At 40.5% G+C, this 144,179-nt stretch overlaps 3 protein-coding genes and 4 pseudogenes across 5 annotated transcripts; all 7 read right to left on the reverse strand.

Annotated features, from left to right (window-relative positions):
- Positions 1-23,791: 23,791 nt before the first annotated feature.
- LOC106995394 (large ribosomal subunit protein uL16-like) lies at positions 23,792-24,515 on the reverse strand. Of its 3 annotated transcripts, XM_077989727.1 has the most exons (3): positions 24,419-24,515; positions 24,176-24,310; positions 23,792-24,125 (listed from the first exon to the last, which is right to left on the reverse strand). In XM_077989727.1, exons 1-3 carry the CDS (start codon positions 24,496-24,498, stop codon positions 23,792-23,794), a joined length of 549 nt encoding a protein of 182 aa, XP_077845853.1. In that variant the 5' UTR covers positions 24,499-24,515. The 3 variants fall into 3 exon arrangements, with proteins under 3 accessions (XP_077845853.1, XP_014984091.2, XP_077845854.1); XM_015128605.3 differs by having other exon boundaries at positions 24,176-24,515; XM_077989728.1 differs by having other exon boundaries at positions 23,879-24,096; positions 24,176-24,515.
- Positions 24,516-36,338: 11,823 nt separating this feature from the next.
- Positions 36,339-48,828, reverse strand: LOC106995413 (RNA-binding motif protein, Y chromosome, family 1 member A1-like). The gene is made up of 9 exons (NM_001318183.1): positions 48,729-48,828; positions 46,805-46,917; positions 46,257-46,360; positions 43,088-43,265; positions 40,817-40,969; positions 38,770-38,873; positions 37,769-37,879; positions 37,121-37,209; positions 36,339-36,717 (listed from the first exon to the last, which is right to left on the reverse strand). The coding sequence occupies exons 2-7, from the start codon at positions 46,911-46,913 to the stop codon at positions 37,832-37,834; spliced, it is 696 nt and encodes a 231-aa protein (NP_001305112.1). The 5' UTR covers positions 46,914-46,917; positions 48,729-48,828; the 3' UTR covers positions 36,339-36,717; positions 37,121-37,209; positions 37,769-37,831.
- A 23,551-nt stretch (positions 48,829-72,379) lies between these two features.
- Positions 72,380-74,283, reverse strand: TSPY1 (testis-specific Y-encoded protein 1). Its single transcript, XM_077989816.1, has 5 exons — positions 73,843-74,283; positions 73,159-73,236; positions 72,919-73,030; positions 72,677-72,819; positions 72,380-72,562 (listed from the first exon to the last, which is right to left on the reverse strand). The coding sequence occupies exons 1-5, from the start codon at positions 74,194-74,196 to the stop codon at positions 72,380-72,382; spliced, it is 870 nt and encodes a 289-aa protein (XP_077845942.1). The 5' UTR covers positions 74,197-74,283.
- A 4,904-nt stretch (positions 74,284-79,187) lies between these two features.
- LOC144338897 (uncharacterized) lies at positions 79,188-84,996 on the reverse strand (annotated as a pseudogene).
- A 46-nt stretch (positions 84,997-85,042) lies between these two features.
- Positions 85,043-88,723, reverse strand: LOC144338898 (uncharacterized; annotated as a pseudogene).
- A 544-nt stretch (positions 88,724-89,267) lies between these two features.
- LOC144338899 (uncharacterized) lies at positions 89,268-90,577 on the reverse strand (annotated as a pseudogene).
- A 693-nt stretch (positions 90,578-91,270) lies between these two features.
- Positions 91,271-114,538, reverse strand: LOC144338900 (uncharacterized; annotated as a pseudogene).
- Between the last annotated feature and the right edge of the window lie 29,641 nt (positions 114,539-144,179).

Consider the following 144,179-nt stretch of genomic DNA (forward strand, 5'->3'; position numbering starts at 1 on the left):
GCAGTTGAAGATCACTAGTTGGTTCATAGGAATAAGCAGTGTTGGTCTAAAATGTAGCAAAATCACAAAATGAATGAGTTTAGAATTTAATAACAAATGTATAATAAGTTTTGAAACATAATGTTTATCCAGTCCTCTTTTCTGTTAAAAACAAGTCATGATAGGATTGAGTTGTTTGTGAAATAAATTTTAGTCTTATACTTGACCTAATTATTTGCATAAAGTGAGGCAAGAATAATTATTTCTACTATTGGTCTTTTACATTGACACTGATGAAACTCTGTTCCACAAGAAATTTCAGATAGAACTTTCTAAAGTCAAACCTATTCAGGGATTTATACCATCAAATACTTATGAGTTGTGGGATCCTTTCCTGTTATGGTCCTAAGATAAACTTTCAGCTCCTGGGCCTTTCAGAAAGTGTCATTCATTACTTGCCACAGATCAGAAACCTTGCACAAGGACTGTGTAGATGAGATGTGAGGCCAGTTTTACCAAGGAACTTTTATTGGTTCTGCAATTTGAGCTTGACTCCTGAAAGGGAAGCATACCCTTTCTGTCAAGGCCTTACTAAAACAACCAATTTCTCCAATTCTGTCCTGTTGCAAAAGAAAATGGATTATTATTGCACTGATGCAAACAACTACGTTACCATAAATTAAGAATACTCACAACTATTTTTCAAATTCTAGAGAAGCAAGGCAGAGAGACAAACATGCTCCAAATTTTGTGCACAGGAGTATACCTTACAAACATATTAAAGGCTGTACATATCTCAATATAAGTTTCCTTGACTCTGGTAAACAATACAAGGATCAATAATGTTACAAGCAAAAGTCAGTAAGATTACTTCAGTTTTCTAATAGCCTAGTCTTCTCAGTTAACTCTTGTTTTGTTTGATATTCATAAACATTTTAGCTCTTCATAAACCCTATACATTTTTTTCTGCATTGCAATGTCAGAAGCTTCAAAGTAATTAGAAGTCTGCATTTGAGAACACCAGTCAAAGTTCTATAGTGATTAAAAACCATATTTTGAAAAATATCAAAACAAGAAAACAATTTTTTTCATATAACTAAATGTCCAGGGTAGAGTCAGAAACATGATTGATAAAAAATTGTGGTTATTTCTGTGGTTTACAATATCTTAACATAACAACCTTAATTGTGGTTGATAGCATGTACTTCACACATTAGCATTTTAGAAACCCCATACAACTTTGGGACATGTATTACTATTATTCACCAAAATATTATCTAAAGAATATTAAACACCATTCTGGCAATTCTATACAACTAAACATGTCATATAATCCTGTTTATCCCTCTTGTGGATACTCCAGGGGCCCTCATTAGCATCCAAAACCAGGAATTAGAAAATGCAATTTTGTAACTAAAGTTTGATTTTGAGAAGGATGTTACATTTTAGGGGATTATAACACTTGATATTATAATATATAATTCCAGATTACCATAAATTACTTATTTGGTCAAAATGATGACTTAGAAATGTAAAAAGCAAAAATCTTTTATAATACTTTACAAATTTTTCTAAAGAAAAGATTAGCGCCATAAGAGCACATTGTTGTGTTTTTATTTCAATGCTCAATTTACAAAAAACCCATACAATACCTTTTTGAGTTTAATGTTCACACAAAGAATCTCTTTGGAAATATTTATTATTTATATTTCTTCTACAACTTGTTTGAATTTTTAGCTTTATCTTATTTAATTGAAAACAATTGTTTGTCCTTAGGCAATAATTTATATTTCCATGCCTTCTTATAATTTTTTATTTAAAACACACTTTACTGTTCTTATACACCTCACATGTAAATCTACTTCCCGTGGTTTTCATTACATGTTATAATGGCAACTTCTAGCAATTTTAACTTTAATATAAAACCAGGTAAGTTATTTTAATTATGTGCTGGGGCAGCCAAGAGTTGGACTCCTTGCAGCACAGTTAAGTATATGGTTATATCCATTTGTCCTTAGGCCTTACGAACTGTGAAGCAAAGTTGAATGGTCCTCAAAAACCTAAAAAGCAGTTTATAACCTTAAAACATTTAGCAACCCTCATATCTCACCTTCATACTTCAGTCCACCAACTCATATATTGATGACATTTCTGTTTTATTAATAATCTTTAAGGTGGATTTTATTTCTCAAAGATGAAAAGTCATGTGAGCTAAAATGTACAAAGCTTTTTTCTTACCTTCAAAAAATATTTGAACCAAGTTCTTATTCTTTAAGTGAAGTTATTAGATGTTCTTTTATAGACATCACACACACATAACACATATATAAATACACTGCAGAAGAAAACCCAGTAGCCATAAGTTGCTTTTTTTTTTTTTTTTTTTTTTTTTTTTTGCCAATTTTCTGATTGAATTAATGGCCTCTCATGCATGCATTACAGTAGCAAGACAAAATGAAGAAAAAAAAATCGGTTGGCTGAGAAGAAATCTTTTCTCAACAAAATAACTTCCTAGAAGAGAAAAACATAAAGGTCATTTAAATACAGCTATAATTTGGATATCTACCTTTAATTAAGTTGAGCACTCTTTAAGAATTTTTTAAAAATTGCTTATTACCTGATTCCAGCAGCACCAAGCAGCTAGTATTTCCAGCTTTCAAACTTTACCAAAGGTAACTTACTAGGCGCTCAGAAGAAAAAAAATTAAGGCCGTTGAATTTTTTTAACGCAAATGTCAAACTGAATTCGCAAATGTCAAAAGTTATATGCCTTTTGCTTAAAAGTGACTGACAATGTGAAGAAAAGAAAAAAAAAGACAAGTGTACGGCAAAGAAGAAAATTGTCATTCTTATGCAAATAAGTTCCCTCAACAGAAAGAAAAACTTAATTTCTGTTCGATGAGGCTGCATCTTTTGACCGATTAAAGGGAAGACCCCATGGATTACTAGGATTTTCCAGACAAGAGGAGATGGGAGTGAAGGGCCTCTATTCACCTGTTCATCCTGCATGTGCCTGGGGCTGTTGAGGTGGGATGCTGCACAGTTTCCTCTACTCTCAAAGAAGTCCAAGGATGAAAATGTTTACACACAAAAGAAAAAAAGATGCTTTTGGTTTACATCTTACCCTTCCTTAAGCTCCACATCTAAACACTGAAATGTTATAGATCTTTATTTTTAGTTCAGCTCAAACTAGCAACTTGTCACATGACTAGGAATGAATAGGCTAATGGACACACTGAAAGGTGAGAAGTAAAGTTTTTTGAGCAAAAAAGAAAAAGAAAAAAGAACTGTCAGAAAGTGAGAGTGACTTTTGTTAACAGGCCCTAACCTCACAGGCTGATGAACACTAGGTCATCACATAGCAACTGAAGAGTCCAGGCTCCTCTTCTGCCAAAAAGTGTGAATTTTCATGGCTGCACCTTTTTTTTTTTCCCAGTGCACATGTGGGCATTATTTAGAGAGAAACAGTCAGGAAAGGATGGGCATTATCCAAAACCAGAAGTCCAATTTTTCAGCCTTCAGGCTGTTTTAGGTTTAAAGGCAGAGTTTCTCTCAGGACTTTTGACTGTCTCCTGTTGCTATCACTCAAAATGAGAATAGTTCCCTTGGCCATCTCCTGTCTCTGTAACTCAGAATGAGAAAACAACAGTCTCTTTAACAAATGTGGTGGAGAATAGTAAATTTCCAAATGAAAAAACTTAAATTGAACCTTATCACAAGCATGAACATAAAATGAAGTAGCACTTATTTTCATAGCTGTTGTAAATAATTTTCTTCTTGAAATTCTATTTCAGGCAACTTATTCTTGGCATGAAAAAATGCCCCTAATTTTTTATGTGAATTTAGTATTCTGCCACTGTACTAATTTCTTTATTAATTCTCAATATTTTTAGTGTAGTATTTCAATGTTGCTTTATAGACAATTATGTGATCTGCAAGCAGAGGCAATTTTACATTCTCCCTTTTTATTTGGATGTCTTTCATTTCTTTCTCTTGTGTAAATAATCAGGCTGGGACTGCCAGTGCTCTGTTGAATAAAAGTGGTAAAAGTAGACATCATTGTCTTGTTCCAGGTCTTACATAAAAAACTTTCTTCTTTTCTTGTTTAGTGTGATATTAGCTATTGATTTCTATATTTTGCCTTAACTGGGTTGAAGTACATACCATGTATACCTAATTTGTTCAGTTGTTTTAATCACAAATGCATATTCAATTTTTCCAAGTACTTTTTCTGCATCTAGAATAAAAAATAAAGTTGTCTATCAGTAAACTTAATTAAAATGATAAACACTATACTATAAATTATAAAACATTGATGAAGAAACTAAAACACGAAAAATTTGAGATATACTTTTTGCTCATGAGTTATAAAAATATTATTAAAATGGCTATGCTACTCAATGTAATCTACAGATTCAATGCAAACTCTATAAAAATCAAAAACATTTTTTTTCACAGAAACAAAAAAAGGCCTAAAATTTATAGCGACAAAAAAAACCTTCCAAATACCAAATTAATCTTGTTAAAAAAGAACAAAGTGCCGGGCGCGGTGGCTCACGCCTGTAATCCCAGCACTTTGGGAGGCCGAGGCGGGCGGATCACAAGGTCAGGAGATCGAGACCACAGTGAAACCCCGTCTCTACTAAAAGTACAAAAAATTTAGCCGGGCGAGGTGGCGGGCGCCTGTAGTCCCAGCTACTCGGGAGGCTGAGGCAGGAGAATGGCGAACCCGGGAGGCGGAGCTTGCAGTGAGCCGAGATCGCGCCACTGCACTCCAGCCTGGGCGACAGAGGGAGACTCTGTCTCGAAAAAAAAAAAAAAAAAAAAAGAGCAAAGCTGAAAGTGTCAAACTGTCTGACTTCAAAATATACTGTAAAGCTATAGCAAGCAAAAGTGAATGATACTGACAAGGAAAACAGACACATAGACCAAAGTATCCAGTAATTCCAGTAATAAATTCTTTAACCTAGAGCCAAGTAAATTTTAAGTTGTTTAGAACACACATTTAAGAAAAGGCAAACTTTTCAATGAATGGTGCTAGGAAAATTGATTATTTAAACGAATACAACTTGATGCCTACCTTTTGCTATATTAAAACAACTTAATTAAAAATAAATAGACGATTTAAATGTAAAACTTAAACTTATAAAATTATTTGAGGCCGGGCGCGGTGGCTCAAGCCTGTAATCCCAGCACCTTGGGAGGCCGAGACGGGCGGATCACGAGGTAAGGAGATCGAGACCATCCTGGCTAACACCGTGAAACCCCGTCTCTACTAAAAAAATGCAAAAAACTAGCCGGGCGAAGTGGCGGGTGCCTGTAGTCCCAGCTACTCGGGAGGCTGAGGCAGGAGAATGGCGGGAACCCGAGAGGAGAGGAGCTTGCAGTGAGCTGAGATCCGGCCACTGCACTCCAGCCTGGGTGACAGAGCAAGACTCCGTCTCAAAAAAAAAAATAAAATAAAAAATAAAATAAAATAAAATAAAATTATTTGAATAAAACAGAAAAATTCTTTACCAAATAGGACAGGGAAAAAAAAAATTAAGGAAGACCTCAAAAGTAAAGGCAACAAAAGCAAAATCAGGCAAGTGAAACTATCAGAATCTAAAAAAAAAAAAAAAGAAAAAAAAATTACATAACAAAAATAAATTAACAAAGTGAACAGACCACCTATGGTGTGGGAGAATATATTTGCAAAATATACAAAAGACAAGTGATAAACATATAAAATATATAACAAACTTAACAACAAAAATAACACATAAATTAGTAACAGGCCGAAGATTTTATGTGACGTTTATCCAATGAAGAGATACAAATGACCAAGTACATGCAAAGATGCTCAGCATTATTATTAAAAAACTGCAAATCAAAGCCACAATATGATAACAAACCACTTCAGTTAATATGACTATAATCAGAAATAGTACTTGCCTTGTCTTTTGAACAGGAGTCTTTGTGACATATCTCTGGGCCTATGACTCTCCTTGTATGCCTGGACACTGTCCACAAGGGTCATTGTGCCATACAACTGGGTGTAGCCCTAAAGTTTTGTGACTTTTCTGCCAGGAGCTTGCCTACAAAGAGAATATTGGAACATTTCTGCCTCAGCATTTAGGTTATGTGTCTGTCATGGCTGTTTCATTACCACAGTGGAAATTTTGACACATACCTAGGCACAGCTCACAGGCATCATAATGACTCTCATATGTAGACCCCTCAAATAAAAGTAATTTTGACTCTTGTAACTTATTTTAGAAACATGAGTGGTGTCTTAGGTTTCTTTCTGGTAAAAAGTTTGCAGAAGATTATAACAGCCTCAGATTTTTATAAAGCCCAAGGCTTGTTCAGAAAGGGCATAACAGAACCCAGCAGAATGGTAAAATTGTAAGTCTCATGCACACCTAGCTGACAGTAAGGACTGCCATGTCTCACATTTATGAAGCCAACTGTCACTCATGAAAACAGTACATGTGTGGTATTGTAAATCTCATCTTTGGAATATTCTGCCACTGTAAATGTGAACTAAATCTTTGCCAAGCATCTGTGTGATTTGACTCTCCAGACTAGTTCCAGCCCATATATGGGATTGTGATCGCTACCTGGGCTAGTCTCTAGATGATGTGACTCTCCTGCCTGGGCCCTTCTCTCAGTAAGGATTGTAAAGTATCACAGAATCTAAAACCCAGGTGATGTTACATTCTTGCCTGGGTCATGTCCACAGACATCATTGTGACATATTGCTGTGTCCACCACTTAGGTGATATACCTCTCCTCTCTGGTATGGATTCTGAACATGAGGGAAGGAGTGACATATTACTAGGCCAGGCAAGCAGGATGCTGCTCATTTGTCTGGACTATGTGTCAAGAAGCGCAAAGTGACCTATCTCTGAGCCTGTCACCTAGGTGATGTGACTCAATGCTTGGACCTCACCCAAATAGAGCACTGTGACCAGAAAGTTAAACCTGCACCAAGGTAACGTAACTCCTTCACCTTGGTTCTTTCCTAACAGAGCCTTACAACATGTCTATGGACTTAACACTGAGGTCATGTGGCTCTTCTCCCTGGTTTCTACCCATGTGTCAGATTGTGAGGTATACCTAAAGGAGCACCTTGGCCATATGACTCTCCTTTTCTGCCTGAGTCATGCCTTTCAGGGGCATCGGGACATATCTCTGAGCCCATGACCTAAGTGATATGACTCTCTTCCCCTGACTGGGCCTTTAAAATAGTGAAATTGTGCATATTACTGAATCCAGCATTTATGTCATATGACTGCTATTTTTTCTAAACCATGCTAGAGTCCTGAATAAAGAGGGAATTATTGTGTACTAGTGGACCCAGCACCCTGATGATGCTTTTGTCCTGAATATGTCAGAGCCACAGAATGTATTTTGACGTATTTTCAGTCCGTTCTGTAGCTGTTTGGTTCTCATCCGTTGGCTGTTTTTTCACATGTGGGATTGTGTTATATTGCCAGGTCCAGCCTTAGTTAATGTCACCCTCCTTCCTAGATTCTGCCTAGAGAGAGCATCGTGACATGTTGCTTGTCACATCTGTTAAGTGATGTTACTCATTTTCTTAATTTTCGGGTCACAAATGGGATAATGACATATATTTTGCTTCACCTTACAGGCACAATAGTTAAAATTATATAGGGAATCAGCCAATAGAAGATATTTTGCCTCTCATTGCTAGGCTTAGGGCAATAGGTAAAATATGTTTTTGTACAAAGCTCACAGAAGTTTACAACACTAATTCATATTGTGTAAACTGCTTGAGTGGTACAGACTTTTATAAAAAGTCCTAGCAAAAAGTTAAGATTGTGACTCTCAATTACATACCCAGGTTAAAGTAAAAGTTGGCAGCATCTCACATTACAAAGCCCAGTATTGAGGTACTAAGCCCAACTAGTGAAAACACTACAAGGATGGATTTGTGATTCTCATATGTGGATCTGGCCATAGGTGCGATTGTGACTCATTTTTGGACACAACTTACAGGCATACAATTGGTTCTTATTTCAGGACTCAGGCTAAATGAGAGATGTTGACTGTCATACCTGGGTTTAAGACAATATATTAAAATTGTGAGTCCATATGAGCGTATCAGTTTGAGAATAGTTTGCAGCTCTTCTGTATGTCATATAAAGCCCTCAAATTGTGTACAGGATGTCATACAATGGCCCCCCATACATGTGACATCGTGACATGTATACACACCAAGCTAACAAAGATGACACTCTCAAAGATGAGAAGATTGTGTCATATTACTGGGTCTAGTTAAGAGGTGTTAAAAGTTTTGCTTAAATTGTTTTATATATGTGAATTGTGACAGATCCATGGGTCAGAATCTTAATAATGTGACTCTTCTGCCTGGGGTCTGCCAGCACAGAATATTATCACATATCTCTCAGCCTATCAGCTAGGTGATTTGTCTATTTGGCCTGTGCTTTGCCCCCAAGGGACACTGGAAATCACTGGATGTAGCACCTAAGAAATGGGATTCTTCTCTTCTGCCTAGGTCATGACCACTAAAGGAATTATGACATACTGCTGAGTGCAAAATGTAGCTAATGCAACTCTCCTCCATATTCTTGAGTCTGCCAAAAGAGGGAGTTATTACATATTGCTAAGCTCAGCACCTAAGTGCTTTGACTGTCCTCGTTGTGTTCAACTATGTCTACAGTGGACATGGCATCATATTACTTGAGACTGTACCCAGGAAATGTGCCTCTTCTGACTTGGCCCAGCCTCAAAGAAAATTATAATGTATCCTGAGCTCAGAATCCAGGTGATAAGACTCTCTTACTTTGTTTCTGCCCATAGGTGAAATTGTGACATGTACCTGCCTTCAGCTCACATGCAGAAATATAACAATCATACCTGGACACAGAAATAAGATATATTTTGACTCTCATAACCAGTCTTACGACCATAAATAAAGTAATGGGTCACCTTATTGGATAAAATTTACTGAAAATTATGACACTCAGGCATATCATATGAAGGCAGAGTGGTACATAGAGTGTCATAACAGGAAACAGCCTTTCACAGGTGTTATTGTGACATTTACCTTTGCTCAGCTCTTGACTGATTTAGTAAATCTGCCTAGTTAAAGCCCACAGATGACATTTTGACATATACCTGGGCAAAGAACGTTGGTGATTTGGCTCTTCTGTCTTAAAGGTGTACTCAGAAGAGATTGTAACATGTTTTTCACACATCATTTAAGTTATGTGACTCTTTTCTCCTACGTGAACCCTGCTTCCAGTGAAGAGGGTAGCATTTTGAAGCACTTAATCCACATGATATGACTATGTTGCCTGGGTCCTTTCAAGAGGAATCATTGTGACATACTTTTGGGCACATTATTTAGGTGGTATGACTCTCCTCCCCTCCTGGTAGGCAAAGCTAACAGACATGATAATGACTTTTATATATGGACCCAGGCAATAGCTGAAATTTTGACTTTCATAACTATTTTGAGGTATATTAATGATGTCCAGGGTCTCCTTTTGACAAAAATTTTACAGATTACCACACTCACACATATTTTATAATACATTTGAGTTTTATGGAGAGTGTCATAACAGGGCTTAACAGAGAGGAAACTGTGCATCTCATGTGCACACCCAGCTGACAGTAAGAACTTTCACCATCACAGATGAATGGAGGCAACTGTCATACATGCGAACAGTACAGGTGTAGTATTGTAAATATGATGCCTATAATTTTATTCCATTGTGACTCTGATATAAATCACTGCCAAACACCTGTGTAATTTCACTCTTCAGACTGGTTCCAGTCTACTTATGGGATTTTGATATCTACCTGGCCCAACCTTAAAGTGATGTGACTTTCCTATTTGGACCCTGCTCTCGGTAAGAATTGTCATATCACTAGTCTAGCACCCAGGTGATGTTACATTCTTGCTTGCACCATGCCCACTGACATCACTGTGACATATCACTGTGTTCATCAGTTAGAAGACTTAACTCTACTCTTTGGAATGGGCGCTGCACACAGGGCAAACTAGTGACATATTTCTGGGCCAGGTACACAGGTGATGATATTCTTTTGTCAGAGTCGTATCTAAAAGAGGGCATTTTAACATATCACAAGGCCTATGATGTAGGTGATATGGCTCTTCTGCTTGCAGCCTGCCCACTTAAAGTGTGACATATTGCTAGGTCAGGCACAAAGGTGATGATACTCTTTGCCACGGCCACGCTTTAAGGAAGGCTTTGTGACATATCTCTGTGCCTATCACCTAGGTGATGTACTTCCCGTTTGACCCTGCTCACATAGAGCATTGTGACATAAAGGTGGAATCTGCACCTAGGTGATGTAACTTTCTTGTCTGGGTTCCTTTCTAAAGGGAACTTGTGAATATATCAGGACCCAGAACCAGATGATATAGCTCTTAATCCTGGTTTCTGTCCACATATTAAATTATGACATATACCTAAAGAAGCACCTAGGTAAGATGACTCTCATTTTCTGCCTGAGCCCTGCCCACTGGTCACATTGGGCCTTGTCTCTGAGCCCACGACCTAATTTATGTGACTCTCTTCTGTCTGAGCTATTACAGTGGGAATATTATGATATATTTATGAGACCAGCAATGAGGCAATGTGACTCTCATCTTGTTGCTGAATAATGCCCATGAACAGGACTTTTGCAGTATTTCAGGGCCCAGCACTCAGATGATGTTACCCTTTTGCCTAGGTTGTGTATAAAGAGAGAATTATGGCATATTGCTTAGTCCAGCAACTGAATGATATGACTTTTCTGCCTGTCCCAGAGCCATAGAAGGTATTTTGACGTATCTTTGGCCCATTAAGTAGGTGTTTTGGCTCTTACCACTTTGCTTGAGTTTTCCATGTGTGGTTGTATTGTATTGCTGGCTCTGGCACCCAGTTAATGTTACCCTCTTTCCTAGGCACCCAGGAAAGGCACCTAGAAAAGGCCCCTAAAGAGGGCATCATGTCAAGAAATCCCTAGAGAAAGCATTGTGACACACTGCTTCTCAAAGCACCTAAAGGATTTGCGGCAGTGCCCCTCACACAGGGGCACCCGCTGTGGGGGTCTGCCCACAGACCCTGATGCAGTGATAAATGAATACAGTACACTGACACACAGATATTCTGCTTTTCCGGTCCAGCTTAGTGTGTGTTCAAGTGGCTTACAGACACCCTACTGAGTCCTGTAAACAGCTGCTATGTGGTCTCAATCAGCTAGTGATACTTGCACTTATTCAATAAGATTAATTAACAAAAGCTGGAGGCAACGCCATTATAGGGTAATACACATTGTGAACTTCCTGATTAGAAAGCACTTAATCATCAACAGTACACCAAAGTTTAGTCTTAAGATCACATGAATAAACACGCTAGCTAGGTAAACTACTTCACCTTCCTTTATTACTACTTTAATTTGTTTAACTAAATGTTAAGATCAGGTTGCCTTCAACCATATCTATTACAAAAGTGATGTAAAATTCTTGGCCTTCCTAGAAGATTTGTGTCAATCTCTATAACTATCTTGACTATATTTTGTACCAGCCTGATTGAAACCCAACAGTGATGTTTAACTTCTGCCTAGAATTTGACCAAAAATGGGATTATGACATACACCTTGCTTTAGTTCAAAGGCATGATTATCACGTTTATATTGGGATTCATCCAATAGGAGATATTTTGCCTGTCAACACTAAGTTAAGATCAATAGGTAAGGTCCTTCATTGCATATTTGTAGAAAGCTCACAGAAGTTTACAACACTAACTCATATCATAAAAACTTCTTGGGTGGTGCAGAGAATTTCTTAACAACGTCCAACAAAAAGTTAAGATTGTGACTCACGACTACACACTTAGTGATAGTAAAAGTTGTTACCATCCTACATTTTAAAGCCCATTGTTGAGTTCCTGAGTCTAATAAGTGAATAGAGCACCAAGTTAGAATTGGGACTTTCATAAGTGAATCTGGCCACAGGTGGGATGGTAACTCTTTTCTGGACCCAGTTCATAGGCATAATAATGGTCTCATCCCTGAAACCATCCTATAGGAGAGATATTGACTTTCATACCTGGGTTTAGGGCAGTATATAAGATCATGAGTTTATACAAGCTTTTGGGCCTCAGACAGCTGTTCAACTCTTGTACATGTTGTATAAAGTTCTCAGATGTTGTTGAGACTGTCAAATAATGGAGAGCACACACATGAGATTGTAACTCTTATATACACAACTAGCTAACTATTAATGATGTCACCCTTAAAGATGAAGAGATTTCATCATATCCCTTGGCCTAGTACCATGGTGCTGAGACTTTTTGATTTAAATTTCTTTCTCTAAGATAATTGTTACATATCACTGGGTCAGAATCATGATAATGTGATACCTCAGCCTGGGTCCTGCAAACAGGAAATATTTTGGCATATCTTTGTGCCAATTGGCTAGGTGATATGCCTCTCCTACCAGTGCCCTGTCCACAGGGAAACTGTGACATATCACTAGATTTAGCATCTAGGTAATGTGACTCACCTCTCCTTCCTGGATCCTACCCACTGAAGAAATTGTGATATACGACTGAGTGCAAGAGTTAGGGACATGACTCTCCTTTTGGTCCTTGACTCTGCCAAGAATGGGAATTATTAAATATTACTGAGCTCAGCACCCAGATGGTGTGATTCTCTTTTTTTGTTGTTGTTTGTTTGTTTTCTTTAAACCTGTGTACATTGGGCATGGTAGACATATTAGTTGATGCTGTATACACGTGATGTGGCTCTTCTGCCTGGTTTCTGCCCACATGTTAGATTGTGACATATAACTAGGGAAGCACCTAGGTCTTACGACTTTCCTTTTCTACCTGAGCCCCGCCTACTGGGGACACTGGAATACATCTCTGAACCCATGACTTAAGTGAAGTGACTCTCTTCTTCTGCCTGGTCTTTACAATGGTGGGACTGTGACATATTGCTGAGACCTGGACTCAGGTTATTTGACCCTCCTTTCTCTCCCAAACCATGCCCACAAACAGAAATTTGGACCTATTTCAGGACCAAGCACTCAGAAAATGTTACTCTCTTACCTGGGTCCTGAATATAGAGAAAAATGGCATTTTGCTGGGCCACGCACCCTGATAATGTGACTCTCAGGACTGTGCCAGAGTCATAGAAGGTATTTTGACATCACTTGGGCACATTATGGGGGTGTTTTGGCTCACATCTATTGGCTTCTTTTTCTCCACATGTGGGACTGTGTTATAATGCTGAGTAGATCAACAAGCTAATGACCAAAGAACACTGGTGGTAGCTGGACATTCTGTTGGGAATTACTTTCCAGTGAGGAGAAATGAGACTGGGAACCTGCTTTAACAGGCAGTCTGGCCATGTCTATTTAGAACACCTGTACTGTGCTAAGACATCCTTTCTGCCACCCGTCAGCTTGGACTTCTCAAAGCATAAAGATTGGAATGGTTAAGATTCCAAAGCAGCAAAGATGGTGGCCCACTCATCTTTCCAGTAGCTCCATCTTACAGTGGAGTAGTGATGTTACCAATGGTTGGCTGGAAATCTAAGCCTGTAGATCTTACCCTTTGAGGCACTGTGGAAGTGGGTCCTACAGACCATCACTTCTCAGTCCCCTGGATTCTACCTCTTTTCTATGGGTATGTACGGGTGTATACTCTCCTGCTTTGCTGGAGTTGCGGCTAATTTCTTTGGGTGGGCTGGAAAACCAGAGTATCTAAGGCTCTTGAATCTCTGCACAGGCCTGAGTGGCTGCTTTGCTGAAACTCCATGCAACTCTGTGTGTTAAACTGAAAGCCATGGTGAAGTGGGTTCATGAGGGTATCTCCTTACCTGAGGGTGGCAGAGATCTGTGGGATAATCATGCGTTCCTAGGGTCAAACATGCACTCACTGCTTTACTGGGTGGGGAAGATCCCTTGGCTCCATGTTGTTGCCAGGTGGCCCATTTTCCTGCTTTGGTCTACTGTATTCTCCTTAAGTTGTTTCTGTGATTAGTCCCAATATAAGCACCTGTATGTTTCAGTTGAAGGCAATATATAACACAATCTAACATGTGACACCTTGCATTCTCTCTTTGAGAACTACACAGTCTAGCTGCCTCTATTCAGGAATGTTGATCACTTTCCTCAAAAAGAAACCTACTTTTTTATGTTGAAAGAAATTGTGCCATGTGCAATGGCTCATGCCTGTAATCCTAGCACTTTGGGTGGCAGAGGTGGTCAGATCATGAGGTCAAGAGATTGAGATCATACTGGCCAACAAGGTGAAACTCTGTCTCTACTAAAAATACAAAAAAATTAGCTGGGCACAGTGGTATGCACCTTTAGTCTCAGGTACTCAGGAGACTGAGGCAGGAGAATCTCTTAAACCTGGGAGGCATAGATTATAGTGAATTGAGATCATGACAATTCACTCCTGCCTATCAACAGGGTGACACTCCAACTCAAAAAACAATAGTAATAATAAAAAACAAATAAATAAATAGAAATAAAAAATTAATATTTTTTTCAAAACAAATATTGATGTAATTTAACTCTGACATTTGCTGCTATGTCTTCATTCCTAGAATTTATGTCACAATTTCACCTTTGGATAGAGACAAGACAGAAGATTTACATAATCTGGGTGCTGAGCCAAAAATATATCTTAATCTCCCCTGTAGGCAGGACCTAGTCAGTAGTGTCATATCACCTGTGTTCAATCTCAAATAATATGTCACCATGCCCTCTGTATAAGGGTTGAAAAAATAGTGGATAGCCACAACTTCTAGGGGCTCGGCTTAGGAATATGTTATGATTCTCTCTTCTCAGAGTCCAGAAAAAAGGGGAAAGTCACATCACATAGGTTTTGCACTCTGTGGTATGTCACCTTTTCTTCAGTTGGCAGAATCCAGGCAGAAGAGGAGTGTCACATCCTCTTCTACCTAGCAATATAACTACACATTGCTAGTTATATCTAGCAATATGTCACAGGGTCCCATGTGAGCAAGGCACTGGGGAGAGACACAACACCTAGCCGATAGACCGAGACTTATGTGATAAAATCCCCTGTTGGATGGGTCCAAGCAGAAGAGTAATATTATTATGATTCTGACCCAGAGATAGTTCGCAACACAACTATGGTAAAGGATTTAAGCCAAAAATTCTGAATACCTAGGGGTACTAGACCTAGTGATATGACACAATCTCCTCATCTGTTAAGATGACATCTTTAACTGTTAGCCTGGTGTGTATATAAAGGTCCTAATATCATGTGTGTTCTGGCTTATAGTATGACACACTCTATAACATGAGAAGGCTTTATGCAACATGTGTGAAAGTTGAAAACCACTCTGAGGCCTACCCGCTTGTATTGACTCACAATCTTACATATTGCTTAAAACCCAGTTATGATAGTCAACATCTCTCTTAAAGTCTAGGTTTAGACAGGAGCCTAAGATAACGCATTATTATACCTGTTATCTTAGTCCAGAAACGAGTTAACATCTCACCTGTAGTGTAATAAACAGTCATGATCTTAACTTTTTCTGGTCCCTGTTATAAAACTCTGTGTATTACCCAAAAAGTTTATAAAATATGGGTTAGTACAGTAATCTTCTATGAGCTATGTACAAATATGCAACTCATAACTTTACTTATTGCCCTAAGTGGAAAGATGAGAGGCAAAATATCTACAATTGGTGGAATCCCAATTTAAGTTTTGTTATCATGCCTCTGCATTGAATCAATGTAAATTTCATAATCTCATTTGTAGGAAAAAAATATGGCATGAGGGTAGCACAACTTAGATGTTGTGCTAAGCAACATATCACAATGCCATCTTTAGGCAGGGTCTAGAAATAAGGGTTACATTAACTGGGTGCTGAACCCAGCAATGTGACACAAACCTAAATGTGGAAAAAAATTCCAGACAAATGATGAACGCCTACAAAATGAGCCCAAGATAGGTGAAGTACTTTCTGTTGCTCTGGCACAGTCTGGAGTGTTATATCATCAAGGTGTGGGGCCAAGAAATATGCCATATTTCTCTTTTTATGCAGGACCCAGGCAGAAGAGGGACATCATCTGAGTGCTGAGCCCTGCGATACATCCAAATTTCATAGGCATAGTTCGGGGAAAAAAAAAGAAGAGTCATGTTATGTAAGTATTGGGCTTAGCAATATGTCACATCACCCCATTGTAAACTCAGGCAGAAGAAAAGGGTCACATCATTTAAGACACGTGCTCATATATATGGCCCAATGTCCCAAGTGGGCAGGGCTGAGGTAGGTGAAAAGAGTCATATCACATAGGTGCTTCCCTAGGTATATAACACAATCTAACATGTGACATGAAACCAGGCAGAAGATTTACATCACCTTGATGCTGGGTCTTGAGAAATGTCACGAGGCTCACTTAGGACAGGTCCCAGGCAAGAGAGATACAAAAAATATGTGCAGGTTGTACCCTTCTACCCTTATGCCACAATGTTACATGAGGGCAGGACCTGAGTAGGAACTCATACCACCTAAGTGATATGATCAGAGACATGACACAATGTCTTCTTTGAGTTATGGCATTGGTGACAGAGTACCATTACCTGTGTGCCTAGCCTAGCAATATGTCACTATCCAGGCAAGCCAGACCCAAGCATAAGAGCAGCAGCACCTAGGATATAGGCCAAGAGATTTATCACAATGCTCTCTTTAGTACATGGCCCCAGCAAAAGAGTATCATCACCTGCATGCTCTGCCCAGCCATATGTCACTATCCCCCACTGTATGCAGGGCTCATTCTACAGAGGAGAGTTACATCACCTAAGTGGTTGACACAGTAATATATCACAATGATTTCTGTGGGCATGGCTCAGACAAAAATGTAACATTACCTAAGTGCATGATCTAGTGATATGTTGCGGTAGATTTTGAGAGCAGGGCCCTGACAGGAGAGTCACATTAGCTAGAGGCTAGCCCAGGTCGATATCATAATAACATATGTGGGCTGGAACTAGTTTGGAGAGTCAAATGTCACAGATGATGGGCAAAGACTAATATCACAATTACACTGGCAGAAAATTCCTGGGATGAGATTTACTATGTCCCACATGTCTTGTTCTCATTTGTGACAGTCGACTTCATATATATGTGACATTGACAGTTCTTTTTTTTTTTTTTTTTTTTTGAGACGGAGTCTCGCTCTGCCGCCCAGGTTGGAGTACAGTGGCCGGATCTCAGCTCACTGCAAGTTCCGCCTCCCAGGTTTACGCCATTCTCCTGTCTCAGTCTCCCGAGTAGCGACATTGACAGTTCTTACTGTCTGCTGGGTGAGCACGTGAGAGTCAAAATTTGACTCTTCTGCTGGGTTCTGTTATGACATTCTCTGTACAATCCAAGGGCTTTAGAAATAACTAAGGCTGCTATAATCTTCTGTGACCTATTTACTAGAAAGAGATTTAGTCACTCGTATTTCTAAAACAAATTATGAGAGTCACAATAACTTCTATTCTTGGGATCCACATATAAGAATCATTATCAGGCCTGTGAGTTGTGCCTAGGTACATTTACTCTTTGGTAACGAAGCAGGCAAAACAGTCACAAACCTAAATGCTTAGGCAAAACATGTTTTAATATTCTCCTTTTAGGCAAATTCCTGGCAGAAAAATTGCATAACTTTGGGGCTACACCCAACTGTATGGCACAATGCCCCTTGTGGGCAGTGTCCAGGCATATGAGGAGAGTCAGATCACCTAAATAATAGGCCTAGAGATCTGTCACAATGTGTTCTGTTTAGAGGTCCAGACACGAGCGTCATATTACTTGGATGCCGTGCTTAGAAATGCTATAATTCCCAGTGGAAGCAGGATCCAGGCAGGAGAGGAGAGTCAAGTAACCAAGATGATAGGTCCAGAGACATGTTACAATCCTTCCTGGGGTATTGTTAAGGCAGGAGAGTTAAATCACAAAGATGCTTAGCTGAGGTATATGTCCAAACCTTAATTGTGGGTTACACCTAGGCAGAATCATGTTATCACTTAAGAGCTTGGTAAAAGTATATGTCACAATAATACTGGTGAATAAAGTGGAAGTCACCATCTTGCATATGTCCTGGCTCCAAGTGTAACAGTCATGATTAGTCCTCTTATCTAGTCTGAAAATTATAGCCCAATATCACCTGTGGGCACAGAGCAACAAGAAGACCACAACACCTGGTAGGGTGCTGGTTCAGTGAGATGTCACAGTCCTTCTTGTCCTTCCAGGACCCTGGAAGAAGAATCATATCACCTGGATGCTGGTTTTAGTGGTATGTCAAAGTTCCCCCTGTGGGCTGTGCTAAGGAAGGAGAGGAGACTAACTTTGCTAGGCAATTGACATAGGTATATGTTACAGTGGTCGCTATGTGGAGGACCAAAATATGAAAGTGACCTCCACTTGGCTCTGGGTTTAGCAATATGTCACAACCTCCCCTGTGGTCAGGGTGAGGTTAAAGAGAAGGAACATCAACTGGGTGCCGAGCCAAATGATATGTTACAAAGCTTGCTGTTAACATTTTGCCTTAACTGCATGAAATAGCATACCATCTCTACCTAATTTGTTGGCAGGGCCCAAGATGGAGAGCCACATAACTGAGCTGATAAGCCCAGGTATATATCACAATGCCTACCGTTGGGAATGTCCCCAGCAAAAGATTACCCTCAGCTGTATGCCTGGCCTTGCAATATGTCACTATCTTTTCTTTGTGCCGGGTCCATTTCAGAGAGGAGTGTTACGTTACCTATGGTGGACACAGAAATATGTCACAATAATTTCAGTGGGCATGGCACAGGCAAGAATGTAAGATCGCCTGGATGCCAGATCCAGTGATAAGTCACAATTCTTACTGAGAGTGGGACCCAGGCAGGAGAGTCACATTACCTTGAGGTTGGCCTAGTTAGATATCACAATTCCATATATGGGCTGGAACAAGTCTGGAGAGTCAGATTACATAGGTATTTGCCAAAGATTTCTATCACAACCACACTGCCAGAAAATTCCAAAGTTGAGATTTACAACACCATATATATTCTGTTTTCATGTGTGACATTTGAATTCAACCATGTGAGATGATGACAGTCCTTACTGCCAGCTGGGTGTGCATACAAGACTCATAATTTCATCCGTGTGCTGGGCTCTGCTTTGCCTCTGTCTGTATAAGCCAAAGACTGTGTAAAGTACGTTTGAATGTTGTAATCTTTTATGACCTTTGTATAAGAAGGTGATTCAGGACATCACACATGTCCCTAAACCTAGTTATAAGAGTCAGAATATCCTCTATTGGCTGATTCTACATATAAGAGACATCATTCCTGTGATCTGTGCCTAGGTATATGTTACAATTCCCTCTGTGGTTACGAAGCAGGCACAACAGTCACATCACCTAAATGCAGGGACAGAAATATTCCAATAATCTCTTTGTGGGCATGGTCCTGTCAGTAATGTCACAATTCTTGTGTGCTAGGTCCAGCTCTGTGGCACAATGTCCCTTCTGTACAATGTCCAGGCAGAAGAGGACCATCATATTACCTAAAAGATGGGCCCAAAAATATGCCACAATGCCCCCTGTTGACAGGGTCCAGGGCCAGAGAGTAATATCTTTTGAATGCAGTGTTTATAAATGCTATGGACACTAAAAGAAGCAGGGTACCGACAACAGACAAGAGACATGTAACCTAGGTGATGGGTACAGAAATATATAACACCACCCTCTGAAAACACTGTTAAGATAGCACTCTCAAATCACCAAGGTGCTTGGCCCAGATACTTGTCAAAATCTCATTTGTTGGCTTTGCCGTGGCAGAATTATTAAATCACTCAGGAGCTGGGCAAATGTGTACGTCACAATTTCACTGATGGAAACGCTTAAGAATAAGACTCACTATCCTTCACATACCCTGGCTCCAGGCATATGAGCTATTAGGCTTTTCTTATCATCTCAGATATATGACACAATATCACTTGTGATCAGAGAGAAGGCAAGAAAGTCACATTATCTATGTGGGTGCCGGTCTAGGGAAATGTGGTCAGGAACCACGCTGAAGGGTCACATCACTTGGATGCTGCTTTCAGTAACATATCAAAACCCCCTCTGTGGTCAGGACTTTGGCAAGACAGGAGACTCACTTCACCTTGGTATGTGTCACAGATATATGTCACAATATCTGCTGTGCAGTACCAAGGCTGGAGAGTGAACTCACATTGTTGCTGGACCCAGTAATATGTCACAATCTGCTTGTGTTCATGGCCCAGGCAAAAACAAAGAAACCGCATGTAGGTCTTGGGCCAAGTGATATGTTACAATGCTTTTTGTTGACAGAACCCCCAAAAAGAGAATAGTATACTCTGGATGTAGAGCCCAGTTATGTGCCACAATGCCCTATAAGTGCAGGGCCATGGCAGTAGAAGAGAGTCACATTACTTAAGTGATGGACCTAGAGAGAAGATATAATTCTATGTGTAGGCAGTTTTTAGGCAGATAATTCACATCACTTGAGTGATAGTCCCAGTGATACATAAAAGTGCCATTTGTAGGCAGAACAAAGAAAGATACATATTGCTAATGTGTTTGTTTCCACAGGGTACAATATTATCTGTGGTCTGGGCCTAGAAAAGAGAGTCAAAATGTTCATGTTCTGGGCATAGTTTCCTGTCAGAATCACACACTCAGAAAGTTTTGGAAGTAAGTTTCACATCTCACATGAGTCCTGGTTTCATGTATGTGAGTCAATTTTTTCCACGAGTTAAGTCAAAGTAGAGGAGTAACAATCTCAACAATGGGCAAGATCCTTCTATAAGATGCCCAATCCCACTTGAAGACTGTGTTCCAGTTGGGGAGTCACAGCAACACAGATGTGCTGAAACATGATTGAAATGCTACCAAACCACTTGTGAATCGTATCTATGTATTAGACTAATTATTTCAAACTTTTGTGTGTAAGATTTAGTACCTCATTCCTAGGCTCTGTTCTTGTAGGAGAATGACAATCCTGTCAGCTAGGTGTGCCAGAAAAAAAAAAAAAAAAAAGGTTACTTTGTCTCCTGGTTTTTGGTGTCTGTTATAACACTCTTTGTACCATTAAGTCTTTTTATGATATACCTGAGTGTTATAATCCTTCGTGAAGCTTATACAGGAAGAAAAAGAGAAGAATTTCTCCACCTAGGTGCTGGGATCCGCAGTAGGTAATAATCCCCTTTCTTGGTAGAGTCTAGAATATTAAGGAGAGTCATCACCTAGGTTTTGCAATCAGCAGTATGTCACAATTTGTTGGTGAGCAGGACCCAGGCAGGAGATGAGAGTCATTACCTAGACGTTAGGTCTACTGATATTTTACAGTGTCTTTGGGGAGCAGGACACAGGCAGAAGAGAAAAATCATCTAGCTTATAGACCCAGAGATATATGATAATATCCTCTGTTTGCAGGGTCCAGGCAGAAGTGTCACATTATTATAATTCTAACCCAATGATGTGTCACAATGCACCCACTGGAAGGAATTTAAGCCCTAAAGTCTCAATACCTGGATACTAGGTCTTGTAATGTGCCAAATTTCTTTGTCTTTGAGGGTAACACCATGAACTGTGAGCTGCATGTGTATATGAGAGTCACAATCTTACATATTTCCTGGGCCATTTCATGACACATATAGCACTTGAAAGCTGTTTACAGCACGCATGATGGTTTAAACCACTCTGAGTCCTACATGCTCGTATGGATTCAAAATCTTACATACTGCCCTAAACCTAGGTATGATATTCAATATCTCTTCCCTAGGCTGGGTTCAGGAATTAGGCCTATTATTATGCAACCTTCTTATCTTTAAGGTTGACACCATTAACTGTTAGCTAGTTGTGTATATGAGAGTCACAAACTCATGTATGTGCTGGTCGTTGTATTACACTCTCTACAGCATTTAAGAACATTATAAAACATGCATGACAGATGCAAACTTCTCTGAGGCCTAATGCTTATATGAAGTCAGGATCTTATATTGCCTTAAAGCCACACATGACAGTCAACAGATCTTGTATAGGCTGACAGCTCTTGTATAGACTGACTTCAGGGATATGACCATTATTACGCCTCTGAGTTGGATCCAGAAATGAGTCACCATGTCACCTGTGGCCCACAATTGTGAATGGAAGTTCATTCATGATTTGGCTCTCTGTTTGTGTGTTATTGGTGTATAAGAATGCTTGTGATTTTTGTACATTGATTTTGTATCCTGACACTTTGCTGAAGTTGCTTATCAGCTTAAGGAGATTTTGCACTGAGACGATGGGGTTTTCTAAATATACAATCATGTCATCTGCAAACAGGGACAAATTGACTTCCTCTTTTCCTAATTGAACACCCTTTATTTCTTTCTCATGCCTGATTGCACTGGCCAGAAATTCCGACACTATGTTGAATAGGAGTGGTGAGAGAGGGCATCTCTGTCTTGTGCCAGTTTTCAAGGGGAATGCTTCCAGTTTTTGCCCATTCAGTATGATATTGGTTGTGGGTTTGTCATAAATAGCTCTTATTATTTTGAGATATGTTCTATCAATACCGAATTTATTGAGAATTTTTATCATGAACGCTGTTGAATTTTGTCAAAGGCCTTTTCTGCATCTATTAAGATAATCATGTGGTTTTTGTCTTTGGTTCTGTTTATGTGCTAGATTACGTTTATTGATTTGTGTATGTTGAACCAGCCTTGCATCCCAGGGATGAAGCCCACTTGATCATGGTGGATAAGCTTTTTGATGTGCTGCTGGATTTAGTTTGCCAGTATTTCACTGAGGATTTTTGCATCAGTGTTCATCAGGAATATTGGTCTAAATTCTCTTTTTTGTTGTGTCTCTGCCAGGCTTTGGTATCAGGATGATGTTGGCCTCATAAAATGAGTTAGTGAGGATTCCCTCTTTTTCTATTGATTGAAATAGTTTCAGAAGGAATGGTACCAGCTCCTCCTTGTACCTCTGGTAGAATTCGGCTGTGAATCTGTCCGGTCCTATACTTTTTTTGGTTGGTAGGATATTAATTATGACCTCAATTTCAGAGCCTGCTATTGGTCTATTCAGGGATTCAACTTCCTCTTCGTTTAGTCTTGGGAGAGTGTATGTGTCCAGGAATTTATCCATCTCTTCAAAGTTTTCTAGCTTATTTGAGTAGAGGTGTTTATAGTATACTCTGATAGTAGTTTGTATTTTTATGGGGTTGGTGGTGATATCCCCTTTATCATTTTTTATTGCATTTATTTGGTTCTTCTCTCTTTTCCTCTTTATTAGTCTTGCTAGCGGTCTATCAATTTTGTTGATCTTTTCAAAAATCAGCTCCTGGATTCATTGATTTTTTGAAGGTTTTTTTGTGTCTCTATCTCCTTCAGCTCTGCTCTGATCTTAGTTATTTCTTGCCTTCTGCTAGCTTTTGAATGTGTTTGCCCTTGCTTCTCTAGTTCTTTTAATGGTGATGTTAGGGTGTCAGTTTTAGATCTTTTCTGCTTTCTCTTGTGGTCATTTAGTGCTATAAATTTCCATCTACATATGGCTTTAAATGTGTTCCAGAGATTCTGGTATGTTGTATCTTTCTCATTAGTTTCAAAGAACATCTTTATTTCTGCCTTCATTTTGTTATGTACCCAGTAGTCATTCGAGAACAGGTTGTTCAGTTTCCATGTAGTTCAGTTGAGTGGTTTTGATTGAGTTTTTTGTTTGTTTGTTTGTTTTGGTGGAGAGGAAGTAGAATTTATTGGTGAGTATTAAGAGGGGGGCAGCATATTGGAAGCCCTCATGAGTGTAGGGCCCACCATTTGTCCAGAGAACCATGACGGGGGATGCACTTGACCCCACAGCCATCTGCGATGAGCTGCTTTTCAGCCACCATGTCTTCAAATTCATCAGCATTGAACTTGGTGAAGCCCCACTTCTTTGAGATGTGGATCTTCTGGGGGCCAGGAAACTTGAACTTGGCCCTGCGCAGAGCCTCAATCACATGCTCCTTGTTCTGCAGCTTGGTGCGGATGAACATGATAACTTGGCCAATGTGAACCCTGGCCACAGTGCCCTGGGGCTCTCCAAAAGCACCTCGCATGCCTGTTTGGAGCCTGTCAGTGCCAGCACATCTTGTTGATGTGGATGACGTGGAAGGAATCATCAACATCTTGTTGATGACGTGGAAGGGGTCATCAACATCTTGTTGATGCGGATGACATAGAAGGGGTGGAGCAGCACCCGGATATAGAAGCCATCCTTGCCACAACTTTTTACCATGTACTTATTGGCACAAATTCGGGCAGCCTCCAGGGCTTCAGAGGATAGCTGCTCATATTTATCTGACACCATGTAGCCACAGAGCGGAAACTCATCCACTTTTGCCTTCTTCTGCCCCAGGTCGAAGATGCGAATCTTAGCATCAGGAACACCTGGGCAGAAGCCAGACTTTGGGTTCAGCTTGTTCTTACAATACCGGTAACAATGGGTGGGGCAGCGGCCCATGGCGACACCAGGATCTTCAGTGGTGTGCCGAAGGGAAAGAGCTTGATTGAGTTTCTTAATCCTGAGTTCTAGTCTGATTGCACTATGATCTGAGAGACAGTTTGTTATAATTTCTGTTCTTTTACATTTGCTGAGGAGTGCTTTACTGAATTCCAACTGTGTGATCAATTTTGGAATAAGTGTGATGTACTGCTGAGAGGAGTGTATATTCTGCTGATTTGGGGTGGAGAGTTCTGTAGATGTCTATTAGGTCTGCTTGGTGAAGAGTTGAGTTCAATTCCTGGATATTCTGTTAACTTTCTGTCTCGTTGATCTGTCTAATGTTGACTGGGGTGTTAAAGTCTCCCATTTTTATTGTGTCACAATCCCACTTGTGGGCAAATGTAGGCAGAAGGGAAACATCAATTAGGTGCTAGGCCAAGCAGTATGTCACAATGCCTTTTCTAGGCAGGGGACAGAAATATAAGCAGGTATATGGTCACATTAACTGGGTGCTGGACCCAGCGTTATTACACCATCCCATATGTGGCAAAAACCCACCCAAGGTATATGAGTCAAAACACCTACATAATGGGCCCAAGATATGTCAATATAACTTCAGTGTCTCTAGTATGGGTAAGAGACTCACATCGTAAGGTTGCTAGGCTCAGTAATATGCAATGTGCCATAATATCCTTTTTTTTTTTTTTTTTTGAGATGGAGTCTCGCTCTGTCACCCAGGCTGGAGTGCAGTGGCGTGATCTCGGCTAACTGCAAGCTCCATCTCCTGAGTTCATGCCATTCTCCTGCCTCAGCCTACAGGCGCCTGCCACCATGTCCGGGTGATTTTTTTGTATTTTTAGTAGAGATGGGGTTTCACCATGTTAGCCAGGATGGTCTCGATCTCCTGACCTCGTGATCCCCCCGTCTCGGCCTCCCAAAGTGCTTGGATTACAGGTGTGAGTCACCGTGCCCAGCCCATAATTTCCTCTTTATACAAAACCCAGGCAAAAGATTAACATCATCTGGGTGCTGGGCTCTGTAATAGGTCACAATTCATTTTGCAGGCATGGTTCAGAAAAAAAGAGGAGAGTCACATATCCTGAGCGCTAGGGTCAGCACTGTGCCAAAATTTTGCTATCGTAAATGCCAGGCAGAAAAAGAGTCACAACACTTAGGTCCTAGGTTCGGAGATATGTCCCAATATCCCCAGTAGGCAGGGCTCAGGCAGACGAGGAGTCATATCATCTATATGCTTTCCCTAAGGATATGTCGCAACGTAACATGTGCACTGAAACTAGGCAGAAGAGTTACATCACCTGGGTGCTGGTTCCTGAGATATGTCACAAGGCTCTCTTAGGACAGCATCCAGGCAAGAGAGTTACATCACCTAGGTGGAGGTTCTTTGCTTATGCCACAATGCTCCATGTTGGTAGGGCCCAAGGAGGGAGTCACTTAACCTGGTTGATATACCCAGAGATATGTCACAATGTCCTCTATGGAGCATAGCTCTGGCAAAAGAGTGCCGTCACCTGTGTGCCTGGCCTAGAAATATGTCACTCTCCAGGTTGGCATGGCCCAAGCAGGAAAGCCACATATCCTAGGTAGATGCCCTCCTTTGGGGTAGCTCTGGCAAAAAAAGTACACTCACCTGTGTGCCTGTCCTTGAAATACATCACTATCCTTTTTTTGTGCAGGGCCCATTCCTGAGAGGAGAGTTACATCACCTATGAGGTGGACACAGAAATATTTTTCACTAATTTTAGTGGGCACTGGGCAGGCAAAAATGTAACAGCACCTGGGTGCTAGATCCAGTGATTTGTCACAATCCTTACTGAGAGAAAGGCCCAGGCAGGAGGGTCACATTACCTCGAGATTGGCCTACGTAGATACCAGAATCCCATATATGTCTGGGAGAAGTCTGGAGAGTTAAATTACACAGGTGTTGGACAAAGAGTTATATCACAATTACACTGTCGGAAAATTCCAATGATGTGATTTACAATACCACACATATTCTGTTTTCTTTCATGTGTGACAGTTGGCTTCATCCATGTGAGATGATGACAGTCATTACTGTCAGATGGGTGTGCATACAAGACTTACAATTTCATTTGTGTGCTGAGCCCTGCTTTGACTCTGTCTGTATAACCCAAAGACTTTGTAAAATGTGGGCGAATGTTGTAATCTTTTGCGGCCTTTGTACAAGAAGATGATCCAGGACATCACATATGTCCTTCAACCTAGTAATAAAAGTCAAAATATCCTCTATTGGCTGAGTTTACATGGCCATCCACAGGAACTGTCAACAACCCAGGGCCCTTCTACATTCTGGGATCCTGCTGCCTTACCCAGCAGCAGGATAATGGAAAGGTAAAGAGCTGAAATAGACAGAGTGGAGGCCACAAGCCTCACCCTCCCTCATGACAAGGGAATGAGGGGATCCTTCCCAGCCCAGGGAGCTGCTTCCCAAATACACCTGGAAACCCAGCACAAGCTGAGGGATTCACTCTGCCACAGCTGGGCATGGGGGATTTCAATGTGTGCCGGAGACCTGGATCCTAGTCGCCCTACCAGGTGTACTTTTCCTCCAGGTCACATTATGTTCACACCCTTTTTGACCCTGATGGACTGCTCATCCTCATCACATGGTGTTGGCTAGAAATGTTACTCCTGTTGCCCCAGCCGCTGTTTCAAAGTGCAGAGATGGACCAGCAGACCCCTGAGTCTTTGTCCTCCTGTCCAAGTAATATCCATAAAAACAGTAAAATAGTGGCACATTAGACCTCATGACATTTTTAAGGCTGACCTCTTTATAAGCATTTCATCCAGATATTTATGAGTTTTTCTCATTTATTTTATTTATTTATAGCTCTATTTCAAAATCAATTTTTGCTTAGAGGTATTTCAACATATAACCAAATGTCCAGAGCTATGACATACAGGTTTCAAGCTTAAAAGTCTGTATCTGCTATTATGTTGGGCAAAGTCCATCCAGCACTTATAAAAGTAAGTAATTATTAGGCATGGCCACTATAGTGATCTAAAACAAACTTTGCAATTCTTCTCAAACCCATTTGAAAATATTCCTGATGTAACTGAACATAGTACTTGCTTCTAATGAATAGAAAACAGTGCAATCATTTTCTGGATACTAGGCCACCTCTGGCCTAGGTTAGAAAAGGTGACACAGCTCTAAGTAAGTCTCCTGCTCTCATGGGGACAAACCCTTCAGGAGCTCTGGACCAGTACATCATAAAGTCTTACGCCTTGATAACACTATGCAGATGGGACATCCCATGGAAAGACTCATAAAAACAGAAGGAGATGCCCAAGGATCTCAGCAGTTCAGACCCTGCTATTTTAGTCATTCTAGCCATGGCAGCAGGGAGAAAAGAAGACACCTGCCAATGTCCCTACCCTGAGCCATCACTGGATTTCATCCTCCTGAGTGCCACTGAACCCAATCATTTGGCTGAGAGACTGTGGAAGACTGCAGAGACTGAGAGTTAGTAAATTGTAATTATTGTTATAAGCCACTAAGTTTTAGATAATTTGGAAAAGCACTTTAGACTCCTAGAAAAACTGAGTTGTCTGCTGATTTTAGTAATTGCGGAGAGCTTTAAAGGCCAATGTCACGAATGTTAATACGCTGGAAAAGTCAAACCATCAAGGCTCTTCTAAACATAAGAGATCTTTACTGTCCCCTTGCTATGGCTGGAGAATAATCTAACATGTATCTGATGGAGATTTTTGAAAGCCTCTGTTCACATCTCTTGGCTGTGTATGGGTCAACTCTGGTCTGATTTAATTCTAGGCAACTGCACAACTCATCTTTCGTTTTAGGTCCTGGCCTACACTGATTTTTTGATGACTGATTGTGTCTGTGTATGTGTATGTATGTTTTGTGTGTTACCATACTTTATCTGAAGGGGATAAATAATAGAGCTAGAGTTGTTTTGTAAACATAAACCATTCCAGGAAGACAATATTGCTAAACAACAGAGCTTTAAAACAGATATGAGGCAGGGCACAGAGGCTCACACCTGCACTCCCAGCAACTTGACAGGCTATTCAAGTCAGGAGTTTGAGGCAAGCCTGGCCAACATGGCAAGATTCCATGTCTAACATACCAAAGCTAGTTGGGCTTGGTGGCCCATGGATGTTGTCCCGGCTACTCAGGAAGCTTATGCAGGAGAATCCACTGAAGCCCTGGGATGGAGTTTGCACGGTACTGAGATTACATCACTGTGCTCCAGCCTGGGCACCAGAGTGAGACTCCATCTCAGAAATAAAAAAATAATAATAAAATATAAAACAGGAGAGAGCACTGAAGAGAGAAATGCATGAAACTGGGTAGGCATTATGGCTTATGCCTGGAATCGCAGTATTTTGAGAGTCTGAGGTGGGTGGATCACCTGAGGACAGGAGTTTGAGACCAGCCTCAGCAAATATTGTGAAACCTGGTCTCTACTAAACACACACACACACACACAGACACACACACACAGAGAGTTAGGATTAGTGTCATATGCCTGTGGTTGCAGCTGCTCAGGACAGTGTAACTGGACAATTGCTTGAACCCAGGATGAGGAGGTTATAGTGAGCTGAGATCATGCCACTGCACTCCAGCCTAGGCAACAGAGCAGAATTCTGTCTTTAAAAAAAAAAAAATCAAAGAGAGAAAAAGATAGGGAGGGAAGGAGGAAGGAAGGGAGGGAGGGAAGGAGGGAGGGGAGGGAGGGAGTGAGGGAAGGGAGAAAGGAGGGAGAGAAGGAGGGAAGAAAGAAGGGATAAAGGACAGAATAAAAGGTATAAAACCAACAAGAAATGAATAAAGACAAAAACTTGTCATTTTGCCCATTATCCACATGAATTTTTGAACTATGTTTAAAATAATATTTAGGTCTGTAGTCATCTAACTGAAAGTTTAAAATAAGCTGGTGTATATTGTCAAAATTATTCATGTAACGGTGTTAACTAAGATTCTTGTAGTTTTCAACAACCAAATCTAATTGACATTTGCCATCAAATTGCATACTACTAGGGGCAGGGTAGTCTGTGTTATGCTGCCTAATCTACACTAAATTAAAAATGAAATCAAATCTGCAAAACACTTTACAGTTACTATTACCAGTAAAGACTGGTTTGTTTCTTGACTTGTAGAAGTTTTTATTTCCACAGTGTTGATGGCTCTGGCAGAAAGCCTTCTTGGTCCAAACTCACCCCTTATCATCACAGTATTTACTTGTTCAGGCATTAAGGGGAAACAGCGTCCAATCCCACTGCTTTCCTGCATTGGTTCCCATGCACATGCAAATGTGCTGTGTTAGTGACTATCAAATATTCATATATTTGACCAAAGAAATTTGTGTTTCCAAACTGTAAAACAAAAATATTACTATCAGTGTATTTTTATTATTTATTTACTTAGAGGCAGGGTCTTGCTCTGTCATCAGGCTGAATCATACCTCACTGTAATCTCAGACTTCTGCGCTCAGATGATCCTCCAACATCTGCCTCCCAAAGTATTGAAATTACTGACTCAAGCCATTGTGCTCAGGCTCAAGTTTAGAGATAAATGCTAAATGCTATTGTAAGCCATATAAATAAACATAATTGCAGGTTCTCCAGAACTGTGAGAAACCACTGAAAAACTGCCATGGTGGACAAGGCTGCTGGCAACAATGCAATGCAAGCAAAGGAGTGAGTCCTTCCCGCTGAGCCTTCAGATGATACCAAAGGCCAGCTTGGCATATCCAAGGCAGCTTTTTGAAAGAACATGAAACATAAGTTTGTGTGTGTGTGTGTATAATCATACATACAGAACCTGTTGAACAAAATAGGATCACCCACAAAATGGAATATGATGCAGCTCTTTGTAACTCAGGTAGAATTCATCCTGAATCTATCAGTTCCTGGGCTTTTTTTTTTTTTTTTTTTTTTTTTTGGCTAGTTCATTCCTTATTACTGATTCCATTTTGAAAATTGAAATTGGACAGGTTGGACTTGAAACTGGGTCCACTTAGATTCTGTTGTGGAACAGAGAATGGCATGCCTGTAATTTTGACTGTGATAGTTACTGTAAGGTCTTTGCATGAGATTTCTGTCTCCAACAATAGGGCCTGGGACTAACAATCAGCTCCCTCAATATTTGCTGTTGAACAGTGGATGGGCTGGAGCTGAGACTGGGACTCTTTGTTTCTCAATAAAGTCATATGCTCTAGAGATTTCAACACCCAGTGATTTCCATTAGATATATCAGAATTGATCTTCCTTCAAGAGGTACTAAGGCTTATTATATAAGCTACTTGCCCACTGGATCCGGGTAGGGCCAGAAACTTCATCCTTAACCACTAAATTGTCTCTGCTTTTTAGCCTGGGGATGGGGGGAGCACAAAGGGCAAGGATGGTCAACAGAATGACAGCTGGGATTGGATGGGGTCACATGCCCCTTCTGTGGATAATCACCAAGCTGCCTCTTTGTCACAACCTTGGAAGTTTTGCAGAGAAAACTAGGGTGGGATTTGGCAGTTGGCCAGGGATTTGAGCCTGGCAGACCCATCAACCATGGTTGGTTGCTGCAGAATGATGCTGTTGCCTAGTTTCTCTGATGGTGCACTTCTGCTGGCTGGAATGCAAAGATACCAGTAAGATTACTGTTACGGTCACAGTAAGCCCCATTCATGTACTTTATTTCTAACTGACTCCAGTTGTCTGATACCCACAACGTGTCTCATAGGGGAAGACTAGAGAGAACATCATGTGAAGAATTGCAAAATGGAAAAGAAAAGGCTGAATGTACACCTTCAACTCTCTTCTCTCTGAAGAAACTGAGTCCAGGGAAATTTTTTGTATGCAACACTGTGCTGGCTTGGGAAGGAGAAAAAGCATCAAATTAAAACTGTTATTTTATCCTATGTCTGTGGCTATGCTCATATCTACAGTCAAAGAAGGTGTCACAGATTCAATCCCAAGTTATAGAATCATTCACTAAAGTGTGCTTATCTGAGGATAGTTGTGAGTTTAAGTTTTTGTTTTGAAGAGAGGGAGGGAGTTAGCAGAATCACAAAATGCCTATTGTGTCACATCAGACCCTAGAAACAGGCAAGTTGAAAGACGTCCAGGCTAAGCACAGTGGCTCATGCATGTAACCCCAGCACTTTGGGAGGCCGAGGCAGGCATATCACAAGGTCAGGAGGTCGAGACCATCCTGGCTAACAGGGTGAAATCCCCTGTCTACTAAACATACCAAAAAAAAAAAAAAAATAGCCAGGCGCGGTGGCTCAAGCCTGTAATCCCAGCACTTTGGGAGGCCGAGGCGGGTGGATCACGAGGTCAGGAGATCAAGACCATCCTGGCTAACATGGTGAAACCCCGTCTCTACTAAAAATACAAAAAACTAGCCGGGCGTGGTGGTGGGCGCCTGTAGTCCCAGCTACTCGGAGGCTGAGGCAGGAGAATGGTGTGAACCTGGGAGGCGGAGCTTGCAGTGAGCTGAGATCGCGCCACTGCACTCCAGCCTGGGTGACACAGCGCGAGACTCCGTCTCAAAAAAAAAAAAAAATTGCCAGGCCTAGTGGTATGTGCTTGTAGTAACAGCTACTTGAAATGTTGAGGCAGGAGTATCTCTTGAACCCAGGAGGTAGAGGTCAAAGTGAGCTGAGATCACGCCATTGCACTCCAACCTGGGTGACACAGTGAGACTCAATCTCAAAAAAAAAAAAAAAAAAAAAAAAAATAGTGGTCCTAAGGGAGGAGGAGTTTAAAAGCTTGGGATTCTTCCATGGAGAAGCTGAAAGCTAGAGCAAGCCAAGGGTTGGATTTAACAAAGAACTCACAGGACCACTGAAAACCACCTCTTTGTCCTCTATGGAATGCAGGAAGTCGTGAATGCTGACCTCCACTGCTTACTGATATAGGCAAGCCAAAGATACATGTCTTAATCTGTCTGTGTTCCTATAAAAGACTATGAGACTGGGAAATTTATAAAGAAAAGAGCTTTAATTGGATCCTAGTTTTGCAGGCTGTAAAATATACGTGGTGCCAGCATCTGCCTCTGGTGAGAGCCTCACCAGGCTTCCATTCAGGGCAGAAGGTAAAAGGAAACCAGTCATGTCACATGTGGAGACAGCAAGACAGAGAAGAGGAGTAAGTATCAGGCTCTTTTCAACAACTTATTTGGATGTAATCTACATTGTGGGAACTAATACAGTGGAAAACTCATTTATAAACCATGGCAAGGGCACCAAGACATTTATGCGGGATCCAGCCCCATGACACAAACACCTCCCACTAGGTGCCATTTACAGTGTAGAGGACCGCATTTCAACCTGAAGCATGGAGGGACAAATGTCCAAACTATGTCAACAGGCAAGTTTAAAAATCATGCAGAGTTATTGTAAAACAATCCTTTTTTCTCTTTAGAATCCTGGAACTACAAAATGCTGGGATTCATTAGCTTCTACAAATTGGCAAGTTAATGTTGAAATTATTAGGCAGCAACTTGAGAAGTTCGGGCACTAGTTGGGTAGTTTGACTCTTTGGAAGGAAAATTTAGAAGCTCAGTATATTGTCAAAGTGAGTGATGATGAAGACTGATGAGAAATGCCTATGTGCCTGCTCTCAGAGGACCCTGACAGATTCAAAAGTCAAGAGAGTTACAAGCAACTTACCTGGGACGAAGCTATAAAAGTCAAGATGGCCGGGCGCGGTAGCTCAAGCCTGTAATCCTAGCACTTTGGGAGGCCGAGACGGGTGGATCACGAGGTCAGGAGATCGAGACCATCCTGGCTAACACAGTGAAACCCTGTCTCTACTAAAAAATACAAAAAGCCGGGTGAGGTGGTGGCGCCTGTAGTCCCAGCTACTCGGGAGGCTGAGGCAGGAGAACGGCGTGAACCTGGGAGGTGGAGCTTGCAGTGAGCTGAGATCCGGCCACTGCACTCCAGCCTGGGCGACAGAGCGAGACTCCGTCTCAAAAAAAAAAAAAAAAAAAAAAAAAAAAAAGTCAAGATATGGCCAGGTGTTATTCTCAGGCCTGTAATCCCAGCACTTTGGAAGGCCAAGGCAGGTGGATCAGCTGAGGTCGAGAGTTTGAGACCAGTCTGACCAACATGGTGAAAACTTGTCTCTGCTAAGAAATACAAAAGTTACCCTGACAAGGTAGCAGGTGCCTGTAATCTCAGGTACTCAGGAGACTGAGACAGGGGCATCACTTGAGCCCAGGAGGCAGAATTTACAGTGAGCTGAGATCGTGCCATTGCACTCCAGTCTGTGCAACAGAGCAAGACTCAGTCTCAAAAGAAAAAGAAGAAAAAAATATCAAGACGTCAGATGTACAATCTAAGATCTTCAAGGTACAAAGTGGGAGCTGGGCTTTCTTAACTACTTGAGATTAAGTAAACCAGGAGGAAACAGTTTGGAAGTGCTTGAATGTCTATTTAAATCTCTCTTTTATTTCGGAGGTCCTCAGAGAGTTAAAAATGCTAATCTGTGTTAGAATCCAGAGATAGGCAATCATTTCACTGAGAAGCAGCTGTAACAGTTGTGGCATTACATATGTGGTTTAATACTTCAGTCCTCTGAGAGAAGCTGTGAAATAATAGTTCCCTATTGATTCTAGGGCACTGTGTCAGATACAAACTCTAGAACAAGATCATGATTCAGTTTTTCTTACATCTTGTTAAGTGAGTATTTTCATAATCCTATCTGTAAGAGTATCTCAACTAGATTTGAGTTTATCTCATAAGGAATTGATGTGGGTGTGCTTTTTATTTGTTGCACTGGTGGGTGGAGGAACATATTAGAGCCACCTATTTTATTACCTTGTTGGAAACACTCTTTTTATTATTTTCTTACTTCTTTTAAAAAAATTGTACATAACAGTTTTAGATACTTTTGGCATACATGTGATATTTTGATACAAGCAATGTGTACTGGTAAGGAAGGGATCAAAGAGGGGATAGTGGTGGGTTAAATTATAGTTTCTTAGAAGGAATAAGATCTAGTGTTCAGTAGCACAGGATGAGTACATTAAATAATGATTTATTGTATATTTCAAAAGAATTAATAGAGCGAAGGTAGAACTTCACCCAGGTTAGAGTACATGGTGAAATATCGGCTCACTGCAGCTGCAGCCTCCTAGGCTCAAACGATTCTCCTGCTTGCGCCTCCCAATTAACTGTAACATACTACAGGCATGCACCAGTACACCCAGCTAATTTTTATATTTTTGTTAGAGATGGGATTTCATGGTGTTGGCCAGCCTGGTCTTCAACTCTTGACCTAAAGTGATCTGTAAGTTTCAACCTCCCCAAGTGTTGGAATTAAAGACCTGAGTCATCACACCTGGATAGTAAGATACACAAGACTAGGGAGTTTTATCTTTGTACTTCATGCTTACAATCCTATGTTATAGGTGAATGAAAACACAACTTCATAGAACGAATAATTCAGTTGAAAATCAAAGTTAGTAACTTCTCCCTTTAAAATTATTTGTACCTTTACCCTATAAAAAGTGATGATTTTGTCAAAAATTTCTCAAGAAAATATTCCTTCCTTGGAGATTAGTCTGTTAATTATAAGAGTTACGGACTGCAAAACTTCTGGAACTTCATGTATTTCATTTCTTTAGGTTGTATAATCAGGAACATAAATCAGTTTAGTTATTTAGGTCCAAATCTTTTTATCATTCGATGATTTCTTAAACCTTTAAGCAATCCTGTCTGAAAGTTTATGCTGCTGTTTGTTTTATACAATTCACTTTCCCAAAAGTATGAGGTTTAAAGCATTTCCATTCATATCATCAATTAAATCTGATAGGCTGAGAGTGGTGGCTCATGCCTGTAATCTTAGCACTTTGGGAGTCCGAGGAGGGTGGATCAGGATTTTAAGAACAGCTTGGCAAACATGGTGAAACATTCTCTGTACTAAAAATACAAGCCAGCTGTGGTGCACACATCTCTAATACCAGTCATTCAGAATGCTGAGGAAGAAGAATAGCTTGGACCTAGAAGGCGGAGGTTGTAGTAAGCCAAGATGGAGCCACTGCACCCCAGCTTGGGCGACAAAGCTACACTCCATCTCAAAAAAAAAAAAAAAAAAAAAAAAAAAGATAAAATCCCAACCATTCTAGATTATTCCTATTTGTAAGAACTTATTACTAAAGTGTACAACAACCATTGCCAAAATTTTAAGAAAAAATTAACGTGAGTACCTCAAGACAAAACACCTACTTTCTACTATCTAAATTAGGAACATTTAATTTCATTATGCTATGCACTTGAGAAACTTAGCTGGCTCACTTTGATTTAGGTTAAAAAAAGGTTTCATTACCATTATACCCCGTCAGTCACAGAATGTTTCAAGTAGAATGTTCCAAATGTTTTAAACTTTAGTATCAACTACATCTAATTATTTCCTTCGACCTGTACTATTCCTCTAACAAATAAATGTTTTATAGTGAGAAAGTTTTGTAGTCTTTTTGAAGGCTTCTCAAACATTTTAAGCTTGTAAGTTTTTAAAGAGAAACAGCCTAATTAGAAAACTTGTGCAGCTTGCAAGGGAGATGTAACATATGCCTAATTTTGTATCTATTTATGCTTAAAGAAACAAAGAAAATGTTCAACAAACAACACAATTCATTCTTTTATTGAATTTGCTTTTAAGCATGGGCAGCTAAGCAATAACAGGCACTCTGCATTACATGTAAAATTTTATTCTAAAAATTTTAATGTAGATATTACATCTAAACAGATAGTTTTCAAATGGCATGAACAAGTATGAAATTACTTTGAAGAAAATTCATTTTCCTTTGAATACCTCAAAACCTTCCTGGAGGAAGTTAGCATCTAACTGTCTCCACAAAACAGATACGTTTCTTTTAGTAATATGCAAGTAACAGGGCAGAAATAATATTTCAATATTTGATTTGCAAACAAGGTTTGGTATGCAATAACGATTATTTTGAACACTTGCTTTAATATCTGCTTTAATCTCCTTTTTTCGATTGACTTTCCTGACCATCTACTGTAGATGCCACATAATTTGAGCTACCATATGCTTCATGACGAGCAGGGTGAACCCTATCCAGACCACAAAAACAAAAATCACCACGGCTTCTTGAGTAACTCTCCTGACTTCTGCCATATCTATCTTGTGTATTATTATAATCATGGCAGCTGCTTCCACCATAAGACATCTGAGGCCCTTGTGCAGGTGGTGCACCATGAGAGGTCCCTGCAGGGTTGATAAAATAATATGTTGGACTACATTTAAACTATTTTACTGCCATCACTAAAGGATGAATTAGTTAAAGTGCTATTTGGAAATATCTGCTTTCCTCTGCCCTTGTTGACAGGATATTAACCAAGCATGCATTGGTCAGAAGGTTTTATTTAAAAGAAGTGTAAGAGTGGTATTTTGAAGTTTAACAAATTAAGTAAATGTTGAGTCACATTTTCCGCACGTGAACTGAAATTCTCTGCTTCATATCATTCCCTATGCTTTATACTGTTAAGAATACTCAATATTTAAACATGTTATATTTGTCCTTTATAATTTTCCTTAGAATTTCATTAAAATAATGATCTGTTCTATTAAATACAATTATATAACTTATAAATCCATCCTGGACCCTTACCATGTCTCTGAAATGCATCTCTGTAAGAACTTCCACTTGGACCTTCAGAATGGTCTCTACCATGGGTCTCACCATAGCCAACATGATCACTAATGTGGAAAAAACAGTTTTTTAATGTCAGAATAAACAATTTAAGAAATCTATTTGATAAATCCAGATAACGTTATAGTACCTATATCCTCTAGAGGAATGTTCATCCTGACTAGAATGACCATAATCAGGGTATGCATAGTCTTTAGCTGGTGGAGCATAATCCCTGGTTTCTCGGGAGCTTGGCTGATTTCTGTGTGCATAAGTTTAAGCAAGAAATTTTATGTTTTCAACTTCTAGTATCCAAAACATAAGTAAATTACAACTTAAACATAATTAAAAAGCCAAACATCTAAACAGATATTTCTCCAAACAAAATAGGCAAACACCCAAAAAGCACATGGAACAGATACTCATAATCAGTGGTTCAGAAAATGCATTTCAAATCCAAAATGAGATTCCAGAGTTCACACACACATTGTAATGGCAATAAATTTTAAAAAGCCAGAAATAACAAGTGTTTGAGAGTATGTAGATAAATTGGAACCCTGATACAATGTTAGTTGGAATGAATAATTTAAGAAATCTTTTTCACAAATTCAGAAAAAGTTATACTACCTGTATCCTCTAGTGGAATGTTCATCCCAACTAGAATGACCATAATCATGGTATGCATAGTCTCTAGATGGTGGAGCATAATCTCTGGTTTCTTGGGAGCTTGGATGATATCTGTGTGCATAAGTTAAAGAAACAAATTTTAAATTTTCAACTTCTAGTATCCAAAACAAAACTAAGTTACAACTTAAACAAATAAAAGCCCAAACATCTAAACAGATATTTCTCCAAATAAAATAGGCAAATGCCCAAAAAGCACATGGAACAGATACTTATAATCAGTGATTCAGCAAATGCATTTCAAATCCAAAGTGAGATACCATACTTTACACACACACTGGAATGGCAATAAATTTTAAAAAGCAGGAAATAACAAGTATTTGAGAGGGTGAAGATAAATTGGAACCTTGATATAATGCTAGTTGAAATGGAAAATGATGAAGCTACTATGGAGAAATGTCATGGTTACTTAAGAAAGCAAACATAATTATCATAGTACCAAGCAATCCCACTCATATACACCCAGAATTGAATACATATACTCAAACAAACGTTGGTGCATAGAAATACTGGGGTCAAAACAACCCAAATAAAACAATGGGTTAACAGCTTGTGGAAGGAGTGAAGTGCTACGCTATAAATGAACCCTCAGACAGCACGCAAAAGGAAAGGAGACAGATACAAAAAGTTGTGTAGTGTTTGAGCCCATTAACATTAAATGCTCACAACAGGTAAACTCAGAGGCAGAACACTGATTGGTGTTTGCTAGCAGCTGAGCAAAGGCAGAAAATGGAAGGGACTCCTTAACTGTAGCTGGAGTTTTAGTTTGGAGAGATGAAAATGTTTTGGAACTTAATGGAGGTAGTTGCTGCACAACACAGAATATATTTAATGCCCCTTAACTGTTTACCTTATAATATTTAATTTTGTTATGTAAATTTCATACCATAACAAAAAAAATCAACTGTTTGTTTTTTTTTCATTTTTCCTTTACCTATACTTACTTGTATAACCATCATCTCTTGGTAACATATGGTCATTTCTCCATGAAGAGGTCGGCTCTCTGTGTGGAGGACCTCCATAATTCTCCTTCCATGTGACACAGGACCTTTAATATTAAAATGATGGAACATTATGTAAACATCACCAAATCTGAAACACTATGTTCTCTTCTCAAACAACATCTACAATTATTTCTTCAATGACTCCATTCTTTGTTCCCTAAATTACTAGACAGTCATGACACTGTGAATATTTCTTATGGCTTTGGATAATCCCATTGCCCCCACAAGGCCAGTTCTTCTAATGAAGCTGAAGCCAAACATTAATTGTTAGGTAAAAGTTCATTTTTAATGGTTAATAACTACTTAGTTATTATTTTCCTTTTCATATGAATTACTGATGACTACTAATGAAACAGGGAAAACATGCAAAACCATCAAACTCTTCACAGATTTTAAAGTTTACATACATTGTCCTTTCTCAGCTGAGGAAGGTAATTATCCACCTCATACAAACAAGTACTGCTACATTTGAATGACTGCATGCTAAATGATTACAAAAAAGTTCTCCTTTATCTCTAAGTGGTTGGCTCTATCTTGAATGTTGACAAATTAAAATATACTAATGAAAACTTTCTAATGATAGCCAAGAATTACTTTTACTGCAATATGTAACACTATTAAAGGGGTCTTTACAACATTGTTGCTATTTCAAAATAGAAAGGGTTCTCCTTTAATATATTCTTCACCGTGCTTTTCCTTTGAGGTCAGTATTTCACCTGTGATATGTTCACTGGCTAATTTTCCAATGGAAATGTATTGCCTTGTGTATCCTAAAGTCAATAAATACCTGACTTCGCCAAACTTTATATATGAAATGCAAAATTGAAACTGTCCATTTTTAATTTCCTTCATATTAGGATGGAGGACTAAGAATTTTAATTTGTTCTGCATAACTTCTTGCTAAAAACTTTTGTTTATTGTATTGCTTTCTTCTATTCAGTCTGCAATCTTACAATTCTCCTCAAAGACATTACTTCTATTCAATCCTACTGCTCACCTCATGTTGCTTACTTCTAAATTCTCTGCTCAAATAATTTCCAACCTTACACTAAGGATCTTGTGTTAATGTTTAAACATCTTGGAACAATCTTAATTATTGATTTACATCCCCTTATATTCCACAACTCTGCACTTCTATGAAATCCACTTAAGAATATTGGATTCCTTCATGTCTACCTTTGAAGCATTAAATTTATTTTTAAGTAATATTTAAGCCCAGTGACTCCTTTTCTGCTAAACGCTCTTGTAGTTCTTTTGAATCTTCATCTAAGCAGTAAGAATGCCTTAAACATAAGCTTTATTGAGGTCTCAGAAGCTGGATGGCCAGGCTCAGTGGCTCACACTATGAGCCAGTGTGGATGGCTGAGGCAGCTGGACTGCTTGAGCCATGGGCTTTCACAACATAGTGACAGTTTTGACAATGTAGTGACATCCTCTCTCTACAAAAATATAGGGAAAAAATTTAGCTAGCTGTCATGGTGTATGCCTGTAGCTGCAGAAACTCAGGTGGCTGAAACAGAATTGCTTGAGCCCAGAATTTTGAGGCCATTGTAAGCCATCATCTCACCAATGCACTCTGATCTGGTAAGAGCAAGACTCCAACCCAACAAAGAAACTGAACAAGCAATTTTTAGACTGCGACACCAGGGGAACACCACCTAGGAAATGGAATAATTCATTAGATGAAGAAGCCTACCATCAAATAATACTGCTAGGACCTTTTATAAAATTAAGTGGAATTTTCTAGCAAACATAGGATTAAAAGAAATGTTGGCCTCACTCTAATCATGTCTTTGATCTGCAGTGAGAAGCTCAAGTATTTCTTCACCAGTGAGATAGGAAATATAATAAAAGCTATCAATCAGTAAGTATGCCCATTTATGTGTCACTTCTTTTTTGTTCAATGGACCTAAAGTTAAGCATTCAGTTAAAATAGCTCATTTTTAGTCATACAAAAACTACGGTCTTTCTGTTAGGTAGCATTTACCTTGGCCTCCCATCCAATTATTGCTTCTTGCCACAGCAGAAGGAGAAGATTTTTTAGGAGGAGGACCTCCACTTCTTGAAGAGGGATGTCTTTTAACTGGAATGTGTCCCTCAGAAGAACTCATGTTGAGATCAAGAGTGTATCCTCCATCATCTGTATTTCAAACAGAATCTTTTCAGTTAACTAACATTACTGTTTCTTAAGTGGCTTTTAGTTGTTTATAAAGATTTTCTACACACTGTAATCTTACAAACTCACATTTGTCTAAACTAATAAAATTAACATTTCTATATGAAATAAGTACAGTTCAAGCAATAAAAGTCTGTTTACAAAATCTAGAAAGAAACTCAAGAATCATAATATATTGTTGTGAGAGAGAGATGTAAGAAAACTGGGGAGGGAACAGGGAGCAGAAATCTATCAGTAAAATATCTAAGTATAATATACATAAAAATATTAAAAGAAAAATGATGACTGTTTATATCATTCTGTTATGAGGAAAATTTTGAAAGCATATCATAAAGATAAATTCCATTCAAAGAAACTCAAATATTTACAATATCAAAAAGTGACAGATCAGGAAAATACATTATCTCTAAAATTTGTTAACATAATATAGAATTCTTACAATTGCTTTATGAAACACTGATTTTCAGATTACACTATGCTAAATTTTAATAATCTTTAAGAATTGTATATTAAATAATATATAAACATTTTTGTATATCTACAAAAAATGTAGATATGTGCCAATTTCCAGGTGGTGTTACAGGTTTATAATACACACAGTCTCATACATGGCAGAGCATTATTGAACCTCACCCTCAAGATCAATGGAGACTAAATAATCATGTAGCTACGCATCTTAAAATGGAGCAAACACTGCAATTTCAACTTAAAAAAATCTCCAATTAGGCCGGGCGCGGTGGCTCAAGTCTGTAATCCCAGCACTTTGGGAGGCCGAGACGGGCGGATCACGAGGTCAGGAGATCGAGACCATCCTGGCTAACACGGTGAAACCCCGTCTCTACTAAAAAATACAAAAAACTAGCCGGGCGCGGTGGTGGGCGCCTGTGGTCCCAGCTACTCGGGAGGCTGAGGCAGGAGAATGGCGTGAACCCGGGAGGCGGAGCTTGCAGTGAGCTGAGATCGCGCCCCTGCACTCCAGCCTGGGCGACAGAGCGAGACTCCGTCTCAAAAAAAAAAAAAAAAATCTCCAATTAATTACACATCTGGTTATAAAAACTCCAAGGTAAATGTTAGATTTTTTTTTTTTTTGAGACGGAGTCTGACTCTGTCAGCCAGGCTGGAGTGCAGTGGCCGGATCTCAGCTCACTGCAGCTTCCGCCTCCCCAGGTTCCAGCGATTCTCCTGCCTCAGCTTAGTAGTTGGGGTTACAGGTGCACACCACCATGCCAGGCTAATTTTTTGTATCTTTAGGAGAGACAGGGTTTCACCATGTTGACCAGGCTAGTCTGGAAGTCCTGACCTTGTGGTCCACCCGCTCCATACTCCCCAAGTGCTAAGATGAAGCCACGACCACCGGTCTATCCAATAGTTTTTTTCTTTTTAAAAAAATACATGGTTTATTAATTGACCCTTCATTTCTATTGTGTAAAACACTCATAAATATCATTTTCAGTGCCTCATCCTCCAGCAAAGACACACACGTATCTGTGAAGCAGTGGTTTTTAGACCTTTTCAGTGTCACAGACTCTTTTCAGAAATTAAAGTTCTATGTTTCTTAAATTGAAAATGCTTTACGGCAGGCCAATGTACAAACTCTCCATATCAAAATTACAAAGCAGAAGAGTTGCATAGATGTTTGCACATGTATACATAAAAAAGAAATATTGCAAAATCAATCTTAAGTACTGGATTAATTTTCTCCTGTTGGAAAGTTTTAAATAACCCATCATACTTTGATAATACAACTGATATGAAGTTCTGGGCCCCAAAGTAGAAAACTCTAAAGTATATTGAATGTAAATGAATTCTGCAGAAAACCTGTTGAGTACAGGTATCAGCATTCATAAACTCAATTCAGTTTGAAATTTGTGTTATTTAAATCCAAAGTTGTTATAATTTTATAACAAATTTTAGATATTACTTCAATCATTCTTATAATCCACCTTTAGTAATTAGAAATAATTTTGATTATAAGTCAATTTTCTGTTCATAAAGGAAATAAATAAAATTGGGAAATTTCGATATCTTCAAACTTATTTTCTTTCAGTCCTATGGTTCCATCTTTACATTTTAAAACATTACCCAAGTGTCCTTCATGTGAGGGATGCCACCCTTTTGTTCCTCCACTACTTCCTTTTGCAGATCTCAGACTTCCTGAAGGGCTTCTGTTTCTTGAAGAAGGTGGTGGTCTCTGCCTACCACCACTTTGAAATGATGGTTTCTTGGCTTGTTCTACTTTTATTGCTTTTCCATCCAAAGACTAAAAATATTAAGAGTACTATCAATAACATTGGCACATTTAACCTAAGCACATTTTACAAGCATTTTTACATCAACTATAGCTCAATTCTAGATATTTTCTCCCAAAGCAAACTTTTTTTTCCTCCTAAAATGAACCCATCTTTCACAGTGCCAAATTTGAGACATTTATTGAGCACATGCCTTCCATTATGGAATCAAACACAAATTCTATAATTCAAATTCCTTGAAAACTTCTCCATTATTAAAATAAAAACACCTCACACAAACAAACAAAAAAAGATTAACCCATCACATATTCTATGGAAGAATGTGGCACATCTGTTTTTTACAATATTTAATCCACTTGATGTTTGTATTCGTGCCACTGATTTAAATGTTTCAGTGTCCCAGGGAAACTTGTGTCATTTTAAAAAATGAAGTTACTGATTCAAAGTGATTAGTCACATTAGTCATTATGAGTTGTTTCTTGTTTGATCTGCTAACACATAAAATGTCGCCATATGATTTACAATTCTATATTTACTCTAGAAATGTTTCTGTAAATGTGATCCTTGTTTGATCTCATTAAGGTTTCTTGCTTTACTCATTCTCATTTCTTATATTGCCTTAGATGTGCCCATAAAAAACAACTCTTAATGTAGTACTTCATGTAGTATCTCAGCAATGCTTAAATATCCTAATTAATTTCACAGTAACATTTTTCTGTGTAATCTTTTCTATAGGCCAAAGTAATTTTTGAAAACAGTTCAGCTGTTTAAAATTTGATTTAAAAATCACATGGCTTTTGCTATTTGGAGGAAGATCTGAAATCCCTTAGAAGACCTCTTGCGGTCACATCGCCTAAAGTCACATCAAAACTTTTGTTATTTCTGGGCCCAAAACATTTTCCCCAGGTTTGTGCATGGCTGCTTCCTTCCCTGTGTTCTGAAGTCAGCCAAAATTCCTTAAACTGTTAATTTCCCCTGAAGACTCTAAGAACCTCCTATATTGGCCATCTTAACATTTATGTGTACATAAGATTCATATTTATTTTTACAGAATAAAATATGTGAGATGAAGTAATTCAGAAATAACACTGGCTGGGGGTGGTGGCTCATGCCTATAATCCCAAAACTTTGGGAAGCCACGGCGGGCAGATCATGAGGTAAAGAGATAGAGACCATCCTGGCCAACAGAGTGAAACCCCGACTGTACTCAAAGTACAAACATTATCTGGGCATGGTGGCGCATGCCTGTAGTCCCTGCTACTCAGAGGCTGAGGCAGGAGAATTGCTTGAACCCGGAAGGCAGAGGTTACAGTGAGTCAAGATTGCCCCACTGCAATCCAGCCTGGAGACATAGTGAGTCTCCATCTTAAATAACCAACAGACAAACAAAAACTCTACACAAATTACCTGCTCTTTTGCTTGAAAACTAGGGGGAGAAAAGAAATTATCATAGATTACTATGCATATGTCAAAATTATCTCCATACCTACCACAAAGCCATGAACCAAAAGCTACTCTCTGTTTCTACTACAGCTTAAAATACTAATGTATAAGAGTGAATAAAAATGTACTTTCTGCTAAGTGCCAGAAAGTGTGCTAGATGTAACAGAAAAGCAACCAGGAAGACTGAAATATGCACTATATACAATTTCACTATCAACAGATTAATATATGGTACAGTGAGTACAAAATACCTATGATACGCAATGAGGAAGAAAATATGAAATCTAAGTTGTTTTGAAGCATAAATTGTTATTTGTGAGACATACACGGCAAAGGAAAATTCTCAAGAAGTCCAAGAAAGCATTTTTGGGATAGCCTAAAGACTAACAGGAGCTAAAAACAGATTGGGATAATGTTATTTATTTATTTTTATTTTTTATTTTTTTGAGATGGAGTCTTGCTCTGTCACCAGCCTGGAGTGCAGTGGCGTGATCTGGGCTCACTGCAACCTCCACCTCCCAGGATCAATTGATTCCCCTGCCTCGGCCTACCGAGTAGCTGGAACTACAGGCACACACAACTATGCACAGCTAATTTTTTGTGTTTTAGTAGAGATGGGGTTTCACCATGTTGGCCATGATTGTTTCGTTCTCCTGACCTCATGATCTGCCTGCCTCCGCCTGGCAAAGTGCTGGGATTACAGGCGTGAGCCACCATGCCTGGCCTGATTGGGATAATGTTACAAAGCAAAAGGGCTCTAAAGGGCCCAGAATGGAATGATCTTGACCACAAAGTAAAGGAATTCAATAGTTAATAGAATTACATAAAAGTTTAAAGCATTAGTAAACACACAATCTGTAGATTTAAGACTCAATAGGACAAGACACCATTGGCTGGATCAAAACAAGTCTTTGAACACACTGGGAAAATGAGTAATTAGGTATTCATGTTACATAAATAACTCTGGTGACAGGGGAAAAAAACATCTTTAGGAGAAAAGAGCAAGGATGGAGCACAAATGGCAGTTACTTCTGTTATCCAACTTAAATGTTCTCATATTTTGTTTTGTTTTGTTTTCAAGTACTTAACACTTGCTTAAATGTAAAGGTCTTATTTAAACATACTTTCTCAAGAATGTATTTTCAGAAAATGGGAGAGAATATTTTCTTCTTATGAGTCTGTCTAGATGTCTCTCCACAGTTTGTCTATACTCTAGAAGTATTTCCATGAATTGGAAGTAATTCCATTAATAGCATTTAATAAATGTTGACTTACTCCTTTCATTTACAGGAGGGTTCCTTATAAGTTTTAAAGCTCTTCAAAACCTTTGAAAATCTATTTACACTCATATTGAAATACACAGAAAAAGGTTACCATATATTAAGTTATATAATGTTAATTCCAATACCCTTCCAACCACACTGGCATGTATATGGCACAAAGAAAAAGATGGCTTCATCTGGCATTTTACTATCTTCAAAAGTTACATAATGCTAAAAAGACTGAAATACTGTTAATTGAAGAACAGAGTTAGAATATTATTAATAAGGGACTCTTACCTTTCCATTCATATCTTTGGCAGCATTCTTAGCATCTTCAGGGTTCTCAAAAGTAACAAACGCAAAGCCTCTGGATTTTCTGGTTCGATCCTTTATCAAAAGAACTAAAATATATGAAAACATTTTTCACTTATATGATGGAGTAATCAAGGTTGTAAACATCTGAAAGTTACATCAAACCAAAATATAATTGCATTTCACATCGCTACTATGACTCTTAATACTAAGTCACCCCAATATTCAGCCTACTTTATTCCAGTTTGTTCCCTAACTCCACAACACTCCTCATTTTCCTTTCTAAGTAGTAGCTGATCCTTACCATAGATTCTTAACCTGCTACTATGAGAATTTTCCAAATATCAAATAGATACTTCAAAATAAGAGTTTAAAAACAATAAGGCATTTTAATGTAGGTATACAATGAACTTTGAAAAACATATTTTTCAAAACATATATATAACATACATATTTTAAATATACACATTGAAATATACATATGAAAATACACATACACACATACACACACACACACGGGTTTTAAGAGTTACCTTCTGATATGGGACCATGTTTCACAAATACTGCTTTAAGCATCTTTTCATTGGTTTTCCTAGTTAGGCCACCAATGAAAAGCTTGCCAGGATGATCTGCTTCTACCATTGTGCTGCAAATGGTAAAATAAAAATCTATATTTAGATAAAAATAAACAAACTAAAAAGATAAAATTTTATTACATACTGTGTTGAAAATTCAAGTAAAATTCCCTTCCAGAGGCTGACATCTATTTAGTATTTCTTACTTTAAGTATGTAAAATTTGTAACATACAGAGCAAAGGGGTCACTGACTTCATGGACAAATGCTGCATTTTAATATGTACCTGACAAAATCTCATTTCTGAAAATTAAATAAGAAAAGCTATTATAATTTTCCTAAGTTGTAATGTGAAGGATACCCCCATTTAATTAATTTTACTTCAAAACTATATATTTATGTGGTACAGTGTGATGTTTTGTGTATTTTCTTTCTTGAGATATATATCTCCTGTTGCCAAAGTGCACTGCTCACTGCAGCCTCCTGCACCCAGCCTCAACTGAATCTTCCCACTCTCAGCTTCCCAAGTAGCTGGTACTACAGGGGCTTTTAACCAGAGCTGGGTAATTTTGTGTGTTTTTTAAAATAGACACGGGTTTCCCCATATTGCCCAAGCCGGTATCCAAATCCTGGGCTCAAGTGATCTGCCAGCTTGGGACTACTAAAGTGATGGGATTTCAAGGGTGAACCACCATGCCCAGCGTGATATGCGGATAAAAGATTAAATCAAGCTAATTAAAATGTTCTTGGGGGCAAACATTTTAAATATTTTACCATATTTAAGTGATTTGAAATATACAATAAGTCAAGGATCCCTAAATCCTGGCCTTCAACCCATACCTATCTGTGGCCTGAATGTGATGCCTGAGGATGACCGGTAAACCTATCTATGGAGAATATAATGCTTGAGGATGACCTGAGGTGGTACAGTTTTATCTGGAAACCATCCTCCCTATTCCCCCGCCGCACCACCCTGACCCTGTGACAACCCCTGCCCCATCTGCCCGCACATTACTCCCGCCAGAAGCGCCGCCCCACACTCAGGCCCTGCAGCCAGTTCCCACTGCCAAACGTGTCCATTTCACCGCCTTCTTCACCTGTGCAACCCTTGTCGAGGAAAAAATATCTTCCACTAAACCGGTCCCTGAGGTGAAAATGGCAATAGACGAAAGGAGCCCATTATGTTGTTCAGGCTGATCTCTAACTCCTGACCTCAAGCTATCCTCCTACCCCCACTTCCCAAAATGCTAGGATTACAAGAGTAAGTCCCTGTGCTAGGTTAATATAATTACTTAAGCGCATCTATTTTGTTCCCGTTCTAGGCTACCTAACTCCATTTATCTGGATTACACCCACGTATTCGGTTTAAATTATTTACGGTGCCAGAGATACAAGAAACATGTTTCAAATACTCTCATACAAGGAAGGAGACAATTACAGTCTTTACAGAGGCAAAGTTAAACTGAGATTATTTATGGCCCCAGACTTCCACATAAACTAACACAATTTATATCAAAATTTGATAATTCCCGTCAAGCAAATCAGACACGTGACATGTACTGACTAAAAGTATAAATTTTTAATCGCCTTGGTTAAGTATATTGCCTGTATTTTGAATGATGACCACATTCACAGAGAAAACCTGCTTTAACAAAAAGTGCACATGAAAATAATGGCGCCTTAGCAAGCACCATCTCCCACAACTTGTCCACATGTCAGATATATCTGAACAGTTAAAGGTAGAATTCTCGAGAAAAAATCGATGAGTTTAACAAAAATGAGTTTCTTAATAGGACTAAGGAGTTCTCTCCCCACTGTATCCTCCCATAATTCAACACCCACACATAGAAAATCCAACCCCTTTTATAGACAAAATCCCAAACCTTTGCTTTCTGTTCTTACTGAGAGACCAACTTGTCCAGAGAAAGAGACAATACAGGTGCTTTTCAGTAGGACGAACAGCCTCAGAGTCGCCCAGTCCTCAGGTCGTATGCATCCGGCTTCGGGACACCACAGTCCCAACTGCAGGAAGTACAAACAGAGCTGGCCTGAGCCGGAAAGACGCCAGAAGCCATGCCCGGAAATCCCGCCTATCTCCAGCAGCCAATGATTGCCAGGGCAGTGGGTGTTGGCCAATTATTGCGAGGGCTGTAGACGTCCCCTGAGGCGACAGGCCCCTGGTTGGCCTGCAACTCCATCCCCCAGCGGTAAGCCTCCTCCCAGAAGATGCTGGTGTCTGGTGGTGGTGGATTCAGACACACGCAGACTGTGAGCCCTTTGGAATTGTGGGCATGGAAGGCCCATATCCTAACTGGCATCCTGAGTGTGGCAAGACATTAACCCACAGGGGACACATGAAACATCTTACTTCATTAGGCAGTCTAGGCTGATGGGACTGAATACTGCACATCCAGAGGAGGGAAGGAGGAACCAGTGCTGCCCGCTGGGGCGAGGGCGGCCGCGGTCGCTTGCGGGGAGTAGGGCAGGGCGGGTGCCTGGGAGGAAAGTCGACCGGTACGTTGCTGGGGTGGAATTTGTCTGCACCAGAAGCTGAAACCCCACAAGGACTCTCTCAGGTCTAGACAAATACAGACCGAATTCCATGCTTCCTCCCTGAGGATGCTGTACTCTCAGGGGCATTCCAAAGGACCTATCCTGTACTGTGTGCACACGGGAGGCCAACTGCCATGGTTGCCAATTCGATGGCCCGTGTGCACTGCCTTGCTGGCGCAGAGGCTCCCGCAAGTGCAGCACTGGCTGTGTGCCTGCTAGCGGGGTACTGGAAGCCAAGGGCCTTGGCCTCCGATTCCAGGGTTACTGTGCGCAGCGAACCCTGCTGGGTCTCTGGGCCCCATGGCAAATGCAGAGGGCTGTGGTCTCTGCAGGCTCCCCAGGAACCCTGTATCCGCGTAGGTGTGGGACACGGTTTTCAGTCTAGGGGTGCCATGGTTGTGAGATGGGCAGTTCAGGCCTTAGTCTGTGAGAGCCTCAAGGAGGGCACAGTGTTAAGGCGAGGCTCTGCAGGAGAGGGCGGTCTGGGGAGGCTACCCTGGGGGAGGAGGTATGCCAGTGGGGGATGACATCATGGCAGAGATGGAGGTGGTGGCCAAGGAAGAGGCCAATGTGGAGAGGCAGCAGGTGGACCAGCAGGCACAGTCAGGCCCTGGCCCTAGTACGCTCCGGCCGGCAACAGACTCACTGGACATCCTTCACTTGGAGCTAGGCTCGTGAATGCCCCAGGCCGCAGCGCATCCCCGGCTTCTGGGCCAGAGCTGTATCCTTACAGCTGTCAATTCAGGATGACTGGCAGCAGTGGGTGGGCGCCGAGCTCCCGGGAGCAGGGTTGGAGGAAACAAGGCGGTAGGCACCGGGAGTCAACCAGGATTCGGAGCATGGGGGACAACGAGAGGAACCAAGGACAGGCTTATGCAGATAGAAGGGCAGTTAAATTGCATGTGCCTTAAGGGCACGTGGTAAGGATAGGAAGCCAAGTACAGCACTCACAAGGGAGAATAGCAGCTCAAAGGACCCGTCATAAACAGCAGGAAGTTGAAGGACACTTCACTGGGAAAATCCCTGGAGGAAGGGGTGTCTGCATGCCCATGCCAGCCATGGAACTATCCCTGCTCTCCGTGGCTGTGTCCAGCAGACTTACCCCAGAAACACAAGGTTTACCATGCACCGGGCTGCTGTCCTCTGCAAGACAGGCATCAGCTCCCCAGACATGATTTTTTCCTCTGCCAGCACTGTAGCCAAAGATGTTTAGGCCCTGACTACATGTAACCTCGGTTGAACCCACACGAGCCCCATGGGGAGAGGCAGGCACAGCCCTTCAGCTACTTCTACTCACAGCTGTTCCCTCGGGGGGGGACACGCCCACTCCTCAGGGAGATCAGGAGAAGAGGACACCGCACACCCGGACAGCAGCATAGCCTGTCCAGTACCCAGCACTCGAGGACCTCCTGCAGCTCAGGAACCCTGAGCAAGTAGCCGCCTCACACCACAACACCCCGCCCGCAACCCCCTCCCCTCTTCTTCTGTGCCTGCCCCTCCTCAGAGCAGGCTACCTGGTCCTGCCTCCACCCGCCGCCAAGACCACTACAGTCATGATAGTGCCTCCCAACGCCAGAGAGAGACAGAGGACTAGGAAGGGAGGGTACCAGACCAAAAGCCTGGGGGGTAGCCCTGCCCCACACTCTCTGTGCTCTTGCGAATTTGCAGGGTGTTTCCCTGCACGCCCACCCAATCATCTGGCGTCTCCTTGACCAGCGTCAGATTGTGCGGCAGACCCAGATATTGGTTAGCATCACAAATGATGAAGTCCTGCTAAGCTACACGATGGATTTGCAGGTCAGGCTAAGGAGCCTGGGTCTGCGGAGGGGTTCGGTGTCTGGGTCAGGTTGAGGTACCCCTGGGACCTGGGGGGGTTTCAGCGGGAGAGCTGGGAAGGGGAAACCCATGCTTCACCCCAAGGTAGAAGGTCACCTCAGCCCAGCTACATGAAATGGTCTTTTGGGTCGGTCCTGTTTATCCTTCTTGGTCAGGTAGGGGGAGGAACTCAGCCATCCGGGGTTTCGGCGGCAAGATGAAGTTTTCCTTTTGTCACAATCTTTACTTCCACAATGAGGTGATCATTCAGGAGTATTGCATTGGCATCCTCAGTAAGGACTGGCTCCAAACATGGTAGGGGAACTGGTGCGTGGGCGGGTAGGTCTGTCATGAACCTTTCTGACTCCTCTCTCTCCAGGATACAGGATGTCTCATTCCACTGCAGTCCAGTGGTTGTGGGATCATGAAGGTCAAGCCTCCAGCTGCACGCAGTACACCTCCTACCTGAGCTTCTTCAGCCGGTTGGCTGACGATGACTGCCCAGGTTCTGGCAGGATTGCTGAAGTGGGCGCCACAGTGGGACATCATGGGAAAGAACCTTGGGGTCATTCCTTGGCCTCTGGGGAATTGGCTTTGAGCCATGATCTGCCTTGTCCTGTGCCCACTTCTGCAGTCCCCCAGATCATTGGTCAGAGCCTGCCACACTCAGGATGCCAGTTAAGGTGTAGGTCTTCCATGTCAACAATTCCAAAGGGCTCACAGTCCATGTGTGCCAGGCTCAATCCCCTACAGTACTTCCCAAGGGAGGGAGGCCATTAGAGAGGGAACAGAGAGGAGGCCAGGTTAGCAGTCTAGGGCTGGGGAATGAGAGGTCTTTGTTTCCTGGAGTTGTGCCCCACAGGGAGATGATTGCAGGGAGCAATCCCAGGCCATCCATGGGCTGGCAGAGAAAATGGCCATCAGGGAACTGTAAAACCCTCCTTTCAGGATTCGGGCACCTTAAGCCACCTAAGAGTCATAAGTGTCTAAGGTAAGTGGGTGAGAAGCAAGGCTCAAGAGATAGCTATCTCATCATCCCTTGCCATTTCCCTTCCCTGCCCTGAGGCCGGCTACCATTTGAGGCTCAGTTTGGGCTCAACCAGGGTGCTCTCACCCTCTGCACAGATGGTCCCCTGAGGCCTGCGTCTACGTCCTCCCAAAATGGCTCTCTGAGGCCCATCATTTTCTGTTACAATGACCCAAGACTCCCCTGACATGCTTTCTCCCCTCTGCCATCATCACTCACACTGTCCTGTCCCCTGAGACAAGAGAAGCCACTACTCAGGGAATCTGGAGGACCACACTGGGCTCACACGGGAGGAAGTGTGAAGAGACTGCAAAATGATTGGGACCTTCGGTGTTTGTCCAGCGAGGGAACCCGGCTAGGATTTTAGGCCCACCTGAGTAGTGGTATGGACACCCAGTGTTACTTATCATGATAAAGACCTGCTTTGTCACATCCCCTAATATTAATATGGAAGTTATTTTCTTAGAATAGTGAAACTATGAGTACGAAGAAATAGTGTTTGTTCAGATTTGTATGGAAATGCTGCCGACATGTCCATTTTCCATTATAATTCTTATGTGAGACTTGAAGTGTTTATTGAGTTTTAAGATATATTTTGATTGTTCTGCTCCTGGCAAATTTTATGGTCATGTTTGCAACGTAGAGACATGGAATTCAGACAGTTTTTGAATGACTTTCAGTTTCTTTTAGAGTACTTACTTGTAAATTTTGATTTTTTCCCCCCTTGATTCTCTTCAGCTTATTATTTGAACTTTATATGCAAGCTGATAGATTTGTTTTCTTATTTCCTTTTGTGGAACTTTTGTTTTAAAGTACATTTTTTTTTTCTTCTGTTAGATATGTGAGTTTGACTGTGAGTACTTTTTCTAGTACAAATTTTTTATTTTCGTGTGTGTGTGTGTGTGTGTGTGTGTGTGTGTGTGTGTGTGTGTGTTTTGAGAAGGATTCTCGCCCTGTCACCAAGGTTGGAGTGAAGTGGCAGGATCTTGGCTCACCTCATCCTCCGCCTGCCAGCTTCAAGTAATTCCCCTGCCTCAGCCTCCTGAGGAGCTGGGATTACAGGTACATGTCACCATGTCCAACTAATTTTTGTATTTTTCATCAAGACTGGGTTTCACCATATTTGCCAGGCTATTCTCGAACTACTGACCTCAAGTGATCCACACACCTTGGCCTGCTAAAATGCTGGGCTCAGAGGCGTGGGCCACCCTGCCCAGTCTCAATTATTTGTTTATGTTTTTGAAGCTTTCCTCTGTTGTCTTCATGGACACATATTTTAGAGTTATTGAAATAATATATTTTATTTATTTAGTCAATACTTTTTGTAGAATTTTAAAAGTAATGTATTTATTCACTAAATACAGTATTGTGATAGGTTAAACCTTGTGTATTATTCTCATTCTTTCATAAATTGTTCAAGAACTCTGATCCTGTTTTTCCCCTGCCTGAGGAGAACATGCAGATGGTCACAAAAAGTTGTGTGAGTGAGTGGATATGAAAATATAATTTGAAGGCCAGGTGAGGCTTCAAATACCAGATTACCAGATGTCAGAAGTTCAAGACCAGCGTGGTCAACAGGTGACACCCCATCTCTAGTAAATTTTCAAAAATTAGCTGGGCACGGTGGCAGGTGCTTGTAATCCCAGCTACTTGGGAGGCTGAGGCAGAAGAATCGGTAGAATCCGGGAGGCAGAGGTTGTGGTGAGCCAAGATTGCAGGACTGCACTCCAGCCTGGGTCACAGGAGCAAAACATTGTCTCCACTGCCCCACCACCACTGCAAAAAGTGCTAAAGTTATAAAATTTTCCTAAAAGCCAGCATAATTTTAATTTTATTGTAGTCATCATGGTCAGACGTTGTTTATTTTGGAGAAGTCATTACAGAAATCTGAAAAATCAAAACCTGAAGAGAATACTTAAATAAACCACACTCCTGATGCCCAAATCTGAAAAAGCAAAGGTGTTTCTGATATAACAGTCCAAATTCTGCATTTCTTCTCTATTGGGCAGTATAATATTGCACATATGAAAAACAAATGCAGTGTTCAATAAAAAGCATTGGAATTAAGAGGATTCACTGCTTAGTGAGTTAAAATGACACACAAATAGAGAAGAAAAGAAAGACAATGATAGAAAATATGTTGTCTACTGATTTAATTCAGAATAACTTTCACTTTCAGCTATTACCATTAAATAGTACCATTACAATAATATAATTTTGAATATTGACTTCTAACATGTGAGTGGTTTTTGTTTTGTATAGTTGGAAATCCAATCAAAAATTCTTTATACATTTTATTTTGTCATAAATTTGCTAACAGCTAGGTAGGTAAATGCTAGTTGCCTGAATACCTCTCACTGAGTAGTTTGTCTTTCCCACTAATTTTAATATGAACTTGGTGTGTATTTTGTTGGCATCTTTACTAAATCTGTAGGTGTTGAAGTTGTTCAGGTCTCAGTCATGGATTCTTTTGGATTTCCTCAAGGCTAAAATACACTTTCTATGCTGAGTATTAACAAATTCCCAACTTCAGACCATATCTTTATTCTGACCTTCAGACTTCAGAAACCCGACTGTATGCCTTACATCTCCACATACCAAAACCAGACCTTCATTTCATCCCCCAAACATGTTTCCTCCTATAGTATTCCACTATTTCAAAAATTCACAGTACCAAATACCCTGTATTTCAAGCTAAAAATGTAGAGGATGATCCTTGAGGCAGCCTTTTCTCAATGACTCTTCCTCATTGACATCCAACCCTTCACAGGTTGTGTGTCCCTTATGAGAATTATATAGTCTTAGTAAATAAAGACTGGCCCCTAAGGAACCTTCAATCATCCACTTTTTTTTTTCAATTCATGTCAGTTTCTTTACAGAACAGCTGGAGCTCTGCAATGTCAATGTTGGAGGAAGTACCATTCTCTGCTAGTATTAATATTTTATTTATCAAGAGATAAATGTTCCTTGAAAATGACCACACAAAGCTATACTAAGTAACACAATTAAATGATGTCGTTGTTTTACAGAAAAGTACAAGGCAAATAGAATCAATTGTTATTATATGATCTTTATAACTACACACACAGGTACTAGAAATTTTAGACCCCAATTCATGCAACTGAAATTTGGGTCTCAAAATAATTAACTTCTCTTAAAGTCTAATTTTGGATTACAAAACTACCTCTTTCCACAATATTGTGCTGACTCCCTTTAAGAACCAGCTGGGGAATTATTAAGAATTAAAAAACATCATTTTCTTCAACATCTCCTAGCTGAGCCAAAATCTAAATTTTCTGTGGAGATGTTGTTATGTACAATTTCACCAAAACTTTTACAACTTTAACCACAGTTATGCTTCAGTGACCTGCCTGTTCATCCAATACCTGCACACCTGCTTTAGCACAGAAAAATTTAGAAGTTAATACAAGTATTAACTGTTATCATTATAGACAATGACATCTGAAGACACTTTCCAATCTTCCTTTATCATATAAAATTCAAAATGTCAGTACAGTGTCCATATTGTCAATGTAATCTTAGTAGCAGTGGATCATTTACAGAAGGTAATTTTGCCACAGTGGTAAAACATTTTTGTTAAATACTGCTATTTTATAGCTATACATAGCATTAACTCACACATAGTGCATAGCTAGAAATATGAACCTAAAGAAAATTTTCAGAAGTAAGTTTCATAGTTTTTGCAAATTGCAAAGCTAATAGGTTAATTACAACTGTGAAGTGCTAGATAGATGGAGTAATATTTACCAAGAATGAAAAAGAAGATGGGGGCAATAGGGGCATATGACTTGAGAAGGCTGGAGTTAGGAAAAGATAACGTATTTATTCCTGACTCCTGGCTTGTTCTTTGTTTGAAGGTTTTTTTTTTGTTTTTTTTTTTCTTTTGTTTTTGTTTGGTTCTGTTTTTGTTGTTGTTTTCTGTGTTGTTGTTGTTGTTGTTGTTGTTGTTTTACTTTCTCTTACCTGTCAGACCAGAGTTTCACAAATATCCCCAAATAATTATGTGGGTCATAAAATATATATCTAGATACTTCTAGCTATTTTCCTTAAAATCCTGGTTCAGTCATCTGAAATGAGACCTGGAGAACCAGTAATTCTCACAAGTATGCTAAGTGATTATTACCACAATGACAACTGTGAAATATTTAGAAAACCATCTAGGAGCTAGGTAATCAACATTTAATAACTGGTTCTTACTGTAACAGCGAAGGATTTTGTTGAAATGACTATTTAAACACAAGTTTTATTAAAAAGAATTGAACACTTCAGGGCTTTCTAATTAGTATCTTTAAAGTATGTTTTGCTAAAGTTGCAAAATTATTTTTTCATTTGAAGTTAGCATTATGGGCACAAAGGATGTCTGAATTAGCTTTCTGAAAATCTTCAGATCATAAATTCTTAAAATTATCTTGGGTGTTTATAAAACTACAAAAAATCACTAAGAAAAATATAAATAAAAATACCAGTATCCAAAATAATCAAAATAACTGTTACAAATATACAAGAAACCATATATACAATTTAGCCCAGTAAAAGAAAGTAGTACAGGTAAATTGTTAGATCCCTTTTAGAAAAGAAGGAAGTCAAATGACGAAGGAAAAATGGCTAGATGCTTGAGCTCATTAGTAATCCAGGTACATAAATCAAAACCACATTAGGTTCCAATTTTCATTCATTAGTTTGGCAACTATTAAATAATAATACTGAGTGTAGTCAATAATGTAAGGAATGGTAATTTTTTTCCACCAATTCACAGGACAATCTAGTGATATTTGGTAAAATTTGAGTGACCAAAACCTTTATTGTTCCAATGGAAACTTTTTGTAGGATAAAAGAGTACTAACATATTCAAAATCATTTATTATTTAACTTGTTATTTTGTTAATTTATTATTTATTTCCTTACAGGTAAATTGTTTTTGCTATATCGATGGATCTATGAAATAATTATCTTTCAACTAATTTTGAAAATGAAATCCTTTCAAAAATTGAAAACCACATATCTTGAAGCAAAATAGAAAAATAACTACATTTACTATTTAAATATTAGAAATAGTAGGCAGAATAATGATTCTGGAACGTATTTATGTAAATTAATCTGTTCCTTAACAATAATTATTCATAACTATTTTCTGGAAAATGCGTATCTTTTAATTTTACATTGATGTTTAAATAAAGTTATTTGCAAACTTTTCCAAAATTGCCTCTTCTCACCAATAAAAGTCATCAACAATGTTTAGCTTTTTAACTGAACATGACAAATCATTTATCACATTGTTCAATTTTTTTTTCTGGAACAACAAAATTTCAACAGCTTTATTTTGGTTCCAATAATTGATTAAAAATTCAAACCATTTTTTTTTGTTTAATTTTCTGTTTGAAACATCTAAATGGCATTAATCAATTATTTTGGAATTTCTTCTGTAGCTAATGGAGCTAACATATTAACAACTACTTATACATATTTCTTAACTGCAGAAAAATTAGAATTAAAAATATACATAATTGATTTAAAAAATTAGTAATTTGATGTAAATAAAAAGCTAGGCATCTCAGAATTATGTGCTTAATTCTTTTCCAAATTCACATATTAAACCTATGAAAAGGTCATCTTCAGGCATAGTGTTCTTAATGTAACTAAGTATTACCTTCTGAAATAGCAGCTGATTTTTCCCCTCTGCCCTCTATATTCAGGATATTACTTTTAGCTTGTGGTCCCAATATCGACTACAAGGCTTTACGATCTTTATGATTACACCATGTATTTATTGACACTTTTCAACCCATAATTTGATAGAAGGGAAATTGAATAGTTTTTAGTTAAACATGTACTTGCATTTGTTAGGTCATTGCTGCTGAAACAGATTCTTTAAAAAATAGTCATTAGCAAACAGCCCAGAAATAAATAGTTGTAGGTATACGAAAAATGACAAAATCACTGTGGCCAGACCAATTAATACTCTCTGTGTGCTCAGCTTCTATTTCCAGCACATAATTACATATATCTAGCATACTATTTCCTTCACTTTCCCCAAACCCGTCATATGATGATCTGGGAGTGTCATTAAGTGGACCACACAGGAAAAAAAAACAACAAAAAACGATGTCAAATACTTCTCCCATCACCAGGCAAGATTGGAAGAAACTACCCATCCCCAGCCACTACTGAGTCAGTGGATATTGATTATCACCCACTGTGCTGCATACTGTCCGTGAAGAAGTAGCAGAATCTATATTTTGTGTGAACTGCGTTAGGAAAATAAAGTTAAATTTTCAGATTTATCACCCTACTAAAGTCATCATTGTTAACATTTTATTTTTTCTCACGTACTGATAGAGGCCTGACAATAGCTATAATTATTAAACAAAATGAACATTTAACACACACATGCTGGTTCTAATCAATGTAACTTATAATAATACTTTATTAAAAATGAAAAAATCTAAGACAAGTGCTAAGCCAATTAGCATGGATCAACAATAGTAATAAAGTGGTAGTACAGGGAGCTAATGAGAATATTTCATCCCCTCAAAGTTAAAACTGTACACACACTGCAGTCCAGCCATTCTTTTAGTGTATTCATTAGAAACCCTCACACAAGTGTACCTAGAGGCATAGGGAAGGTTTTTCACTGTAGTATTCCAATAAAGACATCATGGAATGTGAGAATTCAGTAGACTGAGAACTATGCCATCAATAATGGCAGCTCTGAACAAGAATGTTAACAAAGAATATGTGAAATAATACAGACCTTAGAATATTCACATACACACTGAAAATTTAGAAAACACTAGTATTATTTACAAATAAATATTTTAATAAATTTAAAAAATATGAAGGTAATAGCAAGTTCATGATAATGGCACCTCCAGAAATGGAAGAAAGGAAATGAACCTGAGGGCGTATATTCCAATTACAACCAGAGGTAATGTAAATACAAAAAGGAATATATTAATAACTTATTTTTAAGTGGAGTTAGTTGGTATTTTTATATTATTTTGTATTTGTATACATTTTTAAAATTTTACTCAAAAACAAAATAATTTTATAATGAACAATATACTCTTTACATTGGAATCATCTTATGAAGTAATTGTTTTAAAACTTCCCTGTCCCCATTGCCACCTCCAAGGAACTAAAACAATTAAAAATTAAAAGGTGGTATTTTTAAAAGAAAAACATTTTACAAGTATTAAATAAAATATGTTACCAGCACATCACATTTTTTGACCGATTATCTATGTAAAATCATATAGTAGGAGAAGAGAGAAGGACATAGGCAGAATTTCACGTATGAGTAGAGGCAATAATTGTATGTTTATTTAAAATATCTTCTTAAGACATACTAGTGGCCAAGAATCATAACGAAAGTACTCAAGATCACTGATCATCAGAGAAATCCAAATCATAATCACAAGATACCATCTCATACCCAGTCAGAATGACGATTACTATTAAAAAACCAAAATAATAATAACAATAATAATGTATGTGGGCAAGGCTTCAGGGGAAAAGGAACTCACATACTCGTGGTGAGAATGTTCAGTCACAGTAGAAAGCAGTTTGGGGATTTCTAAAATAACTAATAATAGAACTACCATTCCATCCAGCAATTCTATTACTGTGTATACGTTCAAAGGAAAATAAATCATTAAAGCTACCAAAAAGACATGCGAATTCTCACATTCATCACCATAGCGAAGACATTGAGTCAACCTAGGAGCCTGTCCATGGTGGATGGGATAAAGAAAATGTGGTATATATGAACTCTGGAATTGTACACAGTCATAAAAAGAACAAAATGATGTCCTTTGCAGAAACATGGGTGTAGCTGGAGGTCATTAATCTAAACAAATTGACAAGGAAACAGAAAATCAAATATAGAATATTCTCACTTACGAATAGGAACTAAAACTTGGGTGCACACAGAAATAAAGATAGGAACATTAGACACCGAGGACTCCAAAGTGAGGACAGAGGGAGAGGGGCATGGGCTGAAAACCTTCCTATTGGTTGCAAGGTTCCCTATCTAGGTGATGGGATCAATAGAAGACTAAACGTCGGCATCATGCAACATACCTTTGTAACAAGGCTGCACATGTACTCTCTGAATCTATAATAAAAATGAAAATAAAAATAAAATGAGATTTTTTTCTATAATGTAATGCCTTACATTATAGAATTAACATTATTGCAGTGATACATAACTGAAACATGGTAATAAAATCTATATAAGCTTTATGTAACAGTGGATAGTCTCCTGACTGTCTTTAAAATTATAAAAATGGGATGGTTACCTTTATGCAAATCAACTAGACTTCAGTTGCACTCATTAAGGGAGCAACAGCTGAGTTAATCAAGTGATCATAAACAAATTAAAATTTATGTGAAAATTCTACCTTATTATATTGCCTTCAAAATCATATCCCAAATTTTCTTCTATTTTGAGAAACATCACTCTACATGTATATAGCACAAAGATTGCTTTTGCAGATTAGCATGATTTTAATAGAGCAAATTTCATCTTCAAATTTCATAAGCACTTTCCAATACATAAAACCCTGTTAGAAAAAACTGTCAATCTGGCTAGACACACTTTCAAAGAGCCTATCAGGTTACAAATCACTTATGCCTCACTCTTATGTTACCATGATAGTGCATAGCACTTACATAGTGTTTCTTAGCTTGAAAGAGCCTAGGAACTTTAACTAATTAATCCCTTAAAGAGATCATTTAACTGTATAATTCATACTTGCTTAAATGTAATTCAGCATAAATGCCATGTTGTGTTTTCCTAGCTTTCTATTTTAGTCTTCAGATAAATATTTACGTGTGAATATATCATGCATAGGAATCTATTACAAATACAATTATGCAGACTGCACTCTGTCTGCCACTAAAAGTTAACAGATGCGTATACATCCAACACATAAAATACATGTGGTACATTCTGCTGTATTTTCTTTTCTTATTCATTTCATATCTCATTTTCAGGTATTTCAGAGTGGACTTCTCAGATTTGCATGGCTAAAACTTTTTAAATGAAGAATATACAATTCTCTCGTTAATTTTTATAATTACTTTAGTTTTCTGGAAAGTGTATTAAAACTAAATGTTTATAGTTATGCTGAATATAAAAGAATATCGTATGTGAATGTTTCACCCCAATGAAAGAATATTTATTCTATTTATTATATTCTAGTAGGATTTCCTTCTCTGCAGGTAGCTGGCTACAGAGGTCTACCAAAAGAAATCTATTTCTGCAGTAAATACCAACACTGGGTAACTCAGGAAAGCACTCCTTCAGTCTGTAAAGCACAATACATCTTTTCCCTGAGCAGAATAAATTCTTATTCAGTTTTACTCTTAAACTAAAATTCCAATAAAAGTTAATCATTTTCCTTTTTATTACAAAGAAAATCTGGTTACTTTCTAATTACTTGCCTGAAATCTATTCTCTATAACTATCTAAAATTACATAGACATAAACACATGCATACAAAAGAAACAGTACAACTGGAAGACCAACCAATGTGTACAAGTTTTCTGTTTTAAAAAACTTTCTACTGTACTATTTGCATTAAGATTATAGTTGTCATTCAATCAATGACCTATTTTAAATTAGTGCCTAGGACATCATGGAGAAAGTGTGTACAAGGCAAGAAACATTTCCCTATGTGTATACTTTATTTGTAAATACATTTATACTGTGTAGGTAAAATGGTTAACTTTGTTGCCAAAGACTGGTACTGGCTAAAGTTTTCTTAATATATTCTTCTTCAATTTTTTCCAGAATATTTTGAAATATTGTTCATAAATTTACTCTAATTTCATCTGGGAATAGATGGTCAAAGGAAAATGGAGAAAATTGTTTTTTTCCCTATAAGTTTATCATCCTCTGAGTATCAAACTTGTCATGAAAGGACAGATGCATCCCCTGCTCTTACTTTAGGACCAGACTTTCCACCAATAGATTATAAATGTGAAAATACCAGCCTACTTAAAGCCACTGTTCTGCAGAAAATACTATTACAGTCTGAGATTGAACCCAAAGGATTGGCCTTGGGAACTTTGAGACTCTGGTCAACTAATTTCTAAGCTTATTTCCAGGGATGTTCTCTGTTGCAAGAGTTATTGACTCTTTAGTCAAACACTCTATCATGGAATATCTAACCTAGTGGGCCATTTGGTTATGAGATGGTAAAATATAATAAAAATATTCCTGGAATGCAGATAGCCAGAATTATAGGTCTTCAAGGAAAAGTACTCTCAGTAATAATGTGAAAGTTTGTCTGAATTCCCATTTCCACATTATGATAATTATGACACATTATGTAGAATTTCTGTAAATTACTTCTGGTTTGAAAATATTTACTCTTGAATGTGGATTTATCTTTAAAAATAATATTGTTTCATAGGACCATTTGCATGTATAAATTATGCAACATTTTATGGGAGCTCATACATGGACATCTCATACAAAGCAAATGATGAGACAGATGTTTGAGATGCATTAGGGTAGATGAAGAAGTACTGTTACTATTCTCTGGGTCTCTAATTTCCAATAAGACAAACCTCAAAATAATCACAAATAAGAGTCTAAAAAGAATCACTCAATCTCTTGTGTCCAATTGTTGTTTTGTATCCTGTAAACCCTTTATGCTATATCTGACTTAAAATGTATTAAAGATTAGATGTTGGTCTTTAGGACACCAAGTGGAGGCAGGGCGACACATGCAGTTGTTGCCTGGGGGATCTTATCTAAAGAAAGAAGTCAGCAACAGGCAGCTGAATGGGCAGTGGGCCAGTGCCAGGTGTTTAGCTGGGACTTGTTATAAGTTTCTCAGAAATTCTCACAAGTATTTGAGGGAAATGAAACTGGTTTACCAATGCTCTTTTAAAAAATCAGCTAAAGAACATCCTATAGTGTCCTGAGGAGAAAAACGAGCAAAGCACATAATTTGAGACAGCAAAGATACTAGGTGACTGCAGGAACATAGAAAATCTCAGGTAGCTATTTCACATGACTAGCAAAAATACACTATTAAAATGGCTGCATAAACTAGGAGTTGATAACACTGAAGAAAACCAGGGTGTGGGCAAAGGGGGCTGGGAACAACTGGACTCAACATGGTGTTGAATTCAGCTAGGTTTCACCTTGGAGAAGATAGCAAAAAAGTCACTGCTACTACCGTGTAGCAGAGCGATTGATCAAAGGCAAGCAACTGCTTAACTATGGCTGGTTCACATATGAAAAATAGAAATTCCTTACTTACTTTTTCTGTTATATGAAGTAAAAACATTCCTTACTGATACAACATTTCATTTTCTTCCTTATTCTCTACAATTTCTTTTCTTCTCACATTACTTATAGTTTGTAACTTATTTTGTCAAATATATGCAATGAGGTAACACTGCAGTATTATAGAAAGCACACTGCATGGGAAACAGACTCATTGAAATGGGAAAAGGACCCTAATCCCCTTCTCCGCTGGGCGTGCAATGAAGACCGGTTGTGGGGCTCCAATCCCAGGCAGCGTCCAAGGGTGAATATTTATAGCTCCTGAATTCCCAGCGGGCATGTGTTACATGGTCCATACGTAGGTGGCTTGTGTTAGTCAGCTCCATCAGACACTCTGCCTTACTGGAAAGAGAGGCTTTCTGGATCCCGGTATTTCTTGCCTTCGTGTACTTGAAGAATTGGCTCACACATGGGCTTGGGGAGTAAGTACAAGGTTTCATTAAGTAGAAGGTGTCAGCAAATAGATGGGGACCCAGAAGGCAGATGCAGTGGGAAGGTGGTTTTCCCTTGGAATGGGACAGGTCAGCATTCTCCTCCCACAGTCTCACGGAACTCCGTGTTCTTCTGCAGTGAATGGCCTGCCGCCTCCGTCCTTGTGCTCTCCTTCCTCTGGTGTCTTCTCAAGGTCCAGTTGCTGTTTCTATTCTGCTGATGGTTACTCTAGACATCCAGCTGCTGTGTCACTGCCTGCTAGGGCCTCGAGGTTTCTTATATCACAGGATGGAGGTGTGGCAGGCCAGGGTGGTCTTGAGAAATGCAACATTTGGGCAAGAAAACAGAAGTGCGTGTCCTCACCTAGGTCAGTAAGCACAGGCCTGACGGTGGAGCCCTTGCCAAGGACCATGCCCTGCTCTACCCAGCACTTCCCTGCCCCACTTCCACATCAGTTTTTTGTTTTTTTGTTTTTTTGTTTTTTTTTTTTTTTTTGAGGCGGAGTCTCGCTCTGTTGCCCAGGCTGGAGTGCAGTGGCGCGATCTCGGCTCACTGCAAGCTCCGCCTCCCGGGTTCACGCCATTCTCCTGCCTCAGCCTCCCGAGTAGCTGGGACTACAGGCGCCCACCACCGCGCCCGGCTAATTTTTTGTATTTTTAGTAGAGACGGGGTTTCACCGTGGTCTCGATCTCCACATCAGTTTTTTTAATTTAAATCTCCAAAAATAGTACCCAAATCCTTTAGAGAAGACAACTGGAGAAAACGGCATTAGAAGAGCCAGTCTAGGATTAGGGTCATTACATGGAAAATGGAAACACAGACAGCATGTTCTGCTGGCCATGGAATCACTGAGGAAATATATCCCCTGCTGAGAAGGAGAGGGACACAAACTGGCTTCTCTCATCTTCTTGCTCTCTAATCTCTGCAGCATCATCCCTTGACAGAACTGAAACAGGAAGTAATTTTTATGGGAGCCTAGGAACCAGGCCTCGCAGTGACCAGGCCTCTGTATTACAGAAGAGGTGATTGATGTACCTGTTGGCATATAAACCCAGGAGCACAAACAAAGGAACATCAGAGAAAAATATAATATCAAAGGATCAAGAGAGGAGGAATCTCAGGAATGATTTATGCATGATATTTGTGAAAAAAACAAAAAAGTAAAACAGAGCTTATGAGGTAGTAAACAAAACAAGAATATAGCGAGCAACAGGCAAAATTGTAGTCAAGGGTATTTAGCTTTCCTTTATAGGATTTTGAAAATCCCTTCCAGAATCCTTTTCCAGTATCTTCTATTCATGAATTCATGCAAGAAATATTTATTGAGCTAGTATGGTCTAAGAATTGGGCAGATGGCATCATATGCACTGTAAGTAATTCTTTTCTTTTTCTTTCTTTCTTTTTTCTTTTGAGACAGAGTCTTACTCTGTTGCCCAGGCTGGAGTGCAGTGACACGATCTCAGCTCACTGCAAGCTCTACCTCCTGGGTTCATGTCATTCTCCTGCCTCAGCCTCCCAAGTAGCTGGGACTACAGGCACCTGCCATCACACCTGGCTAATTTTTGTATTTTTAGTAGAACGGGGTTTCACCACATTAGCAAGAATGGTCTTGATCTCCTGACCTTGTGATCCGCCCACCTTAGCCTCCCAAAGTACTGGGATTACAGGTATGAGACATCACAGCCCAGCCTATGCACTGTTAGTACTTCTGTTATTAATAGAAATAATGTTTCTTTTCTCCCACAATGTTTTTCCGTCAAATATTTTTTGAGGAAATTCATATTCTTACAGATCCAGTAGATTGTTCCTGCCCTAAGAAGGTTCCCAAAACCCATCTAAACCCAGTTAAGAACATCCTTCCTCTCCAACTAAGTTACTAAATTTTATATATTGTAACACTTGTCATGGTACATTGCAATTATTGTTCTTCTTTTCCTTCTCCAATTAAGCTATGAATGTTTTGAAGGAAAACGCTATAAACACAATGGTTTGACATTTGTCAGTATTTATTTTACAAAAGATTATTAGATATTTATATATAATATTCTAACATATTTATCCTGATTTTTGGAAAACAATATAAACAATTATCTCTGTACATTCCCCATGAACTGCTCAATATTAAACAATGTCTATGCTTTTGTAGCAATTACAGAAACTCCCAGAAAACACCTCAAAGTGTTTTTCTTTTGTTTTGTTTTATTGTATTACTTTTTAGACACAAAATCTTGCCTGTGGGCCAGGGTGGAATGCAGTGTGCCATGACTGCTCACTCCAACCTTGAACTTCTGAGTAACTAGAACAACAGATGAGTGCCACCATGCCCTGTTTAATTAATTAATTACTTTTGTAGAGTTAGGTCTTGCTACCTTATCTGTGCTGGTCTCCAACTCTGGGCTTGAAGCAGTCTTCCCTTCTCAGCCTCCCAAAAAGCTGGGATTCCAGGCATGAACCACTGGACTTCAAAGAGGAAATTTTAGATTTTAGAATACTGCAATATGTTAGACTTAAATTATTTTTTGAGTTTGCAGTTGCAGTGGCATTTGAGAATAATTATTTCTTATGGTAAAAGTGTGATTTTTCATATCTCTTCATCTACTTCTGAAATCTTTATTTTATTTACTTAAGTCTTAATAACTGGCAGCCAGCTCATCTGACAACTGAATACATGAGTGTTTTTGTGTTGAGGTTACAAAGATAAATGTAGAGAGATATTAAGGACCAAAGACATTTATTTTGTTTATAAAACACTTATCTTTGTATTATGGCCATATATTTGAAGAATTTTGATAGGTATTTCATATGAGAAGGATTATGTACTGCTTAGTACATCCCAGATGTTATCTAGGCAAATCTATGTTTCTTAAGTCATATTATCCCATATACAGTATTATGAGCTAAGTACAGTTACCTTCTCACTTTACAGATAAACTGAAAGTTATCTAAGCATTCACAGTTCACAGGAAGATTAAAACATTCGTGTGGGCAATGATGGTCTCAAAGTGACTGCAAGACCACAGTAAACACCATCAAAAATAGACAATGGGGTTATATCAAACTAAAGTGCTTTGGCACACCAAAGGAGACTAAACAGAGGGAAAGCACATCCTACAGGGTGGGAGTAGTTGTTGGATTACCATACAGATGTATGAATATTTACAGTACATACGGAACTCCAACAACTCAATAACATGAAAACAAATGGGCTAAGGAAGTGAATACTCAACTGTGAAATTAAGACATACAGTTGCCCAGAAGACACAGTAAAAAGCACTCATCATCCCTAATCCATCAGGAAAATCCAAAACAAAACCACAATGAGATTTCATCTCACTTCAGTCAGAATGCCTATTATTCAAAATATAAAAAAATAAAAACAAAAACAAAAACTCATGTCTGGTGAGGATGCAGAGAGAAGGAAATCCTTGCACACTTTTGGTGAGAATGTAATTAGTGCAGGCATTTTTGGCTTTTATTTAAGTATAAAGAGTCTTCAGAAATCTACAAGTAGGACCACCCACCATATGGTCCAGCAAATCAGTTTACTTGTGTATACACCCACAAGTAAACAAATCAGTATGTTGAAGTGGTGCATGCACTTATGCAATTATTGCTGCACTCTTCACATTTTTGCAATAGGCAAAATACAGAGGCAACTTGAGGTGTCCCTCAATTGATGAATGGATAAAAAAAATGGTGCACATATGCACAATGGAAAAATGTACTGCAATAACAAAGAAGGAAATCCTGCCAGTTATGATAATGCACGTGAATCTGGTGAATGTGTGCATGCCATTTTGTTAAGCGACATAAGCCAGGTATCAGAAAGGCAAATAGTACAAGACCTCATTCCTACATGAAATCTAATTTGCGGACCGCAGAGAGGTAGTGACTCAAATGGCTGGGGTGGTGTTTAGTGAAGAGACTGTACTGAGGAGATGTTGGATGAAGAATACATATTTCTAGTTAGAAAGATGAATAGGTTAAAAACCTTTTCTACAGTATGCTGACTATGACTAGTGATAACACATTCTTTCTTTAAAAACTTCTAAGACAATGCATGTCAAGTTTTATCACCACAAAAATGACAAGTATGTAAAGTCATGCATGTGTTGATTAGCTGGATATATCCAATGCATAATGTATATGACCTTTTGAACATCACCCCTTAAGTTATAAATATGTATCATTTCATATGACAATTTAAAAAATAAGCATGCAATTTTTAAAAAGCCTTAAGAAAATAAATGTCAATAAAGTATTTTATTATAAAAAAGTGCTTTTCTTTTCTACCTGTAACAATGTGTTTTTCATGACACAGGGAAGAATGCAACGTCATTTAGTAAGTTAAAAAATATATATATAAAAAAATAAAAATAAATCCCAATGTAGATGATCAATTGAAAGCTAGAAATTACAGGTCCGGAGACTATAGTCTATGAATTGAAACTTTCACTGCATGTTTCAAAAGAAGATGTGAGGAGGCAGAAGAAAAAGCAAAAAACTCAAAAAGCCATTCCAGGGCCCTGGGTCACACCTGTAATCCTAGTACTTTGAGAGGCTGAGGTGGGAGGATTGCCTGCACTCAGGAGTTCCAGATCACACTGGGGCAACATGGGCCCACATCTAAAAAGTAATAAATTAGTTAATTAACACATAGGGTTGTCATGCACCTGTATTGCCAGAGTCTGAGTTGAGAGGATCACATGGGTGTGGGGTCTCCAGGCTGCAGTGGGCTGACATTGTGGTGCTGCTCTCCAACCTAGGAGACAGAGTAAGACCCATTCCCAGAAAACAAACAAACAAAAAAGGATCACATTAAGTAAATTAAAACTATGTAGTGTGAGGAGAATCAAATGAAATATCATTAGAGCCTATGCTATCCGATGAAAGAAACCAGCTTCCGCATAATAACAGCCCCAGATGGGGAGAACAATGAGAAAGGGCAGTGAGAACACTGTAAATAATAATACACCAAACTTCACAAATGAGTTAAAAGACACGAATATACAAGGAGTACTTCCTTTGTCCTCAAAGCCCTTAATAATGAGTGTCTTTTTCTGAATCCCTGACATGCATTCAGCTCGCCTGAACCTCTTGGTGAGGTTCTGAGACCCTGATGTGCCCTTTCTGTATGTTCTCATTTTGTTATTTCACATCACTTACCTGTACCAGGTCATAACAAATCATGATTACTTGACATTGTTTGACACAATGAAGAACTCAGATATGAGTTCACTAAACAATAGTTTATGACATGTCCTGAAGAAATTCTGTATACGTGATGGTTGTCAAAAGGATAATACAAAATAAAAATGTAGAGAGAAGTACATTTTCTTCATTTCATCAATGAGCTCGTGTTCACACCACATGTATCTTTGAACTATATAGCTGCCTCCTACAAAATGATCTGACACAATCTCTTGAAAATTCTCATTCCATTGGAGATCATAAGTATAACACGTTTTCACTGTTCCACCTATTGGATATACTGAGTGGGGTGAGTAGGATCCATGTGACTTTTGGCTTTGCTGTAATGCCCAGTTTTTTGTTTTTGTTTTTGTTTTTTTCTTTTTCTTTTTTAACACTGTCATTGCTAGATAGGCCTGAAAGAAATGGTTCATTATGGCTCACAAAAATAACTCATCTCCTTCAGCTAAGATTCTTTATAAAATGAATTTCATCCAGACATGAAAGCAATAATCTGACGCCACTGCCAACAGATTCAGAATTACAAACTACATTCAGATAGAGGATAGGAAGATAGATGATGCAGATGAAGTTGGGGGGAAAGGAAAGGAAGGAAGAAAGGAGGGGTGTAAGGGAAGCAAAGGAAGAAAGGAAGGGAGAGAGAGTTATAGATGTTCAAAGACACAGTTACAAAGTCTAGCACCATTGTAGAGATCAGCATGTACAAATTAACACAGGCTGTGTGGAAACATATCAGACAGACAGATACATAGGTGGAGTTAGAGAAAGATACAAACCCACACAGAGAAATAAACATACACAAACACAGACACACACTTAGCAGCTTAAACATGAAAAAACACCAAGACCCTGACACTAGAAATAATAGAGGTGTTTTACAGTTACTGAGGCAGAATGTAAATCTGTCAGTGACCTTAGCATCTGTGGCCCATGTGCACAGATATTCAGTGGAAAAAATGTTAGACAGACTGTATAATTCAGCACAATCTCTGATAATACCTAAACATTTGGAGCTCATGTGAAATCACTAGACTGAATTGCATGTAGGATTTGAGGAAGAAGCCCAGGCAGCCACGTTCACTTGGTGGGGTGGCCAATATGGCTCAGCCACCAGCCAATGGCATGCCCATCCATTTTAGACAGTTTCTGGTTTGCTGCCTGCTTTGGGAAAAGCTCTTCCCCTATCACCATTTTAAAATAGGCTAGCTCCCAAACTAGCCCTGGCATCTACTTATGGTCTTTTTCTTATCTATTTACCTCCTAGAAAAATTATTGCAAGATCCTTTCCTCAACTTTCTCCTGTGCATTAACTTTGGGACAAGACCTTTTCAGATGACCTGATTACAGGCAAGTCCCCAGACATTTCCCAAACTGAGTTGCCCTGAGGGCACACACCAATCTGCTGCTCCACTCCCACTATAGGGTTACTGTACTGGACCACAGTGCCCTTTGACCAGCACACGGTAGGACAGAGGCCAGCTTGTTGGAGCCAAAGGGTTCCCACTGTTTTTGGAATAATTTACTGAGAAAACCTGTTTCGGCTTTGCATGTGTGTCATGGGGACAGTAGTCAGAGGAGGTCAAGACTCCCACTGGAGAGTCTCAGATGTCTGCATAGGAGCAGGGGTGAAACTAAGCTATAGATCTTCAAAGCTCAACTGCTGATACCGAGCAGGAGGTGTGGAATGCACATGGAAGGCAGCACAACAGATTCATAAACTTTGACTGTCAAACCCTCTCCCCTGAAACAACATAGCTCTTCTCACGGAAGCTGTGCTGACCAGTCCATATACGACAGGAATTTTAGCACTCTATTAGTGTGTGGCTGACACGGATGCTCATGCTGGAACTGTTTTACCTGGGAACAGGGAAGAAAGTTCTGCACCCAACACTGAAATCCTCCTCCTCAATCCATGACAGAGGCAACCCCTTGTCCTGTGCACAGACACAGATGTTCCTGGGAAGCAATCAACCACTCATAAATGAACACTGTATGTTTTGTCCTCCTGTATGAGACTTGTAACATATGCTCTGCAACTACATTCTCTTTACATTTTTAACCTTATGCAAAGTACACTGAAAAGGCCACAGAAAATAGAAGGGGCCTGGGCTCTAGAAACAATGTGCAGTGCCAATCACTGGGGAGAACAGAGTCTCACTAGGGTTCATACGAGCACAAAATGCATTCATAATGCTGTTACGAGTGCTCCTCACCTAATAAGGATCTTGCAGAAAAGCTTAACCCAAATAAAGATGTAAACAGAAACAACAGTGTCCATATCCTGGGTCATCAAGTGACAGAGAGTCCATGTGTCAATCCCCCAGCAATCTTATATTCCACAAATCAAACCCTTTTCCCCTCACTTCTGCATGTTTGTGTTTTCCCTTAATCACCTATGCCAGAAAAAAAATTTGTATCCTGAACGCCTTCCCACATGCCACTGTAACATTTTGCACAGTACCTCCATACCCCTTACATGCCCATTTCTTCTAATGTTGATGTGTAAGAAGACCTGAGAGGCTGATTGTCCTAGATGTCAGCTCTGATCACTCCATCATATTCAACTCAAAATCTGGGAGTCCCTAGAGAAACACAAACCCATGTCAAAATGCATTTCCTCTCAGCCATACTTTAAAATGTTTTAATGTTAGGGCCTGCCTAGAGGAGCCTACCTCTTCCCCATTTGTTATCTCTTAAACTTCTTCCTACTATGTGTTACAAACTGTTCTCCACAATACCTGCCCCATTCCCAGTGGTCTCTGTGACAGGAGTCAGCTAACAAGATGCATTGTACACTAAAAGCACACAGAAATCTGATGGTGCAATAGCTTAAGAAAACTCATTAAACTAAACAGTCTTTTGTGGGTTGTGGCAAGGATGAGAAGGAGGCACATTCAGGGAGCCCAATCTTAAGGGGTTGGTAGGATGACTCTCAGTGGGGTTGACAGCCATGGAATCAAGGGCCACAAATTGAAGTTAATGATTCAGCTTTACTTCTCAATGAGTCTGGACATGCACTATGCTTCTCTGGGCTTAAGACTCCACAGCTATAATCTGCTTTGCACTGCAGTCTGTAATGTGCCTTTTTCAGCCCAATAACCTGAATGCCCTGGATTCTGGCACTCTGTCTTCCTCTCAAGGAATTTCTATATGTATGAAAGCAGCCTCAATTTCTACATTTCTGAAATGAGCGTCCAGACTCCCTGAATAGGGAGGTATATCAACCCTCCCACAGTGGGCATCAAACAGCTCCAGTTCCAACTGAACAGCTCACCTGAAATCTCTGTTCCCTCTTCAGGCGGCTTCATCCTCATGTAGCATTGCATGGGATTGTGCCACAGGTCCTTACATAGGATCTGTCAGGGGAATCAATCGAGAGAGGCCTCATCAGGACTCAGGACTCAGACTGGTGACCCAAGCAGTTGGGAACACATCGGCATCATTCTTGATGTTTCCCAGTGAGGACCCACCTCAGCAATCCTATTACCTCTTGCAAAGTTGTGGTCAGAACACCAGTTGAAGAAGTTAAGTCTGCTGTTGTGTCTGTGGCGATAGGCCTCAACTTCATAATCCTGACACCACTGAATTGGAGTGGAATGAGAAGCCCTGTATTCTACAGACAGAGGATGTTTTGGTAAGGGGGCTGGAACACGTTGGCACTGATCCACCCACCTTCCTCCTTCCACTACCCATCCTGGGAGCCACCTGTCACCTGTGACGTTCACGAGATATTCCTTGGTAATCACTTTATTCTGGAAGTAGGGGTTACTCCGAAAGAACAACATGATCTGGCAGAGATGAACGGGATGCTTCGCTTCTTTCACCTGTCCGGACAAGGTGGAGAAAGCTTAAACACCTTTTTGGCTGAGGTGCCCACTGTTGCCTGCAGGAATAAATTATGTCCCTTGCCCTCCCCCACTCAACCCTCCAGCCTTAGTCTTCCCGGCCTCACCTCCAAGTTGATCATGTAGCTCAGCATGTCTTCATCTTGGTCAGTGAGCAGGGCCGACATCTGAGGGTGGTTTGCAATCTGATTGAGGTCAAAGAGCCTTGAGATGCAACGGAAAGAAAAGCTAGAAGCAACGGGGAAGGCCTAAGAGCACCCAGAGGGGCGGCTAGGGGATTTTTTCAGATCTGCATCCATGAATGACCTCCCTTTCTCCTCTCCCTCCCCCTGAATTCAGACCTCTCGGGGTTCACCGAGGGTGTATCATTGTGAGGCTGACCGCACTGACACGGGGAGGGGCGATATGCAGAGAACTGCCGGTGTCTGAGGCCTGGCAGAATCTGCTCATACCCGAAGAAGCCCAGTCCCAGATCGGACTGGCAAGGCGGAGCAGTCACAGTCCCTTAACAATAGCTTGATTCACAGCAACACGTGTTCTGCTGAGAACTCGCTTCTGCTCTTCAGAAAGATGCCCCAAACGTCTGCTGCTTGGCACCATGAAGCGTTTCTCTCACGCACGCAGGAAAATAGTACCCGTGTCTGCTCTGGCTTTCTTCAGCCACATTTGTCTGTGGACACTCACCCGTGTTCCCCAAATGGTCACATCGACGCCGAGCCGCCCGTAAGTTCCTTACACTTCCCAAGAGCACCTCTCAACTGGAAAAGCAGAAGAAACACTGCAAAGGATACAACATTGGCCCAGAAGCCAGGCATGCTCTGGATGATGGCGCCTCTGCGGTCCAGGTGGGGCTTGCGCCTCCGCTCCATCTTTTCCCTCTGCTGAGAAAAGGCCTTCCTGGCTCGGGCATTAACCGGCTCCAGCTCCACCTGAACGGCCAGCAGCTCCTCCAGTGCAGACTCTGGGCTCATGGGCCCAGGGCCAGGCTGTGCCCGCTGGACCTGCTCCTGCCGCTTCTCGTCGGCTTCCTGGTGGGCCACCACCTCCACCTCCGCCATTATGTCATCCGCTCCCAGCACCGCCTCCTCCCCCAAAGCTACCTGCTCGCTCTGCGCCCCGGCCTCCCCCTCCTGTAGAGACTCCATCCTGAAGACGGTGCCCCCCTTCGGACTCCCACTGACCACCGCCTGTGCTGCCGGACCCTCACCGCAGGAACCCTGCCGCTGCCCTTCACCGCAGCCGGTGGGACGGCGGCCCCTCAGGGCGCATGTGCCTGGCTTCCAGGGGCTTCCCCTAAGGGACAGCGCACAAAGTGCGCCGGGAGCTGCGTCACTACCAGGTTTCCTCCCACTGCCAATAAACGCAAGGGCGGTGGGTGTCTCCCTGGGGGCATCGGCCCAGGCTGGCCTGCAGCACCAGTCTCCCGGGGTAAGCCTCTCTGAGAAGCCCTCGGAGCTTGTGCCAGGTAGCGCTGCGTCCAGGCAAACGCGGGCTGCGTGGCCTTTGGAATTGTGGGCATGAAAGCTCTGTGCCCTGACATCCTGAGTGTGGCAAGCCATTGACCCACAGGGAACACATGAAATAGCTCACTTCATTAGGCAAGCCAGGTCGATGTTACGGAATATTGCCGATCCAGAGGAGAACTCTCTCTGGCTGCTGGGACGAGGATGGCTGGGGTGGCCTCAGGAAAGTGGGTCGATGCGGGTGCATGGGAAGAAAGTCGCCGGTTTTGCTGAGGTGCAATTCGTCTGCTCCAGAGGCCACAACCCCGGCATGCACTCTCGCAGGTCTAGGCAAATACAGGTTCCGAGTACTTGAGGATGCTGTATACCAGGAGCATACCAAAGGGCCTCTAGTCCTATGCCCTGAGAACACCGTAGGCCAGCCGTCAGGGCTAGCCAGTGACGGCCTGCGTGCACGCTGTAGTGCACTGCTTTGCTGACCCAGAGGCTCCCGCACGCATAGCAGTGGCTGTGATGCCTGCTGGCGGGCCTCTGCAAGCCCAGGTCCTCTGCCTGCGTCTCCTGAGTTCCTTTGCACAGTTGACCCTGCCGTGGACCTCAACGCCATGGCGAGTGCGGCGATCTGCGGGCCCGGCGGGGCTCCTCAGGAAAATTGGATCCACGTAGGTGTGGGACTAGGCTCTCAGCCGGGTGAGACCCGAGGGCCTTTCGGGGAGTGAGCCTCCTGGGAAGAGGCCCGCAGAGCCTAGGGGCACCGGGGATGGACTAAGCTGCACAGGCCGGGGTCTGTGGGTGCACCCAGGAGGGCACCATGTTCAAGCTGGAGGCTCTGCTGGAGAGGACGGCCGGGGTACAGAGCAAGGAGGCGGCCTTGCAAGAGGAGGTGGTGCTGATGGTGGGAGACATAATGGCTGAGGTGAAGGTAGTGGTTGAGGAGGAGACCGACATGGAGTGCCAAAAGGAGGACCAGCAGGCAGAGCCAGGCCTTGGACCTATCACACCTGGGCCATCAATGGACTCGCTGGAGGACCTTCACTTGGAGCTGGACTCCGTGAATGCCCCAGGCCACAAGGCATCTCCGACCTCTGGGCCAGAGCCATAGCCTTGCAGCTGCTCATTCGGGATGGCTGGCATTAGGGGATGGCCATCAGGCTTGGGGGGTAGGGCATTGGGGCTGGGTGGGGGAAGGTGCCAGGAGGGATGCGAATGGAGTCAGCCAGAAGGCAGGGGATGGGGAACAGGGTGGGAGTCGAGGTCAGCCTCCTGCAGATAGGAGGGCAGCTTTCTTGTGGGAGACCTGGGAGAAGAGGTAGGGACTGGGAGCCAAGCACAGCAGCCACAAGGGAGAATGGCGGCTCCAACTACCCTTCACTCACAGCACAAAGTTGAAGGGCACGTTTTCTTGGGAAAGTCCCGGAGGAAGGAAGGGGAGTCTGTATGCTATTGTCAGCCATTGAACCATTCGCGCTCTCAGTGCCTATTTCCAACAAGCTCACCTAGAAACAGAAGGTGCTCAAAACTCGGGTTCATGGTGCATGGGGCTGCTGACCTCCACAAGACAGGAACCAGCTCCCCAGATAGGCTTTCTTCCCCCTGCCAGTGCTGCACCCAAAGCGGTGTAGAACCTGAGTATATGTAACCTTGTTTGCAACCATGCCAGCCCCATGGGGAGCGCCAGGCACAACTCTGCAGCCCTGTCTACCTACAGGGGTTCCCTCAAGTGGACAGGCCCACCCCTCAGGGAGACCAGGATAAGAGGACACCACACACCCTGACATCTGCAGAGTGTGTCTGGCACTCAGCACGCAAGGGCCTCCTGCAGCTCATGAATCCTGAGGCCTGAGGAATAATCCGCCTCACACCACTCCACCCCCTCCCCCTCACACCACTCCACCCCCTCCCCCTCAGCCACAACCACCTGCCCACTTCTGCCTCCTGCCCCTGGTCAGCGCAGGATATCTTGGACTGGCTTCACCCATCCAAAGACTACCACAGGTGTGACGTTGCCTCCTCCCTAGACAGAGATAGAGGATTAACAGGGGAGGGTGACAAGCCAAATGTCTAGGAGATAACCCTGATCCACATTCTCTGCACTCTTGCAAAGTTACAGGGTGTTACAAGGCATGCCCACCCAATCATTTGGAGGCTCCTTGACCCGAAGTAGATTGTTTGGCACACCCAGATGTCGTCCTGAGTCAGATACCATGATGAAGTCTTGCTTTTTTACATGATAGATTTGCAGGTCAGGCTGGGGAACTGGGGTCTGTGGGAGGGGTCCAGTGTCTGAGTCAGTTTGAGGTCCCTCTGGGGCCCAGTGTTTGTCTCAGTGGGAGAGCTGGGAATGGGAAACTCATGCTTCACTCCAGCTATCAGGCCACCTCAGCCCAGCTAGATGAAATGGTTGCATTGAGTCCATTCTCTTTCTCTTTCTTGGTCAGGTGGTGGAGGAGCTCAGCCATCCTGGTTCCTGGCAGTAGGCTGAAGATTTCCTTTTGTCACAACCTTTGCTTATGCTAATGATAGTGAAGTGATCATTAAGGAGTATTGCCTTGGCAACCTCGGTAAGTAGTGCCTCCTAGCATGGTAGAGGAGCTGGTGTGTGGGAGGGTAGGCCTGGCTTGAACCTTCCTGGCTCCTTTCCCTCCAGGGTACAGGGTTTATGTATCATTTCACTGCAGTCCAGTGGTTCTGGGATCATGAAGGTCAAGTCTCCAGCTGCAGGCAAGACATTGCCTGCCTGAGCTTGTTCAGCTGGCTGAACACGACTGCCCTCATGATTGCTGAGGTGGGGGCCGTGATGGGGCATCATGGGAAAGGACCTCGCTGGTCATTCCTTGGCCTCTGGGGAATTGGCTTTACACCATGACCTGACCTGTCATGGACCCATCCTGCAGTCACCCAGATCATCAGTCAGGGCCTATGGCTCAATCCCTTGTAGTTCTACCCCAGGGAGGGAGGGACAGCATTAGAGAGGGAACAGAGAGGAGGACAGGCGAGCCCCTCTGTCCTAGGGCTGGGAACTGAGAGGCCTTTAAATCCTGGATCTGTGCCCCACATGGAGAACTGAAGGATCATGAAGGAGACTGCAGTGAGCAATCCCAGGCCATTCATGGATTGGGGGTGAAAGGCCCATCAGGGAACTAACTGTAACACCCACATTTCAAGATTGGGTAACCATAAGCCACCTATGATGCATATGTGGCTAAGGTCAGTGGGTGAGAAGCAAGGCTTAAGGAAGACCTGTCTCATCATCACTTGCCAGCTCCCTCCCCTGCCCTGAGGCTTGCTACCACCTGGGGCTCAGTTTGAGATCAACCAGGGCCCCCTCCCTCTCCATGCAGATGTCCACTGAGGCCTATCTAGGTGTCTGTCCTTTCAGCATGGTTCTCCCAGGCCTGTCATGTTCTGTTTTGATGACCACAGGCCCCCCCGACATGCGTTCTCCTCTCTGCCATCCTGATTCCCACTGCCCTGCCTTCCCAGATAATGCAGGACACTGCACAGGGAATCTGGAGGACCACACTGGGCTCCAGTGTGAGGAAATGTTCTACTTTCTTCATGTATACATATTTTAGAGTTTCCTCCAGGGGAGGAAATGTGAAGAGATTGCAAAATGGCTGGAGACCTTCAGTGTGTGACCATGGAGGGAACCTGGCTGGGAACTAAGGCCCACCTGAGTGATGGCGTGGACACCCAGTGTCAGTTATCTTGATAAAGAGCTGCTTTGTTACATCACCTACTATTAATATAAAACTTAATTTCTTAGAATATTGAAAAAATGAATTTAAGTACAAAGAATGACAATTTGTTCATAATTGTATGGAAAAACTGCAGACATATCCATTTTCCATTGGAATTCTTACGTGAGACTTGAAGTGTTTACCAAGTTTTAAGATACATTTTTATTGTTCTACTCCTGGCAATTTTTATGATCATTTTTTCAAAACAGGGACATGGATTCTAGAAAGTTGTTGATGGAGATTCAGCTTCCTTTAGAGTACTTACCTGTAAATTTTGATTTTTTTTTCTCTTGTGGTTCTTTTCCATTTACTGTTTGTACTATATATGCGAGGTGTTAAGTTTGTGTTTTATTTGCACCTTCTGGAACTTTTGTTTTAAAGAATTTTTTTTTCCTGTTCAATATGTACGTTTGCCTATGAGCTCTTTTTCTAGGACAGATTGTTTTTTGTTGTTGTTCATTAGTTTTTGGTGTATATGTGTGTGTGTGTGTGTGTTTGTTTGTTTTGAGATGGAGTCTTGCTCTGTCACCCAGGCTGAAGTGAAATGGCATGCTCTCAGTTTACTGCAACCTCTCCCTCCCAGCTTCAAGCAATTCCCCTGACTCAGCCTTCCAAGGAGCTGGGATTACAGGTGCACGCCACCATGTCCAGCTAATTTTTGTATTTTTAGTTGAGACTGGGTTTCACCATATTTGCCAGACTGGTCTCGTACTCCTGACTTCAAGTGATTTCACCACATTGGCCTCCCAAAATGCGGGGCTTACAGGTGTGAGGTATCATTTTATTGTTTATGTATTTTAATCCTTGTTGTCTTTTCTTTATGTACATGTATTTTACAGTTATTGAAATAATATATTTTCTTTGTTTACTCACTACTTCAGTACGATTTTAAAAATAATGTTTTCATTCACGAAATACAGTATTGTGAATAGGTTAAACCTTGTGTAGTATTGTCATTCTGTCTTTCATAAATTCTTCAAGAACGCCGACACTGTATTTCCCCCACCTGAGGAGAACATGCAGATAGTTATAAAAAATTATTTGAATGAGTAGGTATGAAAATATAATTTTAAAGACAATAAAGTTTAAAAATACAATTTCACTTTTGTATTTTGCATCATTTTGAACATTTTATTTGCTGACACATGAAATTCTGTACTCATGCTTATGTTAAATATACACTTTTGAATCATTTTCAAGAATGAAAACAGTCCAAGGCCAAGCGTTAGTTCAGGAAGTAAGTAGAAAGCCGTTGTTATACAGAAAAACTATATTTATTGAAGGTATATTTAGAGAAATTTTAGAAGGCTTAAGTCAATATTTTTGTTTTGGTTCCTCTGGTGTTTTATCATACTGTGGCCAGACTATAGCATCACTAGTTATAGTCACTAGGCTACCAAAGTCTCAGTGCTGCAGTAATTATTATTGAAATTGTTATTGCAGTAATGATTATTGCAAGTGGCAGTGTGGTTGGCTGTTTAAGGAGACTACAGGACTTAGGAGTTTCCACCCAAAGCATAAGGCCCTGGTTTAGTGTGTGGCCTTTTTTTGCCAAAGTAGATAAGATCCAGAAGGGCAGACTCACTGTACTAGCCAGGGTTTTGAGACTGGGGAAACCTATTTGTCTCCAACTGCCATTGCCAGATATTGGTCTGCACATAACTGCACTCCCTGGACTCACTGACTCCTGTAAATTCAAACACAGAATTTGGATTTAAATCCCTATCCCCACTTCTTAAACTTAGATCTAATAAGTGGATAATAAAATATGTATTCAGAAGAAAAGGAGACATCAGATAAGTACATAAGCAAATCATCCTGATCAAATACCTTCAAAAATGTTAGTACAAAGAATCACTGAAGATTAAAACTTAAAAAAAATGTTTTAATTTGGGGAAGTAGAAAAAGATTGGACTCGTTTTCAACTCTGAGGTATAAAGATACAATTATTAGAATATGGGAATTAAATAGAATGTCCAATTTGTTTGAAAAGCAGCATACTAGCTATTTAGTATCACTAGAGATTAATTATACCACATAAGAAAAGTCAGAGACTAACAAAAAAATTTTTTCAGAGATTTTGTTCTGCAATTAAAGACTTTCAAAATGGTTTCCTACTGATCAATGATTCACTTATATTTATCATTTAGGCATACTCTGTACACCCTTTTATATAGAGACAAAGTTAGTTTCTGTCATGTAGAAAGAAAAAAACATTGATTGTGTACCACATTTGCATTAGAGTCTTTGGCCTCAGTAATGAAGCAAACAATGGAACTGCCTATGCCAGGGACAAGGTGGGCACAGCTGGAAGCTTCCATCACTTGCATCTTTAACATTTTGGAATTCTTATCAATCTCTCCTAGAAAGACAAATTAACTATAACTATCCTAAAGAACACTGTTACATTTAAACACTAAGTATTGAGAGAAGACCATGATCTGTCTTATCACTGTCTCATCATTACTTTAAACTTCTAGGTATAACTTATACAAAGAAATTCAGTTTATTTTATCTCCATTAACATTTTACATCACACATTTATATATTTCATTCTGTTTCTAGTGATTTTTTTTTTCTGTTGAGATCAAGTTTCGCTCTGTCACTCAGTCTGGAATGCAGTGGCCTGATCTCAGCTAGCTGCAACCTCCACCTCTTGGGTTTAAGCAATTCTCCCGCCTCAGCCTTCTGAGTAGCTGGAATTACAGGCACACACCACCACTCCTGGCTAATTTTTATTTTTAGTAGGGATAGGATTCCCCATGTTGGTCAGCCTGGTCTCAAACTTCTGACTTTACGTGATTCACTGGCCTCAACCTCCCAAAGTACTGGGATTATAGGCATGAGCCATCACACCAACCCCCACCCTTTATTTGAGACAAGTTCTTGCTTGGTCACCCAGGCTGGAGTGCATTGGAACAATCTTCACACGCTGTAGCCTCAACCTCCTGGGCTCAAGCTATTTTCCTGTCTCAGCCTCCCACATAGCTGGGACTATATATGTGCAACACTACACCAGACTATCTGTTGTTGTTGTTTAATGATGAAGTATTGCTATATTGCCCAAGCATGTATCGAATTTCTGGGTGCAAAGGGTTCTCCTAGTTCAAGCCCCCAAAGTGCTAGAATTACAGGAGTGAGCCACTGCGTATAGCCTCGTCACTCTTTAATCACTTTTTAAATGCCACTCTTCAAAATTAATAAATAAATTTTTACTTATGAAATTCCAAATTCCAAGTCAAGTTCAGCTTCATTTTCATAAAGAGGTAAAAACAAAACAAAACAAAACAAAACCCTTCTTTTTTCTTTATTTTGAAATTAGGAAAGAGTTGGAAAGCAAATCATCTCTACTTTGGTTTGCAAAATTGACTGTACAGAGAAAGAGCCTCATATAATTTTTTTCAGATCTAAAATCATGTGAAGTTATCAGAATCATCATCACATAAAACAAAACCAAATCTCCTAGTGAGTCTCTTACGTGGATTAAATATCTTACAATTAGTAATGTATACAATTGTGATTATAGTTATTCCTTGAACCATAATATTAAAAATATGAACCTCATATTTTTAGAACTGCTACCCTAACGAGAAAAGTAACCACTGACCTGGTGTAATAATTTGTGGCCCAGTGAGTCAGCAGTCTGAACTATTCAGGTTCTTTAGATAGCCCAAGGGTGCTAAGAGCCAAATGGGAGTCTGGACATCTTGGAGGAGTAGCAATGCTGGGTCATTCCTTGCTGCCCTACTCACTAAGCAGAACCTCTAATGCTGTAGAATGGTAAACACTTTCACAACTCTCAGTGGTGCCCCAGAGTGCCTCAGGCCCAGAATCACAGCAGTGTCTTCAGGATTCCTGTGTGTAGAGGCAAAGACTTATTATAGTACATTCATTAGAAAACCTGAATCTTAAACTACATCAGGCTTTCCAGCATATTGCTTTAGTCATGATACACAAGATCCCTAGTTCATCTTCAGAGAAGTAAGAAATTTAGGAATAAAAGAGTCCACAGACAAAGGGATTGTAGAGGAATTAATTAACAGAGGTACTCATAAACCAAACACAGGGAGACAATTTCTTTTTAGTCTAAAAAAAATATTATCTGTATAAGTGAGAAGTGAATTTGGACAGAGACACCTTCAGCAATGTTATTATAGGATAATGAATTATAGGGTATGGGAAGAGGCAGGCACAAACTTACATGTTCCTGATGCAGTGGGCAGCTGTGAGAACCCAAGAGCTGCTAACTATGGAACTACTGCAGACCTAACTACCACAGCTGATGATCACAGCCTGTCAAGGCATGGCATATCGCAGAGAAATCTGATCTGCTGAAGCTGAGGAGAAAAATAAGCTAATTGTGCTCATTTGAATAGAATTGCCAATGGTAGACCATTTTTTTAAAGTTTTAAATCCCTCCTATTTCTGGTGAGTCAGCATTGTTAAATATAACTAGCAAAGACAAACCACTATCTCTTTTGTGCTTATTCATTTTTCTTGAAAAGAAGTGTTCCTCTTATTATCTTTCCAAATTCATAGTTTCTTTATGTCCTAGCTTAAGCTTATTTAATCAAAATATTGGTAGCCATTCCAGCTTTCTCCCCATTGCAACATTTTTATAGTTATGATTTTAGCTACTTAGAAGCCATTGAAATAGATAGGGAACAACAAATGCAATGATTTGAAGATATTAGATAATGAAAAATTTGGAGATAAGGCACCTGTCACTAAATTAGAGGGGGCTTATCTTTCTAAACTTATCATCTTAGTGAGATAGCAAACCAATAATTTAAAGATAAAATTCAAGTTTGAGGTTCAAGAAAGAGCTCATATTTTAAAAATAATTTTAGAGTTCTTCAGAAAACTGAGTTGAAGCAATACTCGTTAGTATACATACAGAGAGATAAAAATGGTGAAGAGAACCTGTCTCTAGAAGGTGTAAGGAAGTGTAGATGAAATTAGAAGTGTAACTAAGATCTTAAGTGTAGTTGACTTTGGACAATGTGAGGAAATAATTATGGCCTCCTTTATGTTTTAAATATATTATTTACTGTAGCTATGTCAATAGGTGGTAGCTATAAAATAGCTGCAGTTAAGTGCACATTTAATATGTGAGACCAAAAGAGATCCTTCAGTTTCCAAGGAAATAAGTGGAAGAAAGTAACGTGAAGTAGCCATTGCTAATATTGTGATAGATTTTCTGATAGGGAAGGGGAAAATTGATAATCTCAATGTAATACAGTCTAGTACACCAGCACCTAAAACACATTGCTTACAAACTACTGTGTTGTTTTCAAACATCATAATATCTTTAAGTTAAAATATACTTAATTTAAAATAACTCTGTTACAAATGTAAGGCACTGTGTGGTAGTAAAAAAAATGTCTTTATGTTCGGAGAGTGTATCTTAATGTTAGCCCTATTCATCTTTTGCCGTGAGAACTTGATCAATCCATTCTACTTATCTAGTATCAGAATATGCACTTAAGGTAACTATAATAATCATGCTATATGATCTACATTATAGAGTAATCTATAGTGACACGATGGAAATTTAATCATATATCAAGTATGAAATGCTTTTGTAAGCCAAAAGGAAAATAATTCTTATGATTTGGTAAATAAAAAACTCATGATTTTTGCAGAAAGAGCTTTCTCTCCTCTCTCCTACCTTCTGTTCTTTTCTATTTCCATTCTCTTCTTCCTTTACTTCTACCAAGTTTTTGAGCCTTACTCTGAGGCTGTGGCAGAGAGATGAAGTGTGGCTGAATAGATTTGGGAGTGTAGGTAAAAACCGAGGCATTTGTAGACGAAGAGACTGAAAGAGACATGAAAGCAAGGTAGTCATGGGTCGTTGCTGGTGCCAGGGTGCATGGCTAAGCTGTGTCACTCCCTGGAGCCTGAAAACGAAAGCATGCACTTGACTGACATAGGGCTTTGTGGAACTCTCCTCAAAGTTACTCAATATTCCCTCCTGCACCCAAGTGTCCTTTTGCTGTAGATGGCACACCAAAGGTGCTCCCAGGTCACCCTGCAAGAAACAAGAGATATGATATCAATCCATATTTTGAAGGATGGCCAGAAGTAACGTCAGATGTTGATGATATTACTCTTTCTCCCTGGCATTCATGCCCCCTGAATTTGCACCTTACAGCCATCTTCCTGCATAGCTTTCTTGACCTCCACAAATAAAGGAATTCATTCAGCTTGGGGCAAAATTGGGCACAAGTGCTGACTTGTAGGATGCTCAGGTGCTTTTTTGTAGAATTCCAGGACTTTCTGATGGAAAACAGAGAAGAGGTGTTTGTGTTTGTTTTCAAATTTAGCCTAGATCAGAGACAGAAGTATGGTGAAGAGAAAGACAATTTTATTATTATTATTATTCAAGAGAGGATAATATTCTCTTTCCAAACATGCTTCTCTTGCATTCCATTGTCTTCTTCATTATCACTCTTCATAAGGGACTAACTAACTAGCCAATAGTCACATAGTAGTATAAATTAGCCAGATGCAGTGGTGTGTGCCTGTGGTCCCATTTACTCAGGAGGCAGCTGTGGGAGAATCCTTTATTCTTGAGAATTTGAGGCTACTGTGAATCAGTACTGGAGTGCCACTGCACTCCAGCCTGGGCAACAGAGCAAGACACTGTCTCTATCTGTGTTTCTCTCTGACACACAGAAACACACATGCATACACACAAATACACACACACAAAGAGAAAGATACTCATGAACAATTTCATTGTTGTAATTGTTTTATAATGATATTTTAATCTTGAAATGAATTACTCAGACTTTCATAAAATTGGCACATATAGCTGTGGTAAGGAACCACTGTTCATTTAGTATGGAGCCAGCACAGAAATGGGAGAAAGACAGTTGCACAGAGACTATCCAAGGGAGTTTACCAACTTCTGCCTCCCAGCGGTTGGGACAGAGGGGGACATGGCCAGGGTGTAATCCACAATCTGCGGAAGGAATATACCTGTGCAATAGAGTGAGATTACTGTTACTGCTCTCCCATTTCTGAAATCTAATTTTAGGTTTTTAGGAATATGCTTGGAAATTCAGTATCTTCAATTCTAAGAAAATACTTGGAAAAATGCACTATTCATCCTATAATTTTAGATACACTAGAGAGGTTATCTACATACTTTCCCTTCAAATAATAAGGTATACAATACATGTAATGTATCTTATTATTTATATACAAGATATTATACTATTATCCAACAGTGTGTGTATATATGTATATACCTCAAGTAGAAATAATACAGCATTTCTGTGAAATAAGCCTATCTTTAAAATACTGTTCTCTGAATAGAATTGTATTCATAAAACATAGCTCATAAATCCTGTTTGGCAAAAATAATATATTCTCTCAATATTTAGACATCTCTGCTGATTCATACAACAATCTAAATTTTGGTTTTGCAAAGGTCTGAGAACGTAACCTCTGATCTTATAAACTCTGGTTTTAAGGTTCAACAAGAGTCTTCATACCAAGTATATTAACTCAAACATATGACTAGATTAAAAGTGTCTGCGGTTTCATGGGAAATGACACCTGTCTTGAAGAGCCAGAAAACCTGGAAACTTTCTTTCCAGATTACAGCTAGTTGACGCTCAACCAGGGAAACATTGAGATCTGAATGCCTAAGAAGTTGTCATTCAGGCTTGGGTCCAGATTGAGATCCAGGCATCCGGAGAGGTTGTTTTGTTAAAAGTGTGGCTGTGGCAGCATGCAAGGATGAAAAAGAATGAGAAAGAATGGACTCTTCAGTAAATGTTGAGGAACATATTTTCTGAAGAGGATTAGCAGAAGAGCATATGGATAGGAGAATAGGAGAGGAGACTAGAGGAGAAATAACTGAGCAAGCTGGGAAAATGCAGAATAAAGGAAATGAACAAGAACAAAAGACTGAATAAGAAGAACACAGTGTACATGCAGATGGAAGAGAATAAGAAAGAACAAAGAAAAAGGAAGAAGAAAGAGAGACAAGAGAGGTATAGGAGATATCAGGGTTCTCTTTAACCTTGATAATTTTTAATTTCCCACCATAATGCTGGTAAACAACTCTTCCAGGAAACCAATTGCTTGTAAGCTGGCTTGGTTGGAGAGAATTGATTTTATCTTGGCTTTCTGTGACAGTTATCTCACTTAACAAAGCTATAAAATACTGATCTGGGAAAGGCACAGTTTTTACTGGCAAAAATGGTACATGTTTAAACAAGAAGCCAAAATGATCGTTAATAGTGTTTCTCCATTTGGCTCAATTTCAGGAGGAGAAAATGATGCAATTATGTCTGCCTTATAATGGGTTCTGGGTTTTAGTATTTCTGTTTCAGGCTGGATCCAGGTTCTTACTTTGCAGCTTTAAAAATAGCAAAGGATTCAATAATATCAACTTCAGACTGCATCCAGTGTCTCTTTGCTTGGGTTACAGGTAGTATCCAAGATAGGAGTGTTCTTCCTGTAAGTGAGGTCTATGGTTTGACTACTGGAGGTAGAATCTTGGGCCAGAAACTTAGAAGGAAGGTTTCAGACTGGATAAAAGGGTGAATTATATTAACTTCAGGCTGGATTGAGGTACTGACAATTGGAGATTTTGAATAAGCCCATGAGCTGCCTTTATTCATTTGAATGTAAAATGAAGATCTGACGATATCAGTTTCCTGTTTGATCCAGTGTCTCACTGCTTGGGTTAAGGGTGGGTCCAGGTTGGATATGTAGCAGCTCTTTGCTGAGTCCAGGGCAAAAATATACCAACTTCAGTCTGGGGCCAGGGATAAGAGCGACTGACTTTCAGGATGAATCCTGGGTCTAACTATATAACATTGAGTCTGTAAGCAAGATATAACTGTATCAATTTCAGTCACATTTCAGGGTTTTATTTCAGGGTAGTTCCGGGGACGAATTTCAGAGTAAGTCCATGGTCTGATTGTAGCAGGTCCATGCTGAATACAAGAGTAATTTATGCTAACTTGATTCTGGGTCCAGGAATGTATCATTTGAGATTCAAGTTGGGTCCAGGACCAAACTGCATCATTTTGGGTATGAATGTGTCAACCTGGCCTCAGGCCAGGTCCTAATTACTGGAGATTCAGGCTTAGTCCATTGTTTTACTTTATCAGTTTCAGAATGGGTCCAGTGTCTGACTGTATTGGTTTCAGCATAGATCCAAGGTTGGATAACATCACTTTGAGATTGGGTCCAGGGTCTGACTTCATTCTTTTCAGATTGGTTCCATGGCTGGATTTTTTGGCATTCTGGCTGCATCCAGGTAGTAACTGACGATAAGGTAGAGTAGTATTTCTTCTTATATAGTTTTGGGTCTGAAACCAAGCACTCAGAGTATTAATGTCATGCATGGTCAGACATTTTGCTGCCTGCATTTCAGCCTGATACAATAGTGTATCAGATAAGGACAGGGCCCGGGTTCTGACTGCTTGAAATTCAGTATGAGTCAAAGGACTGATTGTAATAGTTTTAGCTTGAGTCTAGCGGTGGATTTTGCCTGCTTCAGTCCAGATCCATAGTTTTACTGTATCAGCTTCAGAAATGGTCTGAGATATCATTGCACCTTCATCAGATTGGTTACATGGGAAGAAGGCATCAGTTTTGGATTTGATCCATGATATAAATGTTGTAGTTCTATGTTTGGCCCAGGATTCTATTTTACCAGGTCCAAAGGGAGTAAATGTGCTCAGTGTTTGAAATTCTGGCTGAGTCCAAGGTTTTACTTTTTCTGTTCCAGTTTTAAACGAAGTTCTGCCAACTAGAGTTTCAGGTTGGGACCATAGTTTTGCTGCTCGAGGCATAGGAACTATCCAGGATATAAGTGTTCCAAATTCAGGCAAGGTCCATTCATTGATATTTTCAATTTCATGATGTGTCCATAAATTAGATGCTTGATTTTCATGTCAGATCAAAGGTTTTCAGGTTGAGGCAGTAATGAAACTCTATAAATATTTCAGCTTCAGGCAGTTAGCTTCAGTTTTAAGTATTGTCCAAAATGAGCCCATTTCGCTCTGTGTATAAGAATTTACATCTGGAAAATCATCATGAGTCCACTTTGTGTCTGTGGAAGCTGCATTCTCTGTCCATGTGTTTACCACCAGAGACTCAGACCGGGATCACGGGTGATTGATTCAGACAGAGGTAGTGTCCAGGTTTTTCCTTTTGTAGGGATAATCTTGGTCCATGGTAACACTGAGAAAACTATAGCCTATGCCCCTGAATTTTCTGCTGAAGATTCATCATAGGTCCATAATATAAGTATATCATATACAGTCTGTGTCCAGGTAATTCCTATGGGAGACTGGGCCTGCAGTCACAGTATAATTTTTTCAGATACGGGCTGTGTGGAGGTAATGACTACAGAAGATTCAGCCTGGGTCCACAGTGCAACTATATCAGATACAGGAGTTGTCCAGATATTTGTTACCAGAAATAAAACTTTGGTCCATGGTGTGACTATGGAAGCTATTAAATCTATCCATGGACTGACTGCTAGAGATACAGGCTGTCCACAATGATAATGTATTAGATATAGGCAATATCCAGGGATTTACTGCTGAAGATTCAGATTGGATCAATCCTATGTATATGTCAGACAGGCTGTATCTAAGTAATTAATGCTGCAGATTCAGATTGGGACCATAATGTGGTTGTATTAGATGAAGGCTGTGCCCAGTCTACTGTTGGAGATATAGCCTGTGCCCAAATTGTAGCTGTATAAAAAATAGACCGTGTCCAGGGATTTATTGGTGGAAATACAGCCTGGGTCCAGGGTATAACTTTGGAAGCTACAGCCTCTGTCCAGGTATTTACTAGTAGATATTCAGTTTGAGTCCATGCTTTCAGTGTACCATGAAAACTTTGTGAAAAGAAGATTCATGTTAGAGTTACAGGCTGTGTATACAGTGTGAGTGAATCAGCAACAGGCTTTACCCAGGGATTTACTGCCAAAGATTCAGTCTGGGTCCATGGGATGACTATATCAATCTTGGCTTATAACAGAGGACTTGGGGCTGGAGATTCAGACTCTGTACAGATATTTACAATTGGGTACTTAGACTGCATCATGGAATTTACAGCTGGAAATTCAGCCTTGTTCCAAGTGTTTACTGATGGATGTTTCATTTGGATCCATAGTTTGACTCCATCAGGTAGTAACCAGAAAGTGGTTGCTGGAGATTTTGTCTTGGTCCATATTATGACTGTATCAGCTACAGCCTCTCTCCTGGGAATTATTAGGAGAGATACAGCCATGCACTTCAGTGTGACTATATCAGTTACAGCCACTGTTAAGGGATTTATTGCTGGCAACAGATCCTGCGTCTATGATGTGACTATTTTACTTTTAGACTATCTCCATGGATGTACTGCTACACAAACATTCTTAGCCAATGGTGTCACTCTATCAAGTAGAGTATATAGGCAGAGACTGTTGATTTAAAATGAGCCTGGGTCCACAGTAAGACAAATTCTATTTCAAGTTTTGTGGAGGGATTTACACCTACAGTTTCATGTTGGTTCAGTGGTATAACTGTAGCAAGTATAGGCTATGTCCACCCATTTACTTTTGGAGATTCAGCCTCGGTCCACCATGTGAACATACTGGTTTTATATTGTTTCCAGAGATTTATGGCAGGTGATTTGACTTGGTTCCATAGTTTGACTGTATAAGCTATTGCCTGTGTCAAATGCTTTACTGCTGAAGACTCAGCCTGGGTCCATGGTACGAGTGTATCAGATACAGATTGGATCCAAGGCTTTACTATTAAAAATTCCAACTGAGTCCATGGTGTGTGTATATCAGCTACAGGTTCTGTTCAGTAAACTACTGCTGGAGATTCAGCATGAGGCCATGGTGTATCTGTGTCATACACAGGCTGTGTCCAAAGATTTCCTGCTGGAGATTCAGACCGTGCCCATAGTGTGATAGTAGCAGCCTAAGGCAGTATCCATGGATATCCTGCAGTTTTTTCAGCCCCTTTCCATAGTGTGATGGTATCGGCTGTGGACATTGTCCAAGTATTTACTGATGGACGTTCAACCTGGGTCCAAGGTATGATTATGGAAGGTATAGACTGTGTCCATGGAATTACTGCTGGAGATACAGCCTGGGCCCATGGTGTGACTATGGAATTAACAGCCTCTGTGCATGGATTTACTGTTGGAGACTCTGCTTGTGTCCACAGAATAATGTTATCAGATTCAGGGAGTGTACAGAGATTTACTAATGAAGATTCATCTTGGGCCCAGGTTTGATTGTATAAGACACATACTGTGTCCATGGATTTATTGCTAGAACTCATCCTGAATCCATTGTATAGTACTATCAACTACAGACTTTGTCCAAGGATGTATTGCTAGAAATTCAGGCTTGGTCCACAGCTTGTCTGCATCAGCTATTTTCTGTGTCTATGAATCTTGTGCTGGAGAATCATTCAGGATCCCCTGTGTGATTGCATAAGTTTCATACTGTGTCCAGGCATTTCCTTCTATAAATTCAGCCTGATTCCTTGGTAGGACCGTATCAGCTGTAGCCTCTCTCCAATGATTCATTGCTGGAGTTTCACCTGGAATCCATGGTTGAGTCCAAGATACTGGTGGATGTTCAGTGTGGGTCCATGGTAGGAATATATCATGTGCTCAGTGACTTACTCCTAGAGCTGCAGCCAGAATCCCTGTTGTGAGTATATCAGTTTCAGACTGTGTACAAGGATGTAATAATAGTGATTCAGCCTGGATACACATTGTGACCGTATCCGATGTAGGAGAATATATCCATGAATTCATCACGAGTGATTCAGCATAGGTCCCTAGTATAATTATATCAGTTTCCAACTGTTTCCAGGAAGGTATTGCTGGGGACTCTACCTGGGTTCACAGTGTTACTGTTTTAGTATCAAACTATATCCAGTAATTTACTGCTGGCAAATAAGCCATAGTCCATGGCTTATTTGATGAGACTGCATTAAATTCAGCTGGGAGCCAGGTATTTTCTTTTAGATATTCAGGCTGAAATTTTGTTCAAGGATTTCTTCACCTTGATTCCAACGTGTGACTTTATCAGATACAGAATGTGTCCAGAGATTCACTGCTGGAAATTTGGCAATAGTCCACAGCATGACTGGATCAGTTTCAGACTGTCTCCAGGATGTTAATCCTTGAAATTCAGACTTTGTCGAGGTGGTGACTATATCTGCTAACATCTTGGTCCAATAGTTTACTGTTGGAGTTTCAGTCTGGCTCCACAGTGGGACTGTGTGAGTCTCAGATTGTGTCCAGGAATTTAATTACTGAGACTCTCCCTGCATCCATGCTGTTAATATAGTAGTTTCATTTTGTACCCAGGGGTTTATTATACCATTGTCTTTCTGAATCCAGGGTCTCAGAGTGTCATCTTCAGCTTGGGTCCATGATCTAACTTTATCGCTTTCAACCTCACTCCAGTGTCTAAATGCATAAGCTTCATGACGTATGCAGTCTCTCGACTTATCTGGCACAGGTTGGTTCCAAAACCTCACGATTTCAGTTTCAGACTGTATTCAGTGGTGATCTGTCAGAGTTACTGGTTCTCTCCACTGTGTGAGTGTCTCTGCTTGAGACTTGAAACAAAAGTTTGATGATACCAGCTTCAGTGTGATTCCAGGGTCTGCATCTATCACCTTCAGATTGGGGCTCAGGTACCACTGTTCCCATTCCAGTTTCAGCCCAGTACTTAACTAGATCTGTTTCTGGTTGGGGCCAGTGTTTTTCTTTCCATTCTTCAGTCTGGGTTCTGGTCCTCAATATTTTAAATTTAATATTTAAATTGAATCCAGGGTCTCATTCTTTCAGTTTCAGTTTGTAACGATGGTTTTATTGCATCAGCTTTCAGGCGACTCAAGAGTTTTCCTGATTGCATTTCTGGCTGGGTCTAGGTTTAGACTATGGCTGTTTCAAGCTGATTCCAAGGTCTGATCATGTCAATGTTAGAGTGAATTAAGGGCTTAATTATGTTCATAATAGGATGTATTAAGATCCATGTCTGCATCAGTGGTTTGAGTGTAATAACCTCATGTTTATTCAATGTACTAAATCATCCATTTGATTTGAGGGCCTGATCATACTGGTTTTATGTTGTGTCCAAGACCTAATATTGTCACCTTTTGACTTAGCACATGAATGTGGAGTATGCAGTATAGAAGAAATCCAGAACTAAGTTGACTCGGGTTCAGTGAGAGTCCAGTATTTATCTGTCCTTTCTATAGTTTCTTGGGATCCAAATACATTCAGAACTGGCTGACACCATGATTCAAAGATATGTGTTACAATAGGATAGTGAGATCATTCTTCACGAAGGTGAATGAGCCCATAGTTCAATTTTATTAATTATGAAAGGTATGGGTGAAATCTAGTTGTAAGCTACTGGTTTAACACCAGAGTTAACTCTAGGAGCTACAGAATACATTTGGTTTCTAATATACACTTCACTGAATCTGCATCACTGTCCCTGTTTTATAAGACACAAATTGTTTCCAAGTTTCAACTTCCGGAGTAATTTCTAGTCAATGTCTAGCTACAAGTTGTCTATGAGATGGAACATTAGTAGACTGAACTTGAGATTGACCAGTATCTGTCTTAGAAGGAACTTGAGATCCACCTATGCCATTTGAAAAGAGAAACCAGGATCCACCAGCATTAACTGATGGTAGAGTATGAAGCCTAATTATACTAGATAATGTATTAATCCAGGATCTTACTGAATCAGTCACAGTTTGATATTTATAACTCATTGCATTTTTCTGTGGATGATTCCGGGGTATAGGTATAATAGCTGTTTGGGAGTTCTGGGGTCCAGAAAAAAAAAGAAACATAGAGAAGTGTCAATTTCTGGGGTACCCCAGGGTTCAGATGTATCAGGATGATCCCATGGTTTGGCAACAGGAGAAATCCTGGATTGTACCATTGGGAATTTGCTAGCTGAAGAGAGGTGAGCACTTTGAAAGTGTAATAGCCTATTGGCATAAAAAAGGTCTCTATTATTTGAACTAAAAAACATTGAATGAGGATTCCAGTGCTTTTTGTTCACTGGGGAAGTGCTTAATCTTCTTCTCCATGTTAGTACTGAAAATCCATGGAAGACCAAAGTGGCAGAAACTGTGTTAGAGCTAAGTGTGTTTTGTGGACTATCTTCTACTCCAGGAGGAAAACTGCAGAGTAGAGAAAAAATAGGACCCAGTGGTTTCCGGGATGCCTTGATATAAGTAAGCCATCTCATCTGAGATACGTATGAAGCTGTCCTGATGACAAGAATAGGGTCATAACAGGCCTCTGAGGTATTGCTGAGCAGGCCTACAAATCCCCAGTGACTGCCAAAGAGGCAAAGAACAGGACTACCTTGCTATACCTGAATGGGTGGAAACAAAGATAATCATATATATTAGAAATACATGTAGATATAAAGCATACATCTATTAAAATATAATATAATATAATACATAAGTTACATATATATGCAACACATATATATTAATCATAAAATACACAGATACATATATTTTATATGTTATGAATACTTAAATTATAAGATATCAAATTATAAGTATAAATTATACTTTTCTATGACATATAAATTTCATATTACTTAATGGACAGTAATAAATATTACATGGTACATACTTCAACATTTCCATATAACACTTAGGCATAAATAATTCTAACTCTGGTTAAAAGGGTAAAATCAAATACTAGAGGGAAATTAGAGGAAAATTCTAAACAATAAAAAATCACCTACATAATCAACATGATTATCTGAATTATTATTTATGCCCTGAGTCAAGAACTTTTAGGCAAAGCACAAATTATACAGTCATATGAAATGACTGTTTGTATCATCTCCTCTGCCATTAGGTTTGTTGAAGCCATTATCATTCGTTTAGTCTCTCTGCTTGATTCTGTTACCCATTTGTAGCTTACATTTTGTTTTCCGCATAGTGAGAATTATGCTCAGAGTAAAAGCACTTATTCTGAAACTGACTACATAACTGGAAGTACAACACTCCTCAGCAAATACAAGATAACAGAAATCATAAAAAACAGTCTCTCAGGCCACAGTACAATCAAATTAGAACTCAGGATTTAAAAACTCACTCAAAACTGAACAACTACATGGAAACTGACCAACTTGCTCCTGAATGACTCCTGGGTAAATAACGAAATTAAGGCAGAAATAAAGATGTTCTTTGAGACCAGCGAGAACAAAGACACAACATACCAGAATCTCTGGGAAACATTTAAAGCGATGTGTAGAGGGAAATTTATAGCACCTAATGTCCACAACAGAAGGTAAGAAGGAGCTAAAATCAACACGCTAACATCAAAACTAAAAGAACTAGAGAACAAGAAAAGCAAAAGCAAACAAATTCAAAAGCTAACAGAAGACAAGAAATAACTAAGATCAGAGCACAACAGAAGATGATAGAGACACAAAAACCCTTCAAAAAGTCAATAAATCCAGGAGCTGGTTTTTTTGGAAAAGATTGACAAAATAGATAAACCACTAGCCAGACTAATAAAGAAGAAAAGAGAGAAGAATCGAATAGACACAACAAAAAATAATAAAGGGGATACCACCACTGATCCCACAGAAATACAAACTAACATCAGAGAAAACTATAAATACCTCTACACAAATAAACTAGAAAATCTAGAAGAAATGGATAAATTCCTGGAGGCACACATCCTCCCAAGTCATATCCCTAAATAGAACAATGACAACTTCTGAAATTAACACAGTAATTAATAGCCTACCAACCAAAAAAAAAAAAAAAAAAAAAAAAGGAAGAAGGAAAAGAAAAGAAAAAGAAAAAAAGAAAAATTCAAGCCAAGATCAGTGATGAACATGGATGCAAAAATCCTCAGTGAAATACTGGCTAACCAAATCCAGCAGCACATCAAAAAATGTATCCACCACAATCATGTCGGTTTCATACCTGGGATGCCAGGCTTATTTGACATATGCAAATCAATAAATATAATCCATCACGATAAACAGAACCAATGACAAAACACATGTGATTATCTCAATAGATCCAGAAAAGCCCTTCGACAGAATTCAACACCCCATCATGACAAAAACTCTCAATAAACTACATATTGATGGAATGTATTTCAAAATAATAAAAGTTACTTATGACACACCCACAGCCAATATCATACTGAATAGCAGAACCTGGAAGCTTCTCCTTTGAAAACCTGCACAGGACAAGGATGCCCTCTCTTTCTCCACCCCTATTCACCATAGTATTAGAACTTATGACTAGGGCAATCAGGCAAGAGAAAGAAATAAAGGGTATCAAACAGGAAAAGAGGAGGTCAAATTGCCTCTTTTTGCAGATTACAAGATTGTATATTTACAAAATCCCACTGTCTCAGCTCAAAATCTCCTTACACTGATAAGAAACTTCAGGAAAGTCTCACGATACAAAATTGATGTGCAAAAATCACAAGCATTCCTATACACCAACAGCAAACAGAGAGCTAAATCATGAGTGAACTCACATACACAGTTGCTACAAAGAGAATAAAATACATAGGAATTCAACTTGCAAGGGATGTGAAGGACCTCTTCAAGGAGAACTACAAACCACTGCTCAAGGAAATAAGAGAGGACACAAATAAAGGGAAAAACATTCCATGCTCATTATAGGAACAATCAATATAGTGAAAATGGCCATAGTGCCCAAAGTAATTTATAGGTTCAATGCTATCCCCATCAAGCTACTGTTCAATTTCTTCACAAAATTGTTAAAAACTGTTTTAAATTTCATATGGAACCAAAAAAGACCCTGCATAGCCAAGACAATCCTAAGCAAAAAGAACAAAGCTGGAGGCATCATGCTAACTGATTTCAAACTATAATACAAGGCTACGGTAACCAAAACGGCATGGTACTGGTATCAAAACAGATATATAGAACAATGAAACAGAATAGAGGCCTCAGAAATAACACCGCACCTCTACAACCATCTGATCTTTGACAAACCTGAAAAAAACAAGCAATGGGGAAATGATTCCCTATTTAATAAATAGTATTGGGAAAAATGGCTAGCTATATGCATAAAACTGAAATTGGACCCCTTCCTTACTTATACAAAAATTAACTCAAGATGAATTAAAGACTTAAACATAAGACCTAAAACCATAAAAACCCTAGAAGAAAACTTAGACAATACCATTTAGGACATAGGCATAAGCAAACACCTCATGTCTAAAACATCAAAAGCAACAGCAACAAAAGCAAAAATTGACAAATGGAATCTAAGCAAACTAAAGAGCTTCTAACAGCAAAATAAATGATCATTAGAGTGAACAGGCAACCTACAGAATGGGAGAACATTTTTGCAATCAATCTATCTGACAAAGGCCCAATATCCACAATCTACAAAGAACTTAAACAAATTTACAAGAAAAAAAAAATAAGCCAACCCATCAAAAAGTGAGAGAAGGATATGAACAGACACTTCTCAAAACAAGACATTCATGCAGCTAATAAACACAGGAAAAAAAGCTCATCATCACTGGTCATTATAGAAATGCAAATTAAAATCACAGTGAGATACCATCTCATGCCAGTTAGAATGGCGATCATTAAAAAATCAGGCAACATCAGATGCTGGAGAGGACATAGAGAAAAAGAATGCTTTTATACTGTTGATGGCAGTGTAAATTAGTTCAACCATCGTGGAGTACAGGCTGGTGATTCCTTAAGAATCTAAAACTAGAAATACCATTTGACCCAGCAATTTCATTACAGGTTATGTATCTAAAGGATTATAAATCATGCTACTATAAAGACACATGCACACTTATGTTTATTGAGGCATTGTTCACAATATCAAAGACTTGAAACCAACCCAAATGTCCATCAATGATAAACTGGATAAAGACAATGTGACACATATACACCATGGAATTATAAGCAGACATAAAAAAGTATGAGTTCATGTCCTTTGCAGGGACATGGGTGAATCTGGAAAGCATCATTCTCAACAAACTAACACATAGTATCAACAAACTAACACATTCTCAACAAACTAACACATTGTATACTTTTGTAACAAAATTGCACGTTCTGCACATGTACCCCAGAGATTAAAGTATATGAAAATGAAGTACATATAGACATATACTATACCTGTATTCAAATATATATAATGCATAAATTTCATCTATATGCAATACATATATATAAATTATAAAATATACAAATATATATTGTTTATTTAGGAATACTTACGTTTAAAAATTAGTTATATAGCTTATATAGTTTATACATATATTTAATTATAAGATATTAACTGAAAAGTAAAAATTATACTTTCTATCACATGTAAATTCCATATTACTTGATGGACAGTAAGAAATATTACATGGTACATACTTCATGTGTTCCATATAACATTTAGGCATAAATAATTGTGACTCTGGTTAAGAGTGAAATAAAATACTAGAGGGAGTTTAGAGGCAAGTTCTAAAGGATAAAAAATCACCTACATACTCAACATCATTATCTGAATATTACTTATACCCTCAACCAAGTAACTTTAAGAAAAGCACAACTTATACAGTCACATGAAATGACTGCATGTATCATCTCCTCTGCCATTACGTTTGTTGAAGCATCATCATTTGTTTGGTCTCTCTGCTTGATTCTGATACTCACTTGCAGCTTACAGTTTGTCCCCCCAGTAGCCAGAATTATACTCAGAATAAAACCAAAACAATTTGTCTTTGATCTCACTTAACCTTTTTCCTTTGTTCATCTTGCATCATACATGATGGGAGTATGACTGCTTGCTTAATTCTAGTATCAGAATTATTTCAATAGTTATTTTCTCTGCCTGGAATTATTTTCCTCCAAATATCTTCCTAGGTTCCTTCCTGAAGTGTTTAGTCTTTGCTCAAGTAAAACATCTTTAAAGGCATGGGATTTCAAAAATGTTTTTTACATCTTCCTATCACCTAATTAACTATGAACTATAGGTGATGTACAAATATTTGTAAAATGTGCTTGGGTTAAATGTGCCAATGTTATTGATACTTAATACTTAATACTTAATGTTATTGATACTTAATACTTTGAGTCTTTAGATGGAAAAACAATAAAAATAGAACAAGTCAAGAAACCGTCTTTTCAAAGTGGTGGTAGACAGAGTCCACCACTGTCTTCAAGGAACAGAAGCCCTTTACGAAGTCTGAGATCTGCAAGAGGAAGCAGTGGACGAACAAGAGGGTGGCTTCCCTCATATGAAGGACACTTGGGTAATGTTTTAAAATATAAAGATAGAACCATAGGACTGAAAGAAAATAAGTCTGAAGACATCAAAGTTTCTTAATTTTATTTATTTCCTTTATGAACAGAAAATTAACTTGCTGATAAAATTATTTCTAAGTACTAAAGGTGTATTTTAAGAATGATTGAATGAATATCTAAAAATAGTTTTAAAATTGTAATAAGTTTGCCTTGAAAAAACACAAATTTCAAACTGAATTGAGCTTATGAATGCTGATTGCCTGTACACAATAGGTCTTCCGTAGAACGGATTTATATCCACTATAGTTTAGAGTTTTCTACTTTGGGGCCCAGAACTTCATATCAGTTGTATTATCAAAATATGATAGAATATTTAAAACTTTCCAACAGTAAAAAGTAACTCAGTACTTAAGATTGATTTTGCAATATTTGTTTTGTGTGTGTGTGTGTGTGTGTGTATACATGTGCTAACATCTATGCAAATCTATTACCTCATAATTTTGATAGAGAGTTTGTACCTTGGCCTGCCACAAAGCATTTTCAATTTAAGAAATGTAGAACTTTAATTTCTGAAGAGTCTGTAACTCTAAAAAGGTCTAAGAACCATCGCTTCACACATATGTATGAAGTATCTGCAGCCTGTCAAACACTTGCTATTTCCTGCTTTTTAAAATTTATTGCCATTCCAGAGTGTGTGTGAAAAATGGTATCTCATTTTGGATTACAAATGCATTTTCTGAATCACTGATAATGAATATCTTTTCAATGTGCTTTTTGGGTATTTGCCTATTTTATTTGGAGAAGTATCTATGTAGATATGTGGCCTTTTAATTGTGTTTAAGTTGTAATTTACTTATGTTTTGGATACTAGAAGTTGAAAAGATAAAATTTCTTGCTTAAACTTATGCCCACAGAAATCATACAAGTTCCTGAGAAACCAGGGATTATGCTCCACCATCTAGAGACTATGCATACTGTGATTACGGTAATTCTAATTGGGATGAACATTCCACTAGAGGATATAGGTAGTATAACTTTTTATGGATTTGTCAAACTGATTTCTTAAATTATTCATTCCAACTAACATTGTATCAGGGTTCCAATTCATACACATCTCCTCAAACGATTGCTATTTCCTGCTTTCTGTTATTCTAGTTGGGATGAACATTCCTCTAGAGGGTGTAAGTACTAAAATGTTATCTGGATTTATCTAATAGATTTCTTAAATTGTTCATTCTGACATTAAGAAAACTTTTTATTTTTTTTCCACATTAGTGATCGTGTTGGCTGTGGTGAGACCCACGGTAGAGATCATTCTGAAGGTCCAAGTGGAAGTTCTTACAGAGATGCATTTCAGGGATATGGTGAGGGTCCAAGATGGATTTGTAAATTATAGAATTGTATTTAATAGAACAGAACATTATAAAGGACAAATATAACATGTTTAAATATTGAGTATTCTTAGCAGTATAAAACATATGAATTCTATGAAGGTGAGAACTTCAGTTCATGTTCAGAAAATGTCATTCAACATGTACTTTAGAATTAAACTTGTTAAGCCTCAAAATACTACTCTTATACACTTCTTACAAATAAAACCTTCTGACTATTACAGGATTAATTAATATCCTGTCAACAAAGGTAGAGGAAAGCAGATATTTACAAATAGCATTTTAACATATTCATGCTTTAGTGATAGCAGTAAAAATGTTTAAATGTAGTCCAACATATTATTTTATCAACCCTGCAGAGACCTCTCATGGTACACCACTTGCATGAGGATCTCGGATGTCTTATGGTAGAAGCAGCCGCCATGATTATAACAATACACAAGATAGATATGGTAGAAGTTGAGAGAGTTACATAAGGAGCTGTGGTCATTTTTATTCCTGTGGCAGAAAAGACCTTAAAAGGAATCTACCTTCTCTGGATAGGGTGACACCCTGTTCCTCTTCAAGCATATGGTAGTTAAAGTTATGTGGCATCTACAGGGATGGTGGGGAAAGTTGATCTGAGAAAGGAGACTGAAGCAGATATTAAAGCAAGTATTCAAAATAATAATTATTGCATATCAAACTTTGTTTGCAAATCTAAAATTGACATGTTGTTTCTGCATTGTTACCTGCGTCTTACTAAAAGAAACATGTTGGTTTTGTGGAGAGAGGTAGATACTAACTGCCTCTATTAAGGTTTTGAGGTACTCAAAGGAAAATGATTTTTTTCAAAGTCATTTCATACTTGTTAATGCTATTTGAAAATTATCTGTTTAGATGTTGTATTTACATTAAAATTTTCAGAATAAAATTTTACATGTAATGCAAAATGCCTGATGTTATTGCTTAGCAGCATAAGCTTAAAAGCAAATTCAGTAGGATAGTAAATTGTGTTGTTTGTTGGACATTTTCCTTTGTTTCTTTCAACATAAATAGATACAAAATTAGGCATATGTTATATCTCCCTTGCAAGCTGCACAAGTTTTCTAATTATGCTGTTTCTCTTTAAAAACTTACAAGCTTAAAATGTTTGAGAAGTCTTCAGAAAGACTACAAAACTGTCTCCTCACCATAAAACATTTATTTCTTAGAGGAATAGTACAAGTGAAAGGAAATAATTAGATGTGGTTGATACTAAAGTTGAAGACATCTGGAACATTCTAATTGAAGCATTCTGTGACTGAAGGGGGATAATGGTAATGAAATTTTTCTTTTTACCTAAATCAAAAAAGTGAACCAGCTAAGTTTCTCAAGTGCATAGCATAATGAAATTAAATGTTCCTAGTTTAAATAGGGGAAAGTAAGTGTTTTGCCTTGGGCAGTACTCGTGTTAATTTTTTCTTGAAAGTTGTGACAATGGTTATCGTAAGTAATGATTTAGTAATAAGTTCTTAAAAATAGAAATAATTTAGAATGGTTGGGATTTTATCAATTTTTTTTTTGAGATGGAGTCTAGCTTTGTCGTCCAAACTGGGGAACAGTGACTCCATATTGGCTTACTGCAACTCCATATTGGCTTCTGGGTCCAAGCTATTCTCCTGCCTCAGCATCCTGAGTAACTGGTGTTAGAGATATGTGCACCACAGCTGGCTCCTTTTTTTTTTTTTTTTTTTTTTTTTTTGTATTTTTAGTACAGACAGCATTTCATCATGTTTGCCAGGCTGTTCTTAAAATCCTGATCCCTCTCCTTGTACTCCGAAAGTGCTAAGATTACAGGCATGAGCCACTGCTCTCAGCCTATCAGATTTAATTGACGATATGAATGGAAATGCTTTAAACCTCACACTTTTGGGAAAGTGAAGTGTATAAAACACAAACAACAGCATAAAGTTACAGATGGGATTGCTTAAAGGTTTAATAAATCATTGAATGATAAAAATAAAAAGATTTGGACCTAAATAACTAAATCAATTAATTTTCCTGATTATACAACCTAAAGAAATGAAATACATGAAGTTCCAGAAGTTTTACAGTCTATAAATCTTACAATTAAGAGACTAATCTACAAGGAGGAAGTATTTTCTTGAGAAAATTTTGACAAGATCATCGCTTTTTATAGGGTAAGTGTGCAAATAATTGTAAAGGGAGAAGTTACCAACTTTGATTTTCAGGTGAGTTATTCATGTTATGAAATTGTGTTTTCATTCACCTGTAACACAGGATTGTGAGGATGAAGTGGAAAGATAAAACTCCCTAATCTTGTGTATCTTACTGTCCAGGTGTGATAGCTCAGGTCTTTAATTCCAACACTAGGGGAGGCCAAGGTTTGCACATCACTTTAGGTCAAGTGTTGAAAACCAGGCTGGCCAACACCATGAAACCCAAGTCTACCAAAAATGCAAAAATTAGACAGGTGTGGTGGTGCCTGCTCGTAGTATGTTACAGTTAAATGGGAGGCTCAGGCAGGAGAATCATTTGAACCTGGGAACCTGAGGCTGCAGTGAGTTGATATTGCACCATGCACTTTAGCCTGGGTGACACAGCAAGACTCTAACTCAAAAATAATTATATAAATCAACAAATATATAAATAATAAATAGGGTATCATTCAGTTCAAGAACTTATCACTTATTTTTTCTTTTTCAGAGACCGAGTCTCACTCTGTTGTCCAACCTGGACTGCAGTGGCACCATCGTAGTTCACTGCAGCCTTGAACTCCTGGGTTCATTTGTGTGACCCTTCCATTTCAGCCTCCCAAGTAGCTGGAATTACAGACACACACCACTGTACCCAACTTTTGTGTTTGTGTGTGTGTGGTAGGGACAATGCTTTGGATATATTGTTCAGGCTGGTCTCAAACTTCCAGGCTTAAGTGATCCTCCTTCCTTGGCCTCCCAAACTGTTGTGATTATACCTGTGAGACACTGAGTCTGGAATATCATCTCTTGGTATGAGTGACATTACACCCGCGCTCTATTAATTCTTTTGAGATATACAATAAATCATTATTAAGTGTAGTCATCCTGTACTACAGAACACTAGATCTTATTCCTCCTAAGAAACTATAATTTAACCCCCCCATTCCCTCTTTGATCTCTTCCTTACCAGTACACATTGCTTGTATCAAAATATTGCATGTATGCCAAAAGTATCTAAAACTGTTATGTACAATTTTTTAAATAAGTAAAAAATTAATAAAAAGAATATCTCCAACAAGGTGATAAAATAAGAGACCCTATTCTGTTCCTCCATCCACCAATGCAACAAATAAAAAGTCACACTGACATCAATTTCTTATGCGATAAACTCAGAAACTAGTTGAAATACTCTTGCACATAGGATTATGAAAATACTCACTTAAAAAGAGGTAAGAAAAACTGAATCATGATCTTGTTCTAGAGTTTATGTCTGACACAGTGCCCTAGAATCAATAGGGAACTATTATTTCACAGCTTCTCTCAGAGGACTGAAGTATTAAACCACATATGTAATGCCACAACTGTTACAGCTGCTTCTCAATGAAATGATTCAAAACTTGCCTATCTCTGGATTCTAACACAGACTGGCATTCACAACTCTCCTAGGACCTCCAAGATAAAAGATGGATTTAAATAGATATTCAAGCACTTCCGAAACTGTTTCCTCCTGGCTTACTGGATCTCAAGCAGTCAAGAAAGATCAGCTCGCATTTTGTACCTCGAATAACTTAGATTGTATATTAAATACCTTGACTTTCCTTTTTCCTTTTTCTTTTGAGATGGAGTCTTGCTCTATTGCACAGGCTGGAGTGCAATGGCACAACCTTGGCTCACTGCGACCTCTATCTCCCAGGGCTCAGGGATTCCCCTGTCTCAGCCTCCTGCACAGCTGGGATTACAGGCACCTGCCACCATGCCAGGCTAACTTTTGTATTTTTTTGTAGAGACAAGGTTTCACCATGTTGATCAGGCTGGTCTTGAACTCCTGACCTCCGGTTGTCCACCCTTCTTAGCCTCCCAAACTGCTAGGATTACAGGTATGAGCCACCGCACCCAGCCATATCTTGACTTTTATAGCTTCATCCCAGATATCTTGCTTCTAATTCTCCTGACTTTTGAATCTGTCAGGGTCCTCTGAGAGCAGACACATAGACATTTCTCATCAGTCTTCATCATCACTCACTCTAGCAATATACTGAGCTTCTAAATTTTCCTTCCCACGGGTCAAACTACCCAACTATGGCCTTGACTTCTCAAGTTGCTGCCTAAGAGTTTGAATATTAACTTGAATATTAATATTATAATTAATAATATTAATCTCTGGAAGCTAATGAATCCCAGCATTTTGTAGTTCCAGGATTCTAAAGAGGAAAAAAGATTATTTTACAATAACTCTGCATGATTTTTAAACTTGCCTGTTGATATAGTTTGGACATTTGTCCCTCCAAGCCTCAGTTTGAAATGTGTGGTCCTCTACACTGTAAATGGCACCTGGTGGGAGGTGTTTGTTTGTGTCATGGGGCTGGATCCCACATAAATGACTTGGTGCCCTCGCCATGGTTAATAAGTGAGTTTTTCACTGTATTAGTTCCCACAGTGTAGATTACTTCCAAATACGTTGTTGAAAACAGCCTGATACCTTCTCCCTTTCTCTCTCTTGCTATCTACACATGTGATATGCCCATTTTCCTTTTACCTTCTGTCATGAGTGAAAGCCTTGTGAGGTTCTCACCAGATGCAGATGCTGACACCACACATCTTTTACAGTCTGCAGAACTGGGAGCCAATGAAAGCTCTTTTCTTTATAAATTTTTCAGTCTCATATTCTTTCATAGGAACACAAACAGACTAAGACACGTATCTCAGGCTGATAACTGGCCTATATCAGTAAGCAGTGGAGGTCAGCATTCACTATTTCCTATGTTTCATAGAGGACAAAGAGGTGGCTTTCAATGGTCCAATGAGCTCATCCTTAAATCCAACCCTTGGCTTGCTCTAACTTTCAGCTTCTCAATGGAAGAATCCCAGGCTTTTAAACTCCAACCTTAGGACCAATTTTTTTTTTTTGAGATAGAGTCTTACTCTGTCACCCAAGACCCAGGATAGAGTAATGTGGCATGATCTCAACTCACTTCCCCCTCCACCAATAGGGTTAAAGAGGTATTCCTGCCTCAACCTTCCTAGCTGGTACTACAAGCACGTGACACCAGGCCTGGCCAATTTTTGCTATTGTTGTTGTTGTTATGTTTAGTAGAGTGGGGTTTCACCATGTTAGCCAGAATGGTCTCGACTTCCTGACCTCATGATATGCCCACCTTGGCCTCCCAAAGTGTCGGAGTTACAGGCATGAGCCACTGTGCTCATCCTAGACCAGTCTTTTAACTTGCCTGTTTCTAGGGTCTGATGTGACAGAATAGGCATTCTGTGATTCTGCTAATTCCCACCCTCTCTGCAAAAAAACAAAACAAAACAGAAAACTCAACTCACAACTATCCTTAGATAAGGACACTTTAGTGAATGATTCTATAACTTGGGATTGAATCTATGACACATTTTTGACTGTAGATCTGAGCATAGCCACAAACATAGGTTAATGAACAGTTTTAATTTGATCCTTTTTCTCCCACCCAATCCAGCACAGTGTTGCATACAAAAAAATTTCCCTGGACTCACAGTTTCTTCAGAGAGGAGAGAGTTGAAGGTGTACATTCAGCCTTTTCCTTTCCATTTTGCAATTTTTCACAGGTGTTATCTTTAGTCTTGCCCTTGGGGGAAACATTGGACGTATCAGACAACTGGGGTCAATTAGAAATGAAGTACATGGATGGGGCTCACAGTGACCATAACAGTAATCTTACTGATGGCTTTGCATTCCAGCCAGCAGAGTTACACCATCAGAGTAACTAGGCAACAGCATCATTCTGCAGCAACAACCATGGTTGATGAGTCTGCCAGGCTCAAATCACTGGCCAACTGCCAAATCCCAACCTGGCTTTTCTTTGCAAAACTTCCAGTACTGTGACCAAGAGGCAGCTTGGTGATTAACCACAGAAGGGACATGTTACCCCACCCAATTCCAGCTGCCATACTTTTTACTATCCTAGCCCTACGTGCTCCACCCATCCCCAGGCTGAAAAGCAGAGGCAATTTAGTAGTTAAGGATGAAGTTTCTTGCCCTACCTGGACCCAGTGGGCAAGTAGCTGATTAATAAGCCTTGGTACCTCGGGAAGGAAGTTCACTTCTGATATAGCTAATGGAAGTCACTGGGGTGTTAGAATCTCTAGAGCATATGGCATAATAGAGAAACAGAGAATCCCAGCCTCATCTCCAGACACTCCCACTGCTGCTGGAAAACAACTACCCTGCTTCGGAATGTGCCTATCTCAGCCAATGAATGTAGTCTATCCAGGCTCTGTCCAGCAGAAAAATGGATCTAGACTCTCCAACCTCTGTTGTCCACGGGGAAGACCCACTCTCAGCTCTGGCTCTTCCACTTTAGTCAGGGAATTATATAATCTTTGAGAAACTTTCTGGGCAATATGTAACTTTCTTAGCAGACAACAGGCTCTAAATGATCTGTTCAACAGCAGGTGTCAAGGGACCTGAATGTCAATCCCAGGTCCTCCTGCTGCAGGCAGAAAACTAGCCCATCTGTGCAGAGACCTTCCAGTAACCATCACAGCCAGAATTGTAGGCATGCCATTCTCTGTTCCACAACAGAATCTAAGTGGACCCAGTCTCAGCTCCAGCCTGTCCAATTTCAATTTCCGAAATGGAATCATTTGTAATAAGTAACTACCAGCCAAAAAAAAAAAAAAAAAAAAAAAAAAAAAAAAAAAAAAAGCCCAAGAAACAATAGATTCAGAATGAATTCTACCAGATCTACAGAAAGCTGTCTCATATTGCATTGTGTGGATGATCCTAGTTTGTTCAACTGGTTATGTAGGTATGCTTACACACAAAGAAAGAGAGAGAGAGAGAGGAAGGAAGGAAGGAAGGAAAGAAGGAAGGAAGGAAGGAAGGAAGGAAGGAAGGAAGGAAGGAAGGAAGGAAGGAAGGAAGGAAGGGAGAGAGAAAGAAAGAAAAAAAAAGAAAGAAGGAAAGAGAAAAAAAGGAAGGAAGGAAGGAAGGAAGGAAGGAAGGAAGGAAGGAAGGAAGGAAGGGAGGAAGGGAGGGAGGGAGGGAGGAAACCACACACACATATGTTTCATGTTCACTCAAAAAAACTGCATTGGAAATGCCAAGCTGGCCTTTGGTGTCCTCTGAAGGCTCAGCAGGGAAGCACCCACTCCTTCCTGAAATTATGTTTATTTATATGGTTTACAATATATTTGTTAGTCTTTATCTCCAAACTTGAGCCTGGGTACAATGGCTCAGGTCTGTAAGTTCAGTAGTTTGGGAGGCTGATGTTTGAGGATCCTCTGAGCCCAAAAGTCTGAGACTGCAGTGATGTATGATTCAGCCTGGTGACAAAACAAGACCCTGTCTCGAAGTAAATAAATAAAAATACAACTGATAGTAATATTTTTGTTTTACAGTTTGGAAACACAAATTTCCTTGATCAAATATATGAATATTTGATAGTCACTAACACAGCACATTTGCTTGTGCATGGGAACCAATGCAGGAAAGCAGTGGGATTGGATGCTCTTTCCACTTAATGTCTGAACATGTATATACTGTGATGATAACGGGTAAGTTTGGACCGGGAAGACTTTCTGCCAGAGCCATCAAAACTGTGGAAATAAAACCCTCCACAAGTCAAGAAACGAAGCAATCTTTACTGACGACAGTAACTGTAAAATACTTGCAGATTTGATTTCATTTTTAATCTAGTGTAGATTAGGCAGCATAACACAAACTACCCTGCCCCTAGTAGTATGCAATTTGATGGCAAATGTCAATTAGATTTGGTTGTTGAAGACTACAAGAATCTTAGTTAATACCATGATTACATGAGTAATTTTCACAATATATACCACCTTATTTTAAAGTTTCAGTTAGTCCACTAGAGACTTAAATATTATTTTACACTTAGTTCCAAATTCATGTGGATAAGGGGCAAAATGGCAAGGTTTTATTTTTATTCATTTCTTTTTGGTTTCATGCCTCTCAGTCTCTCCTTCCTTCCTCTCTCCCTCCCTCCCTTGCTTCCTTCCTTCTTCCTTCTTTCCATGTTTCCTTCCATCCTTCCTTCTTTTCCTCCGTCTTCCCTCCCTCCCTCGCTCCTTCCTTCTGTCCCTCTCTTCTCCCTGTCTCTCTCTTTCTCCCTCCCTTCCTTCCTTCCTTCCTTCCTTCCTTCCTTCCTTTCTTCTTTTCTTTCTCTCTTTCTCTCTCTCTTTCTTTCTTTCTTTCTTTCTTTCTTTCTTTCTTTCTTTCTTTCTTTCTTTCTTTCTTTCTTTTCTTTCTTTCTTTTCTTTCTTTTCTTTCTTTCTTTCTTTCTTTCTTTCTTTCTTTCTTTCTTTCTTTCTTTCTTTCTTTCTTTCTCTTTCTTTCTTTCTCTCTCTTTCTTTTCTTTCCTTTCTTTTTTCTTTCTTTCTCTCTTTCTTTCCATTCCTTCCTTCCTTCCTTCCTTCCTTCCTTCCTTCCTTCCTTCCTTCCTTCCTTCCTTCCTTCCTTCCTTCCTCCTTTCTTTCTTTCTTTCTTTCTTTCTTTCTTTCTTTCTTTCTTTCTTTCTTTCTTTCTTTCTTTCTTTCTTTCTTTCTTTTTCTTTCTTTCTCTCTCTCTCTCTCTCTCTCTCTCTCTCTCTCTCTCTCTCTCTCTTTCCTCTATCTCTGTTTCTCGCTTTGATTTTTTTTTTTTTTTTTTTTTAGAAGGAATCCTTCTCTGTTGCCCAGGATGGAGTGCAGTGGCATGATCTTGGCTCACTGCAACCTCCCCATCCTGGGTTCAAGCAATTCTCCAGTCACACCCTCCCAAGTAGCTGCAACTGTAGGCATATGACATGAATCCTGGCTATTTTTTGGTGTGTATATTTTTTGTAGAGACCAGGTTTCACAATGTTTGCTTAGACTAGTCTCAAACTCCTGTCCTCAAACAGCCTCTCAAAATGCTGGGATTCCAGGCGTGAGCCACAGTGCCCACCCAGTTTTATGCATTTTTCTCCTCAGTGATCTCTCCTAACTATTTTATTATTTTATTTTATTTTATTTTTATTTCTGAGACAGAGTCTCACTTCGGTGCCCAGACTGGAATGCAGTGGTGTCATCTTACTTTACTGCAAACTCCATCACCGAGTTTCAATGGATTCTCCTGCATCAGTCTCCCCAAAAGCTGGGATAAAATCCATGAGCAACCAATCCCAGCTAGCTTCGTTATGATATTGGACATGGGATCTTGCCATGTTGGCCAGGCTTGCCTCAAACTCCCGACGTCAAGAGATCTGCCCACCTTGGCCTGCCAAACTGCTGGGAGTGCAGGTGTGAGCATCTGTGCCCTGCTTCATATCTGTTCTAAAGCTCAGTTGATAAGCAATATTGTCCTCCTGGAATGCTTTATGTTTACATAACAGCTATAGCACTATTATTTATCCCCTTCGGATAAAATATGATAACACACAAAACATACATACACTTACACAGACAAAGTCAGTGATCAAAAGATGAGTGTAGGCCAGGGCCTAAAATGAAAGATGAGTTGTGCAGTTGCCTAGAATTAAATCAGACCAGAGGATTTGACCCATATGAAACCAAGAGATTTGTGAACAGAGGCTTTCAAAAATCTCCATCAGATACATGTTAGATTATTCTCCAGCCATAGCAAGGGGACAGTAAAGATCTCTTATGTTTAGAAGAGCCTTGATGGTTTGACTTTTCCAGCGTATTAACATTCGTGACATTGGCCTTTAAAGCTCTCCGCAATTACTAAAATCAGCAGACAACTCAGTTTTTCTAGGAGTCTAAAGTGCTTTTCCAAATTATCTAAAACTTAGTGGCTTATAACAATAATTACAATTTACTAACTCTCAGTCTCTGCAGTCTTCCACAGTCTCTCAGCCAAATGATTGGGTTCAGTGGCACTCAGGAGGATGAAATCCAGTGATGGCTCAGGGTAGGGACATTGGCAGGTGTCTCCTCATCTCCCTGGTGCCATGGCTAGTATGATTCAAATAGTGGGGGCTGGACTGCTGAGATCTTCAGTCATCTCCTATTTCTTTTTCTTCTCTTTTCTTTTTTTTTTTTTTGTTTGAAATGGAGTCTTGCACTGTTTCCCAGGCTGGAGTGCAGTAGCGCAATCTTGATTCACTGCAAGTTCTGCCTCCTGGGTTCACACCATTCTCCTGCCTCAGCCTCCTGAGTAGCTGGGCTACAGGTGCCCACCACCACGCCTAGCTAATTTTTTTTTTTACTTTTAGTAGAGATGGGGTTTCACTGTGCTAGCCAGGATGGTCTTGATCTCCTGATCTCGTGATCTGCCCACCTCGGCCTCCCAGAGTGCTGGGATTACAGGTGTAAACGACCGTGCCTGGCCCTCCTTCTATTTCTAAGAGTCTCTCCATGGAATGTCCCTTCTGCATAGTGTTATCAAGGTGTTAGAGTTCGTGATGTACTGGTTGGGGTCTTCTGAGGGGTTTGCCCCATGAGCAAGAGACTAAGGCAGAGCTGTGTCACTTCTTCTAACCTAGGCCAGAGGTGGCCCAGTATCCAGAAAATGCTTGCACTGTTTTCTATTCATGAGAAGCAAGTACTGTGTTCAGTCCCACCAGGAATATTTTCAAAAGGGTTTGTGGAGAATTTCAGTGTTTCAGACCAATACAGTGGCCATGCCTAATAATTACGTATTTTTTTAAGCGCTGGATAGGTTTTACCCAACGTAATAGCAGATACAGACTTTTGAGCTTAAAACCTAAATGTCATAGCTCTGAACATTTGGTTATATGTTAAAATAATTCTCAAGCAAAAATTGATTTTGAAATGAAAGCTATAAATAAATAAATGAGATAAATTCATAAATATCTGGATGAAATGCTTATAAATATGGTCAGCCTTATATAAATATGGTCAGCCTTAAAAATGTCATGAGGTCTAATGTGCCACTATTTTACTATTTCTATGGCTATCACTTGGACAGGAGACAAGGACTCAGGGCTGGGGCACCAGGAGTAACACTTCTGGCCAACACCATGTGGTGAGGACAAGGAGTCCATCCAGGTTAAGGAGAGTATCAGCATAATGTGACCTGGAGGAGAGGTATTCCTTGTAGGGTGACCAGGATCAAGGTCTCCAGCACACATTGAAATCTCCCATGCCCAGCTGTGGTGGAGTGAATCCCTCAGCTGGTGCTGGGCTTCTAGGTATATTTGGGAAGAAGCTCCCTGGGCTGGTAGGATTCCCGCATTCCTTTACCATGAGGGAAAGTGAGGCTTGTGGCCTCTGCTCTGTTTGTTGCAGCTCTTTCCCTTCCCATTATCCCACTGCTGGGTAAGGCAGCAGGATCCCAGAATGTAGAAGGGACCTGTGTTGTTGACAGTGCCTGTGGGTGGCCATGTACTAGGAGGAGAGTCCCCACTGAGCCTCCTGTGAGCTTGGAAGCTGGGAAGGAACACCTGTGGGTCAATGGCTGTTCTGGAGTCCAGGGGCCCATCTAAGAGAAGGCCGGGGGGAGTGGTAAGCCTGTGGATCTGCAATGTAGGTGGAAGAGCTGTATCTGCCATGGCTGACATCATCAGGACAAGACACCCACCAGGCGGAGAGCTGGGCTTATGCATTTTACCCCTGTCCTGAGGAGACCCTGCATGCGTGCATCTACTGGGACCAGTGATAATGGAGACTCTCCTCTGTGTCCACACATGACCATAAGCTTAGGATCTTGTATGCCTTTCTTCCTCTCCACCCAAGTGAGGTACCTTGGAGAGGATACACAGAGTGAAGCTCTTGTGTGCACACATGCAGCACTGGAACGGGGTGTCACCAGCCAGTTAAGCCACTACTCACTAGGCCCTCTCCTGAGCTCCCACATGGCTTAGTGGTTAAGTGTCCCATCTACATGACCCTGCAGTCCAGGTTTCTCCTCCACCTATCGACCCGTGCCCTCTTGGTGAGAATGCCAGCCTCCCTGGAGACTCAGACCCTGCCGGACCCACATGCTGTCCTATGTCTCATGGGTTAGACACTCTCTGGTGCACAAGGATTCTCGGAGAGTGAATCCCAAAGCCTCACAGGTTCTATTGCTTCTTTCCTGAATGCCCACCTTCCCTGACCAAACACACAGGAAGACACAGTCAGTTGGTAGGTTTTATTTCCCTCCGGGTGTCATTTCAGGTCCATAACATCTCCTTTAGGTAGCTCATGCCAGCCATCCTTTTCCTCCTCCCTCTGCCATTTGTGAGAACCATGAGGATTCTTTGTGTCTCCCTAGCGTGCAGGCTTCATGGGTCCTGAATTTGGATTGCCAAACCCAGTGGTGCCCTGTTTGCCAACTCAAGAACTAGGTTGAGGCACATCAGTGGGCAGGAGTGGGGGCCCCCCTAAACCAATGTACACAAAGGTACACAGGCACAGGTGTGCACACACTAACACAGCTCAGACACGCAGGCTGGAACGTGCCCACACTCACGCTGGTACAAGGAAAACTGGATGTCTACACCAATACTCAGATGGGCCTTAATGCTCAGCCACATTCCCTCACTGGACACACACAGAAGGTCCCCTGCCATTTAATTGATCATTTACAATGGGATTTATTTTTACTTTTATACTTTATTTAACTTACTAAAGTATATTGCATTCTTTACCCCATCATGAAAAAGACTTTGACACAAGTAAGGAGGAAGGGCATTTTTGTAATAAAATACTTTATCTGCATTTATACTATTAAGGCATTTTACAAATTTTATGTCTGTTTTTTTAATGTCATAGGAAATGTCTCCAGGCCAGGGCAGCATGAGTGAGGATGGCAGAGAGGAGAAACCATGTCAGGGGAGCCTGGAGTCATTGAAACAGAATATGATAGGATTGGCCATTCTAGAAGGACCTAGACCTAGGTGCATCTTGTGTGTACCTCTGCGTGGAGGTTAAGAGGGCCCTAGTTGAGCCCAAACTGAGCCCCAGGTGTTAGCAGGCCTCAAGACGCAGAAGGGAGCCAGAGAAGGATGATGAGGCAACTATCCATTGAGACTTGCTTCTCACCCATTGATCTTTGCCACTGCTGCATCTTAGGTGACTTCAGGTTTCCCAATCCTGAAATATGAGTGTTACAGTTCCCTGATGGGCCTTTCTCCCCCAGCCCAGGGATGACCTGAGATTTCTCAACACAGGCTCCTCCCTGAGCCTTGAGTTCTCATGTGTGTCCCAGCTCGAGGACCCACAGGGCTCTGAGCCCCCAGCCCTGGGCTGCTTACCTGGCCTCCTCTCTGTTCCCTCTCTGCGGGCCTAACTCCTTCCAGTAGTGCCGCAGGAGATTGAGATAGAGGCCTGACTGATGATCTGGGGGACTAGGGAAAGGTGTCTGTGATTGGCCAGGTCATGGTTCAGAGACAATTCCCCAGATGCCAAGGAAAGACCAGCAAGGTCCTTTACCCCGACACCCCTCAGTGGCACCCACCTCAGCAATCCTGGCTGACCCTAAGTGGTTATGGTCAGTCAACTAGCTGAAGAAGCTCAGTTAGGCTGTGTCCTGCATGAAGATGGGGGCTACTCCCGTATGACTCTAGAACCATTGAACTACGGTAGAACCAGAGGCCCTGTATTGTGGAGCAAGAGGAGTCGGGAAGGCTCATGCCAGGCCTAGCCTCCCACACTCCACCCCCTCTACCATGCCAGGAGGCACTCCTTACTGAGGATGCCAACACAATACTCCTTAATGATCACTTCATTGAGCAAATAAAGTTTGTGACAAAAGGAAAACTTCATCCTGCTGCCATTACCTGGGATGGCTGAGTTCCTCTACTTGCCAGCCTAAGAAGAAGACAGACTCAAAGGGACCATTTCATCTAGCTGGGTTGAGGGCCTGCTGGCTGGGGTGAAGCATGTGTTTCCCCTTCCAGCTCTCCTGCTGAGGCACCCCTGGTCTCCAGGAGGACCTCAACATGAGCAGAACCCTCGACCCCTCCCCCAGGCCCCGGGTCCTCAGCAGGATCTGCAAATCCATCCTGTAGCTTACTTAGCAGGACTTCCTCTTGGTTTCTGAACCCAGCCAATATCTAGGTGTGCAGCACACTCTGAGCCTCTGGTCAAGGAGCCTCCAGATGATTGGGAGGGCATGCCAGGAAACACCCTGCAAATTTGCAAGAGCTGGGAGACTGTTGGGCAGGACTATCCCCCAGATCTTTTTCCTGGCACCCTGCACTGGTAGTCGTGTCTGTGTCTGGCATGGGGGGCATGGTAGTGGGTGTGGTGGTCTTGTGGCAGGGTGGAGGGAGGCCCAAAAGCCTCTACCGACAAGGAGCGGGGAGCACAAGCAGGCAGGGGATTTTGGTGTGGGATGTTGTGGTGTGAGGTGGCTATTTCCTCAGAGTTCCTGAGCTGCATGTAGCCCTTGTGGGCTGGGTGCTCGACAGGCTCTGCTGAGGGTGTCCAGGTGTGCGGTTCCCTCTTCTCCTGGTCTCCCTGAGGGGTGGGCATGTTCACTTGAGGGAACTGCTGTGGGTAGAAGAGACTACAGTACTGTGCCTGGTGCTCCCCATGGGGCTCGGCATGTGTGCAACAGAGGAGTGTGTGCAATGGAGGTTATATATGCTCAGGACCTACAGCTCTTTGGGTGCAGCGCAGGCAGAAGGAAGAAAGCCCGTCTGGGGAGCTGGTGCCTTCCTTACAAAGGACAGCAGCCCTGTGCACCAATAACCCATCTTGAGCACCTTGTGTTTCTGGTGTGAGGCCTCTGGACACAGACAGGGGGAGTGGAAGTGGTTTCTATGGATTGCATGGTCATGCAGACTCCCTTTCTCCAAGGTCTTTCCCAGGGAAACGTGCCGTTCAACTTTCTGCTGTGTCTGAAGGGTCCTTGGTGCTGCTATTCTCTCTTGTGAGGGCTGAGTTTGGCTCCCAGTCCCTACCACATGCTCTCAGGGCACACCTAAGCAAGCAGCCCTCCTATCTGCAGGAGCGTAGCCTCGGCTCCCCTCATTGTTCCCCATCCCCTGCCTCCTGGCTGGCCCCATGTGCCTCTGGCCTGGATCCCATGCTTCCCTCCACCAGAAGCCCGACGCCTACCCCCTGCTGCCAATCATCCCGAATGGGCAGCTGCAAGGATATGGCTCTGGCCAGAAGCCACAGATGCCCTGGCTGATTGTCCCGTGCCCTCCATGCCTGGAAGGCAACTCTGCCAAAGCTTCTGCCTCGGCCACTGGCAGGTCATGCGGCCTGAGGCATTCACGGAGCCCAGGTCCAAGTGAAGGACCTTGACTGTCAACAAGTCTGTTGCCAGCTGAGGCGTGCCAGCACCAGGGCCAGGTTGTGCCCGCTGGTCCTCCTCTTGCCTCTCCATGTCGCCCTTCTCCTCGACCACCACCTGGACCACCACTATTATGTCACCCACCACCTGCTCCTTCTCCTCCCCCAAGGGCGCCTCTGCCTCCATACCCTGGCTGCCCTCTCCTACAGAGTCTCCAATTAGAACCGGGTGCACTGTCCACTCCACGTCCGTATAAGTATATCGTTTAAATACACTTAAAAAAAAATCTTAAAAGCGTTCCCATTTCTCCACATCCTCTCCAACATCTGTTGTTTCCTGACATTTTAATGATCATCACTCTAACTGGCATGTTATCTCATTGTGGTTGCAGGGTCACAGATGGAGGTGGAAACCATCATACTAAGCAAATTGTCACAAGGACAGAAAACCAAACACCGCATGTTCTCATTGGTAAGTGGGAGCTGAACAATGAGAACACATGGACACAGTGCTGGGAACATCACATACCAGGCCAGTAGGGGCTGAGGGGATGGGGGGTGGGGGCAGGGATACCATTAGGAGAAATATCTAATGTCAATGACGAGTTAATGGGGGCAGCAAACCAACATGGCACATGTATCCCTATGTTACAAACCTGCACGTTGTGCACATGTACCCTAGAACTTAACGTATGATAAAACAAAAAAGAAAACAAAAACTTAAAAGGAAAAATAGCTCTCCAAACCCAAATACTACATAGAAAATCAGTATCAAGTGGCCTAGAAGGTAACTTAAATAAAAATGTCACAAACATTCAGCAGATAATATCTAAATGTCACAGTAAGCCTGGCAGTCTGCAAGAAGCTCAGAAAAACATGGTTTCCTTGCTCTTCTGAGTGTGCGGTAGCAACAGGCACAGAGATAAATGAGGAATAATAAGTGTGGTAACTGCTGCAATAGGCAAATACGGGAAATATAACTGAAATAAGGGCAATGATTTTGATAGGTAAAACATTAATACATGATGAAATGTTTAAAAAAAAAAGAGTTATGATTTTAATACACGTTGATGTCTTCTTCCCTCCAGAAGAAAACTCATGCCTCTGCTTTCTTGGTTGACATGTTCCTAAAGAGATGTAATAGCTTTGATTTTTTTACTAAATCACATTTTCCTCACTTATGAAACCCAGGTTTAAAAACCCTTTTGTCATCCCATTACTGGGTATATACCCAAAGGATTATAAATCATGCTGCTATAAAGACACATGCACACGTATGTTTATTGCGGCACTATTCACAATAGCAAAGACTTGGAATCAACCCAAATGTCCATCAGTGACAGACTGGATTAAGAAAATGTGGCACATATACACCATGGAATACTATGCAGCCTTAAAAAAGGATGAGTATGTGTCCTTTGTAGGGACATGGATGCAGCTGGAAACCATCATTCTTAGCAAACTATCACAAGAACAGAAAACCAAACACCGCATGTTCTCACTCATAGGTGGGAACTGAACAATGAGATCACTTGGGCTCGGGAGGGGGAACATCACACACCGGGGCCTATCATGGGGAGGGGGGAGGGAGGAGGGATTGCATTGGGAGTTATACCTGATGTAAATGACGAGTTGATGGGTGCTGACAAGTTGATGGGTGCAGCACAGCAACATGGCACAAATATACATATGTAACAAACCTGCACATTATGCACATGTACCCTAGAACTTAAAGTATAATAAAAAAAAAAATCCTTTTGAAGGTCAAATGAGAATATTTGCTGTTACTGGATAAACTGTCAAGTCCCACCCAAATATTGTTTTCTTACGGTAATTTATACCATGTGTGTATCACCTGGTTAATGTAGCATTCTCATAAAGGAAACCTTGAAATGTCTCTGCTGCTTAGTTTTTATTTTTCAGCTGTTTCAGTCATTATTATTTATCATATGCTCCCTAGGGGCTTTTGAATTTTAAAGATAATTTGTAAAAACTGAAAAGAGAAGGACAATGAAATTGTGAGGCTACAGTCATAATAATTTTATGGATTAATTCAATTGTTCATAGAGCTAGATGAGATTATATTTCTCCCAAAAGATTCTTGGAGAAATTCTAAGATGACGTACCCACTGTTTGAAATGGCTGTAAAGTTGTTGCTTAAGCTAGAGTTAACTCTCTGTAAAGCCTGAAGATACAGTAATAGTTTCATGTATTAAAACAGGGAAATAGGATTTTTAGTGTTACTTGCTCTCACCAGAAATAACCATAAGTTTTAAACTGTTCTTTATGTCAAATTAAATTTTTCATTTTCCTACCTCATGTTCTGGATGAGGCATGTATTTTTAAATGTATTTTCACCCTTATTGTACTTCTGTGATAAACTGTGTACTTAAATTCATGTCATAATTATCTTTCAGTTTTACTTGTCTGTTCCTAAAGATTCACAGAAATAAAGAATTCCATTTATGCTTGTATGTTTCAGCAACCTCATTTCAGGTAACGATGCACATTACTGCAGGTATCACATGTACAGGTCCAAAGGGAGAAGACAAAGAAGGAGAAAGGAGGCTTTTAAGTCTATACATTTGTAACACTATATCAGAAATTCAGTAGTCATAGTGAAATAAAAAAATGAGTTTGTGTCCTTTGTAGGGACATGGATGCAGCTGGAAACCATCATTCTTAGCAAACTATCACAAGAACAGAAAACCAAACACCACATGTTCTCACTCATAGGTGGGAACTGAACAATGAGATCACTTGGACTCGGGAAGGGGAACATCACACACCGGGGCCTATCATGGGGAGGGGGGAGGGGAGAGGGGGGAGGGATTGCATTGGGAGTTATACCTGATGTAAATGACGAGTTGATGGGTGCTGACGAGTTGATGGGTGCAGCACAGCAACATGGCACAAGTATACATATGTAACAAACCTGCACGTTATGCACATGTACCCTAGAACTTAAAGTATATATATAAAAAAGAAAAGAATGGAAAAAAAAATGATCACAGTCAATTCCTTCTTATACCTAGACTGAAGTATGAAACTTCAAAAGATAAGAAAGTTAAGAACTTTAGGCTTGTCAGAATTTTCCTATATAAATAAAATTATTGGTGACTTTCTCTCACTAGAAAACATAAACAAAAATCCATGCTTTATATATGTGTAAATAAAAATATTTCTATTTCTATCGGTTATGACATGCAAGCAAGTAATAAACTGAAAGTACAATAATAAAATGATATAAGGGAATTTCTGTGTGTAAAATATTTTACAAAATTTACAATATTTTACAAAAACGATAGAGAATTCTTCATGAAACTATATTATACAGTTTTTCATTATTTTACTTACATTTTAAATAATCAACAAATCAAAGGAAATTCTTAATCATTATTTATTACCAATAACATTATTCTACTAGTGTAACTCTTTTGAGATTATTTTAAATAAAACATTACAACAAATTGTATTGACTGATTTCAGCTTTTGATGAAATAATACTTCTGTATTTGTAGTCATGTGAAGTGTAACTTTCTCCTCACAATGGATCTTATATAAAACCAGTGTTACCGTTTTCTCTGATACAAACCCTGTAATATCTCATGGCTTTCCTATATGCACACAGTACATGACTCCAAAGAGTAGAATTCAGATAGATGGAAAAATTACATTTCTGACAAAATTCTAGGAAAAGGAAGGGTAAAATGAGAGAATAATTTCTAAATTTCTAACTGTTCATCCTTGGATTTGGATATATTTAGATATAAACAAATATTTGCACACTGCAAGTTTGCACATGTGTATATAAATTTAAATGAGATACCCGTATGTATGGGTTGTGTAATCTTTTAATTAATCCTCAATTTTACATGTGGGAAATTTGATAAGAGTTTACCCTTATCAAATACTCAATTTCAAGTACTATAGTCTATTTGATGTAAAGCCAACAAAATCTCTGTCAACATTCATTTCAATTAATCCAATAATGTTAACTACTGAAAACTTCATTCTCCTTGTCCCTTGTTGGCAGCCTGAAAATTGATTCTCACTCTAATTCAGCACTCAGGGTGCTGTCCACAAGAGACTATCACCTTGCTGTGGATTGTGACCTCTCACTCCACCACTTTCATCCTATAACAGTCCTACCTTTGCATATTTAATGAACTTTGTACATGGTCAAAAAGATAAAAGTGCAGTGAAATGTCAGGCCATGATGTGAAATGTTGCATTGTTTCTATATCTCTAATTGACCTTTCATGTTGTAGAGGACAAGAAAAATAACTAAATACGTTTATTAGTATCCAGTCCAATGCACTCTTTCTTATTAATATGCCAAACCTCACCCTTCAAGGCACTGACATCTAAACACAGTGAGATTTATCAAAATCTCTTCTTATTAATAACCTTTATGTTAATCACTGTTGCCCAGATCTGGACTCTGACTGAAATCCTAGGGTGGAAATTGCTATAATGACTCAAACTACGGAATTACTATCTTTTGGCATAATTACTGCTGCCACCTTACTGAAAAATATCACATTAGATGGCAGCTAATCCTATTGATTAATTTTTAATGTCCAGCATTTATGATATTGCACAAGTAAAGATCTCTGATAACTTAAATGGTTAGCAGAGGAATGACTAAAATAACTCACAGCAATTCAAACACTTACTTACCAGAACTGCCATACATCAACTCCTGATGAAAACAATGTTGGGAAATTGCAAGTGCTGAACTGGTTACTAAAGCATGTATTTCAGGGTATTTTATAAAACTATCCATGCCGTGTATGATGCCTCACCTGCAAGGATAAAGCTTTAGCATATATAAAAATAGTCTTGGGTTCTTAATATCTTTCGACATTTGTCCTCATAGCCTCAATACAAAAACACCCATGTACTCGACTGTCAGCTGACTTGACTACCAGTTATTAAGGTTTAGGTAAACAGAATAAAGATTTCAAAATTTGGTGACCAAATATGAGAAATCACACTCTCACTGTAAGAAATATTCTCAAGTACCACTGCAAATGCAAAATTGCAAGAAGAAATTAGCTCTGACCTATTGCAATATTCTAAAATCTAAAAGTTTCTCTTTGAGGTCTGCTGGTTCATGCCTGGAATCGCAGCTCTTTGGGAGGATGTGAAGGAAGGATTGCTTCAAGCCCAGAGTTCAAGACCAGCACAGGCAACACAGCAAGACCTTTCTCTACAAATATCACCAATTAATTAATTAATTACATTGGGCATGATGGCATACATCCCTTGTTCTGTTTACTCAGGAGTTCATGGTTGTGGTGAGCTGTGATCGCACACTGCATTTCAGTCTGGGCCACAGGGCAAGACTTTCTCTACAAAATAATTCAATATAACAACAACAACAAAAAAATTAAAATAAAACTATTTCAGGTGTCTTTTGGAAGTTTGTATAATTGCTCCAAAAACACAGACATTGTTTAAAGTTGAGAATTTCATGGGGAATGAGCAGTTAACATTGTTTATATTGTTTTCCAAAAATTAAGATAAATCTGTTAGATTGTTATATATGAATATCTAATAAACATTTATACAATGAATATTGACAATTGTCAAACCATTGTGTTTATAGACTTTTCCTGCAAAATATTCATAGTTTCATTGGAGAATGAAGAGCAATAATTGCAATGTACTCTGACAAGTGTTACAATAGATACAATTTAGTAACTTAACTGGAGAGGAAGGAAGTTCTTAACTGGTTTTACAGGGGTTTGGGGAACCTTCTTAGGGCAGAAACAATTGACCACATCTGTAAGGATACAAATTTGCATGAAGAATGTTTGGGAGAAAAACACTGTAGAAAAAAAGAAACAATCTTTCTATCAATGATAGAAGTACTAACAGTGCATATGATGCCATCTGTCCGATTCTTAGACTGTACTAGCTCAATACATGTTTCTTTTATGAATCCATGAACGGAAGATATTGGGAAAGGATTCTGGAAGGGATTTTCAAAACCCTATAAAGGAAAGGTAAATACCCTTAACTTTACAATTTTGCCTGCTTTTCTTTATGTTCTTGTCATGTTAACTACCTCATAAGCTCTGCCCTACTTGTTGGTCTTTTCACAAACATCATGCATGAATCGTTCCTGAGACTACTTCTCTCTTGATCCCTTGATACTATATTTGTCTCTGATACACGTTTGTGTGAGATACTTGGTTTGTATGCCCAGGGATACATCAATCACCTCTCCCTGGCACTGTTCTGTAATAGAGAAGCCTGGCCCCTGGGAGGCATGGTTCGTAGGTGCTCATAAAAATTACTTCCTGTTTCAGCTTAGTCAAGGGGTGACATTACAGATTAGAGAACAAGAAGACGAGAGAAGCCACTTTGTTTCCCTTTCCTTCTCAGCAGGGGATTTGTTTCCGTAGTGATTCCAGGACCTGCAGGACATGCTCTCTGTGTTTCCAATTTCCATGTAGTGACCCTAATCCTAGACTGGCTTTTCTAATGCCATTTTCTCCAACTGTCTTCTCTAAAGGAACTGGGTGTGATTTGGGGAGTTTTAAATTCAAAAAAAAAAAAAGATATGGAATGGGGGCAGGGAAGTACTTGCTAGAGGAGAGTGTGGTTCTTGGCTAGGACTCCACCCTCAGGCTTGTGCTCACTGACCTAGGTGAGGACATGCACTTCTGTTTTCTTGACCAAATTGGTGAAGACATGTGCTTCTGGTTTTTTTGCCCAAGTGTTGAATTTCCCAAGACCACCCTGGCCTGCCATATCCCCATTGTGTGCTATAAGAAACCCCAGGAGCCTAGCAGGCAGAGACAAAGCAGCTGGACCTCGAGAGGAATCATCAGCAGAAGACACAGCAACCGGACCTTGAGAGTACACCAGAGAAAGGAGAGCACAGAGTCGGAAGCAGCGGGCCATCCACCGCAGAAGAACACAGAGCTCTGCAGTGCTGTGGGAGGAGAGCGCTTACCCTATCCCATTCCAAGGGAAAACCACCTTCCGGCTCCATCTCCCTTCTGGCTCCCCATTCATCTGCTGAGAACTTCCACTCAATGAAACCTTGAACTTCTTCTCCAAGCCCACGTGTGAGTCAGTTCTTCAGATACCCCGGGATCCAGGAAGCCCACTGTCTTTGCAGTAAGGCAGGATGTCTAATTGAGCTAACACAAGCTGCCTACAGACGAAAAAACTAAATTATCACTGTTTAACACCTGCCCGCTGGGGATTCAGGAGCTGAAAAGATTCACCCCTAGATGCTGCCTGGGGTCAGAGCCCCACAACCTGTCCTCATTGCTTGCTTGGCGGCGGGGGATAAGGGACATATTTCCGTTTCAGTATGAGTCTGTTTCCAATGCAGTGTGCTTTCTACAATACTGCACTGTTACCTCGTTGCATATATTTGACAAAATAAGTTACGAACTATAACTAATGTGAGAAGAAAATAAATGGTGGAGAATAAGGAAGAAAAATGAAACACTGCGTCAGTAAGGAGTATTTTTGACTTCATATAACAGAAAAAGTAAACACGATTTAAATAAACAGGGATTTCTAGTTTTCACATGTGAGCCAGCCATAGTTAGGCAGTTGCTGCCTTTGATCAGTGGCTCTGCTGCATGGTAATGGTAGACCTGCATGGTAGTAGCAGTAAGTCCAACACCATTCTGGGTCCATTTGTGGCTAGCCAACTTTGCCCACACTCTGGTTTTTTTGGAGTCTATCAGCTTCTGGTTTATGCAGCTACTTTAATGGTGTATTTTTGCTAGTCCTGTGAAACTGCTGCTTGAGATTTTCTATTCTCCTGCAATCACCTAGTATGTTTCCTGTCTGAAATTACGTGCCTTGCTCATTTTTTCACCTCAGGACCCTATAGGATGTTCTTTAACTTATTTTTTTAAAAGAGCATTGGTAAAACAGTTTCATTTCCCTCAAATACTTCTGAGAATTCCTGAGAAACTTATATATGTCTCACTGGACTGGACCACTGCCCACTCAGCTACCTGTTATTGACTTCTTTCTTTAGGTAAGATTCCCTAGACAGTAACTGCATGGGTTCCCCCTACCCGACTTCCACTAAAGACTAACATGCAGTATTTAAAATATTTTAAATCTTAGATATAGCATAAAGGGTTTATAGGATACAAAACAACAAATCATATACATATATTAAGAAACAAAACTTTAGACAGTATCAGTCTTTGACAAAAAAATTAACCATTTTAACTCTATAGTATAAACGTATTTACAAATAAAGTGTATGCATAGGGAAATGTTTCTTGCATTGAACACACTTCCTCCAGTGATATCTTTTTTTTTGTTTTGTTTTGAAACATAGGTTTTATTTTTGTACTTTTTTCCAGACAAAACTAATGTATTCAAAATTACTTCAAAAATGTTTAGGAATATTTATTTTGTACAATATAACTGCACATGTGAATATAATATACATGTACACATATATTGTATACTACACATATACAATATAAATGTAAATGTGAATGTTGACCTAGATATGAAATCAACCATTGTCTGTGGTGCTCTAGTATCTCTTTTATTTTTTTATTTTTATTTTTTATTTTAATTTTATTATTATTATACTTCAAGTTCTAGGGTACATGTGCATAATGTGCAGGTTTGTTACATATGTATACTTGTCCATGTTGCTGTGCTGCACCCATCAACTCGTCAGCACCCATCAACTCGTCATTTACATCAGGTATAACTCCCAATGCAATCCCTCCCCCCTCCCCCCTCCCCATGATAGGCCCCGGTGTGAGATGTTCCCCTTCCCGAGTCCAAGTGATCTCATTGTTCAGTTCCCACCTATGAGTGAGAACATGCGGTGTTTGGTTTTCTGTTCTTGTGATAGTTTGCTAAGAATGATGGTTTCCAGCTGCATCCATGTTCCTACAAAGGACGCAAACTCATCCTTTGTTATGGCTGCATAGTATTCCATGGTGTATATGTGCCACATTTTCTTAATCCAGTCTGTCACTGATGGACATTTGGGTTGATTCCAAGTCTTTGCTATTGTGAATAGTGCTGCAATAAACATACGTGTGCATGTGTCTTTATAGCAGCATGATTTATAATCCTTTGGGTATATGCCCAGTAATGGGATGGCTGGGTCATATGGTACATCTAGTTCTAGATCCTTGAGGAATCGCCATACTGTTTTCCATAATGGTTGAACTAGTTTACAATCCCACCAACAGTGTAAAAGTGTTCCTATTTCTCCACATCCTCTCCGGCACCTGTTGTTTCCTGACTTTTTAATGATCGCCATTCTAACTGGTGTGAGATGGTATCTCATTGTGGTTTTGATTTGCATTTCTCTGATGGCCAGTGATGATGAGCATTTTTTCATGTGTCTGTTGGCTGTATGAATGTCTTCTTTTGAGAAATGTCTGTTCATATCCTTTGCCCACTTTTTGATGGGGTTGTTTGTATTTTTCTTGTAAATTTGTTTGAGTTCTTTGTAGGTTCTGGATATTAGCCCTTTGTCAGATGAGTAGATTGCAAAAATTTTCTCCCATTCTGTAGGTTGCCTGTTCACTCTGATGGTAGCTTCTTTTGCTGTGCAGAAGCTCTTTAGTTTAATGAGATCCCATTTGTCAATTTTGGCTTTTGCTGCCGTTGCTTTTGGTGTTTTAGACATGAAGTCTTTGCCCATGCCTATGTCCTGAATGGTACTACCTAGGTTTTCCTCTAGAGTTTTTACAGTATTAGGTCTAACATTTAAGTCTCTAATCCATCTTGAATTAATTTTCGTATAAGGAGTAAGGAAAGGATTCAGTTTCAGCTTTCTACTTATGGCTAGCCAATTTTCCCAGCACCATTTATGAAATAGGGAATCCTTTCCCCGTTTCTTGTGTTTGTCAGGTTTGTCAAAGATCAGATGGCTGTAGATGTGTGGTATTATTTCTGAGGGCTCTGTTCTGTTCCATTGGTCTATATCTTTGTTTTGGTACCAGTACCATGCTGTTTTGGTTACTGTAGCCTTGTAGTATAGTTTGAAGTCAGGTAGCGTGATGCCTCCAGCTTTGTTCTTTTGACTTAGGATTGGCTTGGAGATGCGGGCTCTTTTTTGGTTCCATATGAACTTTAAAGCAGTTTTTCCCAATTCTGTGAAGAAATTCGTTGGTAGCTTGATGGAGACGGCATTGAATCTATAAATAACCTTGGGCAGTATGGCCATTTTCACGATATTGATTCTTCCTGTCTATGAGCATGGTATGTTCTTCCATTTGTTTGTGTCCTCTTTTATTTCACTGAGCAGTGGTTTGTAGTTCTCCTTGAAGAGGTCCTTTACATCCCTTGTAAGCTGGATTCCTACGTATTTTATTCTCTTTGAAGCAATTGTGAATGGAAGTTCATTCATGATTTGGCTCTCTGTTTGTGTGTTACTAATGTATAAGAATGCTTGTGATTTTTGCACATTAATTTTGTATCCTGAGACTTCGCTGAAGTTTCTTATCAGCTTAAGGAGATTTTGTGCTGAGACAATGGGGTTTTCTAAATATACAATCATGTCATCTGCAAACAGGGACAATTTGACTTCTTCTTTTCCTAACGGAATACCCTTGATTTCTTTCTCTTGCCTGATTGCTGTAGCCAGAACTTCCAACACTATGTTGAATAGGAGTAGTGAGAGAGGGCATCCCTGTCTTATGCCAGTTTTCAAAGGGAATTTTTCCAGTTTTTGCCCATTCAGTATGATATTGGCTGTGGGTTTGTCATAAATAGCTCTTATGATTTTGAGGTACGTTCCATCAATACCGAATTTATTGAGCGTTTTTAGCAGGAAGGGCTGTTGAATTTTGTCAAAAGCCTTTTCTGCATCTATTGAGATAATCATGTGGTTCTTGTCTGTGGTTCTGTTTATATGCTAGGTTATGTTTATTGATTTGTGAATGTTGAACCAGCCTTGCATCCCAGGGATGAAGCCCACTTGATCATGGTGGATAAGCTTTTTGATGTGCTGCTGAATCCGGTTTGCCAGTATTTTATTGAGGATTTTTGCATCGATGTTCATCAGGGATATTGGTCTAAAATTCTCTTTTTTTGTTGTGTCTCTGCCAGGCTTTGGTATCAGGATGATGTTGGCCTCATAAAATGAGTTAGGGAGGATTTTCTCTTTTTCTATTGATTGGAATAGTTTCCGAAGGAATGGTACCAGCTCCTCCTTGTACCTCTGGTAGAATTCAGCTGTGAATCCATCTGGTCCTGGACTTTTTTTGTTTGATAGGCTATTAATTATTACCTCAATTTCAGAGCCTGCTATTGGTCTATTCAGGGATTCAACTTCTTCCTGTTTTAGTCTTGGAAGAGTGTAAGTGTCCAGGAAATTATCCATTTCTTCTAGATTTTCTAGTTTATTTGCGTAGAGGTGTTTATAGTATTCTCTGATGGTAGTTTGTATTTCTGTGGGGTTGGTGGTGATATCCCCTTTATCATTTTTTATTGCGTCTATTTGATTGTTCTCTCTTTGCTTCTTTATTAGTCTGGCTAGTGGTCTGTCAATTTTGTTGATCTTTTCACAAAACCAACTCCTGGATTCATTGATTTTTTGGAGGGTTTTTTGTGTCTCTATCTCCTTCAGTTCTGCTCTGATCTTAGTTATTTCTTGCCGTCTGCTAGCTTTTGAATGTGTTTGCTCTTGCTTCTCTAGTTCTTTTAATTGTGATGTTAGAGTGTCAATTTTAGATCTTTCCTGGTTTCTCTTGTGGGCATTTAGTGCTATAAATTTCTCTCTACACACTGCTTTAAATGTGTCCCAGAAATTCTGGTATGTTGTATCTTTGTTCTGATTGGTTTCAAAGAACATCTTTAATTCTGCCTTCATTTCGTTATGTACCCAGTAATCATTCAGGAGCAGGTTGTTCAGTTTCCATGTAGTTGAGCGGTTTTGATTGAGTTTCTTAGTCCTGAGTTCTACTTTGATTGCACTGTGGTCTGAGACACAGTTTGTTATAATTTCTGTTCTTGTACATTTGCTGAGGAGTGCTTTACTTCCAATTATGTGGTCAATTTTGGAATAAGTGCGATGTGGTGCTGAGAAGAATGTATATTCTGTTGATTTGGGGTGGAGAGTTCTATAGATGTCTATTAGGTCTGCTTGCTGCAGAGATGAGTTCAATTCCTGGATATCCTTGTTAACTTTCTGTCTCGTTGATCTGTCTAATGTTGACAGTGGAGTGTTGAAGTCTGCCATTATTATTGTATGGGAGTCTAAGCCTCCTTTTAAGTCTCTAAGGGCTTGCTTTATGAATCTGGGTGCTCCTGTATTGGGTGCATATATATTTAGGATAGTTTGCTCTTCTTGTTGAATTGAACCCTTTACCATTATGTAATGGCCTTCTTTGTCTCTTTTGATCTTTGATGGTTTAAAGTCTGTTTTATCAGAGACTAGTATTGCAACCCCTTCTTTTTTTGTTGTTCTCCATTTGCTTGGTAGATCTTCCTCCATCCGTTTATTTTGAGTCTATGTATGTCTCTGCATGTGAGATGGGTCTCCTGAATACAGCAAACTGATGGGTCTTGACTCTTTACCCAGTTTGCCAGTCTGTGTCTTTTAATTGGAGCATTTAGTCCATTTACATTTAAGGTTAAGATTGTTATGTGTGAACTTGATCCTGCCATTATGATATTAACTGGTTATTTTGCTCGTTAGCTGATGAAGTTTCTTCCTAGCCTCGATGGCCTTTACATTTTGGCATGTTTTTGCAGTGGCTGGTACCGGTTGTTCCTTTCCATGTTCAGTGCTTCCTTCACGGTCTCTTGTAAGGCAGGTCTGGTGGTGACAAAATCTCTAAGCATTTGCTTTTCTGTAAAGATAAGCTTAGTTTATGAACTAATGAAGCTTAGTTTGTCTGGATATGAAATTCTGGGTTTAAAATTCTTTTCTTTAAGAATGTTGAATATTGGCCCCCACTCTCTTCTGGCTTGGAGAGTTTCTGCCGAGAGATCTGCTGTCAGTCTGATGGGCTTCCCTTTGAGGGTAACCCAACCTTTCTCTCTGGCTGCCCTTAAGATTTTTTCCTTCATTTCAACTTTGGTGAATCTGGCAATTATGTGTCTTGGAGTTGCTCTTCTCGAGGAGTATCTTTGTGGCATTCCCTGTATTTCCTGGATTTGAATGTTGGCCTGCCCTACTAGATTGGGGAAGTTCTCCTGGATGATATCCTGAAGAGTGTTTTTCAACTTGGTTCCATTTTCCCCCTCACTTTCAGGCACCCCAGTCAGACGTAGATTTGGTCTTTTTACATAATCCCATACTTCTTGCAGGCTTTGTTCATTTCTTTTTCTTCTTTTTTCTTTTGGTTTCTCTTCTCACTTCATTTCGTTCATTTGATCCTCAATTGCTGATACTCTTTCTTCCAGTTGATCGAGTCAGTTACTGAAGCTTGTGCATTTGTCACGTATTTCTCGTGTCATGGTTTTCATCTCTTTCATTTCGTTTATGATCTTCTCTGCATTAATTACTCTAGCCATCAATTCTTCCACTTTTTTTTCAAGATTTTTAGTTTCTTTACGCTGGGTACGTAATTCCTCCTTTAGCTCTGAGAAGTTTGATGGACTGAAGCCTTCTTCTCTCATCTCGTCAAAGTCATTCTCCTTCAAGCTTTGATCCGTTGCTGGTGATGAGCTGTGCTTCTTTGCTGGGGGAGATGCGCTCTTATTTTTTGAATTTCCAGCTTTTCTGCCCTGCTTTTTCCCCAAATTTGTGGTTTTATCTGCCTCTCTCTTTGATGATGATGGTGACGTACTGATGGGGTTTTGGTGTAGGTGTCCTTCCTGTTTGATAGTTTTCCTTCTAACAGTCAGGACCCTCAGCTGTAGGTCTGTTGGAGATTGCTTGAGGTCCACTCCAGACGCTGTTTGCCTGGGTATCAGCAGCAGAGGCTGCAGAAGATAGAATATTTCTGAACAGTGAGTGTACCTGTCTGATTCTTGCTTTGGAGGCTTCCTCTCAGGGGTGTACTCCACCCTGTGAGGTGTGGGGTGTCAGACTGCCCCTAGTGGGGGATGTCTCCCAGTTAGGCTACTCAGGGGTCAGGGACCCACTTGAGCAGGCAGTCTGTCCCTTCTCAGATCTCAACCTCCGTGTTGGGAGATCCACTGCTCTCTTCAAAGCTGTCAGACAGAGTCCTTTGCATCTGCAGAGGTTTCTGCTGCTTTTGTTGTTGTTTACTGTGCCCTATCCCCAGAGGTGGAGTCTACAGAGACAGGGAGGTTTCCTTGAGCTGCCGTGAGCTCCACCCAGTTCGAGCTTCCCAGCGGCTTTGTTTACCTACTTAAGCCTCAGCAATGGTGGGTGCCCCTCCCCCAGCCTCGCTGCTGCCTTGGGGTTAGATCACAGACTGCTGTGCTAGCAATGAGGGAGGCTCCGTGGGCATGGGACCCTCCCGGCCAGGTGTGGGATATAATCTCCTAGTGTGCCTGTTTGCTTAAAGCGCAGTATTGGGGTGTGAGTTACCCGATTTTCCAGGTGTTGTGTGTCTCAGTTCCCCTGGCTAGGAAAAGGGATTCCCTTTCCCCTTGCACTTCCCAGGTGAGGCGATGCCTCGCCCTGCTTCAGCTCTTGCTGGTCGGGCTGCAGCAGCTGACCAGCACAGATTGTCTGGCAATCCCTAGTGAGATGAACTCAGTACCTCAGTTGAAAACGCAGAAATCACCGGTCTTCTGTGTCGCTCGCGCTGGGAGTTGGAGACTGGAGCTGTTCCTATTCGGCCATCTTAGAAATGATTTTTTTATAAATGACTCTTAATATAGTACTTCATATTATTTCTCATAAATGCTTAAATGTCCTAATTAATTTCATAATAACTTTCTTCAGTTTAATCTTTTCTACAGACAAAGGTGATTTTCGAAAAAAAATCATCAATAATTGTATTTAAAAATTACATTGTTTTGTTGTTTGGGAGAAGATCTTAAATCCTTTCCAAGACCTCTTACATTCACATAGCCAATCATTCCAACCCTGGGACTTCTTTTGTTATTTTTGGGCCCAAAATATGTTTCCCAGATTTGCACATGACTGCTTCCTTCCCAGTATTCAGAAGTCAGCCAAACTTTCTTAAACTGTTCATTCCCTCTGAAACCTCTAAGTACTTCCTTTATTTCCCTTCTTAATGTTTGTGTGCATATTACATTTATATTTATTCTTACACAATAAGATACATTAGATGAAGTAATTTAGAAACAACATCTGCCAAAATCACCTGTTCTTGTATTTGAAAACTATGGGGAAAAGGAAATTATCATAGATTACTATACAAAAGTCAAAATTTTTTCCATACCTACAAAAACCATGAGCCAAAAGCAATTTTCAGTTTCTACCAAAAATTAAAGTATTAAATTATAAACTTGAATAAAAATGTACTTTCTGCTATGTACCAGGAAGTGTGCTGGATGTAACAGAAATAAAAACAACTATGAAAACTTAAATATGCACTAAGGACAATTTAACAAACAACAGATTCACAGATGGAACAGTGAAGACAAAATATCCACAATATACAATGAAGAAGAAAATGTAAAATCTAAGCTGTTTTCAAAACATGAATTTCTACTTGTGAGATACACCCTGGGAAGAATAACTTTCAAGAAGTCCAAAAACCCATATTGGTAATAGCATAAAGAGTAAGGGGAACTCAAAACAGATTGGGATAATGTTATAAAACCAAAAACTCCAAAGTATGAAGAATGCAATTATTTTGATGGTAATATAAAGGAATTCAGTAGGTAATAGAATTCAGTAGGTAATAGAATTACACAAAAGTTTAAAGCTGCAATAAACACAATCCCAAGATGTTAAGATTCAGTAAGTCAGAGACCATTCGTTGGATCAAAATAAATCCTCATACACACTGGGAAAATGAATAATTAAGTATTCATGTTACATAAATAACTCAGATTAAGCAGAGTGACAGTACAAAGCTTCCACAGCATGGAAGGGGTCCTGAGAAGGTAGTCAGTGTTCAATTTTTTTTTTTTTTAAATCACCTTTTCAACTCTTTAAGGCGCGAAATACCTGTAGCAGGAAGATGTTACCAGAGTAAGAAACAAAGACAATAAACATGTCTCAGATCTTGAGGAAAACCGGAATTGCAACTTAAGTTTTATCTACTTTATAATCTTACAGTGGCATGGCAAAGGAGACAGGATCTCATAGAATTTTAGAAATTGCATTTACAAGTAATTGGAATTTGGAGCAGAGATAAGGTCTGCTGGTTATTGAAAAAAGGGCTTTCAACATTCCTTTTAGTTTTAGGGGATGAGGAAGGGAGAGAGGGAGAGAGGATACAGGGAAGCTTACAGCAAAATTTTCACTGGTTACACCTTTCTTGGGGAAAAAAACACATGTGCAAATTCTGATGTTAGGAATATTTTAAGTATGTATCTTCAATATTATTCGTCCAGGACTAAAATAAGTCCTGACGCAGGACATAAGTGATTTTCACAGCAGTCTGAGCCACTACTCCCCAGGAAGCCCAGCTGACACCTCTTCTCAGATCCCTCTCTAGACAGGACACCCCAAGTGCTATTGTGAACTGGGCGACAGTATTTCTGTCTACTTCCTATTGATTAGGGGTGAAGACAGGGCACTGCAGTTGTAGTGTATTCCAGAGGGGAAATTTTTAGGCTAATGAGGGACTAGTGGGTCAAACCAGGAGTCCTCAGTAGAAGCTGTGAGTTGAACTCATTTGAGATTCCTTTTGGAAGACCATTTTTAGCTTGATGGCCTCGATCCCAGGAGACAAATTTGACAAGGAGGTTAAAAATGCAAGGCCTGAAGGCAAGTAATAGTAGGATGGCTCTCTCAAGGCCTAGTAAGGGGAAGAGCCAAAGTATCTATTTGTTAAACATATTCTAGGGCCCTGAGTGTTCAACCTCCTTTTTCTACCTTCTATTCATTCTCTTATTTCTTTGACCTTTCAGTAATGATTTCTGACTGATTATCGAAATACCAACATTATTCTCCTAAGAAGATGCAGGTTCCTACTCTTTCAGCTGTTAATAAGTCTAGGGCTCTCTGGTTTTGAAGGACTACTGCAGCTAGAGAATTAAGCTGGTTTTGTAGGGTCACTAGGGAGTGCACAACTTGTTCCATGTCATCATTTAATTTTCGTGATTATTAATAATAGAACTGGGTGGAGGAGGTTACGCCTCTAATTCCAGTACTAAACTCATCCAGCATTCTGACTCCTGCAATAAAAGTGACAATAGCCACTCGTGTGTGGTGAGACTGGGGTATAACGAGACTTTATAACTCTTGTTCAGGATATATGGACGTGGGAGGTGCCAGAAAGCAGAGAAAGCATAGTTCTTTCATAGTGCCATTTAGGTATTGATAGGCTATGCTATCACACGTGGGGAAAAAAAAAAAAAAAAAAAAAAAAAAAAAAGCCTGTAGTTAGACAGGTGAAACCTGAGGTCTTGTTCTAGTCTCCACTGGCTATTTGGTTTTGGTATCCCTAGCATTGCGGGGTTCTAAGGACCGTTACGTTTTGTTGCTAAACCTTGAGCTTTTAAATGTTTAACAATATTCTTTACTCCCTTGAGAGCTTCAGGCCTTAAGGGATATTGCCTTTGATAAGGAAAATGTGTGGGGTCCTTTATCCTGATTTGGACTGGATGGGCATTCTTTGTACTTCCAAATTGTCCCTCTAAGGCCCAGAACTCAAAGTTGTACTCTTTTTCAAGTAGGAGACAACAAATGGGTAATTTGTTCCTCATACTTATGTAGATAATGGTCCCATTTTTGGCTAGTACATCCCTCCCTAATAAGGGTGTGGGACTTTCAAGCATAACAAGAAAGTCCTGTGAAAAGAGCAAAGTCAAACAATTGTAGCTCAGGAGGTGACAGAAATACCTGGTTACAGGCTTCCTAAGATTCCTTGGATGGTAACAGACTTTGAGGACAGTTGTCCAGGGCAGGAGATTAAAACTGAGACGACTGCACCAGTGTCCAGGAAGAAGTCCACTTCCTAGCCCTCAACCATCAAACTCACCAGGGGCTCTGTAAGGGTGATGGTATGAGCTGGCAGTTGCCCTGGGCAGCCTCAGTCCTGTTGCTGCATCATCTGGTTGGGTTCTTCTGGTCTAGAGGGACTTCGTCCTCTGGGACAGTGCGCCTTCCAGTGATGGCGTTGGCATATTGGACATGGGTAAGGGGGTGGCTTGTTTTTTTGTTGGACAATCTTTAAAATGTCCTTGTAAACTGCACTGATAACAAGCCCTACTAGGCAATTGACCTGCTCCTCTCTTGATTCCCTCTGAGCCACCAAGATCTGTCTGTATGAGGGCCATGATTAAGACTGCAGCCTTTCTCTTATCTTGATTTTCCCTTTTGGCTTGTTCCTCTTGGTCCCTGTTATAGAATACCGAGGTTGCTAGATTTAATAATGTCTCTAAATTTTGTTCTAGGCTTAAAGCAGATTTTTGGAGTTTTTTCCTAATGCCAGCTGCTGATTGGGTGATAAATTTATCCCTTAAAATAAGTTGGCATTCTACAGAATCTGGATTTAGGGAGGTATACTTTCTTAGGACCTCCCTTAGCCTTTCTAGAAAAGTGGAAGGATTTTCCTCTTTTCCCAGTGTAATTGCGGATAGTATCGAGTAGTTCATAGGCTTTTTCCTAGTCTTCTTCAACCCTTCTAAACTGCAAGTTAGCAAATGCCTGCAACTGCAGTCTCCATGATCTGGGTCAGTATCCCAATGAGGGTCTACACTGGGGACTGCCTGTTGCCCTGTGCAGAACTTTTTTCCTCTCCTTCAGGGTCATTCGATTGTTTACCTGGCTAAGGTAACACAGATTCCCAAATTGCTGGGCTGCTGCTAAAGCTGCTTCTTTTTCAGTAGGACTTATGGTCTGATCAAGAAGCAACATGATATCTCTCCATGTTAGATCAAAGAACTGCCTCCATCCTTGCAGTACATCTATATAGTTATCAGGTTCATCTGAGAATTTCCCTAAATCTGCCTCTATTTGTTTTAAATCTGAGAGTGCGAGGGGGGCATGCACGTGTATGGGCTCAAATTCTCCTCTTACTTCTTATGAGGGACACAGTTTGAGTGCCCAGCTCACAGAGATTACATTCTCCTTCCGGTGTGCCTTTAACACTTAGGTGGGGCCAGATGGAGGAGAGTCAGTGGGGGAGGAGAGTGGGGTTGAGGGAAGAGGCCCTGAGTATGGAGGCAATTGTGGGCCTCTGTCATTTGGACAAAGCTTGCAGGCTTGGCACAGGGCAATATTGTCATGAAGGGCAAAAGAAGACTGTACATAAGGTAATTCACTCCATTTACCTTCCTGTTTGCAGAAAAGATCTAGCTGTAGAAAGGTGTTATAATTAATAATTCCCGCAGGGGGCTATGTTTCTCCACTTTGTAAGGAATACTGTGGCCAGGTAGTGGTACAAAAGAAAATCAGCTCCTTCTTTTTTAAGGTTTCAATGTCAAATTTGTCCTAGTTATTTAGGACAAATAGTTATTAAGGGAGTGTCTGGTTTTAAAGGTATGGTGCCCATCTGGAATTTTAAACACAGGGATGTCCACACCCCTGGTTAGTCCTGCGACTCATCTTCCATTAGGGCATCCACCAAGTCTCACATCCAATTGTACTTCAAGCTCGTGACTGCCTTTCCCGAGCTCTCCTTTTACTAAATTTAACCAGCGGGATGGAAACATCCTTTGCTCCTGTTTTACATCCATTGACCAATAAATGGGGCACAAGGGCTGTTGGACTTATTGTAGTACTTCTGACAATGCATCCTACCTGTTCCAGAGTGGCAAGGCCTGGCTCTGGGGCACCACTTAGCTTTCAGGCTAAGGCAAAATTTATATGGGCCTGGCCATAAAACTGTCCTTCAAGGAGGAATCTCAAATTAGTGACAGGAGACTTAGTAAGCTTAAAGGGGGTGGTGGATATCCTCTAGGCCAGGGCCAAGAAAACAGCTGCTGTACTCTAGCCTTCTGTCCCCACTTGCCATCAAAGCAGTAAGCCCCTCTCTTAAGACAGTACCAGTATCCTGTGTCCCAACTGACTATATTTTCTTTTTTCCAATACCAACTATTGCATGATTCAAAGAGTAATTCAATGGCTCTAAAAGCTGTACCCATGCACCACAGATTGTACTTGCGAGGCCCCAAGGAAGGGGAAAGTCTGTCTGGGGAGCAATGGAGGAAAGGCCCTAAGACTTCTACTATCCACAGGAAAAATTACAGACCTGTCTTTAAATTTTCTTGATGTGGGGGACCATACACTATAGTGGGGAAATGGCCCTTCAAAATAGCCATTGAACAGTGACACCTGCCTAAACACTGCAGGGCACCATTAACAGGTATCTTTTGGGCACCACCCAAATAATTTAAGACTTCTAAAGAGGAAATCTTGATCCTGCCTAGTGGGAATAACCTTGCTTGTGAGACAAAGAAAGAAGTCCAGCCAGTGGACATTAGGACTCAGGAAGCAGGAGTCAGAGGATGTGGTGGTCTCATACTCAGTAATCCGTGCAGTGGGAGCCTCTGGCAGGGCCATGGTCTCAACCAGGAAATCTTGGAGACTAGAACGTCCACTGATCACTACCCGGTGTACTTCAGGAACACTATGGAAAGTGAAAGAGTAGGAAGTGAGTCCAGACTAACCAATGTTCCCAGCCCTGGAGGGTCAGCGCTTGTTAGAGAGCCCTTTTCCAGACAGTCTGACACCCACATCTTTAGTCCAGCAGCCGTGCTAATCACCTTTAGGTGGCCAACAGGGGCCCATTTAGCCTCTGAATTCTAAGTAAGGACAAGACAGAATAGCTAGTGAAAGAGGTCCAATTGTACTCATCAAGTGACGACCTAGATGCCTTGCCTGGAGATCCTCCTGACTGGTTCACCAAAATGTAATGCCAAAGGTTCTTTCTTCAGCCACACTAATGATTTGGTGTGATGGTAGTCCGTGGTGAGAGAGAGACACAGATTGGACTCAGAGAAAAAAAAATCTGTAGGCTTTATTAAGCAGAGTGACAGTACAAAGCTTCCACAGTATGGAAGGGGTCCCAAGCAGGTAGCCAGTGTTAGATTTTTCAATTACCTTTTAAAATGTTCAAGGTGGGCAATATGTGTGGTGGGAAGATGTTACCAGAGTGAGAAAAAGAAAATTAACATGTCTCAGATCTTGAGGAAAACCAGAATTGTAACTTAAGTTTTATCTACTTTGTAACCTTGGAGCAGCATGGCAAAGGAGACAGGATCTCACAGGACTTTAGAAATTGTGTTTACAAGGAATTGGGATTGGGAGCATGGTTGAGATCTGCTGGTCACAGAAAAATGAGCTTTTAACATTCCTTTTAGTTTCAGGGGGTGGGGAAGGGAGAGAGGGAGAGAGAACACAGGGAAGCTTACAGCAAAATTTTTGCTGTTCATAGCTTTCTTAGGGAAGAAAACACATGCACAAATTCTGATGTTAGGAATATTTTAAGCTTATATCATCAGTATTATTTACCCAGGAGCAAAATAAGTCCTGATTCGGAGATGAGTGAGTGTCACAGCTTTCTGAGCCTCTACCCGACCCAGGAATCCAAGCTGACACCTCCTCTCATTAATACTAAGTCTCCCACCCCTATATTCAGCCTATTTTATTCCCATTTGTTTCCTACTTCATCAACACATTTAGTTTTGCTCATTTTCCTTTCTCAGGAGTAGGTGACCTTTACCACAGACCCTTCACCTGCTGCCATGAGAATTTTCCCAATATCAAACAGAAAGTTGAAAAAAAAAAACAGTTTAAAAACCAATAAATATTTTTAATTTATGTATTTATTTAATATATTGAGTATATATTTACTTTGGATAATCTATATATAACATATATATTCAACATATACACACACATAAACAGACTATACATATAAATATATATATTTAATATAAAACAGTTGCCTTCCAATATGGGACCATATTTCCCAAATACTGCTTTAAGTGTCTTTTCATTGGTTTCTACATGGAGGCCACCAATGAAAAGCTTGCCAGGCCTATCTGCTTCCACCATTTTGCTGTAAATGGTTAAAAAAATTATATTTAGATAACAATAAACAAGCCAAAAAGAGTATTTTATTAAATACTGTGTTGAAAACTCAAGTGAAATTCCCTTACATAGGCTGATCTTTTTAGTATTTCTTACTTTAAATATGTAAAATTTGTAACATGCAGAGTGAAAGGGGCAGTGACTTCAAGGACAAATGCTGCATTTTAATCCGTACTTGACAAAAACTTGTTTGTAAAAACGAGATGAGAAAAAGTTATTGTAATTTTTTAAAGCTGCATTACGCAGGATGCCACATTTAAATAATTTTATTTGAAAACTATATATTTAGATTGTACCATGTGATGTTTTGTGTATCTTTTATTGAGATGTAAATTTCCTGTTGCTAAACTACACTGCTCACTGCAGCCTCCTTTACTGAGCCTCAAGTGATCCTCATGTCTCAGCTAACTGGGAAGCTACAGGAGCTCACTACCAGAGTTAGTAGGCAATTTTTGTGTTTCTTTAATAGACACAGGTTTCCACATGGTACCCAAGCTAGTCTCAAACACTTGGGATCAAGCAATCATCTGGCCGAGTGCTACCAAGGTGATGAGATTTCAAGGATTAAACCACCACAGCCAGATTGATATTTTAATACATGATTAAATCAAACTAATTAAAATACATGCTTTTTGAGGAGAATATTTTACATTTTTAACAATATTTTAGTGATTTGAAATATACAGGGATCCCCAAACCCTGGTCTCCCACCAGTACCTGTCTGTGGCCTGTTAGAAAACTGGCTGCAGAACAGGCGGGGAACTGCTCTCACTGCCTGAGCCCAACCTCCTATCAGATCAGTGAAGACACTGGATTCTCACAGGAGTAGGAGCCCCACTGTGAACTGCGCATGCGAGGATCCAGGTGGCGCTCTCCTTAGAAGAATGTCATGTCTGAGTGTGACCCGAGGTGGAACAGTTTCATCCATAATCCATCCTCCCTATTCCATGCTGGCCTGCACTGTTCCCCTCACAGCCCGGCTGCCCCCTGTCACACTGCTGTGACCCAAAGCCCCTCCCTGCCCTGTGCTCCTCCTGGAACTGCTGGCCTTCACCTCCCCAACATGTCCACCTTGCCACTTTCTCCCCCTACCCACTCTTGTCTGTGGAAAAATGCCTTCCATTAAACTGGTCCCTGATGCTGAAAAGGCAGTAGATTAAAGGAGCTCATTATATTACACAGGCTGCTTTCTAACTCGTGACTTCAAGCCATCCTCACACCTCCTCTTCCCAAAATGGTAGGATTACAAGAATAACTCAGTTGCCAAGTTAACAGAATAACTTAAACACATTTATTTTGTCTTCACTTTAAGCTATCTATCACCATTTATCTCAGTTAAACACACTTATTCAGTTTAAATCATTTACGGTGTGAGAGATACATAAAACATGCTTCAAATACTGTCATACAAGGAAAGAGACAAGGCTTTATGGAGACAAATTTAAACTGAGATTATTTATGGCCCCAGACTTCCTCATACATTAAAGTAATGCAATTTATGTCAGAATTCCATAATTTCTATCAAACAAATGACAAATTTGACATTTGATTGTTAGGCAGGAATCTAGACCCAACATGGCGGTATCACCTGGCTTGGCAGGCCCTTTGTTAGGACTTGCCACCCTTCACTTCCTGCTAAGACTCTCAGCATGCAAAAAAAGCCTGCATCCGCCAAGAAACCCCTGCTCTGTGCAAGCTCCTGGACACATCATTCCTCAGAAATCAAAACCTAACTCAGGAAAACCAAAACCTAAAACCTCCGCCTACCTCGCCCTATAAAAGGCCCCCAATACCTGCCCAAGCACAACTTCCTCAGCCCTCTTCCTAGGGGACCAGTGAACCTCACTCATGAGCCCACTAAAGGCTACATCTGTTCTCATCTGCCTCATGTGTTCTTGCTCAGCTCCCCATTACATTACATTGGTGCTGAAACCTGGAAGGAGACCCGTCCCTGGACCCCTGACGGTTTGGGCAGGCTCTCCTCTCCTCAAGCCAGGACCTCCTCTCCAAGCTGGGAGCCCTTTCACCAAATCCAAGACTCAATTCGATCACTGCTGGGTAAGCTTTCCCCTGTCCTGCAGGCTCTGGGAGTCCCTGACAGAAAACGCGGTCGCGTCAGGGCTTCCCCCATCCATCACTTGTAACCTCAGCACTGGGGACTAGGAGACGTCCAATCTCCCCGGAAGCCATCATACCCCTCACTCCTCATGGCAGTGGGAGGACACTCTTGTTGCCCCCAGACTGTCCGCCTCAGGATCATGGGGACTGCCCAGTCCAAACCAGACTGAAAATTCCCTCTGGGGTGCCTCTTGGCTAATTTCCAGACTTTAGATCTCAGCCAAGACCTAAAACAAAAGCGGCTTATTTTCTTTTTTTTTTTTTTTTTTTTTTTTTTTTGAGACGGAGTCTCGCTCTGTCGCCCAGGCTGGAGTGCAGTGGCCAGATCTCAGCTCACTGCAAGCTCCGCCTCCCGGGTTCCCGCCATTCTCCTGCCTCAGCCTCCCGAGTAGCTGGGACCACAGGCGCGGCCACCTCGCCCGGCTAATTTTTTGTGTTTTTAGTAGAGACGGGGTTTCGCCGTGTTAGCCAGGATGGTCTCGATCTCCTGACCTTGTGATCCGCCCGTCTCAGCCTCCCAAAGTGCTGGGATTACAGGCTTGAGCCACCGCGCGCGGCCAAAAGCGGCTTATTTTCTTCTGCACAGTGGCATGGCCACAGTATAAATTAGATAATCAGTCTCAGTGGCCTGCAGAGAGCACTCTAGACTTTAAAATCCTCAGAGACCTGACCAACTTCTGCAAGAGACTAGGCAAATCGTCCAAGGTACGCTATGTTCAGGCCTTTTGGGACTTGCACTCCTGCCCAGACCTCTGTGCCCAATGTTTGTTGGCCCAGGTCTTGCTCGTGACATCTTCTTCCTCAGGTCAGAAGAAGAACAATCTCCCCTCTTTCTCTGAGTCCCCTGATGCTTTTTTCCTGCCTCCCCTTCAATCCCCCGATCAACCTCCCCCTTACTCTGACCCATCATCGTCTCCGTCCTCGATGGCGCCACCCCTTCTCGCCACTCCTCCTGTGTCCCCACCAAACCTGATAGACCCTGTCCCTCCTACCTCCTCCTCCTCCTCGCCTGTCTCAGCCCATACCCAGTCCAGGACCAACCTCCTGTGCCCCTTGTGGGAAGTGGTAGGTGCTGAAGGAGTGGTCCAGGTCCATGTGCCATTTTCATTGGCAGACCTGTCTAAGATTGAAGAGCGTGTAGGCTCTTTCTTGGCCAACCCCACTCTGTATATCAAAGAGTTCAGATACCTATGCCAGGCATATGACCTCACCTGGCATGTTGTGCATGTCGTTATGACCTCAACCGTGTCCCCTAAGGAACGGGAGCATATTCTAGTGGCAGCCAGGCAGCATGCTGACCAGGTTCATTTAACTGACCCTGCCATGCCAGTCGGCACCAAGGCAGTGCCCTCAGCCGAGCCCGGCTAGGATTACCAGGTTGGGCAGGCAGCCCGCCACTGACAAGATATGATGGTCCAGTTCCTTCTTGCCAGCATGCAGGAAGCCTCCAATAAGTCAGTGAACTTTAATAAATTAAAGGAGGTAGTCCAAGACTCAGATGAAAATCTGGCCATTTTTCTTAACCGACTGACTGAGGCACTCATTCAGTACACATGCCTTGATCCTACCTCCCCCACAGGATGAACTGTCTTGGCTACGTGCTTTATTTCTCAGTCAGCTCTGGATATCCGAAAAAAATTTAAAAAGTTGGAGGACAGCCCTCAAACTGCCATCCAGGATTTAGTCAAACTGGCCTTCAAGGTGTACAACCCCAGGGAGGAAGCCGCTGAAGCTCAGCGACAGGAGATGCTAAAACAGAAGCTAGACCTGCAAACCCAGGCCTTGGTAGAAGCCCGGAGGCCAGCTGGCTCCAGGAGCTCTCCGAGAGGAGGTACTCCCCAGGCGCCACCTGGTGCTTGCTTCAAGTGTGGCAACAAAGGCCACTGGGCCAGACAGTGCCCCAACCCTGAGGAGCCAACTTGCCCCTGTCTGAGCTGTCAGCAGCTGGGCCACTGGAAGTTGGACTGCCTCAATCTGAGGATGGTCGCTAGGCCTCTACGTGACAACCCTCCTCCAGGTACTGGAGGCACCTTCCAGCTCCTCAACATGGACGAAGATTAAAAGGCCCAGGCTGGAGAATCCCTCCTACTCTCACCAAGCCCAGGGTTAGGCTCCAGGCAGTGGGTAAGTTGATATTCTTCCTTATGGACACAGGAGGCTGTCTACTCTGTTTTGCCTTCCTCCAGTGGCCCAGCCACCCCTCCGCTGTCATGGTCATAGGAACTGATGGCACTCCCTCCACCTGCCGCCAGGCTCCTTCTCTGTCTTACTGCCTGGATGGCTCCCGTTTCTCACACTCATTTTTCATCATTCCTTCGTGCCCAGTCCTTTTGTTAGGATGAGACCTCCTCTCCAAGCTAGGGGCCTCAGTTCACCTGTGTCCCAACCCCTTTCCGCACCTCGCATTTCTCTTTCCCCTCCTGATAAACCCCACCAGGCTGATACATCACTCCTGGTTTTCGGTCCCCATTAACCCTTAGGTGTAGGTGGCAACCATTCTTTTTTTTTTTTTTTTTTTTTTTTGAGACGGAGTCTTGCTCTGTCACCCAGGCTGGAGTGCAGTGGCCGGATCTCAGCTCACTGCAAGCTCCGCCTCCCGGGTTTACGCCGTTCTCCTGCCTCAGCCTCCCGAGTAGCTGGGACTACAGGCGCCCACCACCTCGCCCGGCTAGGTTTTTTTGTTTTTGTTTTTTTTTTTTTTGTATTTTTTAGTAGAGACGGGGTTTCACCGTGTTAGCCGGGATCGTCTCTCGATCTCCTGGCCTCGTGATCCGCCCGTCTCGGCCTCCCAAAGTGCTGGGATTACAGGCTTGAGCCACCGCGCCCGGCCAGGTGGCAACCATTCTACTAGAAGCTCCAGATTCACCACTACCTGCAATCATCTGAAAAAGGAGGACCATACACTGTAATCCCCACCAACCCCACCGCTGCCAAGCTCCTTGGTCTTCCCTCCTAGTATCACCTGTCCCAGCTGAAAAAGGCACCCAACCAACATGATTCCAACTGGACCACTCAGGTTGTTACCCCTACCAAGTTATGACTCACGCGTGTAGGTAACGACCCTCTCCCTGACCTTCCTTGGCCACCTAGTCCTCCCAAGTCTAGGTAAGTCTCCTACCCAAGCTTCCCCCACTCACTCATTCCAGTGGAGGCTCTACCTTTCTGAGACCTGAACCCAAGGAAATCGCATGAGCTCCCTCACTTGGGTGGTGGCCAACATCTATAGCCAGTTGGATCCTGCCCTTTTTAAGTCCCTCACTAATCAATGGCTTCTTACTACTTATAGCTTGCTGTGTCATCCACTTTGTCCAGGACCGCATAAAAGAAGCCTCATGGGTCGCTTTCAATCAGATGTCACTCCACCCCTATACCCAAGTTCCAACCTCCGAAGAACCCCGTGGTGGCCAATATCAGCACGAAGCAGCCAGATGAATACGTCGCCCCTTTTTCTTATTAGAAAGAGGTTGGAATGTTAGACAGGAATCTAGACCCAACATGGCAGTATCACCTGGCATGGCAGGCCCTTTGTTAGGACTTTCCACCCTTCACTTCCTGCTAAGACTCTTAGCACATGAAAAAAGCCTGTGCCCACCAAGACACCCCCGCTCTGTGCAAGCTCCTGGACACGTCATTCCTCAGAAATCGAAACCTAACTCAGGAAAACCGAAACCTTCAAGCCCCACCTACCTCGCCCTATAAAAGGCCCCTGATACCTGCCCTGAGCACGACTTCCTCAGCCCTCCTCCTAGGGGACAAGTGAACCTCACCCGTGAGCCCAATAAAGGCTACCTCTGTTCTCATCTGCCTCATGTCTTCTTGCTGAGCTCCCCATTACATTACAGTGATGAGTACAAGTTTTTAATCACAGTGGTTAGGTATATTGCCTATATATTTGAATTATGACCACATTTACAGAGAAAAACTGCTTTAACAAAAAGTGCACATGAAATAAATGGCTCTCCATCTCCCACAACTTGCCCACATGTCCAACAGTAAAGGGAAGAATCCTCAAGAAAAATCAATGAGTTTAACAAAAGTGAATTTCTTAATAGAAGTAAAGAGTTATCTCCCTAGTATTTCAGCCCATAATTCAACATCCACTCATTGAAAAGCCATCCCCTTTTATACGCAAAATCCAAAAAATTCAGGGTAATTGTATTCCTGCCAAGAAACCAATCAGTGGAAAGAAACAGAAAATAAAGGTGTTTTTCAGTAAAATAAACTGATATTGAACACTTTCAGATATACAATTATACCTACATACATAAGTCCACATATAATAAAAGTTATAACATTTCTTAACATTTGCCAATAAAACCCCGAGACAAATGGTCTGAATTTCCACATTTCCTCTATTCGCAGGAGATGATTTAGACATTAATTCTTTCTCCTGAGATACAAATTTTAAGCAGAAATGTCTTTTCTGCTTAAAATTAATAATTTTTTGCCTGATTTCCCTGATTTTCTGAGAAACTGCCTGTGCGTGACCCTCTATCACCATGAGCTGAAGGAATAGTCGAGGACAGTGGTGTACCCAACTAAAAGCTTAGAAACCCAGATGTATCACCCCCGTGAGAGCCACAGAGGAAGTAGGGAAAGAGGAGCATAACATATTTCAAATGAGCATGGCCCAAGAAACTTTTGAAATAAAAAAAGAAAAGGAAAGAAAATTAAAATGCCAAA

This window comes from Macaca mulatta, chromosome Y (genome assembly GCF_049350105.2).
Source record: "Macaca mulatta isolate MMU2019108-1 chromosome Y, T2T-MMU8v2.0, whole genome shotgun sequence".
NCBI lineage: Eukaryota > Metazoa > Chordata > Mammalia > Primates > Cercopithecidae > Macaca > Macaca mulatta.

Bases quoted from the DNA above. Each gene is read 5' to 3' on its own strand.
- LOC106995394 (XM_015128605.3), bottom strand. From the start codon at position 24,498: ATGGGCCGCTGCCCCACCCATTGTTACCGGTATTGTAAGAACAAGCTG. The intron at 24,126-24,175 runs GTCATCAACAAG...CACATCAACAAG, and splicing joins ATGTTGATGACCCCTTCCAC to ATGTGCTGGCACTGACAGGC.
- LOC106995413 (NM_001318183.1), bottom strand. From the start codon at position 46,913: ATGGTAGAAGCAGATCATCCTGGCAAGCTTTTCATTGGTGGCCTAACT. The intron at 46,361-46,804 runs GTAACTCTTAAA...CATATATTTTAG, and splicing joins ACATGGTCCCATATCAGAAG to TTCTTTTGATAAAGGATCGA. The intron at 43,266-46,256 runs GTAAGAGTCCCT...TAATATTTTTAG, and splicing joins CCAAAGATATGAATGGAAAG to TCTTTGGATGGAAAAGCAAT.
- TSPY1 (XM_077989816.1), bottom strand. From the start codon at position 74,196: ATGGAGTCTCTACAGGAGGGGGAGGCCGGGGCGCAGAGCGAGCAGGTA. The intron at 73,237-73,842 runs GTATCCTTTGCA...GACCTCAATCAG, and splicing joins CTGGCTTCTGGGCCAATGTT to ATTGCAAACCACCCTCAGAT. The intron at 72,563-72,676 runs GTGGGTCCTCAC...TTCCCCTGACAG, and splicing joins GAGGTAATAGGATTGCTGAG to ATCCTATGTAAGGACCTGTG.